Genomic DNA, 143,227 nt, shown 5'->3' on the forward strand with positions numbered 1-143,227 from the left:
GGTCTGGATAATGAAAGCCCAGCACAGTCTGGCTATTGTTTAATTCCTACATGTGGGGGCAAGAAACCCCACTGACTCACCCACATGGTCGGTAAGTGAAGACAATATAGCTCTCTTCCTGGGTTCTCTCTATAAAGGTCACACAGGTGTGCTTCTCCCAGTGTCGCATGGCTTGGCGGAATATAGCCCGCTGGCTGCCTGAATGGGATGTCAGAAAGGGCAGGAAAACACACTCAGGCACAGAATTTACACAAAGTAGATTGGCAGAGAAGTGCACGATTGACAAAAGCTTAATACTTTTCCCTTGTATTATGAGTTGCTGGAGTTCAGGTTTTTTAAAAAGCTGCTAAAAAGTTATGTGCATTAGACACATTCACTTGAACTTGTTTAAAGCAAATAAACTAGGATGCAGTGTCCTTAGTTTAACAGCTGGTTGCTAACGGATGTAAATTCAGTAAAAGTTGTGGTTATCCTCAAATGAAATTAGGCATGCGCCATGCAAAGAAAATGGGGGATATGTGATATCATTATTGAATACTGCAACAATGATATGACTTGGCCTAAATAAACAAATACTTCTGCATATGGTGTTCAGCTCCATTGCATTAGAACAGGGTTCATTCCTTTGTACACCTGTGCATACTGGTTAGTTGTACAACATGTGCAAAAGGAATACTTTCTTTAAGTAGAATGCAGACTAAAATACACCTGCGCTTGTCCTATTATTCCAGTGTCTGCTAAGAGAAAGGTCTATAGCAGGGATATCAAACTTCAGTCCTTAAGGGCCGCTGTCCTTTCCCTGTCCGTTTCCCTGCTTCAATACACCTGGATTAAATTAATGGACCATTACTAGACTTTTGCAGAACTTATCAATTTTTTGAGGAGCTCCATTTAACTTGGACTGGAGTTTGATGTCCAGGTCTGTGGCCTACAATTTACTGCAGTCAAGCAGCCTTTTGCAATACTGACATTGCTTATGTTGATGTAATGACAACATGAAAATTTCACTTTATTGTGCAGCCCAACTTGATACAAATCTCAAGGAGGGAGAACAACAACTGCAATTATCTTTCAAAAGAGAAACATGGAGAGAGCTACTCCTCAGGAATGTCTTTCCTATGTGGGAATATCTGGGATATTATATCATATCTGGGAAGAAGCTGGTCAGTCACATTCATTGTTTGCTAGCTTAGACAGGAAACAGCTGGTGAGTTGCATCATTTTAACCATTACTGGGTCAGATGCAACACACAAAATTCCTCTACCCTCTAATGTTTATCAAGGCCTCTTCAAAAGCAACAAAACCCACCTCAAGCAATACTTGCTGATTGATGAAAGTTTATTAGTTTCTCCATTATAAATGTGAATTATAAACTCGGCAATGGAAACAACGTACCAGAGCCATTTATTTCCTACTAAAAATAATCCCTTTTCATTTAAATTACTGCAACTCTCAGAAACAAGACCCAATCAGGACACCGTGGTCCTAATCTCTAAGCGTTATTTACTGGTGAGAATTTGTGATCTTTGATTTGATATAGGCATGCTACATTATGTTGAATACAGTAGATTAGGCGTAAATTCATGTTACCTACCACTGAAGTTACCGCTGATAACATAGGGAATTACGCCTTCAGGCCAAACACGCTCAGGTCTGGAGGTGGCAGCCCTTTTCCTGCGCTGTAAACCTCGTCTGCTTTGAATTCTGCCATTGGCAGAGGCTGAGAAATTAAAAAAAAAAAAAAGACAAAGACAACAAAAGACAACAAAGATGATTCAGTTCATTTCATGAAAACAAAGGAACTGTTTCTCCAAAATTTGCAAGAGGAGAGAATAGCTCTTAGTAGTTACATGAGTGACAAATGAATACTTAGTTTAACACCAGTGGACTGCCTTTAAAGTCTGACACCTTTCAAAAATCATCATTATTTCTCATTAAAGAAATTGCATTTGCCCTTTCAGAGAGACATTTCTTCAAATAAAAGTTTCATTCCATTTGTGCAATAAAGGGGTTTTGTGGAAGATGATTACTTTCTTCTTTCAAATTAATTTCAGCATTTTACTGTCACTCAACCATGCATAAATGTTACTATGGAGACTGAGCCCCCACCTAAACCTGGTGATAAAAATAACCATATGTGAACCACACAATGCACAATCACCTGACTATACTTAATTATTCTGCAGAACAGTAGATGATAACATAGGTGGATGTGAAAAGTCAGTGTTTCAATCATTTTAAATAAAAATAAAATAAAAACTATTTGGTTTATTGCTTCTCAGATGTTTTAGTTGATTTAATAAACTATTTATCTATGACAGGGGTGTCCAGCTCTGGTCCTCAAGGGCTGCTTTCCTGCCAGGTTTCAATGTGTCCCTGCTCAACACATTTGACTCAAATTAGTGAGCCATTGTGCAGAACTTCATAGGCTGTTGGATCCATTTACAGGATGGTGGCCCACAAGGACCAAATCTGGATATCCCTGATCTATGTGAAAAACAAAAATAAGTCTTTTATCTAAAGTGATATAGAAACTGCAGAACTATGATGTCTAGTAGAGCAACAATCAAATAAAACTATCAAAGCTGACAATGATATTATAGTATTTTGTCAAACAAAATATGTTTTTCCAGCTTTCTACTCCCAGACGCAACCAAAATCTCCAGCCTCGTCAGGAAATCCAAGATATCAGCCTGATCTCTTCCCCATATCTTTGGTCAAATCCTGCCTCTCCTCTCCTCTCTGCTCCACCTCATTTCTGCCATTATCCATTCTTCACTCACCACTGGAACTGTTCCATAACTTTTCAACACTGCAACTGTTACTCCAAAATTAAAAAACAGAATAAAGATCCCTGCAACTACAATAGCTCTGCTCCATCTCTAACTTACCCCTTATCAAAAAATTCTTAAAACACTGTTGCTTCCCGATTACACTCTCACTTTACTCAAAACCCCTTTTATAAGCTTTTCCAGTCAGGCTTCTGCCACCGTCATAGCACCAAAAACACTCTCCTAAAGATTTCACACCATTTCACACTCCATCCTTTTCAATAGACCCCCCCCCCCCCATTGTTCCATTCTTATCTCACAGGCCACACTCGGTTAATACAGCTCAAATCTTGTAGATCCAATCTCTTCCCAGTCACTACAGGTATAGTACAGGGCTCTGTCCTGGGGCTCTTTCTCTTCATCACCTATCTCCTACCCCTCTGCAAGAATTTTTGCAGATATCCACCTCCACTGCTTTGAGGATGACACCCAGCTCTATCTTACCAGTAAACCAAACTCCACAATCCCACCCTCTTCCCTCACCTCCTGCTTATCTGAAATCAATACCTGGTTCTTTCAAACTTTCTGAAATTTAACAGTAAAAAAACTGAACTCCTCCTCATTGGCACAAAATCATCATTATCCAAACTCTACAGCTTCTCTCTTACCATCAACAGCTTCTCAGTCGCCCCCTCCCCTGAGTCAGGGTGTCATCCTCAACAGCATACTGCCATTCTATTCCCAAATCAACAACATCACCCAGTCTGCTTACTTCCACCTTCACTCCACTCCTCCCTCACTGCCTCTATCCTTGTCCACAGTCTTGTCATCTCCTGCATTGATTATTGCAACTCCCTCCTCTTTGGTGTCCCCCAGAGATCCCTCTACAAGCTCCAACTGGTCAATTTATCTGCTGCCTGTGTCATAACAAGAGCTCCATCATCCCATTACATCAACCCCATCCTGCAGCAGCTCCAATGGCAACCGAGTCAGCCGAACAACAGATTACAAACTCCTCTTGTTCACTTTTAAGCCCATCCATAACCCTGCCCCACCATATTTGTCTCCAGCGCGCTCCCACAGATCCTCCTCCTCCATCCACCTCAGTGTGCCCTCTGTCCGCCTCAGTGCCATGGGTAGTAAAGCTTTCAGCCACTCTGCTCCAAAACTCTTTAACACCTGACATCCGCAACATTGACTCTTTTCCCATCTTTAAATCAAGACTCAAGACTCACCTTTAAGACTGCCTACTCACTTTAAGCCCAACTACACTGTCCTCTATTTCTTTTATATATGCTGACTTAATCCACTGATGTTTGATCCGTTTGTTGTAGTGTCATTGGGTTTCATGAGAGGTGCTGTTATATAAAATGTATTATGATTATCTTATTCATTCATATATTTATAGAGTGAGAGCTCAGTTTTTTAAATCTTAACATGTAACATGCAAGTAAGTCTGACAGTGGTTTTACTCCCTTTATTTAAAAACTGGATAACCACTATAATATTCTGATGCATATCTCATTTCTTCAGGACTTCAATTTGTAACATTAACTCAACACTAAGGATTGTGTTTGCTGTAGGAATAGTAAAGTGGGGATTTCTGGCACAACTTCAGCTACTTTCAGCTTGTATGAAGATGTCAAATATAAACACCATAACAAGACTTGAAGCAGTAACTGTGAGCTTATAAGCTTATTTTAATTACATTTCATTAACGTGCACAGTTTGCAGAGAGGGGCTGAATTTTGCTGTGTGATGTGTTCTGTTGAAGATCAGTCTGCAGGAGTAAATGTTAGAAGCCTGACAGAACAATTTGCACGTACACTTGTGCATGCGTTGTGGAAAAATGCTGATAACAGCCAAATCTGCTCAGTAAACTGATAAGAAATGCTGGAGAGACTAAAACTCAAAGAATATTTGTTAATTGCAAGCGTATGATTAAATCTACCATATTCACTCATAGACAGACAGGGGATTTTGTTTTTGTTTTAAAGGAAAAATATTTTATTGCTTGCCAATATTTACTCTGATTGTAGTACATATTTAACTAACCAAAGGTCCCTGCCTTTTCCTGTTTGTCAGGCTATGGAGTGGATATGAAGAAATTACCTTAACTTTACCTGCAGTGGTTAGATTTGTAGTAAGTGAGAAAAGTTTTATTTTCAAAGAGAAAAGGTAACACACTAAAGTTGTGCTGAAATGTTTGGGTCAGTTTATTGATGCAATACACAAGATTTCTATTATGTCCTGCACTATAAAAGAGTACCACTAGAACTTCTGAGGCATAAAAACAAAATTACTAGGAATAAATGCTGCACTCAGGTTTGATGTGTTTTATAAAGCAGTCTTATGTAATACAACTGCTGATAGGGGTACTCATTTTACACGCTAGAGTAGCTTTCCCACTACATAACAATTAAATGTGAGGTTACTAACTTGTTCAAGTGGATAAACAGATATTCAACGCTGAGTGTGTACACACTGTCTCTGTTGCAATCACATACCTAAGAGATCCTTATTTAGTCTATACAGTGTACGTTTAATCCTCTGAAGTGTATTTTTTCTACTATGTGCTTATTAACTAAATAAAAAAGAGCAGCTAACTGGCACTGCTCAAGCACAGACAGATTCATGCACATACTTGTTGGTTACTGCTCACCTATAGTTTCCAGGATTGTGAGAACATTTGTCTGTGCTGACTCACAGCTGCTGGTTAAACAGTGCTTTTGAATTTAAGTACAACATTATGCCTGACAAAGGTAAGCAATGTTACTTTTAAACACAGCATTAGCAACATGTACTGATAAAACAGTCATAGAAATATGCATTTAAAGAGGGCTCATGAAAATCACAAAGCTGCCATTTAATTCCCAGGTGGAGAGGAAGTGAGTGGCTTCACAGTTGTGGTGTATATAATGTCCTTGTATGTAACAATGTACAAAGCTAAAAAACAAAAGAAAACAAAACACATTTATAAGGGAATCATTACATGTCATTTAGTAAAACAATTCAAAATACCCTGCCTTTGTTATTAATTGATAAATAGTTACCTCAACTTAGTATCTTTGGAGCACTGGTTTCTGTTGTTACCTGTATCGGTGTGATTTATAGTCTGGACGGTTCTCTGAGCCAAATCTATTATTCTGTCCACTTTAAAGGATCGAAGGTCCTCCTCATCCAGGGCAATGTCTCCCAGAAAGGCGACTGAGAGAGACAAACAGAGAGAGCATATGTCAGACGGCATGCACAACAGTTCCACAGTAGGAAGTGGCTCTACACTCTAGCCTCAAGCTTTTCCTGGTGCTCAGACAGAGTAGGCTGCTTAGAGGCCCATCAAAGCACTTGTGGCAGATCTTGAGTATTTAACACATATATGAAAATATATACTGGTACTCTCCTTCATTTGACTTTGCTCTGTTTACCATTTCCTTGCAGTGAAATAAAAATAAGAGCTGCGGAGCACAATTATGTCGATTTCATGCCAACCATGTTTAATTCAGTTACATGATAGAAAAGACACAAATGCATTACATCTGGCCTCTTAAGGTCCATACAGTGCTGATACTAGATCAACTTAGCATACTGTTGCCATAATTAATTAAAGCTTAAACATACATGAACCAAATAAGAAAAGCACCAACAATAAAACACACATATGTTTTAACACCTTTGGATAGCAAATGAGAACTAACAGATATGGCACAATGAGATGCTGACACTGACTCCAAGTAATATGGGGCACCTTGAACAAGTAATAGCCCTTTAATGAGGCCAAGGAGATGGAAAATAACCAAACAGTCCCACTTTATGAGGAATGTGCTTTATTAGATTTCTGGCTAAATGCCCCTTTGCTAGAAGTCAGTGCTGCAGAGACAGGGTGCTCAGTTTTACCGGCTTTTAACACCAGCACGTTTCCAGAATTTATGGCCCAGCTTGGATGCAGGAATTTTTTTTGGGGGGTTACACCGTAATTCATCCCTGAACAGCAGATGACAACAAGAAAGGAAAGAGACATATCCCCTCTGCAGTTGCAGTTCAGAATAAAAAAGGCAGATGTGGAGCAGAAAGAAAATGACAGCCCCTCTGCATGTGTGTTTTGTAGGTTAGTGAGGTGGACAGGGGGCAGGCCAAAAAGCCAGGGGGGCTATTAAAATGTGGGATAATGAGCTGCTACACAGAAGCTGTGTTCATCATTTTCAGTGTGTCCCCCTGCTTCAAGTTGTCCTTACTGCAAATCATGCAAAGAATTAATTTTGTTTAATTAGTTTTGAGGCAGCTCATATTTTGTTACAGCAATTTTCCCTTATCATCTCCACTTGCATGAATGTTTCACAGAAGTCTATTACAAAAAAGAAAAAAAATGAAAGAAGGAATGAGAAGCACAATAGAAACAAAGAAAAAAAATTGGCTCAGGCCCTTGTTCTCCAGAGGAGTATGATTAAAACATTCTGGAGCTGGCTTTGGTAAATGCAGGTCAGTTTTCCACCCAGCAGATTGGAGAGGATGTACAACAGAGTGACCAGATTAGAGGCTAATGACAGCAATAAGTAAAGGTGTAGATCTGTGCTGGCAAGACCGGGCATGCACTGAGGACAGGTTTAAATTCCAGAGGTCAAACAGGTCCTCTCATTTCTGCTTGAATAAACACTGACTTTGACCAAACCTGAGACACAAAACAGACAACTTGCAGCCAGCACACATACAGCGACAGCGATTGGCAAAAACATTACTGACATGGAGAAGCTACCAGATGTTATTCTGTTTGAGATAGACAGACTCGCTACGAAATGACATTTTTTGCTTTTATCTTCTCGTTTTTATTTGATTCCTCGAAGTGCTCAAAAGAACAGACAACACTTGAACTGTATGTGCTGAGGAAAAGTCACAAAACACTTCTTGGAAGACATCTTCCTTGCATGTTAACTGATGACAATTAAATAACTAAAGGGTGTTTCTTTATAAATGAAATGTTACTGCCTATCAGCAGCGTTATGTGCAAGCCGTGACCAAATAACAAGGTGCAGGCTTTCTCTCATCCCCATGAGGTCCACGGAGGGCTGCGCTCTCTCCACCACAGTTCTGGAGAGAGGCTGGTTAATCCATAGCGTCATTGTTCTCAGACAACAGAGGAGGCTGAAGTGAGCAAATGCATAGCCCGATGGCATTAGGACCCATTTCCCCCAGGCGCAGCAGTTGTCCTGGAGACTCTGTTGCAGGTTTATGGAAAAAAAACTCACAGGGATTTTGAATTAATCCCCATGTCTCCTGGCTTTAATTATCCACAGACACACAGTTTTAAGCATCTTTTGTATATAACACAGGGCTGGGATTGAGGCCAAGCTATGGAAAGCAGTGATAAACTAGACACAGAGTGCTGTAATAAGGTGAAGTGCAAACATAGTGGCACTGGTGTGTTATACAGTAGATTATAGCCTAGTAAATGTGGCAGATGGCAAGTGATCACCACAGAGTGCAATGCTGTAGCTCTTTCCAAGCACTATTCATCACCTAGATGACAACAGCTGTAGCTATAATAATAATAATATCTGTGCAGAATAGTTAGGCAACAGCAAAAAGGTTTAAGTTCAAATTTTTTTTCTCTTTTTAGGTAGAGAAATTATCTAAATGTAGGGATTAACTACATGGGCTTTCTTCCTGAATCCATTCTATTTATTAAATAAAAATTATATGACTGTGATCTTTGTTGAAATGTTGAATTGAATAAATGACACTTGGTTCCCCAAAGGTGATTTTATCATTTTTTAAGTTAACCTAAACCATCATAATCCTTTTAATCTCAATCTGACCCCTGTCAACCATATCCAGTCAGATTAAATATGAGACCTCAATCATATTAATCCCATTGATTTGTGTGATGTCCTACTCTCGACCTCTGAGGTCTCAAATACGCCTGGACTATTCCCATAAATCTCCTTCTGTGAATCCTAGGCCATGACATCTGCCACTGAAACCTGCACCAACATCAATACTAAGCCTATGAAGACACTAACATCAGCCTATATTTAGACAGCCAGCTCTGCAGGGAGGCCACAGTTTACTCCTCACTGTGCTTATAGAGACATTTAAACAGCCTTTTTCTTGTATGTGACCTAATGATGAGGGACGAAAGAACCTGGCTGCTAAGGAAGCCTGGAATGCATCACAATAGAGGTACCCTTGGCACCGCCTTTCACAGCCTATGTTTGGTAACAAACGCTGCAATTTGAATTCCAATAGAGGCCAATAGTGTATTGCATTAAGGTGACTACCATCTGATGACAGTGAGAGTACCAGTCCTTTCTGCCAAATTCAAGCCTCTGATCCTTTAGATACTGTGCAAAGCTTTACTGAACTAGCAGAACTGCAAAGTCTACATAGCAAGAATATAAAGACAACGTGTTCAAGAAGGGGAAAAAAGGCATAATTTTAACTTGGGAATGATAAATTACATTATGCATAGAAACTGTTGTGTTAATATGGTACCTTGCTCCTTTGTAAAAATAACACCAGCTGTTATTTTTTTCAACAAATGCTTACACTGACACTCCCCAACACTGCAACTTGCGCCTCGGTCTTAAGATGAGAAAAAATCTGCATATCTGCTCATTTTAAAAATGTACGTATGGTATAATTAGAAGAGAAGTTCTGGCAAAGTCCCAAACAACAGCTTGAGTGAAGTAATTATTCTTCAATAAAAGCCTGACATCTCATCACCCACAGCTGGGATCAGGAGTGTGTTACTGTCAGCACGGTACAGCTTCTATCTTTATTGACAAAATGAGACCGGCTTTTGCTGCAAAGGGCACACAGCAAGACACCACATCACCTTTAACATTTCACACTCCATCAAGCCCATTAGCAGATTGGATTTTCCAGTTCATCTGTGGCACTGATTAGTGATATATCCTACTACCAGTCAAAGTCCTAATGATTCATCAGCTCACCAACAGTTTTTCTTCTTTTTTTAATGTTGCACAATCTGAAAGGATATTCATTTTTCAAACTTATTTGGACTGTTTCTTGTTGAGAAAGTAGGCTAACATGTATTTGCACAGTCTGATGCAAGTGAAGAGCAAGTTTTTTTCCAAAAAGTCGTCCAATGTAAAGTATAAATCTGGAAGTTATCTCGAACTCTAAAACACATTCCACAAATAATAGCTGAAAAGAGACCTTAAGCATTAGATACAGAAGGAGAAAAGAAGAAATCTTCCACATAAGCAGCAGAGTGCAGATGTATTACACAATGATAAAACTGCTGTTAATCTAATCATTGCTGCAGTTCAGCATCGTCAAAGCCATTTCAACAAGCGCTTGCAAAGTAACCATCACTTCATCCCCATAACCAAGCTTTGTATTAATATAATGCAAGATTAGGTATTACTTCGCTCTGACGACAAACACTTTGTCCCCACTAATGCACCAAGATCATGCCAATACATCAGCTCCCTAATCAGCTGAACCCTGCAGAGAGAGAAGTGGCAGGGGTCCTATAATGTAAAAACAACACCCAGTGTGGGCTCGGCTACACAGTCTGCATTCCATGATAAAAGAAAAGCATTTGCCTAAGTGTTGCTTAAAGGCCCAATTCTGAACACACAGCCCAATCACAGTGCCAGAGCAGGATTGAGGGATGGAGATGGATAATGAGCTGCATTTGTTTTGAATTACAGATATTTAAACAGCCACATAAGATGGATGCAGGATCTCAGCTTAATCCAAAGAGTTAAAAAACTTCCACTTTAATTTTTCCATCTTTACTTTTGTTTTACATCTTAATATCAGATGTCACAATCAAACTAAATCTTAAATACATGTATGACTACAAAATCAGGTTAGTAATTATAATGTAGTAGGTTAGCCATTTCACAATATAAAGACTTAAATAGTGTTAGACAATTTTCTAATATAACCAAAGTGTGGTCAATGACAAGCAGTGAGAGGTGACAGGAATGACACAGGTCCCTGTTGATTGTTTAAGCTGCCCACAGTCAGTGGCTAAACCTACCACTCTTTCCCATGAATGGCCAGCACTCACCTCACCTGAGTTGGCATGGGAGTATGTGTGACTGGTCTGCCCCAGATCCTCCAGCCGTGCATTCCCTTGGCACAAGGTGAATGACTGAGTCTGTGTGAAATGTTTGAACCTCATACAGAATCCAGTTGCATAAGACAGGATCAGAGAGGGGTCCAGAGGTTGGCCTGTCTGCTGAGGCCAGAGAAGCTCAAGCATGTATTCAAAGCTTCAATGTGCACAATAGACGGCACAGTCAGACAGCATCGTCAAAGGAGTTTTAAGTAGATTATGATGTCTGTGCCTTGAATGGAGGCATAAGTCAAACTGGTGATGACTTTTGTGATTATCATTTGAGCAGAGAAGACATGCAGTGAGCAAGTCTGATTCTCATTCATTTTTTATTGTGAAAATGAGTGGGTTAATTCTGCGAGACTTCTCAGAGTCTTAAATCACTTCCTGGGATGCTGCCAAGTTTGGAGTTGTGCAAACTGAGGAATTTTCCAATGGTTAACTCCCAAAAAGATTGAATTAGTTCAGTCTTGTTGCACCACTTGTTTTAATCAGTGCACATCTCTATCACATCTGATGTGGTGATCAGTTATTTAGTTCAACTGTTGTAAATGTACATATGTTGTTTTTTTGTAGTTTTAACTATGAGGATTGACCCATGTATGGAATTTTCCAAGTGAACTTAAGAAATATGAGAAAACTAATGGAATTATCTGAAGCTAGGTAATAACTTTAACTGTCACCTAAATGGGAGCCATTATGCTCACTTTGAAGAGGACAACAGCTATACAATTTCACACACAGAATCAATAATTATTATTTCGTTACAACAGGCAAAATTCCAGATACTGGAGAAGTGTGTTAAAATCAGGGCAGACCAGCAGAGGACAAGCATAAAATGCTCTCCATTGTTGGATTTGCCTCCACAAGGCTGTAAGCATTTTTCCTGAGCGGAAGCAATGAGATATAAAAATGCTGACCTCCAGGCACAGAAAGTGATCACATACACTCAGTGCAGTGATATGCTTGACAAATGAGAAGAAAACGAGAGAAAAATCAATAATTCAAGAATCATCAACCCTACAGTAGCCCCTGCAGAAACTGGTCTGAAGGTGACTACAATGAAAAAAATATCTCATCCTGAGTGGAGCAGGAGTGAGGAGGGAAAGGGAGAGCGGAGATGTTTTTGGACATTTTTGTTGCATAGTAGGAAGGACAAAAGCAGGTGAGTTTTTAGAAGAAATGGAAGTTGAAATATTGTGCTTTCTGACCATCTTCCAAAGCCCTGTCTGCACACTCCCCCAAGAGGAAGCCATAAACAAAACAGCACTCTGCTGAAATGACCGTTTGGACAAACTTGCCTACTAATAATGATAACATTCTTGCCAACATAAACACTGCTTTTGCCTTATGATCATAAAACAACAAATTCCCCTGCTGAGACATGATTGTTGATTATCAACAATTTCTTGAAAACCACGTCAGAAAATCACTTGGCATCATCAGTTATTAGTCAGCTCCAGTGTAAAGGTAGTCGCAAGTGTCCATTTAAGATGTACTGTGACTATTTGAATGACTCAACATAAACATTGAAAAATAAACAGGAAGCAACATCTTAGAGCCTTGTACATGACACGCTTCTTATTGGCAACTTGACCTTTGTCATGTTTACACATAGTCGCAACATTCTAAAAGCTTTATTTGTTCAGGAATCACAGGAAAGACGAGGAAAACAGACAGTAGGGTGAAAGAGCTGGTGGACTGAAACATGATCTATAACAGGCTGACACATCAGAAAATGTCAAACTGGGAAGCACTTCCAGGACTTTAGAGGTCATTTGGACAAAAGCTAGCTCTCTGTATCTGTAACCTGAATACTTTTACCAGATGGAAAATGCAATCTGTTTAAATTCTGCCAGAGGGTTTTGGAAGGACAGTGAGTTCAGATTAAAGCTTACAATGAAAACTCAAATAGTCTTTGGCCAAAATAATTGAAACAATGCAGGTTTCGCCACAGAACAGGAAAAACAGACTCTTTGACCCATACCAGCCAACAGAATTATGAACGCATAATTTCAAAGCTCCACTGTACTCTTTTCTCTCCCCTCCTCCACTTGTTTTAGTGGTTGCGTGAACAGCCGGTGAGGAAAAAAAAAAAGAGAATATTTGTGCAGTGACCAAAAAACCTACCAGAACGGAAGGAGGACTCTTAATGTAAAACTACAGAAATCCCCAACTTTCCCAAGAGTATTTAATGATACACAGTAGACACACCACAGGATGTAGAGGAATTAGTGTGGGGGAAAAAAAGAAAAGAAAGAAAGAAAGAAAAAAAGAAAAAAAAAAAAAACAGGAACTTCTCAACTAGCACTGAAGTCCAAACTTTTCATGTCTGGAGAAATGTATTTTGAATCCTCTTCATCCCATCTACATCCTTGCAGCCGATCTCCGATTTAGGTTGTCCAAGGCGACGGATGTGTGCTTCAAATGTTTCAAACTGCAGAAACTATGTCACTTACAAAACAATTGCACACAATGTTCTCTCAAGCCTTTTAAAAACTACATCCAGTGCTGTCATCCCTCTAAAAGCGCCTCTGTGTGAGAGCTGCACGGATTCGTGGCATGTTTCCACCTCCACATAAATGAAGTAAATCACACAGCGTACTACAAAAACAAGGGGGGAAATCTCACCAGCTTTACAGGGATCCTTGTAGTCGATCGCCTCTGATGTGGCAGTGGGCTCCACATAGTAGCCTGGATCAATTGCATCTAAATCGATCGCCAATATCACGCCAAGACATGATAGAAGAAACAAACACCTCGCCGATAAATCCATGTTTGTGGTGGGGGGAGACGGCGAAAGGCGAGGGATAAAGGTAAAGGAAGAGAGGGACAGAGGGAAAGACAGAGAGAGAAGAGTGAGTGAGAAAGAGAAACAGTGAGAGAGAAAATGGGAGGTTTTTTTCTTCCTTTTTCTTTCTTTTTTTTTTTTTTAGTGGGGGAACGAGATCCCGCCGGAGGGCGGGTTTTAAATCTAGCCTCTCTCCGGTATCTTCTTGGCTCTGGGGGCAGTGATTTCTCTCCTCCAACTGAAGCTCCGGGCTTGTGCAGAGTAGGTTACTGCCTGAGAAACTTTGATGATATGGCAGCTCCACTGGGGCGGTGAAAATGCCCTTTCAGTCGCTGATGCCAGCGTGCATCTTTATTGCTCCGTTGTCGGTCCATCAGTTATCCTTGCAGAGTGCATAAAGGACTGAAATTCGGGTGACTGGATTTTATAACTTGGTAAAGAATTATATGAGCTTCTCTATGCTGCTTGCAGAAACCTTTAATTGTCGTCATATTTAGCTACCAGGAACAAAAGCTTCTTTAAACAAAGCGCCGTGGCTCCAGCTTTGGTTCTTATATGGTCTGTAAAAGTCCGTAAAATCCAAAAGTTCAGCTGCACTTACATGACACGTTCATTTAAGTCTCTTTGTTACACTTGGACTGAAGTTATGAATGAATTCTCCGCTTCACTTTCTTTGTTTACTTCAAGGCACGAGCTCACAACACAGCTTGGAAAAGAAGCGCACTCTTCACGCACGCATACAATTATTTACACGTGCGTACTGGACTCCGTCAGCCACTGTCACGCACGCGCGCGCAGACTGAATATCCCTAACAAACATTACGATGCAAGCTTTACTGAAGAGTCACGATCACGCTGACGCGATTTGCGCGACACCTGTTGGTGTTTTGCGGAACATTCCACCATCACTTTCTTTAAAAGTCTTTTCTCATTTTTGATTTCAGTTAATTATGTTTCGATGGTTTGTTGTATATTTGGATGTTTTTTTTCTTTGACTTTATTCAACTTATTGGGCATTGATGCAAACACAGTATAGGCTATAGCTTATATTTAAATTTACATTAATCATTTAAAAAATTATATTAATATTTATATTTATATTTATTTGTTGCAATATAATGAATATTGCCAAAAAATAATCCAGAACTATACACTTCAGTTGCATCTGACTGCACAGTTTCCAGTTTTATTCCAGTTTGAAAGAAAAAAAAAATAATGGAAACAAATGATTTACAATTGTTAGTATATATTTGTTATGTCTGCTGTGGTTACTTATGCAAATTTGGACGTACAGGTGCCTGGCCATGCTCACTGCTCTTCAGGGATTGGATTTCTATGGAAAAGGCCTGTATGGGCAAAGAAGTAACTCATCTTCTTCTCCCAACCAGCCACAGCTTATCCAAAATACAGCAGTTCACTTGTCTGGTTTTTAGGAGTTTGGAGGGGTAGGCTGCCGTCTTCTTCCAGTTTTGCCCTTTGAGATCAGTGGTGGGTATGACTCAACCAGAACGTTGTCAACATTGCCACAGTTCAGACTCCTTTTTTTTGTTTGTTTGGATTTTTGGGGGGTTAATCACCTTGTTATGCAATAAGTAGTTAAACATTGAACAGACATACATGTCAAATGAAGTTCACCTATAGAGGTTATTGTGCATTTAGGTAGATTCTGACATTGTACAAAAAACAGAATATCTCTAGTTATGTGTGTGTGTATATATATATATATATATATATATATATATATATATATATATATATATATATATATATAGAGAGAGAGAGAGAGAGAGAGAGAGAGAGAGAGAGAGAGAGTATCTCACAAAAGTGAGTACACCCCTTACATTTCTGCCAATGTTTAATTCTATCTTTTCATAGCACGGCACTGCAGAAATGAAACTTGTAAAGTAGTCTGTGTACAGTTTGTTTAATAGACTAAATTTACTTTCCCCTCAATATAACTCAGCACACAGCCATTAATGTATAAACTGCTGGCACAAAAGTGAGTACACCCCTAAGTGAAAATGTCCAAATTGGGCCCAAAGTGTCAATATTTTGTGTGGCCACCATTATTTCCCAGCTCTGCTTTAACCCTCCTGGGCATGGAGTTCACCAGAGCTTCACAGGTTGCCACTGGAATCCTCTTCCACTCCTCCATGATGGCATCACGTATGTCAGTTCCCCCACCTTCAGTTTGAGGATGCCCCTTAGATGCTCAGTAGGGTTCAGGTCTGGAGACATGCTTGGCCAGTCAATCACTTTTACCCACAGCTTCTTTAGCAAGGCAGTGGTTGTCTTGGAGGTGTATTTGGGATTGTTATGATGTTGGAATACTGCTCTGCAGCCCAGTTTCTGAAGGCAAGGGATCATGCTCTGCTTCAGTATGTCACAGTACATGCTTCATGATTCCTTCAGTGAACTGTAGCTCCGCAGTGCCAACAGCGCTCATGCAGCCCCAGACCATGACATTCTTGACCATGCTTGACTGTAGGCAAGACACACTTGTCTTTGTACGGCTCACCTGGTTGCCACACACACATGACACCACCTGAACCGTATAAGTTTATCTTGGTCTCATCAGACCATAGGACATGGGTCCAGTAATCCTTGTCCATAGTCTGCTTGTCTTTAGTAAACAGTTTGTGGGCTTTCCTGTGAATCATCTTTAGAAGAGGCTTCCTTCTGGGATGACAGCCATGCAGACCTATTTGATGCAATGTGCAGCGTATGGTCTGAGCACTGACAGGCTGGCCCCCCACCCCTTCAACCCCTATAGCAATGCTGGCAGCTCTCACATGTCTATTTTCCAAAAAAAACACCTCTGGATATGACACTGAGCAAGTGCCCTCAGTTTCTTTGGTCTACCATGGCAAGGTCGGTTCTGAGTAGAGCCTGTCCTGTTAAACCTCTGGCCACCATGCTGCAGCTCGGTTTCAGGGTGCTGGCAATCTTCTAGTCCATCTTTATACAGAGCAACTATTCTTTTTCAGATCTTCAGAGAGTTCTTTGCCATGAGTTGCCATGTTGAACTTCCAGTGACCAGTATGAGAAAGTCTGAGAGAGATACCACCAAATTTAACACGCCTGCTCCCCATTAACACCTGAGAACTTGTAACACTAACGAGTCACATGACACTGGGGAGGTAAATGGCTAACTGGGCCCAATTTGGACATTTTCACTTAGGGGTGTACTCACTTTTGTTGCCAGCAGTTTAGACATTAATGGCTGTGTGTTGAGTTATATTGAGGGGAAGGTAGATTTACTGATTAAACGAGCTGTACACAGACTTCTTTACATTGGGTCAAAGTGTCATTTCTGCAGCGTCGTCCCATGAAAAGACATAATTAAATATTTGCAGAAATGTGAGGGGTGTACTCACTTTTGTGACACAAAATAAGTATGTAGCATTAAAAAAAAAGAAATTGATAGAAAAAGAAATTGATGCTATTTTTTGATTTGATAAGAAACTAGCTGAAGATCAAGCAAACTAACTACTTTCTGGACCTAACACACATAAAACTGTTTTATTGTCTACAACAAAAGCTGAAGTGTTGAAGAAATTAGGTGGAGAAGCTTCAAACTGATTGAATTGTTAGTGGTGCTGGATGAATTGGTGATGGAAAGAAATGCCAGCAGCTCTTATGCCCTCTAACTGACAGACATCAGTTTTTCTACCACTGTTTATTACATTACTTGGCTTATGTAAGAAGGATAAGACATACTTTTATCTTATCTGACTGCTGCTGCTGTGTGGAATTTCAGACAGGAAGTCTGCTGCAATTATTGGGCTGTATTTATATTACTGCTATACACAGCAATGTACCTATCCTGCAAGATAAACAACCTCATATTTTGAAAAAGTGGTTTCTCAGCTTGCTACAAGTGTTGGACAAACAAGTACAACTGTTTAGATTAGCTAAGCGACTGTCTACAGGCAGATCAATTTACTTTAAATAAAAAGCCCATATACAAGGTATGCAATTGCAGTGTACAGATGAGATATATTGCTCTCAACAGTGGTTTAGTCTATGGAATGGCTCCTATCTTGGACTTTTATGAGGTCACAATGTGCATTATTCAATTCTTAGCATTACACTGGTGCATCTTTTTTTTTATATATAAATTACAGCTTCAGCTATTACAAGGTTATAATCAATAATGTCATTAAGTTCGAAATTTACATTTCAACCACATTTTGGAAAAGTAAAGACAAACATGCAGAAAGGAGAATTCTGAGGACTTACTGAATTAATGTGAATGAATACTGTACTGTGGTTAATAAAGCAATACTCGGGCTGAAACTTAGCTAAATGATATACATGGAGATATTCAGAAATAACTCCACAGACAGGCTGAGATCATTCTCACTAATCAAATCTAGCCTTATAAAATGTGACATTATAACAGAGATAACAACTTAATATAAACTCAGAAAATGTTTTTTTTTTTTTTTGTCTTTAGTTATGATGTAAGGTTCAGAACAGCTCTAAATGTTGAATCTTTGTCCTGTTATAGGTTTTTCCAGAGCCATTTGACTACAGTCCAGGTAGTTTGTGGTTTCCTCTCATAGTAAAAGTTCCTTTACATTGTAGCAGCTCAGCCATAGCCATCAGTGACTATCTGGCATCAACTCAACACGGGAGCCCTCTGGAGGACACGAAGCTGCTTTTCTGCATGCTGTGTAGTTGTGTCCATTGCTGCAGGGAGGGGACAGTCTCATCAGCAGGCTGTTGCTCCAAGATGCTTCTTAGCACAGCATCATGTTATAGTGAGCCAAGACTTTCACTGCTGTAAAAAGGCACAGTGAAATTTAACAATAAACCTATTTATACTAAATATTTGAGAGCCAATTAAACATTTGAACTTTACTAAGTTGACTATATGAGTACCTGAGAACAATTTTGGAGTGCATATCAGAATATTTTGATAGGACTACTTAATTGCAAACAGATTCAATATTTTAAATAACTATGGTAACCATGGCAACAAAGACACTCTTGCTCAACCCCAAAGATATTTCCATGTTAACAACAATAAACACAATAGAGACAATACAAGAACCAATTAGAAGTTGATATGTTTCATTAGGCTGGAGATAACAAGAAATGAAAAGCTCCAAGTAAAATGTGTCTGTTAGATGCGGATGACACACCTTGGGCTCATGCATACCAGCTTCCGCCTGAATTTCACCAGCTTGGCTGAGAGATCCCGCTCTATTCGGCTGTGCTCCTCGAAGGGTCACTGTTATAGAAGTTGGGGCTTTTTGCCCTCCTGACAAAACAAACAAAAAATGCAAAACAATAACAAGCTAATCACGCTAGACCATAAATACACTCGAATGGACCAGAGCATTTTACTTTTCCAGAAACTTGTGATGAAAGAGTGCCCTTTATGGTTTTTAAATCTGAATTAAAATAAAAGAATGTTAAATGGTAAATATGAACATTTTAAAGTTCAGGAAGACCCCCCCCCCCCCAAAAAAGAAAGAAAAAAAATTCACACAATAAACAAACAAACAGGAACAATGAAAACATGAGTTTGATTCCAGCCTTTATTGTGACAACAAGAACAAAGCTTAGGCAATGCCATGAGTCAATGCCATCACACACCAACACAACGCTCCAGGATTTCTGCATTCATATTCATGGATATTATAAGCAGGCAGATTAATGGAAGGTTTTACAACATGTTAGAAGATGAAGAGGCAAAACTAAAGAAACATAACATAACAAAAAAATGAAAATGAACACAGAAAACAGGCTGGATCAAACATCTGGATCTCTTTTTAACTTGGTCACTGCTTTCAAAAACCCTTTTTACTTAACAATTCTTTAGAAGTAAATCAGTTTTTGTCCAACTAAAAAGAGATATCAAGAAGAGACTTTACATGAACGTACACGGCTCTTCATGAACATGAAAGCAAACATGCATGTACCACTAAACTGGCTTAGAATGCTACACAGCTGCTCATCTGACTCTGTAAACTTTACACCAGTCATATTTTACCGACAAACTATCTCCGCACGTGTCCTCTGAGCTGTCCACTATGCTTCCTCTAACTTGGTAATCTTCCCTGGCCTACAGATGTCCTGAAATACTTTTACCAAAACAAAGGATGAATGAACTCTGGGTGTTCAACGTGGTCGTTGTGTTTTGGCACTTCGACACATACCAGTGGTCTGATTTGTGATGTGTGCCAAGCCAGGCAGGCTGCTTGCCAGTTTGGCCAGCCCACCATTGGTGAGCAGCTGATGGATGGCAGTAGTTTTAGCTACTCCTCCTGTGGTGACCACTGGTACTGCCCGGAGCAGAGTACTGCTGCTGGTACCAACGGAGCTCAGGACTGGACCCTGGGACTTGCTGCAAAGTACCTATGAGGGGAGGAACAGAAAAAACATAGCTCAAGATTTTCTCATAGACATGTCTAACAGCACGCAACATAAAGAACATTAACTCAGGACTTCTTTTTATACTCAGTAAATCTGTTGACCTAAGATATTTACATTTTTGTTCAAACCCTTTTTCTTTCAGTGAAAGCTAGAGTTGAGGCAGATCCATCTGATCAGGGCATAATTCAGCTTTGGAGATTTTTTGAGCTGATGATACAGTGGGTGAGTCCTCCTCAGGCAGTGGAACCAACCTACCAGAGCAGACCATGCTTCATGTTTTACTGGTTTGTGTAAAACACTTTGGAGGCTTTGGGTGTATAAATGTGCTATAGAAATAAACTTGACATTGACCAGAACAGAAAGACATGTCCCACTTCTGTCTTTACAGGAAATAAGTACCTGTTGAAGCTAGAAACACTCTACAAACAGTTTAAAAGGAACCTGAATCATTCCAACTCTGCTGCAATGTGTTTATATCACCATACACAACACTTAGAGGTTCATACTGGTGGATTTTCCATGGTCTAGCTAACCAACTACAAATATAAGAATATGGATTCTTAAATATTGAGAAAATATCTGTCAGTATTGTGAAAGGTGTTTATATCTGTAAAAAAAAAATTCATGAGCTTTCAAACTTGTAGAAACAGTCCTGGGTACCTGGGTGCTGCCTGTGTTTGCTGCTGCAGAGGGCAAGTTAGGAGCTTTGGTGACGATCTCCTGCAGACTGAAACTTAGGCCTTGTAGAAGACTGCTGGCGGAAGGAGCTGCACAGAAGCAAAAAGATGAGGAATCAGTGAAGCTGCAGCTTGGGGGAAATCAATGTCAAACAAATATCAGCACAAACTTGTACTTTTACAAAATGCTCCTTCGTTCAATACCCCCACAGGCCTCAGCTAAATAGACACGCGCACACACACACACACACACACACAAACACATTATGACAGTAATGTCCAAAGGGTAAAGTTTGGATCGGTTCAAACAGCAATGGCGCAAGAGGTGATCAATGATGATGTTTGCAAATAAATATGTTGTTCTCACACACTGTTCCCATCATCCAGTGTTCAGAACTCGAATGCAATTCAAATAAGGCCGAAAGAACTGCTTTGTGTGTTAAGGTTACAGTACTGAGATTATTTGCACGGTTGAGTGCAAAAAAAGCGTGCAAAGCAGGACAAGACAGTGATACCTTGGGCGGCAGCTGGAGCTTGCACCTGGGTTGGTGTGGAGGACCCTGACACCATGCAAGGCTGCACGCTGTTGAATGAGCTGGAGCCTGGGGACAGGGCACCAGACACCTCTGAGAGACTACCAGACCTGCAGTGACACACATAACCACCGATCTACTCAGGAGCTACCCCAGAAAGTGCTGTCTGGCCATCACTCAGCTCCCAAAGTCCAATTACCACTCCTCATCACCTCTGCACCACACATTTTTGTCCATTAGGGGGGGAGTGGATGTGGGTATAGGCATGTACAGGGTTTAGTAGGCTCTACACTCAAAGAGCCTGTGTGTGTAGCATCACTGGCAAGCTTACCGCTGGCCCGTCAGAAGTCCAGAGAGTTCCTTTGCACCAGCCACAGTCTGACCCACTGCCACAGTTAAGGGTTTCCCAGAGACACCCACTGCATAAAAGAGTAGGATGTTAATGTAGTAATTTATTTAGCATTGGGGCTGACAATAATGAAATAAATATTTAAAATGATATCTGGAAAGAGGCAGTTCCCCTCACAGTTACCAAACACAAATGTCTTAAGGATTTACACTGCCTGGCCCCAAAAAAGGTCCCCACTTAGATTTAACTTTAGATTTAGATTTAACTAAGCAAATAGGTTTGATCCTCCTATTGGATAATAACTGAATAGACAATTATCTTTCAACTGGCAACAAGTTATTTTACCCCAACTGACGCAATGAGTAGCTTCTTATTTCTTAAACAACCATATGGAAAGACATCTCGACGTTCAGAAAAAGATGTTAATCTGTTTAAGAAGAGTCAAACCACTGCCACACATCAAGCAGAGAAAACTTCTAAGGAGATTGCAGAAACTTCTAAAATTGGGTTAATAACTGTCCAACGCATTATTAAAAGCTGGAAGATAGTGGAGAACCATCATTTTTGAGGAAGAAATGCAGTCCTGAATGATGGTGATAGGTTTTCGCTGAAACTTTTGAATGTTTGACGTTATGAAGTGATGCATCCATCATGCTCTGTCTTCTGGACAAGTTTGTGGGGCAGTGCTATGATCTGGGGTTGCTGCAGGTGGTCAGGTCCAGGTTCAGCAACATTATATGCCCAAAGAATGAGGTATTTTGTATTCCCTGATGACATGGGCATATTCCAAGATGACAAAGTCAGGATTCATGGCGCTCAAATTGTGAAAGAGTGGATCAGGGAGCAGGAAACATCATTTTCACACATTGATTGGGCACCACAGAGTCCAGACCTCAACTCCATTGAGAATCTTTGGGATGTGGTGAAGAGAGCTTCATGCAGTGGTTGGACTCTCCCATCATCAATACAAGAGCTTGATGAAAAATTAATGCAACACTGGATGGAAATAAACCTTGTGACATTGCAGAAGCTTACTGAAACACCACCACAACAAATGCTGCTGTAATCAAAAGCTAAAGGCAGTCCAACACCTGCTTGCTGGTGATTTCATAAATCTGCAAAAAATATCAATTTATTTTCTCATACTAACCTAAAGACAACTCAAAAGTTTTTCTAGTGCACAGAGAGAATCATCCAAGTATGTCTCAGCAAGATGGAGAATCTGATACTTGGGTAAGTCAATGCCAAAATACTGATATTTATTTTTCCTGTAGTACGAAAAGTTCCCAAAGATATCATAATAAACCCTGTCAGTATATAATCTGGAATAAAGGGGTAAGTGTAGCAACAGTTCCACTGTTATTATGCATTTATTGATAAGAAAACATTGTTAAAAATTCAATAAAAAAAAAAAACGTTTTCCACAATCTTTCAACAGAAGTATAAAATTCAAACTTTATATTTCAAATACAATTTCTGTTTTTAATTTTAATTTCTGTGTTACTTTTTGTTCATTATTACATCCGCATTTGGGGCCTGTAATAAAAAGGACATTTTTTTCCTTTCATGATCGAGCTTAACAAATCTCAGCAACCACAATCCCACCAAACAGTAACACAATGCTTGTTGTCAACCCCAAGTCAATGCAGGCTTTGAGGCTCCAGTTAAGAACTTGGAATAAAATTACACTTTTTCATGTTTTATGAAACCGTTGCTAAGCCTTCACAGCAATAAATGAGACTATATACAGAAAGCAAGCAAGTAAATAAATAAATAAGGGCTTAAAGTTAAATTTGACAAATCCCCAAGAGCCAGGGTAATTTCAAATGGTGTCAAACAATTCACGGTTGCCATGGTTACACGACTGCGCCTACATGATAGTCCCCTCTGCAGGAAAGGTCATTGGAAGCAGGGCTAAATCATAGCAAGCCAAGTCCACATCTTAAAGGTTACAGAGTTTTGTGTTAAAGATTTAAACACTGAATACATGCAGCACACTGGCAGCAGGAATATGTTAAATTTACAGGCCATTATCACCATGACAGCATTATCACACAGGAAGATCTGACTGGGATTACAAATGTGTTTTCCATCAGTTGTGTTGCAAACATGTCCATTTGGCTTGTAAGAGAACTTCTATTTGCAGCAATTCTGGTAGTGATAAATATTCCAAGAAGCAAGTAAACAGTCATCATATAAAACATCATTCAATATTAAAACCAGTTGAGGGAGGTTTAAATTCAGACTCATCAGGCTTAAAAAATGAGATTCACTGGAATAAACATTTCATATTTGAATGGTTTTCATAGAATATTTAAACTTAAAGCAAAAACAAAAAAAGGTTTATACAGTTATTCCAATCATTAAAGATAAAAAAGGGTATGAGACCAAAAAAAAGTGTTAAAAAATCCTCCATAAATCTAAACTGTTTCTGAAAAACTTGACAGATTTGTTCATATTTGGCAAAAAAGCTTTATTTCCATGTCTCTGAGCCAGAGGGAATTATGAGCTTATAAACATAAGCGTTTAGCTTTAATGCAAATTATTTAATTTGCCCTTGAGAAAAAAACTAACCAGCAGAATCCTGCAACTCGCAGCAAGTGCCACCTCAAGCACACACACAGGAAGCATCCAGATGTTATGCATCCCCATACAAGATGCCAGTTTTCAATTAATACGTTGAAAAAAGGTATGTTTTGATCGGTGACATATCTTAAAAGCAGCAGGACAGGACTAGCAGTCACCACAATACATAGTTCTTTCACGACTCCATCACGCATAAACACGCTACAATATTCCTGTAATTTACGCCTTTCTAGTTAAGAGACATTGCATGTAGCCTACCGGTTTACGACAGCAAGTGGTACAGTTGTACTATTAAGTGAGATTTATCATGAAATATGAAATATTTACCATCAAATTGTTCTCTTCTCAGTGACACAGGCAATTTAAAGCTCTGGTTATTTCTCAATGCAAGTCACAAAAAAAAAAAAAAAATCTCTGCATCCATTTCACATATACATTTAAATATTTTATATATATTTATATATATATATATATATATATATATATATTTAAGAGTTACAAAAAAACATACAAAAACAGAAACTATGGAAAAGTAGACAGAACATACTTGTGAGGAACGCATTTCAAGAGGTTGCTGAAATGCCTAAAATTATGTTATAGAAGAATAATGGGAAAATATCATTAAGGAAGAAATGTTTGGGAAAAATCTTGAATGATAGTGACTGGCAATCGCTTCAACGTTCAGTAAAATCAAATCATAAAAAAACATCAGTAAAACTCACGGCGATGTTTAATAGTGAAAGTAATAGCATTTGCAAATGAAACCCAAGGGACTGGGGCTAAACAGCTGTGTAGCCTTAAGAAAACCACTAAACATTGAGGCTAAATCAGAGAAAAAGGCTTCAATTTGTTGGAGAGCATAACGATTGGACTCTGGAGCAATGGAAGACATTCAAGTGGTCTGATGAGACCAGATTTACCCTGTTCCAGCGTGATGGACGTAAGAAGAGAGGCGGATGAAGTGATGCATCTAACTCTCCCATAATCACTACCACTAGACAAAATGAATGTAACTTTGTGCAGAAATAAATGTTACACCGCAGAAGCTTATTGAAACTACCACAGCAAATGAATGCCCTAATGAAAGCTAAGGCCTGGTACACACATAACGATTTTTTTATTCTTATGAGATTTTTTTATCTGGTCGAGACCTCACATGTGAAGATAAAAAAAATCAGTTTTGTGTGGTGTGCTCTGAAAATGTAATCACAGAACAACACACACGACAATGCTGTCCAGCAACTCATCTACAATCTAGTCCTCCAAGCCGGACAAACATCGAAACATAGAAGAAGAACCACCATAGCAACAACCAGCAAAAAACAAAGAAGAAACACAGCAACAACCTGAAAACACAACACCCAGCATGGAAGGAGACATATAGGACGAGAGAATGATGGTGGTCTTGGGACTATTGTTAAAAAGCCAGAACTGAAAAAAATAACAGACTGGAGACGGCGTGAACACAGACTTTATTTACTTCCTTGTTCCCCTGCCAGCTCGCTCTCTGATTGGCTACATTCCGTGCCACGTCACCATCCACGCAGTCACAATGCACGAGTTGTCAGCGTTCCTCAAAAATCGGCACTGAAATATTAAACATGTTCAGTGTTCCCAATTGTCGGCTACGACCCGTTTCGGAGCACCACAGACCAAATGATGATTAGACAGGGAAATCTCACAATGATCGGGCGTTTGCCATCCGAGGTTGGGAAGAGGCAAATTCGGGACAAAAACAGCCCAAAAATTGTTGTGTGTGTACCAGGCCTAAAGGTGGTTCAATTAGATATTATAGTGTGTGACTTTCTTTACGAATGGACAGAGTAATTTAAATAGCTTGTAATTATTTTTGTAAATTATGAAATTATGTAAAGCTTGTTCTTATTGCATCATGATTGAAAGAGAGAAACATATAAATGTAGCTCCTAATCTACAAGAGATACAGTGATGTACATTTTAAACCAGTCTTTATGGGTTTCTGTTTCAGACTGGGAGTTCTCTAGGATGAGATGTGCTATATACAGTGGCTTAAAAAAAGAGGATTCATACCCCTTGAACTTTTTCACATTTTGTCAGCTTACAATCACAAACTTGAATATATTTTGTTGCGATTTTATGTGATAGACCAACACACAAAGTCAGTATCTAGATGTGGAAAGCCGGTGGAAACATACCTCAAAAGACTGGCTCTACAAAGTATTGATGCAGGGAGGCTTAATACCGATGCTCACCACACTTTTCAGATTTTATTTGCTTAAAATTTAAAACTATGTATCATTTCCATTCCACTTTACAATTATGTGCTACTTTATGTTGGTCGATTACATAAAATCTGAATTAAAACAAAAAATTTACATTTGTGGTTGTAAAGTGGCAAATGTGAAAAAGTTCAAGGGGTATAAATACTTTTTCAGGGCACTGTAAATGTCTGGCAAATGCAAAGGGTTAACACAGAAAAGAGCCGCTCAACGTCCCTCACTAAAGAATTGAAAGACTCTTCCCGTTTCTGGACACAGAAGCTAAATTCATCAAAGCTTCTTGCACTCAAAATGTGAGGAGGCTGCTGTTTAACAGGAGAAAAAAAACATTAACTTGATTAACATTTCGTTTTCAAACAAGTCCTGGAATTTCAGGATATACTGGTGCCAGCTACAAATTATTGTGACATCCAGATTTAAATCTTTAGTTTCTAACATTTCATGTGTTGGTTTGTGAAACTAGCAGTTTTTTTTTGTTGTCATGTTTGTCTTTTTACCTTCAGCAGGGTTGATGGTACCTCCAGATGACTCGCTCTGAGAAACAATGGTGACCTTAATCTTGGCCCTCTTGGATGCTTTGGTTGGTATTGGACTAGGTGTCTGTCTCCTCTTGCCATGAGATCGCAGTTCATCCCTGTCTAGGCCTTCCATCTGATCACTGGTCACTGGCACTGCATCACATAAAGACACATATATACATACACTGAAAAATAAATGCTGACATTACTTAGCCTCTGGTAATTTTAGTCCCATGTAGCATACAATTAATAATAAAATAACATTTTTGCCAAACTTTTTATCTGTAATGTAGACTTTCCTGAAATTGTGGTACATTATGTATTAATACATTCAGAATCCAAAATCATGACAATGGGAGTTTTAGTGCAGGACAGTTATTTAAAATGCAACATTCAAATGAAATTAAATTAGTGAAAACAAAGAAGAGTGGAAAAGATAGAGGAAAGAAAGAAAGGAAGAGGGATAGACACTTACCAAAAATACAAGGAGGGGTGCCAGGAGGAAGATTTTTCCTCACAAGCATGTTTTGTTTCATAAAAGCAGCAAACTGAGCTGGAATGAATCAGGAAAAAGCCAGAAAGGAAAGTTGTAGAAGAAGAGACAAGAGGATGAAAGGAAAGTATTTCAGTCACGTTCCATCTCATCAGATGTCGTGACGTGATATTCTCTTTAAAAAAAAAAACATGTAAAATCATTTTCACATCGCACATAGCACCACGTTCACTCAGCTTCCACAGCTTGAGCAGAATTCAGAAGTTGAGGTGAATGATTCATTGCAGTATGTTCAACAAACAAATGGGACAAATATGGGAGCTGTTTACCCACAGATAGGGAGAATCAACACACACCAGTGGCTGAACATGATGCTTGTAGAGCGTTTGACACATTTAATTCAGCAATGCTTTGAACTAACCTTGTGCCTGCTTGTGAGTGAGCATTGTGCCAGAGCGCTGCATGTGAGTCTTGAGGATCTGCGTGGCTGTGATCAGAGTGGACTTCTGTGCTGGAGAGAGACCAGATGTCTTGGGTTTGGGGCTTGATGTGGGACTGCTACAGACACTGGAGAGATCCTGAGGATCAAAAAAAAAAAAGAGTGCCTGATAAGCTATGATTTATTACTGTTAGATGTTAGTGGAAAGAGCCTCGAAACAGTTTCAGTGATAGAAAGATGAGTGAGCAGATATGTATGAAAGTCAAGTATCAGCAATTTTCTCTCTGTCAGGGATAGTGCTCACTCTGACTGATCAGCACAGCAATTTAGTGCACAAGAAGGCAGCCAGCAGTGATGACAGAAACTTAATGGCTGACTTTAATGTGCCATGCACCACCTTCTCTCTTTTTGTTATTTTCTTTCCTCCAAAGACCTTTCACAACATGACCATAAATCGATGTGACTGGTAGCATGGAAATAGTTTCCTAACCTCAGAACCTGAAGGTGAAATGGGGACTCTAAGCGCAGGGGAGGAAGGTCGCCCTCTCTCCATGTCAAAGGGAAGATCCCGTCGAGGCCTTTTTTTCTTCTCTGTGTCCAAGTCCCTCATCTCCCCTGAGCCATGACCGTGGCCCTCTGCTCGTGCAAGGACACCTGACAAAAAGTCAGCTATCTCATCCTGAAGACGAGAGGGAGGATTAATAAAAGGAAAAAGAAAAGTGTAAACATGTACTTTGGATAAATTCTGAACAGAAAAGTGGAAACTTAGTATTTCCAGTTTTAAACACCAACCTGAACGCAGCGGTCCACCATTGTCTGCGTCAGTCCTTCTGATTTCATCTTTGCTGAATTAATTCTGTGGAGAGATTTAGTGTTACAACTCAAAAATTAATCTACTGTATTAATTTATTTTTGGGCTCCGAATCAGACAAACCTGAGATTGTCATCTGCCCCTCCCACCACCACCATGCTGTTGTCTGCCCTCAGCTTCTCTCTAAACTCCTCCATGCCTTCGATGCCACACTGTAGGGCATTTTGTCCTACCACAAACAACACTGGGGTTTTCATGTCCAGCAGTGGATCATCCACATCCTGAAAACCAGTTATACATCAACAGTCATCACTAAAAAAAAAAACAAAGTTAAAGTTCCTGTATAAAGTGAAATAACATTAGTATTAACAAACTCAGTAGGACATTAAAAGAGAAAAAGTCCTTTAGGTCTTACCCCTCTTGGCCCATTGACTGTTAGTAGGGGGAAGCCAAGACACACCACCGCTGTCAGATATTCCATAAGCGATACCTACAATTTAACATAGACAAATTAAGAACATCTTTGGCAACCATTTGGCCTAAAACATGAAGTCTCAGATCATCATCACATAAAAAGTCTTACATGACAGGCAATAAGAGCACCAGCATTCCAGCCAACCAGGATAATGGGCTTGTGGGGGAAATGACTATGAACCTGTTGGCAGAATTCATAACATAATATCATTATGGCTGCACCTCACATATAAAATCAATCTTAACATGGTGTGGTATACACAATCTATTCTTTTATGTAGCCAAATCTCATCTAAAAAAAAACAGCAAACTGCAACTACACAAATATAATAAACAATGCAACAACTACAGAAATAAGCACAACATCCTACCTCCATGACCTTGGCCCTGACTGTCCCCAGCATGTGCTCCAAACACTGTGTGATGCCAATATTGGCCCCACTGTTCACATGAGTGTGCACTGGGATGACCTGACAACAAAACAGATGTTATAGATTCTTATCTAAACGGAGAAAAGAAAAAAAATTCTTGACAAAGACTTAATTAGGATAGATTTCAAGACCTTTCCCAAGCAGGCGAGCTGCGTTTGCCAGAATCTCATTCGCCGGGAGGTGGAGAGGGCAGGATTAGTTGGGCTTGATGGTGCCATGAGGATGAGAGGCGATCCAGGAAGCTTGCTCTGAAACATGCAAGACGACAGACAATGATTTGATGTTTGCAAGTGTCACATTTTTTAGAGCTGAATACAAAAAAAATGATAATGTTTTTTCTACTTATTAGTAACTAAAGGTGAAGACTTTTACCGGTTTATTTTGAGCCAAAACTCCAACAGCTGGATCCCAGGGGCGTTTCAGAAGCAGCGACAGAGCCTCTGCACTTGGAGCTGCTGTCTTTGCAGATGGCAGCAACATTCTGTCGATCAGCGAGGGCAGCTTGCCAGATGCAGAGAGAATGAATTAAGAATCTAAGCCCTAAGACTTACAGGTATGTGACAGAAAATATACACTTCTTATTGGTGTTTACTGAATCACTGAGGTCATACCTTGCTCTTCAGAGTTTGCAGCACATCCAGGTAAGCAGCAAGCATGGTGAGACTTAGAGATTCGATCATGGTGGTGTGTAACCACTGTGTCAGTTTGGTGTCCCAGTTCACGCTGGCGAGTGCATGTCGCACTTTCCTGGCACACTTGTCCACAGCTATCCTTCGCAAAATTGGTTCGTTAGAAGCCTGCGAGAAAAAAAAGAAAAGAAAGATCACATCAGCAAAATTTCATCATTCACATTTTAAATCAATAAATATTCACACTTTGTTGTAATTTCATTTAAAATTGTGAAAAAAGCCAAACTTTTTTGTTTTTATATTTTTAAAAAGCATTAGAAGACAATACATCTGGATTTATCAATTATCTTCTAAATGTAGTTTCTTTAAAAAGTCAAATATGAACTGGAGGAAGTATTTAATACAGAAATCTGAACATTATACTAGATTTAAGTACAGAAATGGCTCTTGATGTTTAAGACGCCACTATTGTTGCATGCCCTAAGATTATAACATCTATTATAGAGTAACACATAGAGCTTTTAAATAAAGTGGACAGGCAGCCTTTTCTTTTTCACGTTTGTTATCATATACTCTTAAATATTGTGTCATCTAATTATATAATAACCATTTGCTTGTTAATTCACTTTATTTATATATACTGGCCTCCGTCAGGAATGTCAACAGTGCTTAAAACATGTCAAAATTAATCTAAATTGCCTTTGATGACCCACAAAACAAAATTGCCAGGTGGGATGAAGCAAGTTGTACAGTTTAGTTTGTTATTTCTGTCTAATAAAACAAGTTAATAAATAAAACACCACACCTCCTATTTCAATGAGCTAAGTCCATACAAAACCTACAAAATAACAATATTACAAAACATTGCATTACATTTTCATTGGCCAGACGGGCTAATCTTTCGGCCTGTAGAGCTTTAAGGACTTTGTTGAACAACTTGTTTTGAGCCACGGACCATCCTGTCCTGTAACAGAATGAAAATAATGTCAAAACAGTTCATTACAACCGGCATGTGTTATTCTATAAAACAAATTAGCCCATGTATTTAGTTACTTGTTTATATGTTCCTCCCAGTCATCAGGAGGTGGTGGACTCTCAGTAACTGTTCGAGCAAGCAGGACATGTCGCTCGCACTCCCTCATCACACTAAGAGCTTTCTGGTTATCATATAGAGGCACAGGTGTTGGTGTGACCGTTTCCACATCTATTAGGGAATCAGAGTCTCTGCAAAAAGTAAAGAACATGAAATTAATGTGGGACAAAAAAAACGTTTGGTGATTAAACTACCATAAATGCACGTTTACTAAACCTAAAACAAAGTGGGAGGTTAAAGATACTTGAAAAACTTTTAAACTCACGACAAAGCTTCAGGCTGGCGGCGAGTGTTAACAAACAGCGTCCTTGTTGGTCGAGCACTGCTGGCATCTGGGTGAGCATTCCATGGTTTGGCATAGCTGTGGTCCAGAAATACCAAATCTAGCTCTCTTTCATGAGCGGACAACTGGAAAAGTAAGGATGTACCCATTTTGCGTTGTGAAGACTGCAAGTCCTTATCCCCACGATGCATCCTCTTCCTGGGCCCCAAAGGGCCCTAAGTATGGCCTTAGAAACTTGTGCAGATCCAGACCAAACTGACTGGGAAGAGAAGGAGATGCTTTCTATAGATAGACCAAAGGAGAGGAAAAAACAAACAAACAAAAAATTAATACTTTTTCTCTTTTTCCAACAAACTTAATGTTAAAACATCACATCTGATCATACCCATAAAGACACATTTACTCCTAATATTTACTTCCAGTTAATATTTAATCTTTAGGTTAACAACGTACATAAACATGAGATAACAATTTCCCGGTTGAACTAAAACATGAACTCTAGCCTAATTTAAATTAATTTAGTTTTGTTATTTGCTTGCTAACCCAGTACTTTTCCGATTTTACAACATTTTTCTCATATTTCTGGGCATCTGTCGTCATAACATATTTAGACACATAGTTTGTGTTGTGTCTACTCTCTGACCTTACAGTGGGCTGATACTTAAATCATTAGGAAGAAGAAGAAGAAAATATTATATAAATATTATATATATAAAATATTATATATACAGAAATTTCGTTTAAAAATGTTTACGTTGAAGACACACTGCCGTTCAAACACATATGTCTGTTCAATCCTTTATCATGCAGGATAATAAACATTGTAAAGCCCAATTAATCGTTTCTTAGTTGAGTGTAATACTGAACCAAACATGAACACGTCCACTGATCTCTATAACATTCCCACGCCCGACATTTGAAAATTATATGAACACTTCGTCTACGCGACTGTGGGCGGTGGGCTGGCCTAGCATGCTAATGTTAGCATTGTAAGCTAAAAGCTAAAATAATAGCGTTTTAGATGTTTTCTGAAAATTACCTCTACGTCTGTTTATTTCATTTTCACTGTGACGACTTCAGCGCTTCTCCTGAGCTACGAAAAACCCAAAGAACCACCTTGTTCTTGATAAATTCCAGAGGTTATGTAAAAACATAGATAATTTGTGCGTTTTAGGCCTCACTTCCTTTTGTTGTGTGATTTGTTGCCATGTCATTCCAGACATCCCCCATTTTCCAGCCAAAGACAAGCAATTTACTGTTTTCACCAAACTGGCAACCCTGTTTGTGGCGCGTCAGGGAGTGACGCAAAATACGGACTGGATTCTTGCGTTTTTGTGAATGAACCGACACTAACTACTAAATACACTGTACAGACTTGAGTAGTATTTTGTTTGTTAGAACTTCTTTTTTATACTTTTGTTTATATTTTTAAAAATGTTATTTAATTGTTTTTGGTATAAGCAAAGAATTGACAAAGTTAAAAACAAAACAATGATTTGTTTTTCCTTTATACAATTTGAGAGTGGAAAAAAAGTATTTAAGCATCATGCAAAAGTTTGGCAACTCATAGGAACTTTAAACTCATACAATTTCTAATATTTATAACCCTTTTAGGTTCTTGGTAGTCATATCTTCTTTGCTGTGGTGTGCTGGGATATCAAAGCAGGCACACAAACTGAACAAACTCATCAGAAAGGCAGAGTCTGTCATCGGGATGAAGCTTCCCACTCTGGAGGAGATGGTTAGGGAGAGATAGCTTGCAAAACTGCTGGCAATCATGAACAATACCTCCCACCCCCCTCATCGGTCTGCCCGCTTTCTTCACATTGCACCATTTATGTCTTCTAGTACTGCTAAAGCAGCCATTGGTTTTAATTGTGTTTTTTTGCACCATGTTGTGTATGCTTTTATGTAATTGCAGACATGTGGGTTTGTTAATTGCTCATCAGTTTTAATTGTTGATATGTCTCCAATGTGCACATTACTCAGTCTGAGGAGGAACTCTTTTCACATTTATTATAACAGTTTCCCAGCATCACCTCTAAGTGTTGCCAAAGCATCAACAGCTGTAGAAATGTGCGTACAGCAGCTATGAAGTTGGTGTGACGGTGATTTCACTGTTGATACATCTGGACTTTGCCGCGATAAAGAGCGTACACCACATTTTTATGCATACGCACCCTTTGTGTATTTAAGACCTGCAGGATAGTGTGCCTTGACGACCAGGGTTAGGGATCTCTGCATTAGGCCAGGCGATGGAAACGTTCCCTCTTTTTTTTTTTTTTTTGTAACCATGCAAATCCTTTTCTACACATTCGCAGTCTTAAATTTTTCAGGAAGATGTTTTTCTGCTGGATAACGAAACCCAATTAATACATGCAAACTTTGAAATTATTTGTAAACATTAATTTACAGCTGCAAAATCTTAATGGCTTAATATTAATCCCATATAATTACTGCCAGGCAGTACTACTTTTATAAAAGGTGACAAGATGCTTTGTTGGAAAAAAGTTGGAAACTTTTAGAAAGATTTGCTGTTGAGTTGTTGTGCACTGTTTTACTGATCAGCATTACATTAAGGAAGAACTATTAGAAGAAATCATCAACACCAAATTCTCTGTCACAAGGTTGAGCGTATATAAAGCTGATGTATTTCAGAAACAAGTCCTGTGGTCTGATAAAGATACATTTCACTTTTGGTTGCAATATTACGGCCATACCATAAAAAAAAAAAAAAAACACAATTTCATTAAAGAGTATTTCTCCAATTATTAAGCTCAGAGGTGGATCAAAAGCAAAAGGAGAGAAGTGCACACATAAATAAATAAATAAATAAATAAATAAATAAATAAATAAATAAATAAAGTCTAATTGCTAATTTTTGTTCTCTTCTTTTTTAAAAAAATCTGGTTTGGGACATTGACCTCTTCCAGTAAGAGTGTTGACCAATCCTTCTGTCTCACCTGATGTTTGATTCCAAAGGTTTCCTGCACACACACTATTTAGGTGAAAACAGCTTAAATGAAAATACAACTTAACGTGACTCTCTTAACTGGACACTGTTAAATATCTGACTGCCACAATGGTGAGTTTTACTGTTGTTCAATTAAGACAAAGCGTTAACGGTTGTTTGTCTTTTTTCTGTTTACAACAGAATAAATGCAATAATAATCATTTTATAAAAGTGATTTTATTTGTGAGTCAACATTTGTCTATTTTTCTTTTGAAAGAAATATTTGGCTCTGGCTTTGCTGATCTATGGTTTGGTGTCGCTGTCAAACGCTCAATGCTTTGTTAAGCCTGTAACATCTGGTAAAATTATTTAAATGCATGCACACTTGAACATACACATCTAGATGCAAACACAATACAATTATTGTGTACAAACATAGAATTTTTTCCTGTTATGAATATCTGTTGATCTCATTCAGGAATTCTTGTTGTAGCTTCAGACAAAATGACCCATTGTCAGGACCATGTGGATGGCACATGGCATGAAGTAGGGTCCACATGGAGAAACAGTGCATGTCAGAAATGCTCTTGCAGCAGCTGCTGTTATGCGTAAGTACCCATGTCACTGTGTTACTGCTTTAATATGGAAAAAGTCAAATGTTCTTTGTTTGGACATATTCTAAGGTAAACTGTCAACAATGGTGTTTTTTGTGTAATTACAGATATTCAACTCCAAAAAGTTTCCCTGATGACTGTGTGTCAGTGTTTGACCAAAAGGCATGTACATACATTGTGCACAAGAGAGACAATCCAGCTGAGCACTGTCCAATTTTTGTCGCAGTAGGGAAGTAATGGAGTCATCATCATGCATGGTCTAAACTTTAAAACGTGGGTACTATAGGGCTGGGTACTATAGACAAAACATATTTGTAATAGTTTCTCTTTTTTCCATGTCAGTAATCACCACAATGTTCTTTTAAGGCACAGAGGAAGAAGGAAGCCCATTCAGCCTGTTGTTAGACACGAAGTATTGACAAGTGGCATTAAATGCAGTAACAGTTTGTTTACTAAATTGGATTTTTTCTTATTATAAATTCAGAGGCTGTCCTCACATTCAGTCTGAAATAAATCCTAAATAAAAAAGAAAAGGGAAGTTGTGTTGTGGTGTGGTTCATTCTAATTTATGTTAGAATAGTTTTCTTCTCATCTACACTGAAAATTTAATGTACACTACCTGTGCAACAACTTGTAGTTTCAATGGGCTATACAAGACCATACAAAACCTACAAAAAGCATATTAAAAACAATATTACAGAACATTGCATTACATCTTCATTGGCCAGACGGGCTAATCTTTCAGCTTGTAGAGCACTCCTTCAACACAAAGGGAGCTTTCTGGTTATCATATAGCGAAACGAGTGTTGATGTGACAGTTTCCACATCAGTCTTTGCTAAAAGTTAAAAACATGACAATAATGTGAGACATACAAAAACTAACTAACTAAATAAAAGGTGATTAAACTACTGTAGGAGCACATTTACTAAACCTAAGAAACAAAGTGAGAGACTGAAGATTCTTTAGATTATATTCAAAAGCTTTTCCTTTATTTCATTTATCAATCAGGCTTTAAAAAAAACAAAACAACAACAGACAAAACAGACAAAAAACACATGGAAAACTACAACACAAAACAAAATTTGGCTCACATATATATTGATAGAAAAATGAAAATTTACAAGCAAGGTTAAGTTAGAGGAAAGAGATAAATATCCAGACCAATAGAGGATAGAAAAGGCTCCCATGTTCTATACAACTTAGAGTTTAATAAAAATGTTAAATAATCCAAAGACAGATACTCTACAATGGTCCTCTGTCACTGAGCTATAGATGGAGCCTTTTCTGTTATCCATTTAATGAATGTACATTTTTTTGCATAGAATGTTAGCAGTCCATACAGATTGCTTTAGTATTTATCACCATTTGCACTATTTGGTATAACAAGCAACATGCATTTTGGGATATTCTCCAGATTAACAGCTATAATATTTATTTCCTGCTCTGGCCTTTGTAATTTCCAACACAACCACAAACAATGAGCCAAATTGTTCTTCTGTTTTGCACTAGAGGCAAAGGGGTGAAATTCTGGGATCAAATTCATGATTTATCATTTTTGTTTTAAATGATTACTACTCGCAGTCTCATGATTTTTCACAATCTAATAATGCAAGCTTGTTCGATTGTCACTTCACGTTTTAAAAAGCAAACTCTCCGTGTTTATCTTTCATTCAAACACAGTAATTAGAGTATGATCCAGAGGTGTCATGTACCTTTATTCTAAAAAAAAGACTGTAGTGTTGGTATGTTGTTGTTTTTTATCACATGTATCACTTATCTATGCTCAGCATTTTTTTTTATTCACTTGGTGGATTTATTAAGTTCAGAATCTAAAAATGTAGCTCAATGGCTAAAAGGATTAGGATTGATTATTTAAAAGACACAACAATACTAACAAATAAATAATTAAACAATAATAAAACTAATCAGAACTTAAATTGTAGTTTGTGTTGAAACAATCAACAAATTATTGATAATTTATTGATGTTGAATCATCAGAAACGAAAATGCTAAATTCAGTTTGAAATTAAGGAGTGAAAAGCAGTAGCATAGGCTATTAATAAATTCAGCCGAACCTAAATGTAAGTTAAATAAACTATAAAAGAGCTTAGTCTATGACTCATGATATAATAACATGTGAATAACTGAGATCTACTGTGAGTCTGGAACCAGAGCATATCTGGCAGATTTGCAATTTGTCAAATAGAATTTTCCTGTTTGGTCTCATGCTGCTCGGAAAACGAGCTTTTCCTGAAGGCTGCACCCTTCCACAGAACTCGGCAACGTCATAGTTCACTTCATTTTATTGATTTGTTAGTGAAGAGGGCACTTTAGTTTGTGGTGATGATGAGGAGAATGATTAATTTTTTCTTTCTGATACTTAAGCCTACTTCTCTGAATTGTTACATCTGTCTATTAGGAAATAACAGATGTTTTGATAAAGACCAGAGACCAGTCAAATAGATACCAACAATACATACAATAGATACTGCTTGTTGGAGGATCTCTGCAAATTCAATAAAAACAATGGTAGCACTTTACATAATGGCACCATGATAAGATAGTACTGAATGCTCACATGATAATACAGAGAGTAATACAGAAGTAATAACTGGAGTTAATCACTGGGTAATACCTGATAAATACCAAAGTAAAAACCAGGCTATACCATGGTAATAACACTGGATACATCATGGTAAAAATAAAAAGGGACCTGGAACATACAGCAACGAGAGGGAAACAAATTTAACAAAGAGGTAAGACTGTTTGGTAGTAGTACGATAATCTAGTATTTATGTCATAACTACCTAGAAATGTCTACAACAGGTAAAAATAGATTTAAGAAAAAAAATAATATGTTGACAAAAATGTCATAATAACCTAAAAATAACTATTTAAATGCAATAACCACAAACCGGGGCTGCAAAATGATCAGTTATATGATTCCATTTTTTAATGGTAATATTACATTAACCCCACTGTAATATGACAGAATATATATCCTTGAAGTAAACATTCTTTGTGACAATAAAGCTGGCAAAAGGTAGGCAAAGATCCAGCCATATGATAAAGGAAATACAGGAAGAACAACTTTAAGACCCAACATGAAAACAAGAGGAGTTTAAACTTGTGAATGACTGGAAAACCTGAATGCAGAGACTACGTTTACACAATCTGTTAACTGAATAAAGGAAAGGAGGGTGTGTTGACTGGATGATTGAACGCAGGTGATGCACAAAACCGGGGATGTAGTAAACAGAGAAATTTGGTAGAAACAACCCAAGTTGCATGAACATAAGTGAATCTAAAATTAAACAGGAAATGACAGGACCAAAACCTGAAAAAAATTGGAACTAAAGTAGGATTATACTGAAGATGTATCCGCCAACTTCCCAAAGTACAAAGGATTGGTTGCACAGTATCTGTTACACATCATATTTTTCATGAAGAATTAGCTGATTCAGGTTATGTAATTAATATATTCAACAGACAGGTTAGTGGAATAAAACTCTTTCTTTTCAAATCCATTGCAATGCATCAAAGAAGCTCTTTAGAAAAGTGACTCAGATTGGTCTCAGGTCTTGTATTTGTTCCAAGTTGTTCAGGGTTCTTCGGTATTTGATGTCACTATTTCTTGACACTAGAAAAGGAGCCTTTTATCACCACTAGGTGGCAGGAAGAGTCAGAAGATTCTGATGTTTTCACTTCATGGCCTTAATCACTCTTTATACTCAGCGAGTGAGAGAGAAAGAGAGAGAGAAAGAATTTAAAACACAAGGAAAGTTTAGCACAGACATCCTGGGTTTGAGGATTTTTCTGTTGCATGGTCTTGACATAAACAAAAAGCAGGATTAGAGGAAGGGTGGGGGGCTCCTCTCATCTTTGTGCATACTATGTTGGACTCAGAGATGTGAAGGTGTCTTCAGCACTGTCTCACTCCTCCCTTTCAAATCCAGAGTCCCACTCAGCTCTACCAAGGATTACTGCTTTTCTTTCAGCTGAAAACATCTGATGAAGATTGCAATACGAATCTGCAAGGAAGACCAACTTATGTTCATACATCTTCACTTTAAAGTGATCGTTTTCATCGTGTGATTGATCTGAGACCTGTTTTAATTGGAGTAATGCCTCTGTGCTGGAGTAGAAGCTTCTGGTTTCCATTGATGTTTGGTGCCATGCTGGTTGGTCTCACTTCTGTTTACGCTGGACCAAACCAGGACAGGAGGCCGGCTCAGTCATCCTCATGCTTTGGAGGCTTTGATCTCTACTTTGTTTTGGACAAGTAAGTTATTTAACATACATAAGCGGACACTATTCCAGGTAATGGATGTCTATGAAGGTTTTTGTTGACATGTGAAAGCTATTTATGGTCAAAAAAATGTTATCTTAATTTTATACATGTTATCTTTGATTTCTGAACATTACTTGTACATTCCACTAACTTGTAACCAGTTGATAGTATTATATTAAGATTATATTGAGGTCATTATAAGGGCACCATGACTACATGCTTTTTGCATCATCATGAAAGCATATATTTATATTACATATAAATATATTTATTTAATGCTTCTCCCAGCTAGCACCCTGTTAACATGTTAACTTGTTTTAATGTTTTAATGATGCCATCATCTATTCTGTTATAATAGCTCCTCTGTTGTCAAGTGATGCAGAAACAAAGGCTTGGTGATGCAAGACTCTAATATGCTCTTTTTAAATAATATTATGGCATGTGTCTACATATGGTAATGATTAGTGGTGTATTGGCACTCTCCCCATTCATCAGTCAGCTGCAGGCTGCACAGACTGTAAGCATTGCTGTTGACTGCTGTGTTGCTGTTGAATCGGGCATTAAGTATTTAATTAATACTTTTACAGAAGATTTGCTCATATTCTTTGACCTTCAACATAGTCTGTGCATCTTGTGCAGGAGCAAAGATAAGTCATTGGGTTGCTTTGATCATTTATCCATGAATCCAATTTAGAGTTGAGTCATCTTTTTGCTTTCTTTTGGCAATGAAACAAAGCATTTGTTCATATGTTGGCTACTGCTTTGTTTAGAGGGTTTACTTGACCAAGTTATTATGTCATTTTCTCTGTGGAGGGGGTTTGATACGGCTTCTAATTTCTTGTTGCAAATCTGAGCAGGGAATACACAAGACACTTAAGAGTAAACTTAAATTTTCATGCTTTACAAAACAAGAAGTGAGCAATCGCTTTTGTTATACAGTCTCGTGTAGCATTAAAGAGGTAAGTCAGGCTTTTATTTTTGGACGGAGCCCTTACCTTTTGACATTTTTGTAAAAGTTTGCTTGAGTTACAATCCCTGGCTTCCTCAGACCAAAAATAAAAGCTTCATTGGGAGGGTCGGTGACCCCTTTGATGTGCCCACCAGTGAGAACTGTTGTGTGAATTTGTATGTGAATTGAGTGAATGAGGAAAACATTTCTTGATCTCATGAAATTACTAATTTTGCTGGGAGTGGAGGGATGTGATCGAAAGATTTTTCTATGGCTCAACTGTTTAGAGAGCTTGTAAATTTTCCAGTTGTCCTGCAGCACATGTCTATGCCAACTGCAGGCACACTGCTGTTTCTGGGAGGAATAATCAAACACATCTGTGTAATAGAGAAACTGTTTATGTAAGCTGTGTTTGACCCAGATTTATGTGTCATGACAGCCTTTATTATCAAGCATCAGTTTACTGCTTAACCTGCTCCTTTTACTTTACTGTATTGTCTTTTCTTCAGAGAGGACTTTTTGTGGCCTTTTAGCTGCAATATCCTTCACCTGTCCCTGCTGTCCTCTTGCAGTATCTGCCTACTCTCTCCTTGTCTCTTTATGTCTGCACTGCCTCTCTCCATTTGGTCCAGATGTTTCAATGTTTCAATGTTTCTTGGCTGAGCTGCTTGTGCTGGGACTTGTGTCATGGTAACAATGGAAAATATGTGTTTGAGAAGTAAGAGACACATAAAAACAGTCTAAATGAAAGGTGTTTTGATAAGAATCAGCAGTGACACACACACACGACATACAAGCTTGCAGTTTTTCTCCCAGCAAAGCAGGAAACAGTGACCTTTGTCGCCATTGCAATGTAGCCGAGTAAAACATCAAGTTAAAATGTGACAAGCAGAAAGTGAGATGGAAGAGTGTGAGTCAATTAATATCCACTCTGACAGAGATGTGATTACACAGCTGGCTGCATGAAAGTTTAATGAGAGTACAGTTTGAGTAAAATAATTGTGAAATATTTCAGGTGCATTAAGAAAATATCAACAGTAATCCAAGGAGCATGACATCATTGCTACACCTTGGAGTAAACCAGCTGTGACGCATTTAACCAAACAAAACTATTCTGTAGGTCATTTCTGTTCAGCTGCTCTTTTTATAGGTAATCTATTTCAATGAATCATTGAATAGCCCAACTGGAAACAGCTGCAGACACCAGAAGTCCAGGGAAATGACAACATAAAGAAACTAAATAAGTAGGTGATGGATAAATAATCATTTAATTATCTATTACAACAATGGTTTCTGATCAGTGTATCTGCTTCTAATGTTTCTTGTGATTTCCTTGTTGAGTGTAAATGTATATGTTGTGTGCGAATGGTTGTTTTTATTTTATTAAATTTTTCATTATGATTTTGACTTATTTTTATTCTTTATGTGAATGAATCATTGTATAGATTGCCTTTTTGCCACCTCCCCTTGACTAGGTCATTGTTGCAAATGAGAAATGGTTCCCAACCAACTTCCCTGGTTAAACAAAGGTGTAAATAAAAACAAATGTAAATAAATTAAACTCCTGCAAAAAGATGTAACCCAACACAGCTACCCACTATGCACTCAGAAACAAGGGTACAGTAGGAGTACATTTCTGTAAGAAAGAAAGGTTGTGCAGTGCATAAAGGTCATATGGTTGTGCAGTGTTGAGGAAAGAAGAGCAAGTTTATATGTAAATTTAGATTTGTGCATTTCATTTTTTTATTTTGATTTAACACACACTTATTTTTATTTTACTTGTGTCAGATTATCTTCATTTTTTTCATCAGCCTGACTGTAGCTCACAAGGAAGTGTAGTTGTCTGCTAGTGAGAAGGTTGGATGTTTGAGCCCCAACCCCCAGATGTTGAAGTTTCTGTGGGCAAGACATTGAACCCCACATTACCTCAGATGTATTCACTGGCATATAAATGTATGTGTAATGGAGAAAAACCATCGTCTTTCTTTTCTGCTATGATAGGAGACATGTTCTACTTTTAATTTAGCGTACAAAACGGTCACCAGAGGTACAATACTGGTCTTTAAAAGGAACAAACAACAACAGTATCTTTGAGGGTATTACCCGGTGACAAGCCTTACCCCTAAAAGGTACAATTAGGTACTTTTTTCCCAGTGAGTGCTCTGTTTTGTGTCTTTTTCAAACTGTTCCTATATAGAAGGGATGACGACTACATTATCTGTGCTCCTCTGTCATTAAACATGCTCCTGTTGTTTAGACACACAGCAGTGGTTGAAACAGCCATGCTTAATTTAATTTGTCCTTTCACTTCTTAGATCTGGGAGTGTACAGAACCACTGGAATGAAATCTACCACTTTGTTGAACATCTAGCACATAAATTTATAAGGTAAACACCAGATGTCAGTGGGAAATGATGTATCAAAACCTGATTACTGATCTAACAGAGTGCATTTGTCTCCTCTCTTTTCCCAGCCCACAGTTGCGGATGTCCTTCATTGTATTCTCCACTGAGGGACAGACCTTGATGAGCTTGACAGAAGACAGGTGGATGCAGATCCTTTCAAAATGCATTTAATCCTTTGCTTCTGCATCATACAGCTGAAAGAAATGAGTGTAATAGCAGATTTGGACAGAGGTCACACTCAGTTATGATCTACGATTTTGTATGGCCAAGCAGAGAATCCAGACAGATACTTTCCCTTGCTGTGATCTGTCTAAAGTGTAATCCGTCTGGACAACTACTTAATCGCAAGACTTGACATATTGTGAGCAGTTTATGGAACTGTCTTTCCTGAGAAAAATCTTTTCGCAAGTTCAATGTGTCTGTCAAATGTTTTTCTACAAATGACTCGTTTCCTATCTGTGTAACGGTGCTGCAAGCCAGTATACTTTAAAACTGTTTAACTGTATTAATTTGTTACACGTTGCTTCCATTTTTTAATGGAAACTTTTTGTATATGTTACCATATCTCAGTGGGTCTGGTTTTGATTTAAAAAATGATCACAAATGCATCTGATAAAGTAAAATTTCAACCTGATAACATTATCAAAACTTTTCTTCTTTATGCCTGTACAGGGAACGTATTCGTAAAGGTCTGGAGGAGCTCTATGCAGTTCGACCAGGAGGAGACACTTTCATGCATGAGGGCATCCAGAGGGTAAGCCGACAGCATCAAACTCTAAGCTGGCACCTGGTCTACCTGCTCTGGCTCCAGAACATGCACCATACAAATCAAAACATTAAATGCTTGTTGTATTAGAGGAGAGAGGAATTCCTTCATTCACTGCATGCCACTGGGCTGATTGTTTCAATCCAGCTCCTCTTTCTTCACAGGCTAGTGAGCAGATTTACTATGGAAACACAGAAGGTGTGTATTCCCTGCATCATTACATTGCATTACAACATTACCTGCATTTTGTCTGTACCTGGGTGTTTGCATTAAAGGTGCAGTGTGTAACAAAATCAAAGGTCAATGACAGAAAAATGTGATATATCATTAAAAACAGTGTTTCTATTAGTATCCAACCACTTAAATAAAATAACTGTTATGTTTTTATTTTCTTAGAATGAGTCAATTATATCTACTTGCTGTGGGTCCACATGCATGGCAGCTGCCATATTTGTGCCACCACTTTTACTGTCATGTCTCTGAATGGACAAACATCTCTGTGTGTTGAATGAGAACCCTCTGAGCTTTAAAACTGCAGTACCAGCTTTTTTTGACAAATGAAAGAGCACTATTTTGGATAGGTAACACCTTAAAATTGACATAGAAGAAGACAGTACACATATAAACAATCCTGAAGTTCACTGTAGTGCTGTCATCACTGCACCTGAGGCCACTAGATCCACTCACAGATGGAAACAAGTTTATGTCTGGAATGCCACTGTTCATTCTTTCACTCATTTCTTACACACCATACCTTGAAATCAGTTCTTAGCGTGGAGGACACCCAAAATTTGGGGGAAGAGGATCTGCATCATACAACATTTCAGCTCTATGAAGAAGCTTTCTGTCCTTTTTCTGTTTGTAAAGTCAAGAAGTTATCCACATTAAACCACCTGACCAACAAGTTGTTGACAAACGGTTACAGCACTGTGCAGAATTATAAGAACACCCAGTTACAGTTTCTGCCCTTGTGGACATTAAAAAAAAACAACAACAAAATAAAAACAAACAAACAAAAAACAAAACAAAACAAGATGAACTTGTCTCTGTAACAAAAACTGAAGATAACTGAAGATAAGTTTTATTTAAAGGGGCAAAAAGCAAAATTGTTTCACAGCAAGGTTTGCTGTTGTGCGCTGCCAGTAGACCAACATGTGCCACACCTCCCTCTACCTCGAATGTCGAATCCTGGTCGTCTGCTGGTGAATGTTTTGTTCCGCTCTCAGCCATTTCGCTTCAAAAATACGTACAACCATTGCTCACTTGTTGTAGGGAGGAAGAGGCGAGTGCTCCGAGAGGAGTGAGGAGGTGATGATTCATATATAACGTATATGGGCCCTGACCGGCTAGTAAACATGGAGCTGGAGATCAACACAGAAAGACGGTGTGTGACGTCATGCTATACTCCAGATGAAATTACACCTCTAGTTCTTCACATAGCCATTTTTTAATTCCTTCTATCTGGAAATGATGAATTTCCGCTTAGTGCCCCATTTAACATTTTAAGCATGATTGTTTTATTTTTGTACAATAGTGTAAAAATTTGAAACACACACCATAAGAGAAATGAACCTCTGGGCCTAATTAGCTTATTTGTACTGTTGTGTAAAATCTCTGACTCATCAAACTTTTTTCCAATAATGAACAACCACAGGCTCTTCCAAGCATCTGTCAAGCTGATAGTTACATCCTTCCAAGCCAACAAAGCAGGAGAAGGTTATATAAAGATAATAACGTATTTTAAGTTACCCATTTCCCAAAAATGTTATGTTATTACCAAACAGCAGTGAGGTAGAGCTGACATCTGAGAAACCCAGGAAAACTTCCTTGGTTTTGATAGAAACTTGTTAATCAAGCCTAAGAAGATCAAATTAAAACCCATGTTTGACTGCAATTAGCCTTCAGGAGGATTAAGCAGACTGAAGTACAGAGGGGGTCCACTGTTTTACTGTGCAACTATGTCTCCATAAAGCTTCAGCAAACAGCTCTCATGGATGGGTCATCAGGAAGAAACAAGCTTGATGCTCTATGAAAACAATTTATGCAGACTTATATGTGGAAAGAAAGAATTTTGTCCACATTCATTGACCATGTATTTGAAGGATGAAAGAGAATCTTAAAATATTCCACTGTAAAAAAATTGTGGTGGACTCATCATTCTTAGAGCTTGTGATGCAGTCACACTGAAAAGGTTTGCATCATGTAACACTAAATTTCAGTTTTCTTGATATGTTGCTGTAACCAAATTCCTTCTATTTGTAGGTTATCGCACAGCCAGTGTTATCATAGCTCTGACAGATGGAGAGCTGCATGAGGATCTTTTCTTCTATGCTGAGAGGGAGGTGAGTGAAAAAAAAACAAAAAACAAAAAAAAAAACTATGAAAGAACTATGACCAGGTGAAACACATGACTGAACATCTGATGGACCAGATGAAATACTGTCACGCGATACATCATCACTTTGATCTTAAAGGAAGAATGTCTGCAGCTGGAATCTATTCATTTATCCGCCATCCTGACCATTCAAGCACTGAATGCTCAGTTCTGAATGCCCTCAGACATTTGTTGACAGCAGAGTTTAAGAGGGGCTGAGGTTCTCAGTAGCTAGAAATGTTCTTGGGAAATGTCTGAAGTCTTGTGCCATTCAGCATGAACAACATAGTTAACTTGGAAATTAAGATCTCATATATTCTGTTTGGCACTCAGACATCTGTGTGACATTCTATTGTAATATGACATGTGAATAACATTATTCAGTTAAAACAAATTATTGCCCAATTTCTCATAAAACCTCATCAGAGGTCAGACAAACATGCTCCTTTTTTGCTTTGGATGATGTTTGTGGAAGGCAGAGGTATAATTGGACCCAGGCGCTGAGCTTCTTCCTGTTTTTTGCTTTGAATCTGTGGGCATACCTGACAGGCCAACCGCTCCAGAAGTCTGGGTGCCTCGGTTTACTGTGTAGGGGTGAAGGACTTCAATGAGACACAGGTGGGTGTTTTTAAAGTTTTATTCTCATAACACCTAAGCTTGAGAGCAAAAATAGTTCTGTAAATGTAAATGAAATTGATTTGGTTCAGACTAACTTATCACTTTGTAGTGCCACTTATCGCTTGTGATTGTAATAATTTGTTTCCTTTCTAGCTGGCAAAAATAGCTGATAGCAAAGACCACGTCTTTCCTGTAAATGATGGATTTGAGGCTTTGCAAGGGGTCATCGATTCAGTAAGCATTCATTTGTGCCTACACACATTTACAAAGCACAAATTATGCTGCCAGGAGATTAGGTGTCATTTTGATTGAAATGACTTCTTTATAATCTCTCCAGTCTATCATTATGTTAATCCACTGAAATGCTTAACAAAAATCATGCAAGAAATTGGGTAAAGTGGAGCTCTGCCCTACTTCTTGTATGGGTTTTGTTATGAAATAGAGCACAATGGAGCTCAGGGATGTGAGGTCTGTTGAAAAGAAATGAAGGTCGGCATCTGGAACTGATTAAGAGCAAACTGTAAGCTGTTGCTTCTTACTCATGTGAGTATGGTTGTGGGTCATGAATCAGTCTTCCTGCTTTTTAGGGTCAGAAAAAGTGTCTTCCTAGACAGCAACATATACTCAGCACAACACATTTGCATGATTAAACATTAATAAAGATAAATGTGTATCATAGCTGATCCTGATCATTCAAAGTGGATGAAATAAAGTGTAACAGGGCAGCATTATTTCCATTATTACATCAACCATGATGCTTTTCTCATTGTCTCCTCAGATCCTGAAGAAGTCCTGTATTGAGATTCTGGCAGCAGAGCCCTCCAGCATCTGTGCAGGAGGTACAACAAGAAAGATCTCCTTTTGTTCAGCTTCTACTCAGTCAACTGAATCTGACACATCTTAACCGATACAACCTCCCATATAAATTTTTTTTGTCTGACATATTTAGATGTTTTTTTTTTCTAAGACTATTAAAATCCTCCAATTCAAACTGTTACTTCTCCATTTCTCATAATTGGAGCCTGTGGGTTTGTTGTTTGTTCAAAATAACATAAAAATAAAATTAAAAAGGACATAAATAATGTTCCTCTGGTCACAGGGAATATATCTCAGCAAATAGACTGATGTCATTCATGCATCAATTAAACCATAAAGCTCTAATTTAGTGAATTTAGTGTGTGAATGTGTGTGTGAATGGGTGAATGTGCTGTATACTGTAAAGCGCTTTGGGTATCCTGGTACAGAAAAGCGCTATATAAATACGGACCATTTACCATTTACCATTTAATTTATCCTAAAGTCAAATTAAATTCCTTTTATTTTTGGTTAATTACAACATTCAGTCTTTAGTAATATTTACCAGCATATTAGTCACTTTAGTAAGCTATCAGTTTTCAAGGGTTGAACACTGAAGTACATCTGTATGAAACAAAATCAGACTGATAAATTCAGATGACAATAATGGCAGTTGGGTTAGTTTTGCATTGGGTAGGTGTGGAGCTATGTGTTACTTTGGAAAGAAAGACCTCATAATAACCTTACATGTAGATATCACAGTGAGATAACAGTCTATGTGTTTGTCTTTCTCCAACCAGAGTCCTTCCAGGTGGTGGTGAGGGGAAATGGATTCCTCCACGCCCGAAATGTTGACAAAGTCTTGTGCAGCTACCGAATCAATGACACCTTAACTAAGAGTAAGTGAACATCAAACTGACAAAGTATTTTCAAAGGCATCAATATCTTTGCTCAGTACACACTGACTCAGTAATTTTAGAATGAAATAATCAGAAATAATTGTAAATAATCTGTTGAGTGAACGGCTTCTGCTGCACAACAGGAATCTTCTTTCATCAAACATGCTGCTGGTATCGTGGCTTTTTTAAACCTGGTATTGTATCCTTTTTATAGCCTTAATAAAGGGCAAAAGGAAGAGATAAAAGAGAGGCAGCACCACACATAAGGCAGTGAGAGACAAAAGTTCTTAACACAGCCAGATTCCCTCTGCTCTTTACAAGCATCTCACTGTAAAAGTTAAAAAAATCTTTCCACTCCGCAGCTTCAGAGGCTGCAGAAGATACTTACCAGCACCAAGGCACAATAAAATGTCAGCTTCTCTGAACTAAAATGAAAAATTACGTTTCTTTTTTAATGTTATTCTATCTAAATGAGTTAAATTTGTAGTGCATATATCTTTTTTTTATCTTGTGAATGAGATTTTCTTTATTTGAATGTTTGTCACCATGCCCCACGATGATGAAGATTTAGAAACAATACGGCTAAAAACAAACAACAAAAAAAAGCTCTCTTGAAAAGTTTTTATATCATTCAGGTTTTAAAAAAATTACCACCTTCCATAGTTGCGTGTTCTCAGGGCAGGTGAGCCTGAACCAAGTCAAGAGAAATTCCTTTAATGTCTACAGTGCTCCAAATGAGAGACTCGGATCCTTTGAGTCTGCAGTTAACGAAGGACCATTCAAAAATGTTAAATGTGCTAATTCTGTGCTATGATGTGCTTTATAACCAGACTGAAATATTTCAGTGACAACAATTTATGTTCAAGAAGCTTGTGAAAAGCTTGTGAAAATGACTTTCTCCAGCGCCTTGAAAAGAAAATTCAGTTTAGAAAAAGGTCTAAAATTAGACAGAACATATCGATCAAGGCTGTTAAATGATTTATTGCATGTTTAAAATCAGCTGGAGCAGTCCCAGTCAGAAGACTGATGGTAATGATGGACAGCACATGGGGAGAAACAGTATCAAAAACCACTTTAAAGGCACAGGTGGGAATAATGTTCCAAGGGGGCGCATACTGGGCTTCAGATGGCTGACCACTTCAGCCAAAACAGAAAATGAAACAAGATCAGAGAAACAGAAAACAGTGGGATACGAAGGGTTTTTGGTGGAGAGAGTGATGTTAGACCTGATACCAGCAGTCTCATCAACAAACAACTGGTTCTACTGTCTCAGGTTTTCCAATCCACAATCATATGTATGTTTAACTTTGTGATTGTGGTGTCCAGGGAGGTGATTTCCTTCATTTTCTTCCTGGTTCCCTGGAGATGAACATCTATACAGAAAAACAATTCTTTGATAATCCGTCCTTATGTGCCCAAGCCAACTCCTGCAGATACAATGAACTGGTAAAAAGGAAAACAGTCTGATGCAAGTACATGTGTTAAGCAGATGAATTAATGTTTGAGTTTGTGTCTCCAGGAAAAAGTAGCTGCAAATACATTCAGGCGCACAGGGATTTGGCAGGTCTTGTCTTGAGCTATTTGCTGTTATGTGACAGATGTTGCAGTGGATAACTCTGTGTTATTGCTGCAAGGCAAGCCTTTAGGTGCATAAGATAACAACTCTGAGACTCTTTTGACTATATAATGAATATGAATGTCAAAACCTTCATAACTTAGGTAACTGTTATGTTATAGCATGTTTGCTTTAAGTATGAAATGGAATGTTTCTCTGTGAGGATGCATACTACAGTTTCTTCAGAATCTATTTCACTTGGAAACTGCTGATGGCACATTCCAATAGTCTCTCAAAATTTGTATATTTGCTTTCTTTTGTAACAATTATTTAAACTAAGTCACTACTCGAAGCAGACCGCTGGATACTTATCTACCTCTCAAAGTAAAACATAACCAATTTTGTTGGTTGAGGAGTAAACGGCTCCATAAAATAACATGACTTGGACTTAGGTTGTTGGCCAGTATCTTTATCCTCAAGGGATCTTGTGGAAATATGCAAACTGCAGCAGTTTAGGTCCTTCCATCTCTTTACTGGGCTTTTCTCCAGTTTGTCCTTAGCTTTGAATATGTATTTTAGGAGAATGGTGCAGAGACACACTCTGATTTTTGGCCTTGTTTGTTGTGACGTGTAGGTGTTTTTTGGCAGCGCTGGTCACCTCCACCCCTCTCCCTTCCATTTTATTTCTCCAGTAAAGGGCAGCCACTTGTGCTGATTTCCTAAGTTCTTGGGTATTCTTTCCTCCTGCCAGGATAAGCACTGGCCTTAAGTGACGATGCTCGTTAGAGCCACTTTTCCAACAGGCAGCTGGACTTGAAGAAGACCTTCATTATGCCTCTAAAACAGAAACTGTGGGGAAATGGTTTGTACAATTATTCCTATGAGGGGTACAGATGTCTTCAGATGACACACAGCAAAGCTTCTTCTTCATAGACAGTTTGCTAATGTAGTTAGAGAGAACAATAGGGGGTCGTTCTGTGATCATGTACTTTGCTTCCCCTGAATACTAAATATTTGTTTTCAGTTTCTACGAATTGAAATGGAGTCATGTGGTACCAAAGTTTTACAAAACTAGCTGTAAACTATGGCATATTTTAAAAGATGACTAATTATGACTGTTGACTGTTATTAGGAAGCGTGTTGAGAAAGCTTTAACTCCTTTCATTCCACTTCTCTAGTGATGAAGCCTTTGATCGTGGAAGATACTTACCTTCTCTGCCCTGCACCGGTGCTCCAGGATGAGGGGATGTAAGTCCTAGCATTTATGAAAGGGTTCACATTTTTTTACAATCTTTACTTTCCAAAAGGACTGCTTAAAGTAAATGACAGAGATCTTTTTCCTGTTCCAGGGCAGCAAACCTCTTTGTCAGTATGAATGAAGGTCTCAGTTTCATCTCTAGTTCAGTCACCATCACCACTGTGAGCTGTGTGAGTACAAAATGTTGAAGTAGCATGACGGGGGTGGGTACTGGGGTGTGTTTAAAATCTAAAACAACTAGCAACTAACAACAGATTTTTTTAAAGAGAAGGAAAAATCAACAAGAATCACTAATCCAAACAGTGCAATTCATGCTGAAGAGGTTTAAGTGATAATTGCAAAGGCATTTAAGTATTTCAGCAGAATCACAGCTTTAAAGTACCAACTCCATGGAAGACAAAACTTAAAAAGCTTCTTCCCGGTAAAAACCATTAAACCAAGAGAAGTGGTTTACATTTAGCATCCTACATATGCAGAGTTTGTGTTGATCATATTGTCTTTGTTAAAGTCTGATGGAACCATCCTGGCTATAGCTCTGCTCATCCTCATGCTGCTCCTGGTCTTGGCTCTCCTCTGGTGGTTCTGGCCGCTCTGCTGCACCGTGGTGAGTTTTCTAAAGAACTGTACTGCAATATTTTGTTTATGTTCTTGAATCAAAGGTTGTGACAAGACAGGATTTTGTCTAATTCTTTGTAATAATTCTATAAATCCAAAAAATACTTAGACCTAAAATATAATACCAATCAGGCATGAACATGAACAAGAACCTTCATGGGGAAAAAATATGAATATAATTAACATTAGACTGTTTATTTACTTAGAGTTGGACAATCATTTCTCCGACTGAAGGTCCTTAAATACGCAAATAAGCAATGATTACATTGCTTATTTGCGATCATAATAAATGTACAATAAACTACATGTAGTACAATGAACACCTAAATATGTAATGTGGATATTTTTGAACATGTCTCATAAGAAGCGTGCACATGCTGCAGATTGCTTCAAGTGATGCAGTGATGTTGTTTCCAAACTGTACAATAGAGAGACGTCTTTTCAGGTCCTTATAATTCCCCCTCTAGGCATTTTATGGACTTTTACAACTCTCCCATGGTTCGAAGGTGTTGGTCTGTGACTCCATAAGGGTCCTAGAAGCTAAATTTAGTCGTCAGCCAGAGGAGGTCAAGGTCAACTGGTGACCAGGTGTTTAAGTAATTATTATGCTGTTGAAGTAATTTGGGTTTTAAAGGTCACAATGGATGACCTCCCAGTTTTACTTCCTTCTTTGTATTCACTAGAGGAGCTAAGACAAGTTCTTCCATCAACTTCACTAAATAATTAGCTTCACCAGCTGTGAAAATAAGAATTCTGTTGTTTTTGTTGTTTGATATATTTCTAAATCATCAAAGTTTCATAAGAAGTATGAATGCAACCTGCTCTAGATGCTTTTGTAAAAACATGTCTGCCATTATTTATACAATATACAATTCTTTATGTATATATATATATATATATATATATATACACACACACACACATAAAGAAAAAACAAATAAGAAACCTCCCTCTTTACCCTGAAGCCCACTGTCAAAATTCCTCCTTTTTAAGTAAAGAGCATGATTCTCCTTCAAAATGCACTCCAATATTTCCAGTACAACAAACTGGGAAATTTAGAATTGCCAGTGAAAATGTCAGCTTTTACAACAAGTTTGTTTGGGAAAATGATGCTAGGTTACTAAAGAGAATCACTATGTGATCCAGGATTTAGTGTGTTTAGTGTGTTTAGTGTGCGTGTGTGTGTGTGTGTGTATGTGTGTGTATGTGTGTATGTGTGTGTAAGAGGGGCGGTTAATAGTCATATTGGAAGATTTGAGTTGATTTTAAATAATAATTTGATTGATTTAACTGCATTTAGTTTAAATATGACTCATTGTATTACACTGGATAAAACATGATGATAATAGAGCTTTATGGATGAAGTGTTTGCAGCAGATAATTAGGACAACCAGAAGGAAAAGATTTAATACTATTTTATGAGTAACATTCCTTTGCATAAAGGCACATAATACTGTATTTATGAACCTGCTAATCAACAACTTCGGGACAAAAAATCTGGATAGCAGGTTTCTAGGTCAGTCCATTGCACTTGTAAGTGGTTAAGAGGAAAAACAATTACTCAGCCATGTGTTGATGTGTAACCATCTTGTTGCACATCTAGGACCCAAAGCTCTGACATGCATGTTATATAGAAAACATACCTTTGAAAAAATGCTGTCTTCTTTTGATGTGTAACAACACTTACCTTCATTTTGAGATGTGATTTTTGCCTCCCACAGATCATCCATGAGCCGCCACCCCCAGCTGTGGAGGACAGTTCGGTAGGAGCTACACATGCTGTTTCTTACGGCTTAAAAAAAATAAACAAAGAGTGCTCATGATTTAGGATTTCAGCAGCTGCTGGCGTTTAAGTCGTGTAATTCCTGAGTTTGCTTTGACAGTTTAAATCTAAATGACCATCCAGCATCATTCACTCAACCCTTGGCTTAAAACTCTCTTCGCTTATTTGGTAATTCATCTAAATGGGGTGTAAGTTAACACCCTTTGACAGTATTTTCTCTCTCATTTTTCAGTTGAAAATTTATTGCGTTTTTCAAGTTGTGGATCCTTGAAATTCTAATTAATGTAAAATTTATTTGGATTAACAAGATTTATGACATTTGATGATTAAATTAAAATAATTTAGGTCGATTTTTATTTATTTCCCTAAGACATAAAAGCATAAAGTCTAAACCAAGGCTGTGAAGCACAATACTGCATTTATTTGCACTAAATTAAACAGAAAATTAGGTTACAAGGCCTCAAAGAAAACCTTCAGACTTCATTACATTTTCCACCATATGACATCCTGGTGGATTAAGAGTCAGACAGGCTGGATTATAGAGTTGAAACATCATAAGTCTGGCCAGTGGGTTTAGTAGTTTCCTCTGATAGGACAATGCCAGCAGAGGGGACCAAATAAGGGTTGTGGAGTGAGGTGAAAAATTTGCTTTAAATTAATAGCCAGATTTCCTTTTGATGGTTTGACATTTATTAATTATATATATATATATATATATATATATATATATATATATATATATATATATATATATATATATATAAATGCTTTATTATCAAAATTATCCCTCAGGATGATGAGGAATTTGAAGTCCCTAAGAAGAAATGGCCAACTGTTGATGCCTCTTACTATGGAGGAAGAGGAGTGGGGGGAATCAAAAGGATGGAGGTGAGTTGCTTTTAAGATGTCAGAAATTTACCACTGGCACTGTTGAAAATGTCTCACTAAAGGCTCCATTTTCCAATAATATTAAACAAACCAAATCATGTTGTTAGGTTCGCTGGGGTGAGAAAGGCTCCACTGAAGAAGGAGCTAAGCTGGAGAAGGCTAAAAATGCCAAAGTGAAGATGCCTGAGCAGGAATTTGTGCTGCCTCCGACTCGGGTTCTCAACAATGGCATGCGCAAACCCCCAGAGCCACGCAAGTGGTACTCACCCATCAAGGTACCAAAGCAAACAGCCAGGAGCAAATTGTCTGGAGCAGGGATCTCCAACTCCAATGATTGTGAGCTACTGTCCTGCAGGTTTTAGATGTCTCTTACTACAACACATCTCTGCACAAGCCTGTTAATGACCAAGTTATTTGAGTCAGGTGTGTTGCATCAGGGAAAAATCCAAAACCTGCAGGACGGTAGCTCACAAGGACATGAGTTGGAGATCCCTGGTCTGGAGTATTGGATTAATCTGCACATGCTGTGTTGACTGCAAATAAAAACACCATAACATGTAGGAATGATGACTTTTTGAAAATAAACATAAAAACTCTTGGAGAATTTGGGAGTTATTTACTTAAGAAATTTATGAATATGCCTAAATTATTATTTAATTAACAAAAGCATTCATGACTGTGAAGTAGCACTACAGGAAGAAAGACTTTTAGTTGCTTGCATGTGTGCTGCATAATGTGCAACATCTGTTGTAAATTACCTGATACGTACCTGAACATGGACATGCAGGCAATTGTATTATTAACATTTTGCACCGAAAGTGGCAGGAGATGTGTAAAGGCAATAATACTTAGGTAATAGGGTAATAATGCATATAGAGCCTTCCTCTAAGGCCAGCATGGGGTTAAAGGAGAGATGCCTTTCTAGTCAGTGGGGGATGTTTAATAGAAGCCAGACTCCTGTTAGACTGACCTCCTGGGAGTTGGGCTGCGCAGCCAGAAGTTAGTAAGGAATAACAGCTGTTTTTTTAACTGTTGTTAAAAACTATGAAGAGTCAATTTACAATGAACTCAAGGCACTTCTGTAATTTGAAATAACTGTAATAATGAGATAAAATTGTGTATTTTATTGCAGCTGAAGTTATGTGTGTATGAGAGTGGCGTGGGGGAAAACACAAACAGAAAGCTGTTATTTTGTTGATTTTTTTTCTTCTAACTTAAGAAGGTCAGAAATGACCTCCTTTTAGTATTTAGTATTTCTTGTTTGAGTAATATTTTTAATTTCCATTTCCACAGAGCAAATTGGAAGCATTGTGGGTGCTTTTAAGAAAAGGCTATGACCGTGTATCTGTGATGAGACCTCATCCGGGTGATAAGGTAAGACCATGAAAGCTAAACATGAAATAAGCCTGTGTTTCCTCAACTGACTGTCCATGTGGCAAATGACAATTAGCATTTAGAGTTTTTTTTCTCATCTGAAAATGTTGAGAAAATGGACCAGCTGCAAGCAATGAAGTGTGAAAAGAGAGCCTCATGGGAAAACCTGTGGTCAGTGAGGATTTAGAGCACAGTGTCTGGCTATGGAGCAGAGCAATGCAAAGATGTCTGGTAAAGTCTTATAAAGAGGCCAATGGTAATTCCGTTAAGGCCAGCTGTAGGTGAAAGTGCAGGGAACTCTGCAGTTAGTAGGTGATTTGTAGTCCAAGGCTGTCATCTACAATAGAAAAAAATTGTATTGTATTGTTTAAATAATGATTCACATTTCAATGCAAGACAGATAACAGTGTAGATCTAAGACTAAACTATTAGACTACTGTAAATTCACTCCTCCAGTTTGTTATTTCAACATAAAGAGTGTTATAGGATAATTTCCAAATCAGGTAATTTTACTGTTTTTGTATAATCTGTAAGACAGTAACTCAAATTCAGCTGAGGATGTACCAACAACTAAGACAGAGACTGCTGCCTAAATACAAACCCTAAAAGACTGACAGAGAGATGCATAGGATAGCACACAGCTGTATTGACAGTTAAGTCTTTGAAGAATATACAGCTGACTATACAGATGTAATAATGCCCATGTGACCATAACTCAAGGATAAGATCATCTCAAGTACTGCTGCTGTTGGAAAAGAAATACTAGGAGCCCAGTTTGCAGGTGTGCTTTATTTAAAAATGGTTTTGAAGATGGCAGTTGCAGTATGTCTGGCTGATTGTGTATTAAATTATGCAACAATCGCAGTAAAATTGGTTCCATCTGATGTGACACTTCAGCCATAAATATCATAGAGCTATAAACTGTTTTAGTTTGCTCTAAAAGTTTAATTTCCAGATTAGTTGACAATCCATCTCATTAATAGTTTATATAGAGTTAGATTAAACACACACACACACACATATACTGAATATATATTTATATATAGTGTGTATAACTTTAGCTAACTATGACAAAACTAATTAATAAAAATCCAAAGTAAATGAGCTTCTATTGGTTGTTTCAAAACAAGCTGAATTCATGGAGTTCTAGGTTTCCATGGATATCCATACCCTGACACCACTTTAAAACCTATTACCTCTAACAAATTAGGCAGTAACTTTTAATGCTGTGGCTGATTAGAAAGAATGTGCATAATAGATTTAATCTTGCCAACAAGTAGTGTAGTTGGTCTAGTAGTGCAGTGTAGTTATACAGCACTCACCGGGGAGTGCACTGGGAGTCCAGCAGCTTATGGAGAAGTGAATGGGTGTTTCTGCATCTGAGGCCTGCAGAAAAACGATCAACCTTAAAAGCAAAAACATGGCAACCTTAAAGAGAAAAGTTGCAAGTCCCTTCTGTTCTCCATCTACTCTGCTGCAACTCTGTTTCTTCCTTGCAGAGGAGGTTATCATACATGTGCAAGCTAGTAACCATAGTAACTGCAGAAGTAGCAGTGTTTAGCACAGATCAGGCATGGTGGATACTTGGATTAGAAGCAGTAGGGTGAGCCAGAGGAATTCTCTTTCTTTTCCCACAGATAGTCTTGTGTATTGATAACAGTGACAGGAAAATAACAAATGTTTTAATTTATTTAAAATGACCAAGTTCTGCTTTATGTTGATGGCCAAGTTTGACTAGCTTGCCTTATTACACTTGCAGTCAAACTGTGTAATGTTCCCTGCTGTTTCCTTTACAACCAACCCACAACTTTAATTACAAATGTACAAGTGACTCATCCTCACTATAAACGCTGTTCATTAGGGCACTGACAAAAACCCACTTGGTTCTAGTTTCCTGAAACAGTAAATAAGCTAGTTCTTATTGCAATAAGAAATCTATCATCTCACTTTTGCAACTTGCCCTAACAAATGTAGTGAAGGGAGGGAGGATCCCAGTTTTTCCATAAGTCTGCCAAAGAAAAACCCAAGCCAGAATTTTGTGGATTACTGAGGACTAGAAGAGCAGTGTGTTTTTAGAGTTTAGTTTGAATTAAACACATAGCATAAGAAAGTTATTGTGTGTACATTATCTTCAGCTCTGATTGTGAATTTAACTGTGTGGTGTACGAGACTTTAGAATCTGTGATATCCATGTCCTTTGATCATTAAAAAGGACCAAATTAATTTTATTTTCTTTTTAATTTTTGCAACTTATATGACCACAACTAATTTTATTTCAGAATTAATTTTAACCTGGAGCATACTGTGAGGCAAAACTGTCATTCCTTTGCCCATTGAAACACCCAGGTCTACTTTAGGGGTTAGCTTAATCTGGTCTTGTTTGAAAGGGTAAAGAGATAAGGATGGAGGATGGGGGGCTGTTAACTTGTGCAGCTAAGTGGCTGTATATTGGCTTGTAATGGAGAATTATGTTTAGTCTAGTTTCAAGCAATAAGAGAAGCATTAAATGAGAGTCATTATCATCTGCTGACAAAGCAGCACAGGACATTTTATTTTGTTTGCTCATTTTGTTTTTTAAGAAAAGTGAAGCGGTTGAGAAAAACAAAGGGCCTCACTTTCCCAGGTGCAGTAATCTAGTGTCACAATTTCATTGAACTGTCTCATTTGTTTTACCCAAAACAGCACTAAAAAGCATCACTGTCTGATGATAAAACCTGATCTGTTTTTCATTTTCAGGGAAGATGTATGAACTTCACCCGCATCAAATCTCCCCCTCCCCGCTACCCACACTTCAATCATCAATCTTCTCCCATCTACAATCCTCCTAGTGGGAGTCCTCCTCCACCACAGGGTACCCTTCCCCCAACTCCCAGCAGCCCACTATCATTTTCCTTCTCCACGCTTCCATCGCTTCCTCCAACACCTCCTCCCATTTCCACCACTCCTTCCCCTCCCATCACTCCTCCTCCTTACACACCACCTCCCAACCGGGCTCTTCCTCCGACCACCATGCACATACCTGCTCCACCAGCGTTGCCACCCACCCCTCCACTTTGTTCCTCTCCAGTTGGCCCTCTGCCTCCTCCGCCACTGGGACCTCCCCCTGGAAGAGCCCCTCCACCTGCCCGACCACCACCTCACCCTGGCCTGTAAAGCTTGAGCAGGAGACATTAGTGCCACACAAAACTGATAAAGGCAGCACAGAATGTCAGCAGCGTTAAGCTTGTAGCCATTGTTGACTGTGGCTGTCATTGAGGAACAGTTAGTGCCTTCTGTCATGCTCAGTGACCTGTGGCTTTTTCATATTGTGAAGAGGAGTAATGAGAACTTCTTTTGCTATTTGTCTACAGTGACTTGTACACATCTAGCCCAACAGTGCAATTACAAAGATGCTTGAACTACACTCCACAGACATTCCATGTAAAAGAGGTCATGCAGACCAGCTCCAAAACATTTGTGTCCATGTTTCTCAGAGGTGCCAGAGGCCCTATTGACCCCTTCATGCCACTCAAGATTGGATGAACCAAGCAGGGGATCAGCAGCTTGTACTAATGCACAGAAGCACATCTGTATTCAGAATGGTCATGACCCAAAAATACACTTTCATTCACTTCCAATGTAACAATCCTGATAAAGGATGGGACTTCTGCTGCAAATGTTCACCATAAATTACATTTAAAGTTTTTATTTTTATTTTTGAATGTTAAACAACTGCATGCAATAATGCTTGAGAGTTTTTTTCCCCCTTTTTATATCAAATTTTTATACTGTTTCATATAATGTAAATACACTTATTTGTAATTTTTATTTTTGGGTATACTATTTTTTGCAGACAGAAAGTGGCACAAACGCAACATGCAATGTGAAACTAATCTTTTGTTCTAAAAACATTATCTTAAAACGTTTACCTGCACAAAGGGGCATATATTAATTTAGTATGCAATCCAATGCTCCTTACACCGAGCTTATTAAATTAATTCTTTTTGGGTTCTAATGAGACCAAGTACTTACTCCTATACTTTCCTAATTTAGCCACTTGATAGCTGAGGGCACATTTGGTACATGTTGCAGCCACGCTGGTGCAATACCTGCAGAATGTGGTTTTGTAATGCATTTCTGAAATAAGCAACAAGCAGTCATCTGGATGGCAGCATATGGTGCTTCAAAACCTATTCAGTATTGTTCAATATTAATGGTGCATTCACAGATGGGCAAGCTATAGTACACATGCCATGTTCAAAAATGTACAGGCTTTTAAACTGCACAGACAAGATGGTTCCTCTCAACTTTAGCCAAGAGTATGCAAAACCCATGTTTTGGTTTGTTTTTTATTTACATTTTTCCTTTTGCAGGTAGACTTTTAACTTGCATTTGTACAGCAATGAGTTGTGTTATTCCCAAAATACTCAACACAGAGTCTGTTCTTGACAAGCTGATCAAATTAATTTGATGTTTCATCAAGTGTTTATTTAATTTTTTTTAAAAAGATTATAAACTTTTTTTTAACCAAAAAATGTGTCTAAATTTGAACTATATTTTCAATCTGCCATAAGTTTATATTGTTTTGCAAATCACTGCAGTCCTTTTTAAAAAACTTCATTATTATTATTGACAGTGTTTCAACTTTTTTTGAAAATAAGATTGTAGGTTTGAAGTTTTAAATAGATTTGCTGACAAAGATATGCACACTAAGACAGCAGTGGAAAAAAAAGTCTGACCTGTATATCATATTCCACCACCCTAATGAATCATAACTGCCCTTTTCTCTGAGTAAACAATGAATTATGATGTTTGGCTTTATTCAGATGCAGATAAATGTCTCAGAATCAGGGAAATGCTTTGCACACTATTTGTCTCACCCATCCACAGCTTCTAGTAAAGTTTCATGTAAATGTTTTAACACTGTGTGTTTAGGTATGCAAGTGCTTGTGAGTTACAGAAAATAAATGAGTCTAGTGTTATGTCATGACAGCAGATCTTACAGTTTCCAGCTAAATGCAAGGAAAGAATTTGTAGAAACTAAAATGATTATTTCTCAAGTCTCCAGAGTGTTCATCTTAAGTGTATTTTATGTCATTATGTTAGGATATATCCATCCAGGGTGAATCATGACTCTTGAAGGCAGCCAGGGTAGGCTCCAGCCCCCATGACTCTTAATAGGATAAAAGAGAATATAGAAAATGGATGGATGGATGTTTGGATATAATAAGAATCTGTATCCACCGAATTGAATACAAAACCATCCTATTTATTTTATTTAACATACAAAAATGACATTGCCTTGGACTCTTTTAGTGAAGAAAAGCTGTTTGCAAAAAAGCACAGGGTCATTCTTTGGGTTGGGTAAAACAGAAAGAGAGAGAAAAAAAATATGCAGTGCATGTTTAACCAATTCCAGATGTCAATATGTTGCATTATGTCACATCCAAGAATGGAGTGATCTATGTTGGAAAATATTAGACACTATCTAATCCTCAGGAAATGTGGACAAGCTGCAAAAAAGGCGTGCTGATACTGATTATTAATGACATAATTCAGGGACAGCTGAGGCAACAGAAAGAAATGCTACACTATTGTTTTGCACTTGGTAATTTTTTTTTAAACATTTTGCTTCAAAATCATCAGAAACATCTTCGCTCTGGACTATTTTCAGTTGTTTTCCGACATCACAGGAATTACAAGATGTCTTGACTGACAACAGCTTGTGTTTCTACTTGAGAGCACAGATGTTTAACATATACAAATACTGCATCACATATTCATATTATGCAGAAATCTATAAAACAAATAGCCATAATAATTTATTTTTGTCTAAATTTATCATAAACTATTATTTCATGAACTCAAAGTCTGCAACTAAGGACTAACAGTCATATTGTGTAGTTTTGGTTTATTCCAGCACAAATTAATGTCTGCGCCAAACCAACCTTCACTCTGACTGGGTGAGATAATTGGAAACAGGTTGATTCATTCAGTTAAATGTTACACACTGATTTTATCCCACTCAAGGCACCTTGATTAAAGCTGTTGCAGCTCGATTGCTGGCAGCTGCTAGAGGTGTGATTGCTGCAGAGAGAATAGCACCTGAAATACTTAACATGATTCTCTTTTTATAAAAGAAAAACAGTCATGGCGCTCCCCTTACTTGGCAAAATTAGGTTGCTCATGTTAAGCGCCATGGCCATCTTCAGTAATTACTCTGCAGCTGCGTGTAAGGCCATAATTGTAGTGAGTGTGTGCAATGAAATTCTCCTGAAAACTGCACTTGTTCTCACCAACAACTTAGCTGCTTACCTTTCAGTCATGTTGAAGCTGAATGCATTCCCCAGGCTGATGCTGGCAGGTGTGCTCTCCTCACAAGAGGTGTTGGACCAACAAGTGTTCTCAAGCTGCTCCACCTGGCCTTCATCACAAACTTCCAGAAACAACAGCTGCTCATGTCTTTGCTGTGGAGGAAGAAGAGCTGTGCAGAGGTTGAAGTCGGTCCAAGCAGTGCTGTGCATCCTGCCTGCAATCTTCCAGCATTCGCTGTTGGTTTGTGTGACCACCCTGGCCATCATCCACTTTGCACTGTCAGTCCTGACAGCTCTTTACAGCAACATCAGGCCCATCGTCTCCACGTTTATGGTTTTAGGGGTCTGCGCCAGACCATCAGTGTCAATCTTCCAGACACTTGGTACTGTTTCCAATCTTTGGACAATTTAATCACCCCCTGTATATGTGTACTTAAATTCTCAAGCATATATTTTATGGTAAAAAGAAACAAAACCTAAAAGAACTTTTAATGGTAGCTCAAATGTATATGTTAGAATAAATTTCAACTGTTTATCTAAATAAAATGATGAAACCAACATTTAAGTATTTGTTTCTATCGATAATCCAATAACCTTGGACACTTCAGGAGAGCTGCATTTCACACTTTATTGCATCAGAAGAACTCATAGCATCCTACTCCTGGTAACTTAACAGCTTCAAACATATGGTACAAGTATTTGGTGTCCTGTTCTTTCTCAATGCATCCAGTTGAAATAGGAAAAACAGAGCTGAAGATTATGGGTTACAGAAGTACCTGTGACAACATTATCCATTTTTACATCCCTTTCACTGGCTCAGAAGCAGCTTAATGGGGAAAAGGGTAGTTTAAAGAAAAGATCCAGGCTTGATTGAAAAAGCAATTAAAAATCTTCAAAAACAGGCTGTGAACTTGTTCTATAAAGTAAAGGCTCCTACTTCATTGATCATTTCAAGTGTGTGCACATTATTTTTTCCCTGGTTTTTAACAAAGACACCTGGGATTGCAGACACACAGATGGCACTGAATTTTTTCCCCCCAGTAAACGCATAAGTATGGAGTAAGTATGTCCCCTCTGGGCCTCAAAATGCCTTCATACATCCCAATTTACCCAGCATTTACACAGTTTGGCTACAAAAACCAACAATGGAGAAAACATGTACAAAATATGCATGTTTTGGTTTACAACTGTCAAAGCCATTGGAGAGATTTTTTTGGTTTGGCAAAAATGACAATAACATTCACTTTTCAAAAGAAATAAGTAACTTCTATCATATAAATTCCATTTAAAAAATTAAAGCAGGATATTGTAACAAGCTAAAATGGTCCCACTAATGTAATGGCAGCAGTCATGGTTTTAGGGTGAGGGCTAGCAGCTGAGTTCAACTGAGGTGCTACTTCATGTTAGTAACTTTTTTCCTTACTTCTTTTATTTTAGGTAGTTGTTTAAAACTCAGAAATACACAACCAGGACTTCATTCAGTAACTAGTCAAAATGTGATAGTACAAATAAGATGCAGCCAAGGCAGAAGAACAAGGATTGGAAGGAAGATTTTACACAGTAACAGATTTGAAAACTTTTTTTATGACCCGACTTGTGATGCTTCTTCTGCGGTACGCTGCATGTCCTCAGAACTAAGTTTGAGATGGGAACAGTCAAAACTGGCAAATTGAGCTGCAGTTATAAAGAAGTATTGACCTGTGGCTTGGAATGATTCAGGACTGTGGTTTACTTCAACTGTGTAGTAAAAACTCTTTAAATTATTAGCTGCCAAAGAAAAGAAAAACAAAAAAATCCCAACTAACCTACAAATCATTGCACTAAAAGAGGAAATGAGCCAGTGGGGTTTTCAAAATGTAACTTCTCTCAGTCAGCAGCTTTAACTTCCACTGCCTCAGAAATCAAACTGCATAAACAAACATGGAAAGTTTGCGTACATGTAACATGTGTTGAGCAAGATTGTAAATAAGCCTATATGGGTTCACAAGCCTACGGAAACATCTTAAACAAGAAAAAAAAAAGGCAATAAAGATGCCAGCCCCAGTCCCTGCCACCACAGATAAACTACAATAATAATAAAAACAATGATGCAACATGTTTCAGAGAAATGAAACAGTGAGAAGCAGATAATATGCAACAGTGATATACACACATTTTGACTGAAAGATTGCATTTAAAAGAGCAACAACACAAGACATCCAAACAGGACAGTGTCTTCTCTTGTTCATACAGGTGCTCCTTTGACGTCCATGTTTATGAGTCTGCCAGGCTTTTGTTGTCACATGATGAATGGTGTCGTTTACTCGACGGTCACAGACTTGGCCAGGTTTCTTGGACAGTCCACCTGAATTTAAATAACAAAGCAGCCGTACAAAATACACATCAAATAAAATAGCTGTTGACTAAATGCTCCCAAATAAATTATTATGCATGATTTAATAAAATCCCCAACAAAAACACTTTACAGTGACAGTCGTCAATACCACAGCTTCTCAGTACTACTCTCATGATTTCTAATTTACTTGGGAGAGCACTTAAGAGGGTAGATGTGTGTGGGAGCTGTGTCACATAAATGTTTGCTTCTACAGGGATGCGTCGCCCAGACATCCCTCTTAAGTCCTCTAAAAGCAGTGTCAACACAGACTGTATTTATGCTCTTTATGTTTACTTTGACCTTTAGTGTTCTATACAACAAATTCAGTCAATTACACCAAAGCTGAAATTTCTAATTCAATCCTGTCTAACCAATAAGCAGAAGATAGAAAAATTATCACCATTCACACAATTAATAGTAGCAACCTCAAGACATGTCTTAAAGGTGAGCAAAGCTAAGGAGATGGTTGTGGACCCTAGATCAGCGGGGAATCACTGTCCTTACATGATGGATGCACTGATCAAGCCTGCTCATGCAAATACTTCATGTCCATTCAGAAAACATAAGCTGCGTCTTTTAAGCTGACTTTTTCAAGTTTTAAGATGACTCCTATGACCTGTGACACTCGGATTTTCATCTTGGTGACAACTGAAGTTATTAGCTAGGATAATGACTACAGAATAAATGTTTGTTTTTGTCTTCAGATACAGATGAAAGCAGTAACTCGAGTCTCGACCAGCAAACACTTTGCTGGTTAGACTGAAGGAGCAGTACTTACGTCGTAACCTCTGAGAACAGCCAGGTGGAAGGACAGCAGCTGCAGAGGGATAACGCTCAGGATGCCCTGCAGGCAGTCCACACAGTGAGGCACTTTGATGGTGCGGCAGGAATTTTTGATAGTCTCATGGTCATCTCTGTCACAAATCACAATGGGACGGCCCTGTAAATCAAACAGACTTTAAATGTCATCTAAATATGTGTCCCAAAAAGCTTAAAAATGTTTGGCTTTTCCCCAGATGATTTTCACATATTTTAAACCCACATCTGCAACAGATTACAGAGAGCGCTGATGTCACGCTGAAGCAGCCCTTCCCTTGTATTAGCTAAAGTGAAGGAGCAGAGGTGCAGCACAGACAAGACTGAGAAAATGTGCTGTGGTCACCAAATGCTCAGGATTGTTGAAATTAACCATTTATATAATGCAGGTTTGAACTTCACATGTTCTTAAAGGTCCCATATTATGCAAAATTCACTTTTTAATGGTTTTGGAACAGTCATACTGGCCCCCCCGCATGTGTAGGAGACCCGTAAGTGTGAAACTCTTTCTGGCGCTCTCTCTCCCCCCTGCTCCACCTCTAGGGAAGTAAGCGCTGAAATGAGCTTGTTTGAAAGCGTGTACGTTATGACGTCATAAGGGACAATAACCACTCCCCACTGAGCGATGGACCCGTCTACCGGCTCTCAAAGCCCGCCCTCTAAAAATCACCTAGCGCCCAGTGTTTTTCTCTCTTCGGCAACCCTCGTTAGCGGACATGGCTAAGCGACAGAAGCACTGTTCTGTTTGTGGCTGCATAAATGAACACGAAAACGTTTTTTTACTTCCATCCACTGAACCCACAAGGACTGAGTGGATTAATTTTATTTTTGGAGGAAATGTACCCGGAAAACTTCCAAAGGTTTTGCATGTCTGTGGCCAGCATTTCAAAGAGGACTGTTTCCACAACATGGGGGCATGGAAAGCAGGCTTCGCCAACCGTTTGAAGCTGAAGCCAGGTTCAATACCAACTGTCCGTGACACAGCTGGAGAGGTAAGAGCTGGCAGTTATTTTATCGTTTCGGCCTTATTAGTCTGATAGCTTGAAAATATATTAACCTGTCAATCACCTCATGACGGGCGATGCAATGGGCGGAGCCAACAGCTGAGCTGCTCCACCAGGGTTCCGCCCACCATAAACGGCACATTTCTGAAGCTGCTAAAAAGAGGGAGGTGAAGAGAAGCCGCTGCACTCAAACTGAGGGTCGATTTGTCCATACCATGGCGGAAATATTTCATTTAGATATTAATGAATGGTCTCAGATTGGGAATAAAGTGTATAATATGGGACCTTTAAGTTTTCAATGAACAGAGTGCGTTCTTATTTTGAAATGGTTGGCTTCTAGATTTCCAACAGAGGTCAACATCTGACGTGTGTGTTTCTACCTGGCGGGCAACAACTTGCTGCAGGGCGTTCTGACATTTAATGTAGGTGTGGTCTCTCATGATGATCATGATAACCGGCATGAGTTTATCCACCAGAGCCAGTGGACCGTGTTTCAGCTCTCCTGCCAGGATGCCCTCTGAGTGCATGTATGTGATTTCCTTGATTTTCTACAAAGGATGAAAATCAGGTACAGATTAAGAAAATAAGTGCTGACATTTTTATTATTTTCAAACATTAAACCTCACTCCAGCTCTGCAGAAACACTGTTTCTCTAAAATTGTTATTAGCTTTATTTCAGTGTTTCCAGCACTCCTGCTGCAGATAAAGAGAAACATAAATGGGAGATACCTACAATAGAAGGGAAAAAAGAGAAACAACCAGATAAATCAGCTTGTAAATAAGGTGGTATTTGCTTACCAGCGCTCCTTCCAAGCAGGTTGCATAATGGTAGCCTCTGCCCATGATCAGTACACTCTTCTGCTGATATAACTCTGTTGCCAACTTCTGGATTTCATCATCCAAACTGAGAACCTCCTTGATGAGATCTAATAAGTAACAGAAAATCATTTTGTTTTTCTTTTTTTTAGTGAGTGAAGGTTGACTGTAACCAAGTTTTAAACATCCCATGCATGACTTAAAATAAAATGTATGGCTGATTCTGCTGCTGATGGCACATGCTGTACTTGTACACCACCACATGAGGGACACGTGAGTACAAAGTGTAGATAGCCATGTGACATACTGTTACAAAGAACTCAATTAGCTTATTATGTTGGGCAGCAACTGAGAGTAGAAAGCCCTTCCTCACTAATTAGGAGCACGCCATCATAGGCTTTAGATCCAGGGATGCACGGAATGGCCCACAGTCAAAAAATGACAGCCTAGTCGTCTGATCCCTCTCTTGTTCCACAGCTTTTTCATCCAAGAAGCTTGTTTAAAACAACAATAATAATAATAATAATAATAATAATAATAATAATAATAATCTTATTACTTGCATATTCTTGATTTTGGTCTGATAGCTGGCAGTTCCATCTTTTTGCATTTCATTTTCACATGGTCTCAGAATTTCACTGACTGAACCAGATTACTTGTTGCTTGATTTACCTGGAAGCACTCTCAGACCTTGGATAATCTCCCGCCGTCTAGGCTGCACTGAAATTCTGTCATCGCACATCAAGAGTGCAAACATGATCAGGGCCACAAACTGACTGGTGTACGCCTGCAGGGAAAGAGGGAGAAGAGCTAATCAGTGATGTAAACTAATGTTTAAAAAACTTAATAAATGAAAGAATTTGGACCACCGCTGGACAATGAAACACTGCTTGCAGATTCTTGATTACAAAACATGCACCGTTTTGCAGCACCACACTAAACCCAAGGAGTATCAACAAGATCTTGACCTGGGCCTTTGGCACGGTTTGTGTGGCTCTGTGCTTCATGTTTGGGTAGTGTACTTACTAAAAATCCATACCAGGTAAGAAATAGAAAGAGAAGTGGATTTTTTTGATCCACTAAGCAGGTTTAACATAAATACAACTGAGCCTAGTTAAACCAAAGTTGCTATTCCAAGAACCCTCTGGGAGCAAATAAGATCACATTTAATAGCAATCTGATCAATCTGGAAATGTCACCACTCATACCCTCCAACAACCTCGACACTCTATGCCTGTCATCTTCATCATCAACATCAGCATTATAATCACTTACTGTCTTTGCTCCTTCTGGAGACTTTCCATGCCCATTTGGGTGATTTAATCTGTGTTTAAGTGAAGCCAAGTCAGTTAACAGCCCCCTTTAGACTAAGAAATACCAACACGTAGGGCCAGGAAAACAGCAGTAAAAATCTTTACACTATTTTATTCTCCAGATTGCATGTTACCTACAATCCTTTAGAACTTTGACAGTCCTCACAGTGGGCCCAAATGTAACACTATAACCATATATAGCTCAGCTGGCAGGGCATCTGTCTCCAATGCAGAAAACCAGAGTCTGAATCCCACAATGGACAAATATTAACACCTTCCTAAAGACCGTGGGTCTTTAGGCAAGACCCTTAACGATACTGCCTAACCATGTAAGTCGTTTTGGAGAAAAGCGTCTGCTACATGACTGTAGAATAGAATAGACACAAATGTCTCACACAGGCTAAGTTGTGAACTGGAAAACAAACTCTGTAACCCTACAAATTCCTTACGGATCTTGTTATGTAATTCATAAAGCTGATTTTTTCCAACTACTGTAATCTCATCTTCCAATAAAAAACGCCTTCACAAGATCACAATATATTGTCTTTATGCATCAACTTATTTCCTTATATCTGGAATAAGCTTGCAAAAACTTAAAACAACAAAAGAAAGAAAATAGACCCCAAGCAGATGAATTTAAGATTATTCAGCAGTTGAAATCAGCAGTGACACTCACTCTCCACTGATCTGATGAGAAAGGCTGGAAGTGTGTAGTGTTTGGTGAAGGTGGGTGTGGGTGTGTGGCCCAGTCAGCCAAGCTGTAAACGATGGCGTCTCTGAGACGTGCTTTGGGGCTTTGGAGCAGCGCAAGAGTCACTGAGCCAAGCCCAGACTGTGGAGTTGGGAAGGACCTGCTCTGTACTTGCTCTCTTTCTCTCTCTCTATACACACAAGCTGAGCCTTCTACTTCTCTGCTCCAAGTCCCAGCTGGAAAATGGTTTTTAGGGTGAGAAGTGGGAGAGGCAAGAGTTCCAGCTTTTACATGAGTCAAGATGACAAAATCAGGCTTCTTCAACTCCCTGTAGGATTACAGTTGAGGACAATGTCAGCTTCCAAAATGCAGGACCAGACTCACGATGGAGTTTTCATCTGGGTTTCAGTCAGTGTCAGTGGGCATTGAGTTCATCTGTGAGATGACAAATGGGTGTAGTTTCTTCAAGTCGAGAAAAAAAGGAGTCAGTTCATTCAAAATTATGAAATCATGTTTCTTCCATGCAAACATGTTTTGGTGTGGTTAAAAATGAGGAACACGTCCTAAGTCATAGAGAAACGTTGACGCTCTCATGGACACAGGAAAAGAAATGAACAGACTCCCACTCTCAAATAGGCAACAGCTTTCAAACAGAACTGTAACTAAGTGGTTATTTGGTCATTTACTGGTATGTTTTATGCAATGGTACAAGGAGTTACTAGCAAAGATGTATCAGTATTGGGTCAGATATTGGGAAGAAGTGTCAATTAACATTTGTATTGCAGCTTTATTTTTGTTTTCTAAGTGAATCTCTCTCTATTTTTTTTTTTTTTTGTAACTACATCACTGTATCTGATAAAAATGGTTTGTGGTGAAAACATTTCTATAAAATACAAAAACAAAAGTCCTTCAGTTGCAGAGAGGTGGATTACCTTGGTGCTGGCAACTCCAACCTCTGGTCCAGCATTGATATGGACTCCACAGTCAGTCTCCCTGGAGATGGAGCTGCCCACTGTGTTGGTGATGCCCACGGTCAGAGCCCCTCTCTCCTTGCTATAGCGCAAGGCCATGAGGCTGTCGGCAGTCTCTCCTGCAGTGTTAGCAGAAAAACATTGATAGGAAAACTGTTTTTGCAAATATGGGAGTCTGATTTGAGATTCAAAGAAAGACTGCAAGGCACACCAGAAAAAAAAGGATAAAGCCACACACCTGACTGGCTGATAAAGAAGCAGACATCGTCTCGGAAGACTGGTGTATTCCTGTCCAGGAAGTCGCTGGCCAACTCCACCATGACAGGCAGCTCAGTTAGTTCCTCCAGGACCTGACGGGTCTGGGAAGTGACAGAAGACAGCTTAGCACTGCTCTATTAAAATGAGCCTGCCCAGCTTAGAGCAGAGAATGTGCCAGGACTTAAACCTCTTATTTGCACCATTATACAGAGCTCACATTTCACATTAGTCAATCAATTGACAGCAGAGAGGAGGCGGTAAGGACTACTTACTGCTACTCCAGCATGGTAACTGGTGCCACAGGCAATAAGAATAAGTCTCCGACACCTCTGGATTTCTTTAATGTGGTCCTTTAGTCCACCAAGTGTCACTGAAAAGCAAAACAAGCAACTAATCAACCATCAGTCATTCAGAAATACCACCAAGATGCCAGACAATGACCAATGAGATACTCTACATGTGCTAATTTAGCTTGATTTCATGAATCTTCTCCCTCCTGGTAGGTGAAAGATTTAAGCATTCCGAATAAGAATAAAGTCACTCTTTGAACTTTTTTTTTTTTTACTTTGAAATTAAAATGGAGTGGTATGCAGAATAAAGATATGCCTCCATCAGGGTTCCTTTTGTAAAATGTGAGCATATCTGAGTGATAAACTAAATCTTGTTGATGAAAAGGGTACACAAAGAGAACTGATAAAATGTTTCTTTAACCTGAGTTGTTGTCAAAGTTGACTCTTCCTCTCATGGTGTTCACCACAGACTCTGGCTGCTCGAAGATCTCCTTCTGCATGAAGGAGCTGTAGTTGCCTGAGACACAAGGGTCAGATATCAGTGGAAAACCGCCAACACTAGTAAAATAGGCAAAAGCCTCTTAAGAACATGGTGAGGGACTTTATTTTTTATAAAGTGTGAGCCAACATGAGGTCACTTGAGAGAGGTCTTGTTGACACACATTAAGCTTCTGAAAACCACAATCCTCCAGGAGGAGCAGGAAAACATTTCACAGTGTTTAACTGATAGTCTGGCTTTACTGGAAAATGTAGGGAGTTCAGTCTAATTCTTGCTTCATGCAAATATTTGGAGCCACAGGACAACTCATCCACCAAACTGAATAAAACAAACACAAGACATCAGAGAGATACTGTTGTGCTATCAATAACAACTGTGGCAGTCTAAAATGTATGTGTTTTTCAGCCTGCCTCTGACAGCAATTTGGGTCACACAAATTAGGTTATTCAGCAGAAAGGCTCCAGAAAATGAGACGTGGAAAGAGGCTGAGTAATGACAGGACCACAAAGGAATGTCAAGGGAAGCCAGCTTTAGTTTCCCTCTGCCCTCTGCTGGACTACAGGGGAAAAGAGTTTGACAAGAAATGCCCCATTCAAAGCAGTGACATTTAGCAGAGCGTAGCAAAAAGTTACTTAATCTTGGGAATTGATTGCCTTTTTTCTTTGAAATAAAAAGCAAAAAATCTGCTGGATTGAGCTTCTAAAAAAAAAAAAAAAAAGGATTTACCACAAGATTTCAGAAACTAAATTGACTATCAACCTGTCTTAAAAAAACCCAAAAACATTTGACTCTCTCCTGGAACACAGTGAGGGCAGAATATGTAAACTGAGGATCGGAGGGGGAATGTGAAGGTGATAAGGTTCAGAAACTCAGGGCTCGTTTTAACAACAAGGATGACTTTCCTGGGGGGTGCAACTGATCCTGCAGGTTTGTAAGCACTTGGATGATAACAAAGATAACCCCAGGGAAAGCTGTAAAAAGCAAGCTGACCTCCATTAGCAGCTAGTCTCTCATTACTACTTACATGGGATAATAGGAGGGTTTGAGGCAAAATTACAAGGTTGCTTACAAGTGATTTATTTGCAAATATGAATTGTAGCAATAAATAATTAGGAGAAAATGCAACACAAAAGCCCGACTCTCTGCTCACCCTTCATGATCTGCTGCAGTTCCATTTGCAGGGTCTGAATGGCGCGGGCTGGGTAGTCTCCTGCCCTGCGCTTTATCCTGTGGATGGACAGCCGACCATCCATCACGGCAGCCACATCGTCGTCCTCCAGGAAGATTACCCGGTTTGTGTGTTCAATCACAGCACTGTCATGATATGACAGACATCAGTCAGAATCCACATTGAAATTGTGACTTATGTCCCATAGATAAAGCTAAGACAACTTGAGCTGGGTATCTGCAGTGCAGTATCTACTTACCTAGCATCAGAGGCAAAGTAGTACTCTACAGCTTTCTCATCTACAGGGAACAAGCAGGTGTCCTGGTCAGTCCTGGGAAGGGCGCTGCAGCTCTTCTTGTCTTTTCCAGCTTGGAAATAAAGGAAACAGGGACTTAGTCACATACAATGAAACATGGATAAATTAGAATAGGTACAGAAACGTTCAAGTACAGGAGCGGTAGAGCACAGGAATGTGATCTGTGGACAGCTTGTGATCACTGCGCACTCCAATCAGTAGAGGACTCCCTCTCCTTCAAAAACACAAAAGAAGATTTTGTACATTATATCTTATTTGAAGTGGCAAAGAAATGAGTTATCGTATTATTTCATGCAGTATATGTACTGACCTGTGTGTTCACATTTTAATAAACTTAAGACATTACTCAACAAAAATGATGTCTAATATCTCACTTTGACTACAGCCACATGAGCATACCTTGTGCCAACTGCCTCTCCAGGATAGTGGACACTCTTGAAGACCAGGGCAAATGCTCCCTCCTGGTAGGTGGAAGAACAACCGAGTTAGATTTTTTTTTTTCTTCTCCTATTACCTCTGTAGCACTGGTGGTCATTGGTATGTCCTTACCAGCTGTTGAGTCACACGTTCAACCAGTGTGGCAAAATTAATGTCATCATTCTCTCGGTTGTCATACATATACTTCACCAGCTTGGCAATGGTCTCTGTATCAGTGTCTGATTCAAAATCATAGCCTTTGCTCTCCTGTGAACATAAAAATGATAAATCCTGATTATATACCAGAAGGGATGAAATTAAGTGTACAATTAAAAAAAAGAAAGAAGAAAGAAAAAAACAAAGCATTTGCTCACCAAGAATTTCCTCAGGTCTTTGTAGTTGGTAATAATTCCATTGTGAATCACAATGAACTCTGCAAACCAAAAGGATTATTGTAAACTTTCAAATATCTGGATGGAGGCACACTGGTTAAAAACAAATTAGTTTAGCATCTTTAACCCAACCGACCATTGCTCTTGTCAGATCTCTGTGGGTGACTGTTAACTGGGCTGGGCACGCCGTGAGTGGCCCAGCGGGTGTGAGCAATGCCAAGGTGAACATCAAACTCCACATCCAAGTCGATATCCTGCTGTTCTAAAGATAAAACAAACAAAACCCAACGTATTTAGTTTACAAACTCTACCATAGCACAAACAATAAGAAATCAAACAAAAGTTGTTTTTTTATTATTATTATTAATTTTTGAAAAGTGAGAAACTTCCATTTCTGCTTACTGTGGATTTCTTCATCAAGAGCCTTCACTTTTCCACGCTGCTTGATCAGTTGGATAGTCTTGGCATTTGACTCCCACTCCTTGCCGTTGCCTCCATCAATTCCCACACCTAACAAGATCATAAAACTGAGTAATTACAGAAGAATATACACAGATCATCAGGTGTGACTGTTAAAAAATTTCCTGCTAAATGGACTACATTTAAATAAACTTTTGCTTACAAGTTCAACTGTTGTACATCAGAAAATTAGAGAACTTTTTAAAACATGTATTGAGCACATATCTTTTTCATAGACCCTCATACAATGAAGATACATCAGGGGCATTTGTAGGTTTCTTGACACTGAAACATGGACTGGAAAAGATGGGGACTGAACCACTTACAAGAACATGACTGCTCTCACTTCTGAACCATATCCAAACAAAATATTTCTACAATACATCATACAACACAGTCAAATCACTATCTACTGAGGGGTATTATCCAAATAAGTGGAGATAATTTTGGGGTTTATATGTATATAAAAAAATAATAATAATAAAAAAAAAGGTAGAGCATGATCTTATTCCTTATTTCTCACCAGCGGAGTCATAGCCTCTGTATTCCAGACGTCTCAGACCTTTAAGAAGGATCTCAAGGATGTCACGGCGAGTCCTTGGCACATGATAGTTGAGATAGGCAAAGATTCCTGGGGGAAAAATAAAACAACAATTTGACTAATTTAAGTGAAATACCAAGATAGTCTGTGCCCTACTGAATACATCAGAATACAACAACATTACAAATTCTTGTGTAGATTTTACTAAAATCCATACAAAGCAATTTTCATTGAATTTGGAGAGGCATTATTTGGTGAAGAAATCCTATTCTATTCTATTTATAATCCACTGTCAAAAAGTGGATGAGTACTAGTTGAGAAACCAGTCTTACACGAAAGGTTGTTTGCAGCAAGCCCTTACAAACTGTCTGTGTTGGGTAGGGGTGTGATTGCAGCCATAACAATAGACCAACAACAACAACCAAAAAGTTGCTCACTGTGTTATTTCCAATCACACTGATAGATGTTTGAGTAATATTACTAGATTAAATTAAAGTAATTGTGTTTCTATCATAAATCAAGACATGAGTCTTTCATTTTCACTTTCATAAATAATTATTACTTCTCGCAAACATCTGGCACCCTGTTCAATAGATAGCAGACACACTTAAGTAACAGGCAACATAAAAGACCAGAAGCAACCATGAAATACAGCTTGTTAAACAGCCAAGCGCTGCCAGATAAATGCAAATAAAGAACCTGTAGACCGCCAACAAATAGGACATTTATTCAGAGCAAGTGGCAGAGGGAGGCAGTGTGGGGCAAACGAAAAACACTGAACAGGGTAGACCTTTAATTCATAAGGAAGTTTAACAAGAGTAAATGTTAACTTGATCAAAGTGACAGTAGATACTAACAGTAAAGAATACAAACAGGCTTATCTGGTCTGATTGGTATAATGAGATTATGAACCGTAATGGTATCAGAAGTGAGTTACATACGCTTAAGAAACATCGCAACTCATTTCCAAGAAAGACATTAATCATATACGAAATTAAAGCTTAATCTCAAGTCTAAGGAAGCATTACACGAGTGTTACAACCTGAAATGACTTCTAGTTCAATTTTCTTCTCAGTACTGCAATTTAAGCATTCGGAGAATATAGGGTTGTGGCTGCACCCTTCACACAACAATAATAATAATAATTAAAAACAAAATCTGTGTAAAATAGATTTAGCTAGTGGAAAGTTCAGTAATGAGCGTACAGTAACCGCAGGTTTCATTAGCTCCATGACGTTAGCATAAAGAAAGGGGTGATTTTCCTCTGCCTTTCATATATTTTCTTACTGCCTGAATCACGCAAAAATCACCCACGGTCTGTAAAACAGAACAGGTAATAAAAGGCGCTGTTTTAAATTTAGCTGACTATCAGCATTAACAACACAAGCTCATGTTCGCTCACCAGACTCTGGTTAGCCACCATAGCTAGCCTTTAGCCTAAAACGACAATATACCAGCAATATTCCACTTTAATTTACCTTTTTACTTTAACTTAAAGAAAGCAATATATATTTATCTTAAAAAATATAAACGCAGAATAAATACATCACTCACCACACATGTCTACAGCTCAGTTGCCTGATTCCACTACTCAGATGTCGAGTAGCCGGGGACGTCTGTCAATATACCTCACCCCTTAGTTCACTGAGCCAACCGCGTTCCTCAAAGGCACCATCTGATTGGTCGAGCGGCCTGTCAATCGGATTGCACCCCCCAAACGCAACACTTCTGACGTGGCACCAGGATGCGATCCATGGGGCAGGGCAGCCCCTACATCCTGCTAGTGTCCATTCAGTAAGCCGTGAAATAACATCGCCACACAATGACTGACCTGTATTCCCTGCAATCCACCAGTGGATAAGAAATATGATATGGTAGTGCAGAAGTGAGTCATGGGGAAACAACTGTACAATATTTCTCATATATCCATTCTAAGTATATAATGGTGACATTTCTGTGAAATCCGGTGAAACCTTATACACTTATACACACATCAAAGATGCACATACCAAGAAAACATTTTGAAAATATTTCAACAATCTTTATTTATACAGTATACAGTATTTTTAACCTAAAGGCTGTTTTGCTGACTGATTCAGAACATGTGTAAATACAATATGAAAGAATAAATACAGTTTATTTCCACTGCACAATCTGTATACAACTGAGCAATTTTGTCTTACATTTTGTAAAAAGCTGCTAATAACAGAACACAGATACCAAAATCAATGATAACATCTGGATGAGTAATGATGTTTCACACAGCTGTGATATACAACTGATTATTTTATTGCATATATGATTGAAATAAAGCAGGTGGTTTGGGGGGGAAGAGGAACGTCTATATGTGGTTCTGCTAGTTTCAGTAGTTCACACTTGAGCTGCCTCCTCTTCCTCTTCATCCTTCACCTGTAAAAAAAGTTAAAAAAAATTTTTTTTTTAAATATTTTCCTCAAAATTTTAACACATTAAAATGCTTCAGTGGATTACTTTTTTATTTTAAGAAATAAACAGAAACCCACATTAGGCAGACATTAGAAAGAGCTGTTTTTCTTTCAAAGTTAATTCAACCAATATTAAATTAATTTAATCCGTACATAGTGATTACAAAGTTTCAATTAAAAAAGTTATTAGTCAGATGCAGTGACATACAGTGAGGAAAATAAGTATTTGAACATCCTGCTATTTTGCAAGTACTCCCACTTAGAAATCATGGAGGGGTCTGAAATTTTCATCGTAGGTGCATGTCCACTGTGAGAGACATAATCTAAAAAAAAATCCTGAAATCACAATGTATGATTTTTTAATAAATTATTTGTATGATACAGCTACAAATAACTATTTGAACACCTGTCAATCAGCTAGAATTCTGACCCTCAAAGATCTGTTAGTCCGCCTTTAAAAAGTCCACCTCCACTCCACTTATTATCCTAAATTTAGAAGCACCTGTTTGAGGTTGATAGCTGCATAAAGACACCTGTTCACCCCATACAATCAGTAAGACTCCAACTACTAACATAGCCAAGACCAAAGAGCTGTCCAAAAACACCAGAGACAAAATTGTAGACCTCCACAAGGCTGGAAAGGGCTACGGGGCAATTGCCAAGCAGCTTGGTGAAAAAAGATCCACTGTTGGAGCAATCATTAGAAAATGGAAGAAGCTAAACATGACTGTCAATCTCCCTCGTACTGGGGCTCCATGCAAGATCTCACCTCGTGGGGTCTCAGTGATCCTAAGAAAGGTGAGGAATCAGCCCAGAACTACACGGGAGGAGCTGGTCAATGACCTGAAAAGAGCTGGGACCACCGTTTCCAAGGTTACTGTTGGTAAAACACTAAGACGTCATGGTTTCAAATCATGCATGGCACCGAAGGTTCCCCTGCTTAAACCAGCACATGTCAAGGCCCGTCTTAAGTTTGCCAATGACCATTTGGATGATCCAGAGGAGTCATGGGAGAAAGTCATGTGGTCAGATGAGACCAAAATAGATTTTTTTGGTCTTAATTCCACTCACTGTGTTTGGAGGAAGAAGAATGATGAGTACCATCCCAAGAACACCATCCCTACTGTGAAGCATGGGGGTGGTAGCATCATGCTTTGGGGGTGTTTTTCTGCACATGGGACAGGGCGACTGCACTGTATTAAGGAGGGGATAACCAGGGCCATGTATTGCGAGATTTTGGGGAACAGCCTCCTTCCCTCAGTTCTCAGTGAAGATGGGTCGTAGCTGGGTCTTCCAACATGACAATGGCCCGAAGCACACAGCCAAGATAACCAAGGAGTGGCTCCGTAAGAAGCATATCAAGGTTCTGGAGTGGCCTAGCCAGTCTCCAGACCTAAACCAATAGAAAATCTTTGGAGGAAGCTGAAACTCCCTGTTTCTCAGCGACAGCCCAGAAACCTGACTGATCTAGAGAAGATCTGTGTGGAGGAGTGGGCCAAAATATCTCCTGCAGTGTGTGCAAACCTGGTGGAAAAACTACAGGAAATGTTTGACCTCTGTAATTGCAAACAAAGGCTACTGTACCAAATATGAACACTGATTTTCTCAGCTGTTCAAATACTTATTTGCAGCTGTAACATACAAATAAATTGTTAAAAAATCATACATTGTGATTTCAGGATTTTTTTTAGATTATGTCTCTCACAGTGGACATGCACGATGAAAATTTCAGACCCCTCCATGATTTCTAAGTGGGAGTACTTGCAAAATAGCAGGGTGTTCAGATACTTATTTTCCTCACTGTAACTAAATATCTTTTTTAAAGGGAACAAACCTGTTCGACTGATTCAACCTCAGGTACATAAAACTGAAGCATGTTTTGAATTCCATTCTTCAAGGTAACAATTGAACTGGGGCAACTGGTGCAAGAGCCCTGCAGTTTCAGTTTAACTACGCCATCTTCGAATCCCCGATACAGAACGTCTCCTCCGTCCTCCTGCACTGTCGGCCTGAGGAAACAAGACCATTCACAGGAGTGACACGAGGACAGAAAAAACTGCAATTAATTGCCACAGCCTCTGACGTCAGTGTGAGTTTTCATAAGCTTTTACCTTATTCGAGTATCCAGCAACTCTTTGATCATAGCCACTACTTCATCATCATCATCTGATGGGGCTGAAGAGAGACATGGAGACTGAAGATCTTTGGTCTATAACAGCATTATTCGCAATTTCAGTCCTGCTTGTCGAATTGAAGTCTTTACCTGTATCTGCACTTGGCTTGCTGTCCTCATTTACAATGGGAAGTCCAGAAGTAAAGAAGTCCATGATAGTAGCAAATACATCAGGTTTGATTACTTTCCATTCCATAGTTGCATCAGACTAAAAAAAATGTAGAAAGTTATTCCAAGCAACAATGTCCCACAGTGTTAGAGTACGAGATTTGAACATGTTGGACCTTGTTTTACCTTAGTGATGGTGATGAAATCGGGGCCCAGGAAGACACTCTTGACTCCATCAATCCTAAACAGCTGTCTGGAGACAACACACAATATTATTAAGGTTTAAGACATTGGCAACTAACTGCAAAGTTAATCTTAAATTAATTTTTTTTAAATTAGGGTTTTCAACAATATGTTACAATGTTGTTAAATGGGTATTTTGCCTAAAAAAAAAAACCAAAAATGTTTTTACAGTATAGCTGTGGCATTTCATAGTTTCATAAAATATTTTATCTGATACACCTCAATTAGACATTAAAAAAGCAGATTAAGCAGCAGATTTAGAAACTTGGCTTTAAGAACACCTTCAAGTGAAAACAGAAGCCAGAAGACTATAAATTTTTTACTTAGATTTCATAAAAAAAAAGAAAAAAAAAAGAAAAAAAAGAAGTGGCTTACAAAACACAAGTTTAATAGTTAGTAAAATCGACAGTCCACAGTGGGGAAACAGGGGAACAAGGTCAGAAAAAGTAAAACCCTATGTATGAACTGTTCTTTTATAGATCCCTCCTGTGGCATGCTATACTGAGATTAGTTAGGTTGTAACTAAGATGTCACAAACCTTGCTAAGGGTGAGCAGTGTGCATCACGTGGGCCTGCAAAATTCATGGTTCCCTCTTCGAGAACTGTCCGACCAGGAAGAAACTTCAGACTGTTTGGATTTGGTGTGTCCTGTGTCTGCACAAACATGTTCCTTCCTAAACACAAAGAACAAAAATTTAACACCAGGTGTTAGATAACATCAAGGATGTTTTTTGTTACTGGTTGACATGTACAGATAAAAGATTTTCTCACAACATGCTCTTTTCTTGTGCAATAATCATCATATTGTACAATACTATGACCAGTCATGTACTATTGTGTCATTTCTTAGTATTATGGTGTCTAATTTAGGAAAAGATGCTTATACTGCTATGTAAATACTTTACAATGTAAATACTTTCCCATATTTTGCTACATATCTTTTGATATTGTATTCTTTATTTTCCTTCATTTGCACGGCTTCCAAAGCCACTCAGATGGAATTTCATTCTGTTGTTCACGTCCAGTCTAAGTCTTTAATTTACTGAAACTGTGGCCTGCATCCGTTCAGGAGAAAAACTGATTCACCACATTGTAGAAGCACCTACACATATAATACACTGAGCACCTGTTCTGTGTCTGTACCACTGTATTCAGAGTGCCCTTCGAGACTATCAGTTCTGTATGAAGTACAGGATGGTACTAGAACACAAACCAGGAACAACCCAGAAGGGGTTTTGTGGCCATCTGTTGGGGACTCCTGTAGGATGTGAAAGTAAGTGGAGTCCAGTGCTCTGACATCCACTGCCAGCAAGACTGAAAGAGTACATATAAAAAATTAAAAGGGTTACTACATCATGGGCAACCACATCATGCTTTTTTATTTACGTTCCCAATTTAAGGATGTGTCAGCAATGAGGTCAAAACTTGTAAACTATCTGTGATTGATCTTTTACAAATATTTTGTGCATGCTAATAGAATAACATGATATTCTTCTGTAACAGAACTAAATTGATTCACTAGGTTTTAAGAAAAAGTAGCACAGTATAGTCATAATCCATCTGAAGATAATACACTTGTAATGAACAGTTTTTATCTCATAAAATGTAGTAGGTTAACAGGTACTTTAAATATTTAGATAATGAAAAGACTGCAAATCTATGTGCACTATCTCCACTCTCAGCAGCTCATGTTACTTGAACTGGAAACTATATATATCTTAGAAAATACAGACTACAATAACAATAATAATAATAATATCTTAGTAACATATAGAACAAGACATTGGGATGGAACTATTCCAAGGTCATAAATGCAAGTTTGTAAGTTACCAGGTTGACTGACCTAGAAACACTTAATCCAGTTATATAATTAATTTATTCAGAAACAAAGGTCAATCGAATCGGGAATTCTGAGCAGGATTTCTTTTTTAGTTCTATTCCTGCAAAAGCCTTTAAAGTTATGCAGAAAATGAAGTATAATACATCACAATGTTCCGTAGGTGATTTCACATAAAGTTAACAAATGGATTGAAACCTAAAATGGGGCGTGTTTATCTGCATATTTAACTTGTTTAAGCTTGTACAAATTTGCTTGGCTTGAATTCTGAGGGCCATTTCAAAGGACCTACAGCGGTAAATTAACAGATTATAGAGGTAATTATTAAGTAATACGCATATCCCCCCTCATAATATGTGGTTGACAAGAGAGTCTGCGCCATTCCACAGTTTAGCAAGCATGCTAACATGCCAGTTAGCCACATTCATATCAGTACCCTGGTTCTTTAGAGGCTAATGTAATACTAATTACAATAAATGGGTGGTGGAAGACCAGCGCATGCTCATCTCTTGCAATGAATTAAACTTACGGACGCAAAAGTCTTGCTGAAATACCCAACAACCTGCCGACCTGTGCGTAAGTCGCCATGATTGTTATGGTTACCCAAAGAGAAAGGAAGGGATTTTTGCACATGCGGAAGTGACGAACTATTTTTGTACGTTTCTTAAAGTTTTCCCCAAACAAGTAGCTAGCGTAAAGTGTGATATTTGCGAGCGCTCAGAAATATTAATTAAACGATTTCAAAGATGCCGTGTGGCAAAAACTTTAGGCGGAGGCGGGACTCGTCAAATGACGAGGAAGAGGTTGAAACAACGGAAGAAGTCAGGTAATTTAACGGCATGTTTAGACTAACGTGTTAGCTAGCGAGCTGACGCCGTGCATCAAAATAAAGACGTTTTCACATCGATATAATAAGCTGAGTAATCATTGTGGTTTAATTAGGGGTTTATGTTTTTGTTGTTTAGATCGAAAGTAGAGGAGGCAAAGGAGCTTCAGAGTTTGAGGAAACGACAGAGCGGTGTGAGGTAACGTGAATGTGCTTTCCTTAGGGTTGGGCACAGAATGGTGAAACAGATGAGATGCCCTCAAATATTCAGTTATCTTTTTTCCCCCCAATCAGTGTGACCGCTTTATTGGTTGGAGAAAAGCTGCCGCCAGAAGTTGAAATCGATGTAAGTCACGAGTTTGAACCAAAATAAGTGCGTTCGAGTGACGTCTTTAAACTTTGTCTTAATAAAATGTAATCTACTGACAGAATGATCCCTTCAAACTGAAGACTGGGGGTGTTGTCGACATGAAGAAGGTGAAAGATAGGAATAGAGACATGTGAGTCTAGAACTGATTCTGATACAATATCATTTTCAGTCTGTGTACCTTAATATATAATTATAAGACGCAATAAAACACCTCTTGTGAAAAATTGATCCCCAAACAGGACAGAAGATGACACAGACCTCAACCTTGGCACGTCATTCTCGGCTGAGACCAACAGAAGAGATGAGGATGCAGACATGTATGTATGGGGGTTTTATTTTGTTTTTAGTTACATAAATATATTCACAGAAAAACACTTTAGCATCATTTGCCTTTCTGAAGGTGCTGACACATCTTCAGGAGCACATGATCATATTTAAAGACTCCATTTTGATTTAATAGGAGTTACTTGTTACAGCAGTACTTGCTCTGAAATGCTTGTGTCACTTCTGATTTGTTAGCTGATTCAACAAAAAATGGATAATGGTAGCTACTAATTTTTATTCAACACGAGACAAAGCCATGCAGTGCTTACCTGACATGATGCATGAGGGATACGTATTCTGACTGACTCAATTTGACAGGAAGATCTTTAGGGGCCGGTTGCTCAGAAAATTTAATCTGGATAAAAGCCTTCCACATTTGGGAATCCCATTTTTCAGGATGGAGGATCACGTAATCCAGTTTATTTTTACCCCAGTTGTTCAAAGCAACGCTGGGTTGGATCACCCTGATCCAGAATCCTGTTTTTCAGGGTTTCCAAATCTGGATTTCCAGCATTTAAAACAATGTGGGCTTCTGGCTATGTGAAGAACAACAAGTAGAAGGGTATGGGGTACTTTTCACTGTGTGACAACACACAGGAAATCATGAACATCCACTTCTATGTATAATTTTATGACTTCTCGTCGGAGCTACAACAAATATAAAACTAATTAAATTAACAACTACATTGTGGATGTTTCATCTTAAAAAGCGCAATGTCCCTCTCTGTGACAGTGTTATTGATACACCTGAGCCTCATGGTAAAGAACCGGACCAACCTTTGGTATTCTGTCAGAATGAGGGACTGACTGGACGTGTAGTAAGGGATGCAGTTGTTAGACATTATTCGTGACAGGTTCTTCCCTAAATATGTAGTGATGAATGACAGGAAATTGGATTATTATATTTGTTTTTGTTGTTGACATATTATGTTTTATTGTTGCTGTATATTATGCTGACAGTCTTAATAGGTAGCCTATGCCTACTTTATTTACTTTATCCCTATGATGGTTAAACAAGTCAGGTGCAACATAAAATAATATCAGATAAATAAAACCATATGCACTGACTTAAAAGATACTATTATTTGTTTGAATTTGAGGTTTGCTCCTGAAATCCGCCTTGTAATCCTACCCTCTTTTGGGATCAGGGTAATCTTGTTTTCTTGGATCAAAGTTATCTAGATCCTGCTCAGAAGTTTTGAAAAACCCAAACTTATCCAGATAACAACCAGGATTGGGTTACGTGATCCAATCCAATTTCAGAAACCAGCGTTCCCATTTGAACAACCCATTTTCAAGATTTGATCCTATCCGATTGGATTACATTGGAACAACTGGCTTTAGAATGTTTTAGAAGAAAACTTTATTTGATCAAGACAGCACACAGACAAAATGAGCATGGAACTTGCTGTCTTTCATGTTCACTACCTTGACATTTTCTCTTTGACGTAACAGCCCTCTTAGCTTCTTGTCTAGAATAAAATACGTACAACACATCCTGATAACATGGTAACATGCCAACCCAAAACCTCAACCAGCTGACTTATGTCCTTTGCATTCATAATTTAAATCTAAACTAAAATATGAACTAAATATAAACATACATGTAAATGGAAAATTACAACACCTGTTTAGTCAATGTCCATACTTTGTTTGCGTTCGCCATTTTAGATCTAAATATTATTTGTTTTAGGACATTTAAATAACAAAACTTAAGAATGTACTCTGCAGCATTTTGTAGTCACTGAATGAATTGCTTCAGTAATAATTCCCCTTTTCTTTTCTCCTCACAGGATGAAATATATTGAAACTGAATTAAAAAAGAAGAAGGGCATGGTGGAGGCTGAGGAACAAAAAGTTAAGGTGAAGAATGCAGAGGACCACCTGTACGAACTGCCTGAAAGCATTCGAGTCAACTCTGCCAAGAAGACAGAAGAGATGTTGTCCAATCAGATGCTAAGTGGGATTCCTGAAGTCGATCTGGGCATCGAGTATGTCCAGAAGATTATCTAAATTTCCTTATTTATTTATTATTACATGTGTCTTTTTAAAGGAATGGCAGTTTGCATTGAAATGTGGTAGTAAAACTGATATCTTGTTGATGTGATTTCTGTCCAGTGCAAAGATAAAAAATATTATCCAGACAGAGGAGGCAAAAGCCAAACTTCTGGCTGAACAGAGGAACAAGAAAAAAGACCACGGAACATCATTTGTTCCCACAAACATTGCTGTGAATTATGTTCAACACAACCGCTGTGAGTTCATATTGGGGTGTAAACATTAGTTAATTTAAAAAATTTATCACATTAGGCATGGATGTTTAGCTGATTGTGGCATTACTTTTTTTTTTTTTTAAAGTCTATCACGAGGATGTAAATGCACCTCAGAGGCACCACAGACACAGAGAAGAGCCCAAAGCAAGACCACTACGCGTGGGCGACACAGAGAAACCAGGACCAGAAGGTACGAGTCTTCTCTCTGCCACACACAGTCTACCACACTGTTCTGTATCAAGCTGTTTCAACAGACCCGATGATTGTTCAAGTCGGGCTATTATAGCCAAACTGTTTGATACTGTTTGTATTTTAGGTACCTTTTTGAAACATAACTAAATATTTTTGCTATTTGGATAAGTGAACTAAATAAATAATTATTTTAGATATTATATATAAATACTACTTGAAATATTCTGAATGAGCTTTATGATATTTTTTATCACAGCCCCTTCACCGCCCAACTACCGCAAACGTCCAAACAACGAAAAGGCCACAGACGACTACCACTACGAGAAGTTCAAGAAAATGAATCGAAGATATTAATCTTTAAACGTTATGTCTTAGTTTTCCTTACTCAATTTGTCATCTTTGTAAACAGCTATATAGAATTTTGGGGGAGTTTAAAAATGGCAGTTACTATGACAGTGATGCAACTTGTAATTGCTGTATAAAGCTTCCAGTGGTTGTACTCTGCATTTGCAATGTAATGTGTCATGTTCAGTAATCTGACTGATGATTTAAATGTAGTTTCAAACATTGGACAAAAATGCGGAAAGACTGCAGGGAGTAGATGGCAAATGTCAAGAGGTTGGTGCTAGACTGTATTGGCCAGAGAGATGCTCTTCTGTGATTGGTTGTCATGATATGAGCTCCTGAATTAACACTTATGAGAATATTAAATAGTCACATTTCAGGTAAAAGGCCTGTGAATTTTTCTTTTAATCATTTCCAACTTTTTAAATGTGCAAATTATTGAAATAAGAAAGTTCAAATCAATTAGGATTAGACAGCAAGAGAAAGCAGCAACAGCTGCTACTAAAAAGGTGATTAATGCAAGTCTACAACTCTTCCATTTAGCAACTGTGTATGATTTTTAATGCTCAAAACAACGTGCCTAACAACAAAACAACCAATCACAACAGAGATTGCCCCTCAGATTGATCCAATGCAGTACCAACTGTGGTTGGATGTTTGGCTTTTAATCCTGTTACTCTGGGCATTTGGCTGTAGATTTCTTTTATAAGCGTTTTCAGAAATGAACGTCATTAAAAACAAAACACTGATTTTTTTGTTTGTTTGTTTGTTTAATTTGACCTTGTAAATACAAAAGCAGGAATTACATTTACAAAAGCAAAACGTACAAATAAAACTAGATTTATACACTTAATATTTATGCAAAGTATATAAAATTGTACAAATGTTTATATTTCAGTGCTTCAGAAATGAACTAAAAACATGAAGTTGTGTGCATTAAATTTCCTAAATAATGGTAATGCAGTCTTAGTATGTTATTCTAAGAGTTAAACAGAAGGGAATGTGACGTAGCATTAGGTGTCAGGTTGCTATTCTAATGAGGTTTTTGTTCATTTGAGTTCATTAAACTCTTCACTTATAACTGTAAATATAGAATAAATCCTAAATTCAAAGTTTGAGTCCAGTTTCAAGTCCAAGCAAAATAAATCTAATGAAACACAACTTCACAAAGTGTAATTAAAACAAAATTATCCAAACCACACCGAGCACTTATGTTCATTCGGTGTTCTAGTCAGTATCCCCGCCCTCCTCTCATGGTTTCTCTAGGGTGCCAGTCCCATGTCCATTGGGGTGGTGTTGGGTGGTTGTCTCCTGTGAGGGCGATCCCTCTGTGTTCTCTCGGTCATCTTGGTTAGAACTGCAGCTGCTGTCTGGAGAGGCCCAGCTTTCGCGTTGTCGGTAGGCCTCACACAGAGGCAGGTCAGTGCTGTCCCACTGACTGTAGCTTTGCGTAGCAGAAACCAGTAGGAGGCAAAGAATCAGTGCAGCGCAGAAAGAGAGGAGCACACAACAGCAGCAGGTCAGAATAAACACGCTCATACACAGAGGAGCACATGAAAGCACACATTTAATAGAAGCATGGAGGTTATGCAGAAGCACTGGAAACAATCAACACATAAAACTGGCTTTAATTTTCTACTTTCTACAGGTATGACCAGCAAATTGTTTAAGATCAGCAAAAGAATGGGATTAGTTGCTGATGGGAGAAAGCAGAGTGAGTGCAGTGAGGAAGGCAGGTCCACAGCTAGTAAGCTCCAAGCACGGCTCAGAGACATTCTTTTATGCTTTCTTAAAGAAAACAAGACAAACTACGCCAGCATTTTGTCTCTGCTTTATTTCTCAATCATCCTGGGTTTACTGAAACAGCCGACACAAACGTACAACTGCACCATGCGTGACTGACTCCACTTTCATGGTTACAGGTTGCGTTTTTTTTTTCGGACGGAAAGAACAAAATTAAGTCAACTTTACAGAAAACTACTTTCAAAACTCTTAGCAGCTTTAGATTTGTTACATAACAAATAAATAACAGCAAAAAGTTGAATTATACAATCTTTTCCTAAAATCTTTTATAAAGCCCATTATATTTCGTGTTTAAATGTTACATATGGTCTTGATAACATTATACATGAGAAATTATTCTAATAGTTTTAAATTATGTTTTTTGTTTCATGCAAATCTTTGTGTTGTAATTCTTAGAAACAGTCAGCCATAATTAAAACAGCCAATTGATTAAAGTTCATTATTATTATTTACATGTAAAAACTTGCTGTTGTAAACAGACAAGGAGGCAACATTTCTGACATTTCATTAAAACATGAATCTCTGCCATGTACCTATTGTTAAAATATCTAATGTTCATTGGTTGCTGCAGAGCAGAAAACTAATGGCCTGCTCACCATTGAGATAAAAACCTTCAGTAAAGTCACATCAATGCCTTTGGTTCAAAGTTTAGAAAATGAATCCTAGTTAACAAAAAAAAACCTACATACTGCAACAGTAAACTGCATTTTATTCCCCAAATTGCACGTTGACTTGTAATTCAAAAGCTGCATGCACCGACACAGCAGATATTTACTGGTATGGTCCTTTTAATATTTTTGCTTTGACCAATTGTGAAGAAAGAATGCAGCAGGAAAAAGTCAAGGCACTTGTAAAACTGTAGCAATGTAAAAGCATTTAGTAAACTGAGGGCCATCACAATGACTTTCTGCAACAGTTTGTGTTGATGCACAGTTCTGTTTGATTGAGACCATGAAATACAAAAAAAATTGTCAGGTTTAGATGCGGCAGCTAGACCCCTTCCTCATTTCAGCTGTGAAAAATAAAATGTGATACAGTACACAAGTGCTGGGCATGGGAGAACAGAAGAGTAGTGGGATGGGGGCAGGTATGAGCCTACTTGTACCTGGAGGAGTAATATTCTTCCTCAAGCTCATACAAGTCGACGGCGATCTCATCCCGGAGCGACGTGAGCTTTTTGTCACACTCCTCTTGCAGTGCCCGGAGCTGCTGGTTCTGGAGACTAATGGCATCGTTCACAGATGGAAAGTCGTTGAGAATAAGGAACTGTTTCAAATCTGAAACCAGTTTCATGAGGGATTCACCAGCACGAACCTAAAACAACAACATAGAGGAGAGGCAGCTGGTTTAGAAATGAAGGACAGTACCTTTTTTTACCCCTTTGTTTTCTGGAATAAAGACACTTTCAGAGTTTACAAATTTCATAAAACAAAGCAGGCAAAATGCAGATTGTGGTTTCATTTTCTAAAATAATGCCAATTTCCAAAATGATTTATTTTACTACAAAAAGTAATTAGTGACAGTGTATTTACACTGACTTATAAAGGAAAATTAACAGCTCATGAGTTTTGTTTCACACTTACAATGTTGGCTGCTCTTACGTGCATCTCATAATGGTCCTGCTCTGCTTGGGCTGCTCGGGAAACCTGAGTCTCATCCTCTATCTAGACAAAGAAAAATGAAAAGAAGAAAAACCAGTGTAAAAAGAAGTGTACGGCAGTGCTGTTTGATCGATAATTATGATCGATTTTACTGTCACGAAAATAAGAGAAAGTATTAGCGTATCTTATAAACTTTAGTTAAGTCAACTTAGTTGCATTACCTTTGCTGTTTTGATCATTTCTGTGAAGTTGTCCATGATGGACTTGATGTCGTCTTTTAGCCTCTTGTTGTAGTTCTGCAGCAGAGTCTCTTTGCTCTGAGGGAGTGCTCTCTGAGCAGCCATGATGCTCAGAAAGGCAAACAGCTCGAGTTACTTGTTCCTAGTTTAGAAAGAGGACTATTCAGCTGACGATATTCATACTACAGCCACAACATTCAAACATTTTCGATGTGAGCTATCAGCTAGCATGAAAAGGCGCGTGCAGTCTGAAAAAAAAACAGACAATAAACTAAGTGTAAAGACACCACTTTTCATGTATGTTATACGGTATTTATTACTTACTTGTTATAACATATCTTGTGAAGAATATGGTGGTGATATATAAAAATAAATAGAAACCCTAGACCGTTAACCTTCTTTTTCTTCTTCTTCTTCGTTGTCTGCTTCTTCTGTTGGTGATTATTGGCGGTTGGAAAACAATGCTTAGCGTAATACCGCCACCAGCTGGCGAGGAGTTTTATAAGCTTCTTCTTCTTCTTCTTCTTCTTCTTCTTCTTCTTGAAAATAAAGACTTGTATTGTGTCCTGCCGCCCTCTAGCGATGACCTCTTCTCTCGCTCTCTCTATACAAAACTGCAAACTACGTCCGGTGAGTTTAGCTTTCAATTACACATATGCTGCTTTAGTAAAACAAATCTGCTACGACAGTTTACTTCTAAAGTCTGTTTATTTCTAATGTGCTCTACAGGCTTTTCTTGGTTTTAAGGATGAGAAGTCCCCAAGTAGCGTTATAACTTGTTTGGCTTCATTCTGTCAGATGCTGATATCATTAAACATACAACACACTGTGGTCTCTCTTCTTAACCCACCATTGACCATTACCTGGTCAAGCCTGAGGCAAGATATGCCTCATCATATTATTATGTTTTTTTTTGTTGTTTGTTTTGGTAGTCATCATCGTTTGCCCATTGGTACTTTAACACATTTGTCCATGTTTGCAGTGAAAAATCCAGAAGTTTTATTTAGCCTTGCTGGGCTCTCCAGTTTGGGATCCGCTGTTTTAATCCAAGGTGGCGTATTATTTTTTTTATATTGATCTGGTCAAAAATGAAAACTATATACAATGTATTAGTCATAAGGATTGAAATGGTGTTTGTATTGCTATACTTAAAACTTTTCCAGTAAACATTTTACAGAAGTACAACTGTTCATTAAAAACGTTTCGCTTACAGTGGACTGTAATTCTTCTAGACCAAATACTTTTTCCACCACTGTTGTTATTTCCCCAACCATATTTTTGAGTAACACATAAATCCAAAAACTCATAAAAGTTCCAATTTCCTCAAATTTGAAGAATCCACATGGAAGTTTTTGGAGCAGCATAAAATGCAAAATATTAAAGTTTTATTACACAGCAACATGGTATATAGTAGTGTGTCACAGACACCATTAATATTGAGTGCATTAACATTTACACAGTACTCAACTGTTGTAGTTGATCCAGGCAAGGCTGGTTATTATTACTTCAGTACCTAAGTACATACAAAGATTCACCATTGACATGCAGTGAACAAGAAAACGAAACCTCTTTGCAGAACTTGATTTACATTGATTTAATAGTTTTTTTTTTATTATTATTATTATTACATGTGTGAAGGACAGGCTGTGCAGCAGAACAAGTATTTTGAGTGCTTTCTTGTCCAACATTGTCATCTACTGCTGTTCCTCTGAACATTTCCTGCACAACAGCGCTCAAAATACATTTTACAGCTGACAAAACACAAATATTTAGGAGAACCTTGACTCTGTGTCAGTCTATGTGCAATCTTCATGTTTGCAGACTGGGTGAGAAAAGAGGACATATTTTAAAAGATTGTACACTTTCCCAAGAAAGGAAAACACAAGTTCTACCATTGCAGCAGAGAAATACAAAGTTTAAACTTTGGGTTGAAACAGATTGCATCTCCCTTCCTAAAAGTGCCATGGTGGGAACCGATTAGTGTTCCATGATTTAACAAAGTACAAAGAATAAAATGGCAAATGGAAATAAATTCAAAAGATATGTCATTCATCAGACATCATTCATGATCTCCTATGAAGCGACTATTAGAATCCCTGACTGGAACTGCTAATTGTAAGTACTGTAGACATACAATTCAGTATATCTCCACTTCAGCTATTCTCACAGTTTGTGCACAGTTGGAATTCACAGAGACGTTTGCAACAGAGATGCAGTATGGTGGCAAGTGTGCACTGCAGATAGCAAACATATTTAGTGTCAAATGCAAGTGCAATTAAATTATGTAAATGCAGCAGTTCTGTCAGGAGGGCACAAAAGGCAAAATATTTTTTCATATATATATATATATATATATATATATATACATACATATACATATATATACATATATATATATACATATGTATTAGTACATTACTTGGAACAAACGGAGATTCCATTTTCATTTGAGGACACTGACCACAATCATGATATACATGAAACAAACATTTTAGATGGAAACAAAATTTAAATTTCATGTCAAAATTCTTATCCTTGAAATGTCTACAAATGTTATCCAGCATCTGCTTCATAACAATCTGTCAAACAAAATGACCACACGACCCAAAACTAGCGAATTATGTGCTTTAAACATTTTTTTTTTTATTTAGCAAAATCCAAATAACCAGACCATTTCACTCCCCAACGGTGTTTTTTCAGTCTTTCTATGATTCAAGCTTCAACGAGATTAGGTCCTTTCTGCAAACTGTCACAGTGGAGGAATGAGGTGTCGCCAGATTACAGTTTCACAGTTAAGCTTATATGAAGAGGAGTTTCTACTAAAGCTTCTGCTAACCTGCTGTATGAACTCCCTCACAAAGAGAAGCTGAGGTAGGCAGAAAACAATCATTTGCTTGACCACCACACTGTCTTGGTGTGCATGTATACTATAAGTATTAAGAGCATCTAAATGTTTAGAAACTAAAGTAAAACAAGTGGAGTAGAAATTATGACCTAGGACTATCAGATCTAATTTGAACGAGTTAAGAATGAGATCCATGCAGGTCTGCAGTCCAGCTGCAGCGCTGGTGACAGCATGCAGTGCGCCTGTTGCAGTTTGCATAATTAAGTGGTGTTGATTCCCACTACCTTGTCTTCGGAGTGGGTGTTCAAGGCTTGTCCTGTGGGGCCTTTAAGTGAAAGGGTGCAGAGACAAAGGGATCTACAGCATTCATGTCTGAGGACCATGAGTGAAGAGGTCCAACAGGGACTGATGCCCCACCAGCTTGCCTACTTACATTGGACGCTACGCTATGAGCTGCTTCAGGCTGCTGGGGCACTGGTCCCTCAAAGTGTCGGGAATATTTGGCCAAAGCTTGAGGGCGGAATGGTTGCTGGGCAACTTGTCCCAGGACTGCTTGATCAGAGGTTAGAGCCTGAGCTCCTGCTGCTTGAGTGTACGAAGTCTTTGGATGAGCTGCAGTGGACTCCTTCTTTTTTCCAAAGGGAGCCTGTGAGAACACGTCGAACTGTGGCTGAGCTACGAGGGGGGCACGGGGAAATGGAGCATTAGCAAACACATCAGCTGAGTCCTCCTGCGCAATCGGAAAGGGGGCTTTAGAGAAAACATCTGGAGTGACGTCTTCTCCCTTAGCTGACTCGGGTGGATATGAAGAATTATTCTGAGCAAAGGTGCTTGGTGTAGGCTGATGGAAGGTGGCAGGCGGTTGTATAGGTACTGTGTTGGGGTGGAGGGCTAACTGAGATCCATGGTCTTCTTCATCCTCAGAGTCCAACAGCAGAGGTCTAGAGCCGCTGCAGTCATGGGCTGCTACATTGCTCTCATCTGCTCCCACCTCCTGCTGCTCATCCTTATGGACTCCTTTGTTCTCATCTTCATCACTGGAGTGCTCATAGCCCTCATTGTTCAGAGACTTTTCCTCAACTGCTTCAGTCTCTTGTCCCTCCTCAAGCACAGAGTAGCCATTACTCTCCCCTTGCAGATCTGTACAAGAGAGCAGAGACAAACGTATAAACAAATCCCCTTAACAGTACAAATTTGACAGTCAAAAAAGTCTCAGTCATCTGTGGGTTCATTTGCCTACTAGACCATCATTTTTCAGTCTCACATGAGACATATCCATGACCAATAGATCCATCTCTAATGTCTTTAAACCGTAGATCTATGAGAACAACCCAACAATGAGAAACCAGAACAAGACTGCAACAATACAAACATTAACTTGAAAAGAAGAAGAAAAAAAAAAACAATTACAAAGGACAGACAGGACTATTATTTCTACAACCACAACATCAAACAGCCTTGTTTCCACAACTTAGCTGAAGCTGAAGTGTTCTCAACTCTTCAAAAGTAGTGCCTGGTGTTGGGGGAAGCGGTGATAGGAGTTAACATTTGGTTAGAATTGATTTAAAGGTAAGGGAGTTTAGTGAAAGTCAGTGGTTCTGTGGAAACAAGGGGAAAGCTCTTCACTCCATTAAGTGAAAATAAAAGGGACAGGTTTTGCACGGATAAGCAGACAGATCAGTCTTACCTCAGCGGCGTTGACAGCAGCTGTTAGCTGGCAGCTCTTGCAGGGATGTTAGTTGAAGCCAAATAAAAGTAAAACACCATTTTTTGACGGTGTTTTTGTTTTATTTTACTTCTCAGGTAAGTACCCAAAATCATGTTTATTTCATTTTGCCAACAGCTTATTTTTTTGTAAAACACACCTCCATGTGATTACAGCCAGTTAATTAAATAAAAAAAACTAGCTACAGATGATGCTGTTCAAAGACGATTACCAAAATACAACACAGTATGACCACTCATGTAATTGCAATAATTGGAATAACAGCAATTCATTTCTCAGTAGATTAAAAGATTTTGGCCTTGAATCACATCAGGTAGCAATAGTTTTAAAACTGATGCCTACTGATGTGCAGGAAGCATACAGTAAAAAGAGCATGACAAGGATAAGGACTAACTTTAAAAAAAAAAATCTTTAAATGTTTAGATTTCAGGGGGAAAAAAGGTGCTAAATGTCTAATAAAACTTGCAGGATGTAAAAAAATGTGAGCTAAAAATAATTTAAAAAGTGAAGTCTGAGAAGGAAATACCAGAGTGGCTTAGTGTTTGCATTTTAATTTCTTAAGGACAATATGTGGTCAGCTAACGAAGTCAGTCAAAATTAAATATGAGCCAAAGACAATTCATTTACATTCACAGCTGTTTGTTTTAAACTCTTAATTTATAAAATAAATAAATGCTAATGCTCTGACATAAACATCTGCTGCCAAATCCAACATCTGGACATTACTGAAGTAATTATTTCACCTGCCTCTACTGCAAAGGCTACAACCCTTCAGCATACAGCAGTGCAGTGTCTGATAAGAACATGAGACTGCATAGATGAATGCAAATTAATTCACTGAACATTATTGCAGATGGAGAGGAAAATAGGTACAATTTACCCATGCCAATTCTTACTGTACTGCTTATTTTACATACAGGTGGATGGGGAAAAATTATTTCTGTACCAACAACTAAAGCATCAACTGTTTACTGCAGCAGTCATGGCAAGAAGGAAATGTTCAGTCCTATATATATATGCAAAAAGTAGACTTGTGACTATGAGCAGCACCCTCCCTGGTAAAATTAAAGCCAAAATGCGAAGAAATACTTGGTGGGATTTTGACATTTAACATGAAGCACAAAGTTACCTGCAGTGATGTTGATCAAACGTAAATCAATTTTTACACAATGGTCATTCAAACCTTATTTACTCATCATCTCATTAAATGATAGAGGACAATAAGATGTGAAAGGTATTTCAGAGTTATCAAGAAATAAATTCTTTCATGAGCTCTCACTGTCAAAGTTATTTACATTTAACCACATGGTGTAAGAACTGCAACAGAGTGCTACAAATACAGTCCTGCCAGAAAGCTCACAATCACTTTTGATTTATGTAATGAAAGAAAACAAAAGGTCTGGCTGAATCACTGACATGAACAGAGAGAAAAAGATAGTGAGACTGTGGACAGAGGAAATCGACATTTACACTTTTAAATACAGCTTTATACACCATCAACTATAGGTCCTTATAAATTTTGTACATATTCCATTACGGTACTCCATTTATACATTCACTGTAAATAGTAGTTATCTTTAGTCATATCATGACAAATTAAATACCTTTAAATATTACACATAAAAAAATCTACATTTACTAGTGCTGACAAGATCAAAACTGAGAAAAAAATTTAGGTTGATTTTATGTACATCAGAGGCGTTTTATTATTTTTTGTTGTTTTTTTTTTTATCACCCCACCCCCCCTCTAGCTAAAATTAATCTAACATTCGCTGGCTGATATCAAGTTATATAATAGGAAGGGATTGGCTAGATAAGAAAAGACACATCAAGATTAACATTTCCAACTTGAAATAAGTCAGTAGCATCTACACTGTACCGTCTCAGGGTAATGGTGGTGTGCTATGAAAAATCTGCTCATTTTTACTGACCCTGAGAGCCGAACAACACATAGCAAACAGTGTGGTTACAAGATGTCCCTTAGCTTTGGCATTGCTCGAGATGAAATAATTAACTTTCCCTGTGCTCATCTTGACAGCAGGTAAAGCATATGGAATTTCATGAGTGCTTAAAAGATGTAATTAACTCTTAATTTTGTGAAGGGAAGTGGATAATGCTAGCCAGCTGGGTTCCAGGATGTGATCATGACTGACTGAGTTACAGGTGCAGTTTTAAAGATGAAAACCTGCTTCAGAAAGAAGTATGAAGAAGTCATAAAGCTAATAAGCATACTCTGTTGCTGATCTATATGGAAAAGCTTTCACAGACTTGAACACATTTAACTTCCAGACTATATGTGCATCATGATTATATACATTTTTAAAAGACAGCTCTCCTTCTACAACAGTAAACCATCTCAAATGAGGAAATCTGCCATGCTTGCCCAAAGCTAACATTTTGTCTTCATTGGTCCACAAACAGGTTCCATCAATGCAGCAGGACAGCTGAGTGTTTCATTCAGGTTGCATCTTTGTTTGGTCAGTAGTTTAGTTTAAAGCTTTGTGCATCAAATAACCCAGGAGGTCTACATTATTTTCAGTCCAGTTTATCAGACCCCTTGACACAAGTGACCATGCCTGAGGGTGGCATGTTTTATCATAGCTTCGACCCTGAACAAGTACACAAAGTGAACACGATGTAGCTGTGATCAAGCAGCGCACATGATGAGGGACGATCACCATGGGCATGTACGTAATGTGAGATATTAATGCAAGTATGAGGAAAGCATAAGGAGAACCATGGTGTAGCCAGGACAGAAGCAGACGATATGCTCAGGCATAAATTAAAAGACTTTTTAACAGCATGGAAATATCAACAGCCAGCAGAGATGCATGAAACCAGCTTATCAGGCTACTAGAGATGGAGTTGAGGCCAAGGAGGCACATAAAGTGAACAGTTCCACTGAACCAATCCATGCTGGCTTATCTGTTGTCATAAGGTGCTACATTAAGTGCCTCTGCTTAAACATCTCTATCCTTTCACCCTCCCCCCACCCTATATTAGGATTGCACACTGCCCCTTCGACCTCTCCCACCCCCTCTAGAGGTCGATGAGCTGATCCACCAGCAGAAGGGAGCGGGCCAAGTTGGGGATGCTGGACTCTGAACTGCCACTGTTGCTGCGCGAGTGACCACCTGAAACGTGGCAGAAAGAAAGAGAGAAAGAGATAGAGATGGACATGGAGGACCCAAGGGAGATGGTGAAAGACAAGCAAAAGAATAAGTCATATTAACAGGGATTGTATGGAGAAATTAAGAGTGAAGAGATCATGAGGATGAGGGAAATGATGGCAGAGCAGAAAGATGTATGAACAGGGGCAGAAAGACAAAGAGGCAGAGAGTGAGCTGGGATAGTTTTTGTACAGCTGCATCATTATAGGGAGAGCAAGGGAATGCCATTCTACAAGACTGCTCACATCAGCAATCACAGAAACACGATATGGTGACTAAACTAGGAGCTAAGTCAATCATCTCTGTGGCTCAGAGTCTGGGCTTCAGCAGGGGGGAATGCTCATCCCGGAATTCTCTCAGCCTTACCTTGATTTGAGTTTTTGGAGATGAGTACAGGAATAGGATCAAACTCGTCATCATTGCCCTTCTCCCCACAGGACATGAGGAAAGCAGAGTCTGTGGTGAAGGAAGAGGAAGTGAAGTAACGATGGAAGGTGGAAGAAGTTAACTCAGCCAAAGAAAAGAGCAAAAAAGAAAGGAGGATGCGAGCAGATTAAGAACAGGTGGAGCCAGGGCAGCCACAGAATTTAAAAGCCATTAATGTTACATGGCTTTTGGCTATTGTACAGATGGGTCAAGGGTCTGTTGGTCATTTACAGTCTCATTCAATTTCCTTATCACATGTGTAAATAACCGTTTTCCCTCTTCAAACAGGCCCTCCTGTTTTGAGATTGGTCTTTGGTCTGTAATTGTGTGGCCAAAACACTCAGCACACATAAAGGAGAGGTCTTACCAGAAGAAGCTTGAACAGGTGGCAGCTCCTCCAGACAGGATCCAGAGCCACAGCCAGGGAGAGCAGAGGCGTAGGAAGAAGAGGAGGAGAGAGCAGAAACAGACTGGTTTCCATGAGAAGTGTGACAAAGCAGATCGCAACCCAGCAGAGAGTCCTCCCCAGTGAGAGAGTCTGAGACAGAATGAAGCATAGTCAGAGGGACAAGTGGTCACAGTAAAAATAAAACTTAGTGCAAGAGGCACAAGAAGAGGCGCTATGGTTAGTAGGACAACGGCTCATAGTATTACATGTACAAGCTCATCTACAAGGAGCTACAGGCTTACATGACGGCAATCAGTACTGAAGAATGCAGAATATGAGAAGCTTTGGGGCAAGACCTGAGACTTTGAAATAAAGTCTCAAGTCTTCACAGATAACTTTACATCTTAAGAAACCTTGAAACATTATCTACTGTTCCAGTCAGAGCTAAATGCTAAAAGACCTTCAACTACAATCTTATCTTTAACTGGAGCAGTATAATCAATCAAAGAGACCATAACTTGGCCTATAATCAGTCAAGTCCTATAAGGAGGTGTGATAAAATTTCCTATTCTATGGACCACGATGCTGACCTGGAATGATGGCATGGATGAGCTCTGGCTGGCCTGAATGTTGCTGGGCCTGCAGAGCTTCCAGTCCAGGAATCAGTGAATCCACACACACTTCTGCTTTTGCTATATAGAAACAGAGAGCGGAAAAGCACAACGATTGTTTAGTAGCATGAAAAAATGTCCCTTTGGTGGGACTAAAAGTGATGAGGGCCATCTTTGCTCCACAATCACACAATGTGTCTGACTTCCTGACCAGGTGAGAGGGGAAATGAAAAAAAAAAAAAAAAGTCAGGAATAGATTATTATTAGGGCTCTCTGCAGAACCAGAGGTTAGCAGTGGTTAAGGGGTCAGGAAAAAGCAAATGGATTTTAGTAGACATTAGTCGTTCAATGAGGGAACCATAGAAAGAAAAAAGAAACTAGCAATGCAATATAAACAGATGGCAACAGATGGAGCGAAAAGACCAAGGAGGAACTGTTCTTCCAATCAAATTCCAAAAGGAACACAAAAGCTAAAGCAATATGAAATCATAATTATGATATGTAATAACAAAATCAACAAGCACAAATACAGATAACACCTGTGTTAATGTACAATTTTAATTAATGACAAAGATAAAGCCCTCATACTACCAACCACTGTTGGCTTTGACAACATGACAGATACAGTGTTATGTGTAGAAATGTTAGCAAACATGAAAAGCTGTTTCTTTAAAAAATAAAGAGCCTCCCTCGTGTATTTTAGAAAATATATCACAACAAAGTTTTTCTATTAGAGCTGCTCCTGCTCCATTTATTACAATACTTTCAGTACTGTCTGCAGTACATAGCAGGGTATTTGTGTCAGATGAGCAAATACTCCTGTAGAATTTACTGAATATTACTAATTACTTTGACAGTTAATCAATACCTACATCTTTTTCAATGTAATACTAGAACACTGTACTATTACATAAAAAAATCAGTTCTATTAGAAATATTCATAATCCAGCACAAATCTAGTCTTATACATAAACATGTTTATATGGATAGATCTTTTGTAGCATGAAAGGAAAAATAAAGTAATTGTTGCACAATTTGTTAGTTAATTCATTTCTGTCCAACACATTCACACACTCTAAGAACAATCAGTCGCATGACATCTCATGCATTAAAACCACAACACTGGCCTTTACCAGCAGAAAACCATTAATCAAGCTTGGTAAGTAAAAACACTGACCATTTAGTTTCACAAATCACTTCATGGCAACCAGTGCAACTCTTCACAGCAGTCTCTGTAAACAACCTTTGTTAATTTGTCTTTACTGTAATTCATCATAAAACCGTCATCATTTTATTAAATGCAGTACCACTGTTATCACCAAGAAAAAAATATTGACTTTGAAATACACTCCATGCACAAATTAAGCAACTACTGACTGCTGCTCATACTTACAAGAAAAATGCTTTGGGGTAAAATGGGAGGTGGAGGGGATCTTATACAAGGAATGTGCTGGCTCAAAACATGGCAAAGCAGATGTGACCTCTTGCCCTCTTCACTACAGGAAAGAGGCCAGAACTGATGAACACTTTTCACAAGCTTTAGATAAAAAAAACAAAAAGAAAAAAGAAAGCTATTTCTCCCAGTTAATATCAAACTTTATGGAAGATTAATATGTGTTAGAGTATAATATGTTTAAGTTAATTACAATAAGGCATCCCTTGTGCTGATAAGTGGGGATTTCCTGCTCCAATAGCAAAGGTCAAGACTTTAGTTCCTTTTGTGCATCCCATTTAAGTGAGTGACACAGGGTGAGTCCAACAGAGCTTAGGCAGGATAGGGAAGATTAGCACCTTTTACAAAAATAACCTCAAGATTTTTATCCTTTCAGAATAGACCATAAATTTTAGCTATACAAAGTAGGTTCCACTACTAAAAGCATACACTTAAGCAAAGGCTGTCATCTGAGAAGAACACTAAAAGCTAGGTCATCATTTTAACAAGACAGCATGCCTAACTCTTTCATTCTTAGTGGCACTGGTAATCAGGCTCTCCCAGCGGTAAAGCAATCCAATTAACAAAGGAGAATTTGTCCTTTGCGTTACCAGGCAACAGCAAAAGCACTGATCTGTAAATGAGATGCCATCTTTCTGAAGTTAAGGTGTTTATTCATAGATGCTGACAAGAAGCCACTGTGAGGCTGCTCGCTATGTCAACAAGACTGGCTGCGTACAAACTCAAACCACACAACTGGTACTCATTAAAGGACATCCAGATAGTCTGAGATCCAGGAAAATACCTCAGCAAATACTGAACAGACTCATAGGTTTTAAGGACATGTTTAGTGTACACTTGTAAGTCCAAGGCCTAGAACAGTCGAATGCTTAGCTTATTCTGAATTATAATGTCACAAGAAAATTACCTGGTGCATTAGAAAGCGAGAGGGCATTAAAAGTGTCCGGGACGGTCAACAATGTTGAACCTGTGCTCAAGATGTCTGCAGTTCTTTCTGTTTAACATTGTACAGTAAATAGAAATAGAAGAAAACAAATGAAGGAATGTGAGAGCATGAGCTAAATAAAAAGAAAGTGGGTAGTACTTGAGAATGAAGAACATAGTAAAAACTAATAATTCATGAAGACAGCAACACACAAAGAGCATACAATCAAGGAAAATGGCTAAACGTCACTTCTCCAATTATGGAATCGTTACACCGAGATACTGAGAGATACATCTACATAAAGACCAGCTGTATCGTGTCATTCAAGACCCTGAAGAATTATAATATGCAAAGCAATTAAACAGCCTACTGAGGAGAATGAAACAAAGCCTTACCTGGAAAAGCACTGAGCTCTGGAATCAGACTTTCACTGGATCCTGTGACTTTTTCTCCTACTGCATCAGCTGTGCACAAAATATTGATTGTATTAGATCACACACCTACACCTGTGATCTACTACTACAATCTACTAATTCTGTTTGTGTAAATATGTAGTGGACAACTTACTCTCAGCTAGCTTTGCAAAGTCTTTGTTGAGTAGCTCTTCTGCCGTCAGTTTAGAGAAGTTATCATCTCCAAAGGGATTCCAGCTGGGCTGAGTGTTGGATGCAGTAAATCCAGATGAGGTGTCAGCACCACCTGGATGATACACACTCTGCTGGGATGAGCAGGGGGAGCCAGAAGGAGTGGTGCTTGCTGATCTGCGGTAGAAACAGAGGAAGAAACTAAGAAGAAAGGAATGGATAAAGGTCTTCCTGTACTAGCCTACCAATGTATGCAAATGAGAGCGAGTAAGTAGTTATTTAAAGACTGAACTGATTGATTATTCTTAAGTTGGTCCTTTGGGATATCAAAGAGCCATTTGTCCTCTTTCTTCATTCTATCATATGAATGGACTATCTATTGGCCTTCCGGCTTTACTCTGTGCTATGAAAGGACAGCTGATTCGCAGATCACTGAAAGGAGTTAATTCTCCTCACTTGGACTTGTTGAGGCTGGCCTCAGCTGCGGCTGCCTGTAGTAGCTGGGTGGACTTGCTGACTGGAACCCCGAACACAGCACTGTGGGTGACGTCGCTCAGGATTCGTCTGTGGCCACTCTTTGGAGCCATCTTTGGTGACGAGGGGGGTGTCAAGGAGCCAGCTTTGTGAATCACTCTGCCTGCAGTCTGTAATGAGAAAACAAATGAGGAGAGATTGAAGAAATGCAGGGCTAATGAAAGAATGTGTGCCATACACAAACATCATCCCCAATAACAGAAAATGAAATATATAAGACCACGTGAAATCAAATGGAAAAGAGTAAATTCAAAAGACTACTTGGTGAAAATATTTAAATCACTTATGGAAAAAGAGAGTGAGTTATTTACTGAAAACACATGCAGCAGAAAGAGAGAAATACAGGCAATGACATTCTTGAAATAAAGAAGAGATAATATCTATCATTTCTAGGTTTTAACATAAATATCCATGGACCATTTCTGTTTTTCCACTGCCCTATAAGAAAAAAAAGGAGTAAAAATCTGGGTGTGATTCGTTAGATGCAAGGTAATAATCATCCCCAACCCAAAGAGCCGCAGACAGCAACGGGAGTACGAAGTTACCACAACCTCTGTGTCAGCTGTCGGACCAATGACTGTGGACTCAGGGATGGGTGTGAGATGGGATGATGCTGTTTCATGGAGTGCATGCTGCTGATGTTGCAGGGTAGCAACTGGATGAACTGGTTTAGCTTGGGACTGCAGCAGAGTAGAGTCTTGAGAAGGTGTTTGTTGGTGGAGGTTCTGTTGTTGATGCTACATTAAAAGTACCACACAGCCAATTATGAGCAAGGCTCAGTGTCAAATTGTGACCCAAGAAAAATTGAATTGCTCGTGAACAGGTGCATGTAACATGTGGAAGCTGCACACGAACCTCAAAAACCTAAAAAAGGTTTTCAACTTGAAAATCATACCATTTAATTGAATCTAAATGTATGTTTAACAAATTTACAAATCAGACTCAGACCAGCCCAGCTTAGGATAAGTTACAAGATAAATAACAAAATAAATTCATTAGTTAAACTTTTGACTGGTACAGTATGATAACTGTTCTATGCGGTACTGTATTCTCCATGACTTAGGTTAACAGTAGCTAAACTGGACAGTGTTATGATGCAAATTTCTATTAAAAAAGGCATTGATGCTGGCTTAAAAATTATACTGTTGTGTCTAAAAAAGATGTCCCCGCATGTTCAGAAAACTATATATATATATATATATATATATATATATATATATATATATATATATATATATATATATATATATGTATGTATTTAAAAAAAAACATATGAGATTTAATAGCAAACAATGCAGCTTATTTTGATTCTAGTTTTGATGCAGGATTCCTACCTGTTGGCCACTCTGTGGGCTTAAGAAGGGTGACACTTGCTGCTGCTTAAAGAGCTGCTGATGCTGAGGTGTATGCTGTGGTTGGATGTTGACCGACTGTGCTGGCTGTGGAGTGGCAGAAGGAACTTGCTGAGCAGGTTGGACAGCAGCTGTAGGTGGGACCCCGATACCAACACCTGGAGGAGAGAAAACACACAATGCTATACTCTACAGAGGTTTTAAAATCATTCTGATGTTGTGAACACAAAGTGTGTCACATAGTATCATGTTGTAGCTCTTTCAAATCTAATTTCCAGAGGAAAAAAGGTATCATATTAAACAGAAGTATGAAGAGATGCTGCTGTGTTTGTAACATTATGCCACAATCTCTTCAGGCATTACAAAACAATAAGAGATGGGTAGGTGTGTCTGAGGCTGGATAGTAAAACTCTTAAAGAATCCATTAAGTCTAATATAGGAGGTGCTTTTGACTACAGTATTGTGGGCATAAATGCCAGTTTTACTAGTTGTACCTAAGGCCAGTGGTGCTCCAGTGGCCACACTGGGCCTCTTGCGTGGGGTAAGAGCTGGTTGGATGGGAAGAATGCCTGATATAGGCTGTGGCTGCGGCTGGCCAGCTTTAGGCCGCTGTCGAGGTGCAATTGAGGTTTCGGTAGTAGGTACTGGGTCTGTGAGTCTAATAGGAGAAAAAGAAAGAACAGCAAAGTAGAAGCACAGTTTCTTCTAAGAACAACTCTCAGCTGGTGTAGATCCTACGTACCTGGCTTTGATTTGACTCTTTTTGGCTACTGCTTCACTGGCTCTGATAGGCTCAGGAAGTTTTGTAGGAATGGGTGAATTCTACAACAGCAGAAACATTTTTAATCCAAAGATGAACAATTTTTTTGTTTTAATTTCTTTTAACTAACAAGAAACAAGTCTCACAGTGACACTCCATTATCAATATGCATCTTCCATGAACACATCATTCATGAACACATCACAAAAGCAAGACTGATCTCTAGTTTCAAAATGTCCTGGATTACTGTTTCTCTGAAAAGAAAACAGACAACTGAAACCACCAAAGGCTAAATGGACTAGCTCCTTTTTACCTTTCTTTTCTTTAAAGATAGAATAACTCAGACAACATGTAAACCCATGACTTACATGTACATTTGGGACTGGACACTCTTTTCGAGCCAGTTTAAAGGCAAAATAGGATACTTGGTAGATGTCTGGTCTCTTATCTGGGTCAGGTTCCAGCATGTATCCTGAGACATGAACAAAGAGGTGATATTCATTTTAAGTCAGACACATGGAAATCCACAGGCAAACTTCAATTCAAATATACAGAGTGGTTTTGTTTTAAGTAGGACAGTGACAAACAAGGTTACTCACTAAGCAGACAGTGCATTTCCTGGGAGTAGCGGGAATTATCTGGGATGGTAAAACTGCCATCACATATAGCCACTTGGCTCTCACCGAAAGGAAGTGTGAAGAAGCACAGCTTATAGAGTAGACAACCTAAGGCCTTTACAAACATAAAAACATGGTAATTCTTACTTCTGAGTCACCAGGACTGTAAATTAATCCAATCCTGCAGTCAAAACACTGTTAAATAACATGCAACATTTCTGAAAACTTAAATCTCACCCAAATATCTGCCTTTGTTGTGATGATTTTTCCACCATACAGGTTGACCATCTCTGGAGCTCGGTACGACAGGGTGGTGTATCTGAAGTTAAGAACACATACATGAGCTTCTGAACTTTACAAAGAAGAGAAGGTATTAAGAGCTCATTTTTAAACCCACTTTTTGATCTCCTCCTCCACAACTGCAACCCCTTCTGTCTGAGGGTTTTGGAAGTGGTTTGTGGCACTTCCAAAGTCACAGAGCACGTAGTGTCCTCGATCGTGCAGAAGAATATTTTCCACCTAAATGAGATAAACAAAAGAAGGCTAATAAGTAATAGTGTCACACTAAATAACAAATAAATAGTCATTTGCACTGAGTAATAGATAAAGAAAAGAAGCCAAAGTCACCTTAAGATCTCGATGGATGATGGGAGTCTTGCACTGATGGAGGCGACTGACAGCTTCACATGTGTCACAAAAGATCTGTAAGACCTCAGCTTCAGTGAAGCCGGTTTGTAACCGTTGATTCATTAAGTTTACAACCTGGCCACCTGTGTAAAACAATTGAGGAAATAAAAGTCAGTGAGAACCAACAAACACAACATCCCCACCTGATCACCACTGAAACAAAGTTCTCAAGAAAAACATTAAAACCACCTATTCTTTTTAAGTACCGGTATTTGTTTGAATCTCTGAGGTACAAATTTGTGGCAATAACACACAACACAAAAGCAAATTTTCCTCTTTTTTTTGTTTTACATCCATGTGCCAATCCACACAACACTTTTGTAAACAGATGAAAAAATGTTTTATTATCTAGAACTTTCACACTGGTGCTGCAGATGTATTAAACTGCTTCAAATTGATTTTCTACTCTTCATTTAAAACACCACTTTGTAAATTCAGTTTTACAGATGCTTTAACAACTACACATCACCATTTGAAATTTAGTAAGGAAAACCAGACCGCAATGTACCAATGCAAACTGAAGTTCTATTGATCACGATAACACATACATTTACCTTAAAACAGCAATCAGGATAATGTGAGAAGCTGAGAGTAATGGAGCTCTAAACTTAGAGGCGGAATTACCTCGACAGAAGTCCATTAAGATTAAGACTTCCCACACATCTCCATTTCCAACTGCAGTTATGCTAGAGTCCAGGAAACCAACTATGTTTTTGTTGCCCACTAGGTCTCTCTGTGTAAATAAGGAAAAAGAAAGCAACAAAGAAAGTAATGAAAAAATATTCACAACTTAGAGTTTGCAAATTATAAACTATATTTACAGAAGTAACTGTTCAGTGTGTTTTTGTCTGTTTAAAGTCTTGAAATAATAGCAACAATCACCCACTATTAGTCATGCAGGGTGTGGCTCCAGGAACTAGACATTTACACAGAGGTGAGGCCCACGGTTAAGAAATGTACAGGGTTCAACATTTGAACCACATTTTGTGTATTAAAAGGGCATTAATTACAATCTAGATCGTGAGCTTTCCTGTTTTATTACTGTGGTAGCCCTATCTGACAACTGACATCTTGTAGTTACATCTAGTTCCTGGTTATCAGTTATGCTCTGATGTAGAAGTATTTTCAGATAACACCAAAAAACAAACCAAGTCATTTGTCAGTTATTTTCCCTCTACCAAGTCAGCTACAAATGCCATAAATCTGCCTCACAAAATAAGAAATGATCCACTTTTAAAAGGCCATTTCCAAAGCAGTTTGTTGTGCTCAGCGGTTATCAGATCTAACTCACCATAATCTGTATCTCAAGTTCGCAGATGTGCAGATCGTGTTCATTGTTGACGTACATTCTTTTCAGTGCACAACGTTGGCCTTGATGAGTCCTCACCAGAAAAACTATAGCAAAACCCCCTGCAAATATAAAGAGATCAAAATTATAGAAACAATTAAATCATTCTTACACAAAATTATCTTAAAACTTGTTTTAATTCATTTTTTAAATCTACTCAGATATATGAATTCAGTAATTAGCTTATTTTATTTAAGTTCATATATTTATGTTATATTATTGTCTGTAAATAAGTAAGGCTTTAAGTGAATTCTGTATGTAACCATTGGACATTTGACTTGCAGGCACACTTTTAAGAAGTGCTTGAAACAGCACTGCATGAGTCAGCTGTTGCAAGAAGGAGGGGAAATAACTACCACAGGAAAGTGACAATTAATCATCCCACCTTAGTTTACAGTGATGCTGACAGAAAAGAAACACTAAAGATGACTGGACACTTCCACAGTAACCAAAACAACCACAGACATAAAAAAAACAACATTTTTCCACAGAACAGGGAAATATAAATAAACTGTGGACTGTATAATAGTCTTCTGCCTGTGAAGTGTCCCAGAGTTCAGTTTAGCTCTTCAAATTTGATGAGAAGTAGAGGGCATGAATCAGCTTTTGTGGTATACACTTTACATTTTGTCGTTACAGCAGCTCTTCAGTTAGCTGTTTTTCTTACGCCGTTTGTGTTAATGCCATGCACCACACTGACTCATCCAGCTGACATCACTAAGCCAAGGACACTTCCATGTAATCAGCCTTGGTTGATGGTGGATGAGAACTACATAGGGCTACATTATTACTGTGATTGATAATACTCTGCAATTTTACTGTTGTCATTAAAAAATATGCCAAAGCTGCAGTCATAAAAAAAGAGAAGAAAGAAATGGTTGAGCTCTGAGCTGAGTAAATATTGATGTCATACTAGTGAGGAAATTAAAACTCAATGAGGAAGCTAAAGCTGACTTAATCAGAATACAGAGCAGAGGGTAACCGCGTGTGTGAGTCATCAGAGTAAGGACAGCTGAGCCACTGTTGTCTTGCACAGCCTAATCTGACATGCATGTGAGAAATTAGAGGGATTATCAGACTTCTTAAGCAACATTTAGCAAAGGTCTACAATCGCAGTAGGCGGTGTGGCCAAATGACTTAGGTACATCTACAAATAGCCACTGCCTCCTGACGTAACTGATTGTCAGGACTGTACCAGTCCAACTTATGCATACACACTTAAGCAAATGCTTATGAAATGGACTTGGATGTAATGTTAAAAAGCAGTGAATTTTGGCAGTGACAAACCCATAGCTTTTATAACTTATCTTAGAAGTTCTCCATCACAATTGGCTCCATCGTATTTGAACTTACATAATTACAATAGTAGCTTTGGACCAATACACACCACATGTCTTTACAACTACTATTCTGTTTACAAACAAGTGCACAACACTGGAATGACAGCCACAAATAGCACCACAGATTTACTATGCTCAAAATAAAACCAACATGTTCTGTCCAGTCTTAGGATGCTTCATCTTTTTGCCCTTTGCCACAAGGACAATTATTGTTTAAGAAAGAGAGAATGGCAAACACCCACGTGGCAGCAGAAGCTGCATACTAATGTTACCAGCTGTAACTTTATATTGACATAAGAAAACAGATACTATTGATAGAAAAGGAACAAAGCAGTGTCATGGAAATTTTTATAAAATATCTGTTTACTGCAGCCAACAATGGTAGATGTCATAATTAATAGCCCAGTAAATTAACAAAATAATTATTAAAATAGATTAAGTAAGAAAGCATTCTTGTATAATACTATAATATTATTATAATGTTCAACTTGCACCTTCTGAAAAAATCTATAATCATATGAAAATATATACTTTTACTTTATGTCAACAATGCAAACTCTTGTTTATAGGATCATACTTTTTTCATTTGGATAGCACCTCTTAAGTAATCTGCATCTACAGTATGTTTACACGTACAAATTAGCTCATTTTACACAAAGTTTCAACAGACATGTCAGTACATTATATTTCTGAAGCTAAATACATCACTTATTCATAAAACTAGAGCATGGTCAAATAAATGGAGCCCATCCACAGGGTAGTACTGATAAATTAATCAGTCTTTTTTCATTTATTATTTAGTAACATGCCCTCTTGGCTAACAGAGCATGGAAGACTGTCAATGAAAAGACAAATGACCATGGGAAATGTCCTACCCTTCAGCATAGCCTGGTTAACTGTGTTCTGGATGAGACAACTTTTGAAGTTACAAAACATCTGCCAACAAACCACTTTCCAGTGTGGAAACTGTGTAGATAAATAAACATTTAATTAAGAGGCAAGTTTGTTTAAGTTTAAAAAAAAACATGGGGCCACAAATATTGTTTGCAATATTGTCTCTTAATGTGACCATGTCCTCAGGCCATTTTGGAGGCAGCAAATTCATAAAGCAATTCCTTAAATCTGCTCATCAGAACCTCTGAAATCCACAGTGGATTTGTCACGCCCTCTGTACACATCAATGCATTTGACTCAGCAAGACTCCTGTCTTTATAGTGATGTGGAAAATCAAATTATGCCATGTTCTGCCCAGCCTTCAGGTAAAGACTTGAGTAACGAGATAATCTGAACATCTGATATTACTTTAAAACACCTACTTATACATGTTCAAACAATTTTTACTTCATCCCAAGATAGTGAGTTTTTACACAGGGTACATGACAAATGAATGAGCATACAAAAAGAGCTGCGCTGGCTAGTGAAAGCTGATGATAGTCCAATAACTGACCAACGCTATTCCCCTAAAAAACAACAGATAATGTCATGTCAGTACTGTGTAGCATTTCTTCAGCTGGGCCAAAAGCAAAATAAAACCAGGCCCAACCATTAAACTAATGTTAGTCGACATTATATCCTTGTGGAGCACTTAAGGAGATGTGTGACCAGCGTGCAATGCACTGTTAGAGGAGCCAAGTAGTTTACCTTCTGCGACAATTTCCTCGACGGTCACTTGATATCGTCCAATGCTGAAGACCCGTCCGATAAAGCTGCCACCCCCGCCGGAACCGGCGACTCCTCCACCGGCACCAGAACCAGGCCCAGAGCCCGCAAACTCGCGACGAGAATCAAAAAATTTCTTCATTTCCCCCGATGTTGTTTAAAGTAGGGCTAAGTCCAAATTCTGTTAGCGCCGAAACGATTGTAGTTAGTTACAGTTTAGTCTCCCTATCACTGAGGTACTGTGTTGTTGCTTCAGCAATAATTATTACATATGTATATAAAAAACGAATACAAGCAGTAGGGTAGCTTTAAGCTCAAAGCAAGCTAAACTAGTTGGACATCAAAATATCACAAATACTAAATCCAGGCGCTTCTTGACTAACTCATAATTTGAACAGCCGGAGTCAAATGCCACCAAGAAGTCGCCGTTTTCCTCTCTAAACCGAGACAACATTGGCTGACTAAGTTAGCCAGGCAGTAAGCTTAAAAATCTCCTGTTAGCAGTTAGCTTACACAGCTAGCTAGCAAGCTAAGCAGCAAAGTGACAGCTGTCAGTCGACAGACTGGCAGTCAGGTAGGTCCTTGGTGTCCAGTGCAGCTTATTACACATCTCCACTGCTATCTTCTCCTCGAAAATGTTTTGTTTTTCTTTCAATTATCAGGCCTTCTATGTATCGTAGAGATCTCCACTGTTTGAGCGTCCAGCAGGCAGAAAGCGAGTCCACTATAGGTTAACTTAATGACAAGGCTAACGTGGCTACAGGCTAGGGAGATGCTAGTGTGAGAAGAGTCACTTTTTTCCAAGCTCCCCTCAGGATTCCGTCCGGCTGAACAGCTTCCCGTTTGATTGGTCAAGCAAACAATAATAACTCTGTTAGTTTGTGCCTTTTTCTGTACAATTACGCAGATTCATGTCCGCATGCAGTATATATATATATATACACACACACACATAAAGATTTAGAGCAGAATAAAGTTTTGTTTTTTTCTTTATCATTTAAAAGAAACAATAATAATAATTAAAGCAAATAACTATTCTAGTTCATTTCTAAGTTTGTGAAGAGAGTTTTTACATCTATTATTATTATTATTATTATTATTATTATTATTATATTAAGTGGGTCACAGGCAGCATAAAGGGTTTGGAAATAAAATCCTGGTCTGAAGATTTCAGGATTCCCAATATACATAATTTATACATTTATCATGTGATGATCATCAAAATTCCTTTCACAAGACAAAACAAACATAAGTTCAACATAAGTTTATCCAACAGTGGTTATAGTCCTTGGTGGATTCTTACTGCTATGATCATGGCCAAAGTGAGGTAATAGTTCGTGTTCAGGTATTGTTTTTTTTTTTTTCACATCTGACAACTTTAGCCCTGCAAATAATTGCCACAATCTGGAAAACTGTAACAGAAAAATATACATTTACTTGTAGAAAATTATAAAACTTAAGCACAATAGATGTGTAAGAGGTTATCATTAGAAGTACCAATATCAACAGAATTAGGGGGGGAAAAGATGAGGAAGAAGTAGCTGGAGCTGGTAGCCTACAAACAAGCAGGTTGAAAACAGAGAATATAGAAAAAAGAAGAAAATCACAGTTATAACAGCAATGTTGGAAGTTCCAGGTGAGTGGACTTTCCTCCCCAAATCCTCAGCAGCAAAGACATGAGATAACTAACCAAAACTACTTATGAAAGCCAACAGTGACCACTGCTGTAATTATATATGTTTAATGTCCTTATTCTGAAAGCAAAAGTTAATTATTCCATTATCATCAGATCAGGAGGCTTTTTTTCTTGTGATAAGTACATTTTTATAATTCTTTTCACTTTTAATGTTTGAATTGTTTATGTTGTGGATGCAACTTATGTTGTACCATTTTTAAAAAATATTCTTGTGCTTCTAAATTCTCTACTCAGGTTGAAAAGAAATGTTCAAAAACATTTTCATTATGTAGATTAGAAGCTTCCCAAGTCCAGGAAGAGGTTCTGTAGCCTTTTCCATCTGTTTTCTCTGAGATAAAATCCAGAGTTAATATATAGTATTTATTTGTTGTTTACAGAGCAGAAGGGATTTATTTGGAATAGGAGTTTTTGTTTGCTCTACTTTGTTGCTATGTTATTTATTTGTGTTGGCATCGAAATATAAATACATAGAGAACTAGATAAATAAAAATTAAAGGCCAATAAGAAGTGTTCATATGAATTTACGCATTTATGTGTGTGAAATTAATGCATAATAACGACGATAATTGTGAAATGGTGCTTATTCCTTTGACAATAATCATACCAAGAAAATCTATAATTTTGACATACTTAATGCAAGTATTGCGTTTTCAAAAGCATTTGTATGATGTAGGATATTTTCTGCCAAACAGTAATAGAAAAAGCCTTGCATCATTGTCAGGTAAAGCTTAGTAAAGGTAAACCAGGTGTATCGGTTGTCTTCAAGCAAATAAGAAAAACTGTACACTGAATGTTTTGCAGATTCTGTGCTTGAAAGGGATTTCCACAATGTATATATACAAATATGAATAATTTTACAGCATCAGATTTGAGTCTAAGTTTTAAGGTTAAGTCTAAGTTTAGTTATATCTGAACAGATAAAGTGCATTACTTTGTGAACTTTTGTGCTATGCACTCTTTCAGCTGTTATATGATTAGTGAGCTTGATAAGAGTTCATTAAATAAAACCTTTTCATTTTACTGCTTGAGGTCTAATCTACAGACATCACTGGTGTTTTGCAGCTGGCAGTTTGTTAGTAAGGTTAAACTTTATTTGCAGACTGAGGGTTATTTGTTGTTGCCAGTTATTTATTTTACTTGATTTTTTTTATATCTGAATTTTTCAAATAGAATTGAAGCTAGTTTGGGAGAATTTCTCCTCCAGGGGTCACTGTTTCATCAAAAATTAACACAAAACCCTACAGACCATGTTTTTTTTTCTGTCTTACACCTTTTCACAAACTTTACCAACGTTTATTCAAGTATAATATTTTGTATTCATCCCTCATTGCATATGGTAATTCTCGGCTGTTGACAAATTTGACCCAAACCTTTATCAGGAGCCAGTTCTCTTATTCTTACCAACTTGTTTTTGCCATTTCTACTGTAAATGGTTTACATCTTAATGTAATTTGGCACACTTCAACAAAGAACAACACCGCTTAAGTCCTGTTATACTCTCATATTGCTCATTGACAGTGTAAGTATGCACGCCTTTTTGTTTGCATAATGGAAACATTATTTCCAGCCCAGTTGACACACCAGAATTAATTTAGCCAAGCTTTTAAACATGACAATGTAGCTGAAAAATTGAGCCATTAAACCATTTTAGCAGCTGAAGGTAAATTAACTATTTTCTCATATTATATACTCCCCTGAGAACCAACGCATCCTCAGAGTTAAGTGTGTGGATTTAAAGCAGTCATTATGTGTGTATACTAGCAACACAGTCTAATGGTGTCCGTGAGCTGAGCACAGCAGCATTAGAGGAGCTGGACTTGCCTCTGTGAAAAGGGTATCATTAACTTTGACATCTAATGGTTTCTGTGTGGTTGGCTGGATCTTATCTCATATTAAGAAACCTCAGACACTTGAATCTGAAGATTTTGAAATAAGAGAGCATTGCTTAAAGCATACCTAAAATCCCCTCCTTCTTGATAAACTCCTCAATGACTGAAGCTGTGAACTTTTTTATTTTCCAAAAGGAAACATAAATGAATAAATTGATGTCAATGCAATCAGAAAAAAACTCTTAAAAATGATTGGATATGTTATATTTTCAACTCCACTAATTCTAAATATCTAGAATAAATGTTAACTTTACACTTTTAGCTCAGCTTCCCTTGAACTAAATCTCTGAATAACAATTGAATTGATTTAGATCCATTACACTACAAGCTTCAGCTGAACGTTGTTTTCAACAGCACACACACACACACACGCGATGAAACCACTTACCATTAATGACATGGCCTGACCTTTATTATTCCTTGGTACCAGGTAGCCATTCTCATCAAGATGGCCTTTTTGAGCTTGAAATGACCTTTCATTATCTTTTCACTCTTATCTTATGTCTAATTGTAAGTTGTTCATTGTGTGTTGTCTAGCTGTCAAAACTTTAAGTCACAGTTACGTGTTAGTATTGCACAAACTATTTACTTTTGTCCACTTTAATAATTACAGCAGCTAACAGAATATTAAAAGCATGACACCGCCTTGATGTAATACTTCGTGTGTACGTGGAGTTAGATTTAATGGGCATGTGTCTTGCCCATTAAATCCAACAGGAAAGTGCTTCCTAACCTTTGACTTGTACTATATATATATATATATATATATATGTGTGTGTGTGTGTGTGTGTGTCAGAGCTGCCTTAAACAGGAATATATAGCATGTTCATTGTCACTGTAGTTGATCAAAGACTCCAACCAGCAAGTTTTTCCAAGTATTTCATAAAGCTTGATAAAACCACGGTAGTCATGCAGAGAAGTCTGCATGTGAAATCCTAACCAAACTGGTTTTCAGCTGGATTTCAGTTCCTGATATGCAGTAGTTTGTTTTCAAAAAACAAATCTCACATGATTGCAAGAAGAGGTGTTGTCAGATTCCCTCCTGTCTGCTAGCTTGTTTTGGCTGCTGTTATAGAGGGGCTGATTATTAAGCTTTTGGGGTGTGTGAGACAGAATGTAACCACACATGAGAGCTGGAGTGCCCTCTTCCACTAACGCAGCAGAAACACCACACATCTGGATCTCATCCCCTTGTTAACGAAAGCCAATCATCACATACCTGAGCAAATACTCTTGACTTTCTTGGGGCTTAACAATAGGGAGATTCAAGGCTTAATTATTGCACCCATTTGTCAGAGGTATAAAGATTTCCATAGATATGATCCAAATGTAGATATTGTAAAGACTTTTTGGACCACAGAAGCCGTGCTGGTATATTTTTAAAGAAATCTGTCTCCATTATAAATACTGACACTGTGCAGAAACATGCACCATGGCTGTCACAGGGAAAATTTTAAAAGAACAAATGGATCACTTTCTTTATCGTGTTGCCAGGTACAGGCCATGGTTTGTATAACGAAGCATTTACTCATAGCACAGTCATTACACTCCATCTTTCAGACTTCACCCTACAACCTTCCCCAAAGCCACAAGTTTGCTTCAAATCCTTGTTGGTGTTGTAGGAACATTGAATTCTATAACTTAGCTTTAAATATTTCAGCAGCATGGATGGCAGTTTGAGCCCTATAAATATGGGTGTTATAAAACTTTTATCATAATCCTCCCAACCTTTTGCTGATGTTGCTTCTTTCTTGATTTCAGAAAAGAGAGAAAAAAAAGGAAAGTAAGCATGCAGAAAAAGAAAGCATGCTCCTCCCTGAGCTGCCACCTTATCATGGTGGAGGAGTTTGTGCGTCCTGACGATCCTAGCGGCTATGTTGTCGGGGGCTCATGCCCCTGGTAGGGTCACCCATGGCAAACAGGTGTCTAGGGGAGGAACCAGACGTGTGACTCAAATCACCCCTATGATGATGAGGCAAGGTTTCCCTTGCCTGGACGTGGGTCACCGGGGCCCCCCTCTGGAGCCAGGCCTGGAGGTGGGGCACGGACGTGAGTGCCTGGTGGCCAGGCCTTTGCCCATGGGGCCTGGTCGGGCTCAGTCTGAAAGGGTGACATGGGCCTTTCCTCCTGTGGGCTCCCCACCTGCAGGAGGGGCCATAGGGGTCTGGTGCAGTGTGAGCTGGGTGGCTGCCAGAGGCGGGGACCCTGGCGGTCTGATCCTCGGCTGCAAAAGCTAGCTCTAGGGACGTGGAATGTCACCTCTCTGGCGGGGAAGGAGCCTGAGCTGGTACTCGAGGTTGAGCGGTTCCGGCTAGATATAGTTGGACTCACCTCAACGTACGGCTTGGGCTCTGGAACCACTGTTCTTGAGAGGGGCTGGACCCTCTTCCATTCTGGAGTTGCTCCCAGTGAGAGGCGCCGAGCAGGTGTGGGCATGCTTATTGCCCCCCAACTTGGCACCTGTATGTTGGGATTTACTCCAGTGGATGAAAGGGCAGCCTCCCTCCGCCTTCGGGTGGGGGGACAGGTCCTGACCGTTGTTTGTGCTTATGCACCAAATAGCAGTTCAGAGTACCCACCCTTTTTGGAGTCCTTGGAGGGGGTGTTGGAGAGCACACCTTCCGGGGACTCCCTCGTTCTGCTGGGGGACTTCAATGCTCACGTGGGCAATGACAGCGAGACCGGGAGGGGCGTGATTGGGAGGAACAGCCCCCCTAATCTAAATCCAAATGGTGTTTTGTTGTTGGACTTCTGTGCTTGTCATGGACTGTCCATAACGAACACCTTGTTTAGACATAAGAGTGTCCACATGTGCACTTGGCACCAGGACACTCTAGGCCGCAGTTCAATGATCGACTTTGTAGTTGTGTCGTCGGACTTGCGGCCGCATGTTCTGGACAACTGATCACCACCTGGTCGTGAGTCTGCTCAGGTGGTGGGGGAGGATGCCGGTCAGACCTGGCAGACCCAAGCGTGTTGTGAGGGTCTGCTGGGAATGTCTGGCAGAGACCCCTGTCAGAAAGAGTTTCAACTCCCATCTCCGGCAGAGCTTCAACCATGTCCCAGGTGAGGCGGGGGACATTGAGTCCAAATGGGCTGTGTTCCGTGCCTCTATTGTTGAGGTGGCCAGCCGCAGCTGTGGCTGTAAGGTCGTTGGTGCCTGTCATGGCGGTAACCCCCAAACTCGTTGGTGGACACCGACAGTAAGGGATGCCGTCAAGCTGAAGAAGGAGTCCTATCGGGCCTTTTTGGCCTGTGGGATTCTAGAGGCAGCTGATGGGTATCAGCGGGCTAAGCAGAGCGCAGCTTCGGTGGTCGCTAAGGCAAAAACTCGGGCATGGGAGGAGTTTGGAGAGGCCATGGAGAATGACTTCCGGACGGCTTCGAGGAGATTCTGGTCCACCATCCGGCGGCTCAGGAGGGGAAAGCAGTGCTCCATCAACACTGTGTACAGTGGGGATGGGGGGCTGCTGACCTCGACTCTGGACGTTGTGAGGCGGTGGAAGGAATACTTCGAAGACCTTCTCAATCCCACCAACACATCTTCCAATGAGGAAGCAGAGTCTGGGGTAGCTGGTGCTGGCCCAGAGTTCCTTAAGGCTCTGGATGCTGTAGGGCTGTCTTGGCTGACACGCCTCTGCAGCATCGCATGGACATTGGGGACAGTTACCCTGGACTGGCAGACTGGGGTGGTGGTCCCCCTCTTCAAAAAGGGGGACCGGATGGTGTGCTCCAATTACAGGGGGATCACACTCCTCAGCCTCCCTGGTAAGGTCTATTCAGGGGTGCTTGAGAGGAGGGTCCGTCGGATAGTCGAACTTCGGACTGAGGAGGAGCAGTGTGGTTTTCGTCCCGGTCGCGGAACAGTGGGCCAGCTCTACACCCTCTTCAGGGTCTTTGAGGGGGCATGGGAGTTTGCCCAACCAATCTACATGTGTTTTGTGGACTTGGAGAAAGCATTCGACCGTGTCCCCGGGGACTCCTGTGGGGGGTACTCCGAGAGTTTGGAGTGCCGGACTCGCTTGTACGAGCTGTCCGGTCCCTAGGCGCAGCCGAGGTGTTGAGGGGATCCGGTTCGGTGGCCTCAGGATTGGGTCTCTGCTCTTTGCGGATGATGTGGTTCTGTTGGCTTCATCGGGCCGTGATCTTCAGCTCTCACTGGAGCGATTCTTGCCGAGTATGAAGCGGCTGGGATGAGAATCAACACCTCCAAGTCTGAGACCACGGTCCTCAGCCGGAAAAGGGTGGAGTGCTCTCTCCGGGTCTGCAATAGGGTCCTGCCTCAAGTGGAGGAGTTCACGTATCTCGGGGTTTTGTTCACGAGTGAGGGAAGGTTGGAGTGGGAGATCGACAGGCAGATCAGTGCGGCGTCTGCAGTGATGCGGACTCTGCATTGGTCTGTCGTGGTGAAGAAGGAGCTGAGCCAAAAAGGCAAAGCTCTCAATTTACAGGTCGATCTACGTTCCTACCCTCACCTATGGTCATGAACTGTGGGTAGTGACCGAAAGAACAAGATCACGAGTACAAGCGGCCGAAATGTGTTTTCTCCGAAGGGTGGCCAGGCTCTCCCTTAGAGATAGGATGAGAAGCTCAGTGATCCGAGAGGGGCTCAGAGTAGAGCCGCTGCTCCTCCACATCGAGAGGAGCCAGACGAGGTGGCTTGGGCATCTGGTTAGGATGCCTCCTGGCCGCCTCCCTGGTGAGGTGTTCTGGGCACTTCCCTCCAGAAAGAGGCCCCGGGGAAGACCTGGGATGCACTGGACGGACTACATCTCTCGGCTGGCCTGGGAACGCCTCGGGATCCCTCTGGATGAGCTGGTGAATGTGGCCGGGGAGAGGGAAGTCTGGGTTTCCCTGCTTAGGCAGCTGCCCCCTCTGGATAAGCGGCAGGAAATGGATGGATGGATGGAAGCATGTAGAAAATTGAGAACAAATTTTCTTTTTGCATTTTAAGTTTTGCTGTGATACATATAAGCTTCTTGGTAGAAAACATTACCCCATTAAAACTCCTTTAATTGCTTTATCTAATAGAATAAAATCCATGACTAAAGAAGCATCCATTCAATTGTCAGGAAAAAAATAGGCTGAGTGCAAAGACAACTACTTGTTATTACCTCACTTTCCCCCCTAAAATGCAGTTTACATGGATGTCTGTCCAGATTTATTTGATAGACATACATATAAAGATGTAACCATAACAACAGGTAAATGCTTTAAATTTAAATTAAGCTGTTTGTAAAGCAACAAATTCTCACTATACATCTTCAACACAGCTGCACAGAAGATTTTCTACAAGAATTATGCAAACAGGTCAGAATTATAGACAAACACAATTTGATAAAACTAATACCAAACACAGCTGTATTTCTTGTCTGTTTTGAGCATACTGAAATATTTTACAGACTTGGTTGGAAAACTCTCTGAAACTCCTTGGAGTCAAATGCTCTGTTTGAAAATTGAAAGTGTGGGTTGTAGAGTTGTACCTCTACTTAGAAAAATAACAAATTCTGGTTAAAAATAAATTCTGTTCCTCTTAAGAAAGAATAGTTTGTATGAACCTTGCCTTGATCTTATCAAGTTTCTCAGGCTCCTAGAAGAAGCATTTAGATGTGCTCAAAGCTGGACAGCTACATACAAAATCCACAGTAAGACATGCTGTCAAAAAATGGATAAAAATGAGCACAATTGCTGCCTTTCCTCTCTTTCCTCTTGTTTGTCAGATTAAAACGTGTTCTTGGGCAGTGTTGGACCTTCTAAAAAAACCCATCTGATTCATACTTAGCTGTCTTTTCTGATTTAATACCAAGCATGATATCATCTCTGACCTTAACATCTTTAATTCTTACAATATTGGTATAAGTGAAGCATTTATGTTGTCCTTTCACAACCTATTTCTCACATCCAGTACAAAAGGAGGACTTGATTGTTATCGGTTGAATATTTTCTGGGAAACAGAGGAAGCTGGATAGAATATTTAAATATACTGAATTGAAATCTGCATGTCACCTGCTGTACAGCAAAATATTGATTGGATGTGTATCACTGGGATACGCTCCTTCCTAAAGGATGTGATGACAAGCAGCAGCCGTGCCAGAGACAGACAAAGCAGCAGCAGCTTTCACATTGGTTTCACACTGGAGGGGCGGCAGGTGTGCCAACTGTGAGAGGACGGTGTTGATGGCAATGGTGACAAACAACCAACCTGCCTGGAACAATCATGCTATCTGATGGAACTTGTTGCAGCTGGTACAACAGCAGAAAGAAGAAAAAAAAAATCTTTTTAAAGTTGTAGTATCAGTGAGTGTTTATTTGTTAGCCAAGAGCAGGGATGGAGGTCCAGCTGTACTTTGCAACCATGCAAGTTAAAATTTTGACAATATAAAATGTTTTTTTTTTTTTTTTTTTTTTTAAAGAGCCATGCGATAACTCATGTTTGCGAAAATGTTTTGCATCACTTAATGGCTATGGGTCTCCTCTTCTCATTAGCATCTCTTATCAGCCCACCCAGCCAACAGTAATCAGTAAAGATCAGTTGAGGCAGGAAGAGTAAGGGATGAAGGGAAGAGGCAATGGGTAAACTTCCTGTGGAATGTGGCTCATTCTTCAGCGAAGGGTGGAGTGCTTCTTACCGACAGAAGAGGGGAGCATTAAACCCTATTTCTTCTTTTTAATTATTTGTAGTCACAGAACACTAAGAAAGAATGCTTCCTTGTGTTAGTAAACAGAGACAGTCATTTTGTAAGATAAGACTTTTGCTCAGGAATGAGGAAATGACTAAGTGAATCAGTAGGTATGTAACTCCTTTGTAACAACAACAACAAAAAGCATAATGACTTGCCTGTTATGTCAGATGGTTCTTTTCATTCTTAGTTATGTGCTGCAAATGTTTTATAGCTTTAAAATAGAAGTGGGCTACCACCTTAAGCAGCATGAAATGTGCCAATCACAGCTTAATAAGGGATGATAACTTTCTGTTCTGGTCTTTCAATTCTCCTCTAAGATAAGATTTTTTTTTTCTATTCTTACTTTTGCATTACTAAATGTTTATAGTGGCTGCAGTTCTTTCATGGCTGGTGTGTATTTGAACATATGCTGACAGAGACAAGCTCTACATATTTAAAGTTGGCCATATGGATTTAAAAAAAAAAAATTAAAGGAAGATCTGTTTACGATCAAATGTGTCACATGGTGATGTAATTTAGTAAAGGAGGAAAAGTCTGGACCTCAAATGAGGCGTCTCAGACAGTTCCGGAGCAGTGCCTTTGGAGCTGACTTTGGGCTTTGCAACTGTGCAGAACTGAAGGTGAAGAAAAACCTTAAAGAGAATGTCTTCTTTTGTCTAATAAAGATCACAATACAAGTCTTAGCAAAATTTAGAACTTTTCTTTCATTTCAGTTCCATTCACTGTATTTTGTGTGCATGTTTGAGTTGTTTTTACCTATTATGTTAATTCAAATTCATTGCCATTACAGATATAAGCCATTTTCAAATGTGCAGTGTTTGCTTTGATTTTAGTGTCTCATCAGAGGGCCGGTCAAAAACAGCTTACAAGCGGCTTATTTTACTTTAAATCCCTAAGAAGAAATATTCCAATAAAGGCTCCTCAGTCTTTATTGGAGCAAATCTTCTCACACATTGTTATTGAATCTGTATCTACAAACAATCATGGAAGCAAATCAACTAAAAACTGAAAGTCTCCGGATTCCTCTGGATGAGCTGGTGAATGTGGCCGGGGAGAGCGACCCAACTCCGGATAAGTAGCAAATAATGGATGGATGGATGGATGGATGGATGGATGGATGGATGGATGGATGGATGGATGGATGGATGATGGTTATGAACTGCTCTATGAACAGATAGATTTGGTTCTTTGAAAATTCCTTTATTCATGGTTTTAATATTTCTGGTTGGATTTATGCAACTTTTCTAAGCATCAAATCATTGATTTTATGCAGCACAGTTGATTCATCTCCAGTTATTTCTTACAGATGGTTCCAATATTGTAATTATTAGTAACAATAACAAAAAGGAAGCCATAAACTAGTGGCAGTAATCGTAACATAAGCTTTTAAGAATTTTGATTGCACTGGTTTGCTTTTCTGTGGGCAGAAACATCATTCAGCATTTCAAAACTACTTTCTGAAGAAGGAAATAAAGCTGCTTGATCCCTGGAGTGAAGGAAATAGATACCCTTACCACTTTTATCCTCCCTTCTGGCACAACAGGCTGCATTCATCACATACACAACAAAACCCTGGCGGACTGCAGTTCCACACTAAAGACAGTGAGGTCCTGGATGTGATTTCAAACTCTTGTGGGGTCACTAGGTAGAGCAGCATAATGGACAGGACGACATTAACACAGTTCATGATGAGTGGCATGGCAGGTCTGGACAACCAGCTGTCTGTATAATGGATGTTCAAGCAGCAGGTACAAAATATCCAGCACATTATTAAAGTTTCTGTCAGCTCACAGGAAATGCCTGATCAGTTCTAAAAAGAAATGGAATTTGTTCATTTCAAGGTACACAAGCTGTCAATAAAAATAGAAACCAGTCAGCCTCACTCTGGGAGTTTTCTTCAAGTGTGATTTTTAAGTAAGATTTGGCTAAAATAATTAATGGGCTAACCATATATTTTTAAACCTTAAAAAATGTCTCAATTCACATGAGATCAAAACACTATATCATCCCTAACATTTAATGAGAATGTGATAGTTGTATAAATGAGTCTCCAATGACACATTAACTGCTTTAAGCCTAATTAAAGTGACAAAGGAGCAAAAGCATGAAAATACTCCGGAGCTTGCTATTGTGCAGGTTATCACACCGATGCAAATAAACAAAAGAGCAAGGAAACAAAATAAAGTAGTTTTGATAGCTTGAAACTAATATTATTGAAACTTGACTGTATATCTTTAGATTTTCACAAAAATGTATTTTCCCCAAAAGAAATAATACATATATATAATTTCTTGCCACATGTACAAGTCGCTGTATAAAAAGGAGTTGTAAATCATCTAAATGAATAAAAAAGACTTTGATGCCAACAGAAGCAAGGGTGCTTTAAAAAGAAAAATAGGTTTCTCGTTCTGAGAAATGCTGTGAGGAGTAAAAGTACAGGTTTTGGACAAGTTTAGTTTTTTATGAGCAGCAGGCACAATAAAAATCGTCCTTTTGGACCATTAGTGATACTGGATTTCTTTATATGTGTATGGTTAGTGAAAACCTTATGAATAAATAAATGAATAAATATAATATAATATAATATAATATAATATAATATAATAGCAAATCATCTAGCAAAATATAGTACCAGTAGTATCAGAATAAAAAGGAAAGGCTCTCAGATAAAATCACATTTTAAGAAGAGATTTAGATTTTTTAGATATTGACTCTGCTGACCTGATCTCCTCAGGCGGCTCTTTCTAAAGTTTAGGGCTTTTACTGCAAAAGTTCTGTAAATGAAAGTAATTTCTGAGAAACTCTTAATTACTTTAGTTGATACAACAGTAGGAATAAGGTCATTTCTGAGCTATTTCATGACATTTGTCAGCTGGTTTATTGATAGCTGTTTTCAAAAATGTTAAACCTGACACAACAGTTTAGAAGTCTGAGCTTTGTAATCGAGTATCAATGTTCACAAACATTACAAGTGTGCTGAGCAAACAGACCTAAAAGCTGGATTTACTGAGAGCATACATGCACGAGTTAATTCACCCCCAACCACACTGTCCTGGTGACAGCCTGGTTTTGAAAGCTTTGATTTTGTACAAATTCAGTCAAGCTAACAGGTTGACATACATTTTAAACATGTGGTTTTAGTTAGTGTTACTTTTTTAAATAAGTGTCTAATTTGTGTGGCTCAATTTCCATCCATCCATCCATCCATCCATCCATCCATCCATCCATCCATCCATCCATCCATCCATCCATCCATCCATCCATCAATTTTCTATATCTGCTTCCAATGCAGGGTCGGGGGAAGGCCCAAGCTTATCCCAGCAGCCACCAGGAAAGAGGCCTGGACACATCACCAGTCCATCACAGGGCCACCACAGCAACACAGACAACCACTCACACTCACACTCACTCCTAAGGAGAATTAAGAGCGACCTAACATGCATGTCTTTGTATGGAAAGAGGCCAGAGTACCTGGAGGAAACCCATGCATACACGGGAAGAACATGCAAACTCCCCGCAGAATGGCCTTATCTACCCCGCAGCTTCATAGCATACCTGCAGCACCAGCATACAAGCTCACTCTTTAAACTTGTAAAACAAATTCAAGTCTCATACTGCAAGATAACAGGATTGGTTGTTAAGAAATATATCAACTCTGGCTATTCATTTCTATTTTTAATGTTTTATTTAAATAATTTTGAATTATATACTACATGAAAAATGCTGTACAAATAAACTTGCCTTGCCTTACTCTATCTTAATGTTTGTATTTAAAATGCTGTTGGTACAGATTTAAGGTAAAAATGCTCAGCTATGGAGACTCCTTATTTCACTCATAACATTCTTCTAATACGAAAAACCAAAAAAACTAAATAAAACTATAATAATGAAACAGTTTTCACTGAATAGTGTCTTTTAAAAAAGTAGAAAAAATTCTGAAGGTCACAAGATAGATTTAAGTTCACCAATAAACCCACACTGTGGACGTGCAGATCGAAGCTCTCCTGAGATGAGACCCAGCCTAAACTTACTTCATGCTTGGCTGAGGAAACAGGTTGACAAACCTAAGATAAATGACCAGTCACTGTAAAATGAGATGAATGGTGTGAATTTGAGCAAGCATTAGGGGGTTGTCATACGCATCAGCAATGTTTCCTGAGTTTGACATCTCATCACTGGTCACCAAAATAACACACAAGTTTCTGGCAGGCAATAACCACTGAACTACAGAAGGAGGATAATGCTTTCTCCTGCTTTGAGCCTGATTTCAGAACCCTAGACATCCCTTTACATTATCAAAAATATATTTATAATAGATTAATTGCATTTTAGTTGCATAACATGAGCTGCCTCAAAAAGCAACACTTAATTTAAATGGATTTTATTGGATCACTGAATCAAATAATAGACACAGAAAATGCTATTGTAAATTCAGCCTCTAGTAATGCTAGAAAAAAAAATGCATTTAATTAAATTAAAATTCAAAACAGTAGAAAAAGAAATAAGAAATATCCCTGGCCAAAATTGAACATTAAAGTTCCACTTTAAGGACTTGAACCAAGAGATTCAGCTGTGCTCTAATTAAAAGTCTACATGTTTGAGTACTTTTAACGATTTTTAAATGTTTTATTGTTTGGAACCAAACGGCTAATAAATGTGTGTGTGCGTGCGCGCGTGTGTGTGTTTGCTATTAATTAATCGCAATTAACGCGTTGAAGTCCCACCCATAATTTATAACAATGGTGTTTTTACTTTTCTTTTTTGCTTTTGTTTAATATTGTTAAATTACAAATTGTAGCTTGTTTTTGGAAATATGTTGTAATTCTTTGGTAGCGTTGTGTACTCAGGCATCTCAAGATATCAAGAGAGTTATGTAAAATCTTATCTTATTTTACATATAGCTATTTTTAACAAACACTATGCAAGATACCTTGCAAAGCATTTTCCAGGAGATGGAAGAGTCAAGATGTCCTGTTTTCTCCAACACTACAAAGACATAAAACCCAGGGTTACACACAGGGCTGCAGTAACTGCTGTTGTAAAAAAAAAAGAGAAAAAGGTGGCTAAGTGAACATGTTTTCACCACATTTTAATTAATGACTATGAAGTTTTACAATGTAGAATGTAACTGTGCAGCTTTTGTGTAATTTTCTGTAAAGTCAATCAGAACGATTTCACAGAGAAAGTCTGAATCACTGTAATACTACAAGTTTATGCTGTAAACATTAAACATTGTTCCATGCCGGTGCAACTTGATACAGCTGTTTCAATCCTGTTTGTTAAGCTGTCTGATCATTTCATAAAGACAAGATTGAGATCTGAAAGAAGTATGGAAGAACAATTTGTGGCTCTCATAAAAAAAATTACTTAAAAAAATGGAAACTGGGGAAATTTTGTTGCCATATCTGGTGACCCACTCTAATAAATCAAAGTCTCTAATTATTAACTACTGTTCAGGGGGATGTATATCTCCTGTTCAAGTCAATGGATGTGGTCCGAGCATATAGAAAAAATTTCCTTATGTTTTTACTTGGATGTGCTGGGTTATAAATCATAGAACCAGATGGGTGGTGAAATGACAACATTGTGAAATAACCTCTGTTCCAACTGATCATTGGATGTAGCCAGCACAAGGCTGGGAAAGGATTAATGAAGTATGAATTTGGGCTGAGTGCCCAGCACCAACTGGAGAGTTTATAACAGAAGGTTCACTTCAACTTAAAAGACACAGCTCATTTCATCCCAAAGTATCTGCTGCACTCTGATCGGAGGTTTCATCACATGATTAATGGTACTTACCAGGGCACAACAAAAGATTAACCACCTTCAGGTGCTGACAGTGTGAAACACATTACCATCATTACTCCTTCCAAAGCTATTCTGCCTTGATTATAACATGAAACTACTCAGAAAAATCCTTAAAACAAAACACCATTTAGAAATATAATCAGTGGTGTCTAACTTTTCTATAAGTATGCTAATCATCACAACAGAAAAGCTTTGAAGAACGCCTGAGCTTTCTGAAGAGAATGTGTGGAGAATTTTAGAAATGAAAAACGTGGTTACGATAACCTGAGGACATGTTTGCAGTAAAAAGAAAACATGAATTAACTTTGGGTCAAACTTTCAGCAGTGAAATAAAAGTCAAAGCAAGTGTGAGAATCATTGTTTTTTTTTTATTATGTTTTTAATTTATACAATATACGATATATATGTATAGGATTTTTCCATTTTTTGTTAATTTGAGATTTATTTATTTATTTTTAAAGGTGCATAAATAATAACCAGGTAAATTTTCAGCTAGTCTCAAACACAAACACAGCAGTCTGCCGATGTCAGTAATGGCTTAAGAGTCATTAGTGATCACAGGAAAATGAAGTGAAGATTATCATGACATCAGCAGTCAGCAAGACTGTTATTAATTCTCATATCATGAAACAGGCTGAAATAACATTTTTTGTGAGTGTTATTTTAAGTTAATTTCCTTTCATTTAGGTAAAAGTGTCATGAAGTCATGCATTCCTTGTTAGAATAAAAACATTCCTTGTGATAACATTGTATAGGCCAGGGGAAGGCAAGTTTGGTCCTAAAGAGCCACTATACTTCAGGTTTTAGATATTTCCCTGCTCTAACACACCTGATTCAAATTAAATGAATCCAACAGCTTATCAAGTTCTGCTCAGTGACTCAATCAGAGGTGTTGAAACAGAAACAGCTAAAACTTGCAGGGCTGCAGCTCTCAGTGATCAAACTCCCAGCCCTGGTAAAGGCCATGAGTAATTGAAGTAACAATTACACATTCCTCAATTATTTTAATAACTGTAGATACAGCATGTTTTTGTATTTATGTGACTGTATGCTAGATGTAATGACATTCAGGTGACGTGCAATTAATCGTCGATGCCATTCATCCATTTTCTGGCGACAGCTGCTTTGGTTGTCGGGGGACGGCAGGGTCCCCCCGACAACCAACCAACAGGAAAGCCCAGACTTCCCTCTGGCCTCATTTGCCAGCTTGTCCAGGGGGATCCCAAGGCATTCCAGGACCAGTCAAGAGCTGTAGTCCCTCCAGTGTGTCCTGGGTCTTCTCTCCCAGCCTGGAACGCCCCAGCAAGAGGCATCCAGGAGGCATTCTAACCAGATGTTGAGCCACCTCATTTGGTTCCTCTTGATGCAGACTCGGAGCCCCTTTATAGATCACCGAGCTTCTCACCCTCTCTCTAAGGGAGAGCCAGGCCACCCTGCGGAGTAAACTTATTTTGGCTGCTTGTATTTGTAGACTGCTTGGGCAAATTACCATGTCTTCCAGATCCTGATGAGGGTGTAGATCTGGACCCATTGGGACAAAAACCACGCTGCTCTTCCTCAGTCCAAGGTTTGACTATCCAAAGGACCTTCCTCTCCAGGATCCCTGAACAGACCTTACCAGGGAGGCTGAGGAAATCCCCTGTCATGAAGAGCGGGACCACCACCTCAGATATTACAGAAGCTGTGTTTTGCTTAGCCTGTCGATACATATCAGCTGCTTCTAGCGTTCCACAGGCAAAAAAAAAAAGACCTGATAGAACTTGAAACTTTTTCTGACAGAGGGCTCCAGGACTCCACAAAATGCCAAGACACAAAATGCCCATATATAAAAGTTAAATAAAGTTAGGTTTGGGGTGGTGTGAAGCTGGTTTTAACTGAATCTAATTACTTAGATGTGAAATCATAAATATATACTGCAGAAAATGAAACTTTTAAGAAACCAGCTGTAGGTTATTGAACTGTGGAGCTTAGATTCCAGGAGTGGACGTGTCCCGTCATGATGTAACTAAGTGTTCAGCCAATGTAAGCATGTGAGTGGGTGAAGGATAGCATCATAATGGCTATGATTAACTGTGCCACTGGCGCATCCATTAATCCCAGCTGTCTCTGGTTAACGTCTGTAAAACTAGGTGAAAAATTAGGTTAGTGTTGGCACTGATACTTAACGCCATCACAGTGGTTCTGCACAAAATCCATGTGATAATTACTCCTCTAACAGTTGGTTCTATGAGTGACTGCATAGCCCTTAACACTTCACGACTGAAACCACAATTTGTTACTCATAAATAGCATGTATTACTCCATAGCCTAGTCTATATACAGTTAGTAATAACTGGGACAGATTGATTACTTGACCCTTCAATCCCCCAAGCACATATCAGATTCTCTGAGCTGGTGTGTAACTAGTCCAACATTTGCAGTGACACATTTAACTGCTCTTCGTGGCAAACTGAGTCCCAGCTCAATTTCTGAAAACAGTGGAATCCAATAAAGATAATATTTGTCAATCAAGCCAAAAGCTAGATCTTAGAGGCACAACTAAAAGATGTGGTTGGAAAGTTTAAGGCAAAAACTATTAACTATTAATTGGTATACGTTTGCCTCTAAATTCCACTGGAGTCCTAATTTTAGACCAGCTCTAAAAATTCTGCACAGAAAATTGAATGATAAAGAAAGAAAATCAACACCCGAGCACCACAATACTAGGAGATCATAATTACTTCCTTACCTCTTACTTCTGCAGCAAACTAGTCAGTGGACAGATGTGTCTCAGCTCAGTCTTTTCACTGCACACACAGGACTAGACTAATGACCATTTATCAAATTACTGAATTTAAGGATTTTTTTTCTTACAGTCCAGAAAATTATAATAACTCCAATCAACTTAAAGTGATATAATGTAATTTCCTACTTTACCTAGTATATTTTTTTCAGTTTAGCTGTAAAAGAAGAGTTTAAGACTTAAATTTATGCAGCAACTGTCTCCAAGTCCTCAAGTAAGAAAACCATCAGCGGCACTGTGGCAGGGAACGACCCAGGGGGTGGCCATGTGGAGACCAGCATGAGGGCCTGAGAACAAGAAAGGAATGCCAATGAACCAATTCACAAGCAACTGTAAACTATAATGCTGGGCCTGAAATAAACCCTAGAGGCATCTCAAATAAATATATAGATTTATGTAAGGGCTTCTTCTTTTCCTGTTTTTAACATATACCTTGTGTCTCAATGGGACAAGCTATTGTAGAATGTAAAATCACTGAGGATTCTCATTGGTCTCTGCAAAGTTCCCACAGAGTCCCATTGGGCATGGCTGGCTGTGTGTCTGTGTGTGAGAGAAAGAGATTAATTGTGCTGGTGTAAAGAGACCCAGACATTTCTTAGTTCACAATGTACACCCACCCTTAAGTCGCTCTATCCCCACCCCAAACCCTCATTTCCCATTATCTCCTCCAGTAAAAACACCCTGTGTTATCTCCTGGATTGCTGATAATGCTAGCCTCTCAAATGCAACTCTGTTTGTTCAGTCATTATGAACTAAATTCACCAGAAAATCCTCTGCGTTTTGCAATCACTATCAGAACAAAACTTATTACCCAAGGCTAAAAACAGATCTTAAAAAAAAAAAAAAAAAAAAAAAAATCCATCTGGGCTGCTTCTTGCAGTGGAATGGACATATATTTTGTGTTATGTAACTTTTGTTCTGATAAGCATCTACCTTACAATGTGTCACACTATCTAATAAGCTCATAGTATCACTAATGCAGACTTATTTCTGCTAAACAAGCAGGCTGCAGGTGGATGTGAGGCTGAGGTGAAAGGTGAGATGCAGATTTAGTTCAGGAATGAAAACAAAAAAGAATCTGATCGTCTGATGTAATGCGTCAGGATTTGCGAATAGCGCCTGACTGAAGGGGCATACCATCCTCCAGACCAAGGTCAATTCTAAAATAAAAGAAGAGATGAGACAGCCAGGGAAAAAACATAGTATTGGTTGGGGGTCATAGCCATGTTCTCAGACTACAAACGTTTAGAATGATGCCTGGCATCTTTTTTTTTTTTTTTCAAAGTTCAGTTAAATACATCAACATCAGATGTTTGTGTGATGAGGATCCAATCCATGGGTTTGAATCTTTGGTAAATTGCTGCTTATATTATGACAACCTGTCAGATTGTTCAGTCGGAGAACAGCTGCCGAACAGCCTGCCAACTTCATCACTCATCTACTCTCTTATGAGGATGACAAGGAAAAGTGAAAGAGATATTATACAAAACAGGCTCATCTTTTTATTTTAGGCTTTCATTCACACACAATGAAATATTTGGAGTCAAAATAGGGTCAGATGCAATCCCACCATCTGGGCTTTGCCTGCTCTTGGAGCCACAGATGGAGGTCAAGTTTACACAGCACACACGGAACGCTATTCATTCAACACACTGACATGTAGCTTTGGAAATTTCCTTTGTACCATGATCATATTGAGGGTTAAAATAAGCTCAGTGAGGAAACTTGATTCACTGAGGTTCTGGGAATTGTCGATGTTATACATGAGAGTATGCACCTATTTGGAATGAACACATGGTTTTCTTACTGTGAAATAAACATGAATGAAAAAAACTTTATTAATCCCAGATGGGGAATTATAAATCTCAAATTTATAGATAGCAGATTTTTAAAGTTTCAAGATAGCATGTTAATGCATAAAAGTTGTTTCTGGCCACATACATGGATTATCCTTTTTTAAATGTTTTTCAGAGTACATTAGAGCAGCTTGCTTGTTGTGCATCTGTGATAAAGGATTTAATGGATGCAGTATGCAATCGACAGTTGGATCAAATGTTAAAGAGTGTAAAAAATGCAAGGTGATGTTAGCTGATGGGCTCCCTCATCAGCTCAACCAGGCTGATTTCTGAATAGACACTATAAACTTAAATACATGGAATTAACATCAAAATACATTTTAATTAAATCAGAAACCATTTTGTTGCAGCCCAGGCAGATGATAGAAAGTTGGCCAAATTAAGTAGTTATTTCCAATAAAACTAAAAAGGATTAAAGGAATAATTACATCCTGTGTTGACTTTGTTAAAACTCAGACTTTCTCCCAAGCATCAAGCTCTCTACGGTTTAAGTCTGGGCCTGCCTGACAAGCATCAGGGATCCATCAGTGATGGCGAAGGATAGGGGAACGCTGGAGACAACCAAACAGGCAACAACCCAGGAAACTGAAACTCCATCAGGGAGGCGTGATTTTACTCTTAGATAAATGAGGAATTCAATTAGGAAACATTCTGTGATACAGCAGAAAACTGTAAGACAGAGAGAGAGAGAGAGAGAGAGAGAGACAGAGAGAAAAGAAAGAGAGTTAAGACATGATATATTTGACATGTTTTAAATGTAATAAAAAAAATTAATCCTTCATTGGAAGAGCTTTGACTTCATGGTTATAAACCACCTGTCATCTTGCAGGCTCAATGCTTTGACAGACTAAAATAGGTAACACTAATCAAATCAAATACCATCCAGAGAGCACTGCTTGTTAGAAAAACTCTCATGGTTTTTCCATGGCTCATTGTAGATACTTACATTAAATCTCTGCATGTAGTAAGAAGAGTGGGAATTCCAAAAATGCATGAGAAATTACTGAACCATGTTTAATTAACTTTTTATTTGTGGCATTAACTCCTGTCAAACCCATCTTTTCCAGTGGCCTCTTCCAGAAACATTAGAACACACAGGCTTTATCTTCCACTCTATTAAGACTAAGTGGGTCATGACAATAGGCAGGATAATCAGATAACTTTATTCAATTTTATCGAGTACAGATTCTTGGCAATATATTGTACCTTTGTCTCATGGTGGGAAGGGCCTCTGTGCAAAATCACACAATATCAAGGCTAGTGTGTGTCCTCATTTCTGATTTCTCACTTGGAAAAAATCACTTCCACACTTCATGGAAAGATGGCCCATGTACAAATATTTGTTTTCACTTTAGCAGCTTGCAGCCTTCATTCTGGGGCCTTCACAGACATGTCTCACTTGGCAAACCTGAAGGGAAGCATCATTACAATTGCACATCAGACACAAACACATACAGATAATTTGTACAAATAGACACATGTGCAGAGAGCATGAAATAATGGATAAAACTTCTGTGCATGAATGCACAAGAGATCCTGGTCTGCTGGGCAGCTTAATATTTGACCAGAATACATTTTAGTGGCAACAGTGAACCTTCTGCTCAGGACTGAAGGACAGAAATCCTTTGATAGAAGAGACAAAACATAAAACATGTTAATATGCTTTGATAATTGGATTGTAGTCTTCTGTTCTGACCAAGGCAATTTTCTAATGCTAGGAGAAAGCAATTACTCCCACATTTTAGCAAATAAAATGTGTTTTTGATGAGAACATTACATCTCACAGACACATTCACCCTCTACAATGAAATCTTTAAGTGGGTGCAAGGTCCCGAAACTACATGTTGTGCAAAGATAACCTTAATGTGTAAATTGGACAATAATGTCCACTGCGGATGAAATGGTCCAGTGGTGTTGTGTATGCATCCTTGTTCTCCACCAGTTTGCTTTGCATTTAAGCCTGCTTTGTGAGGAAATTAAACCTAGTTTGACCAGTGTAAGTATTTAGGAAATCTTGAGTGTTGGTGACATACTACCAGGAAAACCATTTCAGACATCACTGCAAGCTCAAAGAGGATTTTTAATGTATAACTTGAATGTAAGTAAGGCATGTTAATATACCTTACTTTAAATCAGAGATTAAATTGTTACAAACTTAGGAAGAACTCATTTTTTTACCACATTTGACTAGTTGTTAAAAAACAATGAGCTAAAATAATATATTTAAAATATTCCTGTAATATATTTAAGCTCATAGTCTTTTCTTTTTTTTTGGAAGCAAAGCTTTTCCATTTTGCCATACACTTAATAAGCAGCAAAGGAGTTTGATGTTTACCTCAGCTGTAAGGGGAAACAGAGGCTAAAAAGAATTTGGGTAGCCAGAAACCAATTGCTGGAAATGAATACTGGTATTATAACTTGTTTCAGCTGCATCAACACAAGCAGTTATAGAAAGGTTAAATAAATATTACAGAACATAAAATATTAGAGCACTTAAATATTTTCCTATGTTCACTATGGAGGATATAGTATGCAATTAGGCAACAGCTGTCGAATAATTTCTGTCATTATTACTAAAAAATGCAAATACATCCAAATGAATCCCATTTATATAGGACTGAACAAATCCAACAAGTTATCTGGGGTGTCACTTCCAAGGATAAGAGTGCTATTTATTACAGATTAAGAGTGATCAGATTACCATCATACATTAATATAATTTCTAACCAGCTACACATCATGGGTTTGAGGTAGTGATGCCCACCTGATCACATCCTCCTTGGTGATTACAGGAGCAATCAAAGTCTCAGTGACATATAATTCTATTAGAAACCTGTCTTGTTCTTCTAAACTGTAATCAACACTGTGTAATCTTGCATCTGACTCCCACCTCCCACCTTTAGCTGACCTTGCTGATGCTCCTTTTTTCAAACTTGACTGACTGGAAATAAGATAACGAAATGAGCTGTACAAACAATTGGAAATATACCCAGAAGAAATGAGAGGTGGAAATCCATGTGGATAAATATAAAAGCTGCCTGATGTTCTACACTTTCTGGATTACTCTGGCTTGAAATGCAGACTGCAAGAGTTGGGCATTTTATGTAAGTGCCTCTAAAAAACATTGACTGCCTGTTATTTTGGCTCAGCTGCAAGAAGTATGTCTAATGAGTTGGGGATAACGAGGCATGTTTCTTAAACCATGTTTCTTTACCCCTCCACTGAAATGTCCTGTTTGCATTTTTGAGCTGGTACTAGACTGGCCTTGTTGCAAAGGAAGAGCCAAACACAGGAGCTGGCTGTTCTATTTAAAAATCTGAAGAACAGGTTTAAGCTTGTCAACTGCCTACATATACCATTAGCAATGTGAGCAATGTTCCAAAGCAAAAGGAAGCTGGCTGAAGAGATGCTATCGCAGAGTGTGCACTCATGTTTTCATGCCATTCATGTCCTACAGCTGTCTCAATCTGCAGCCTAAAATTCTCTGCTAGCTATCTTCTCGTTCAAGCTTATCCCTCTTTCATGCACACATTCTGACATTCACATCTTTCATTTTACTTGTAATCTCTGTCTCGAAAAGTGCAAATCAGATATTAACTGACTGGTCAGGATTTTTCAGAACATACAGCTTCAAAAGACCGTGTTAGTTAGAAAGCGATACTAAGGTGTGTCTTTCTAATCTTAGTCTAACTGGCATCGAGGAGGTGAGCATGTCAAGGGACTTGCGTGCAGTGCAGGAATTTTATAACAAAGGAAGGCAGATGCCGCCTTCCCCCCACTGCCTGCTTGTCATTTTATCTTTAAAGTCCCTTGGGAATCACTAGCAGTACAGTTCAAGAATTAAGCTTAGACTAACTAAAAACACAGACTGTGATTTTATTTTCTGAAGTGTGATCCACAAAAATAAAGTTATAATGGTACAGAGTGTTGTTCTTCTGAATGAGGGATCATTCAGTACTAGAATACACATCCCAGTTCCCCTTCCTCTACATTTCCTTTTCTCAGCTTTATCTTCCATCAGCATGTTAAGCCTTATTATAATATGCTTTCAATGGCGCCAGGGGCTGCGCCTGCTGACACAGTCTTAAAGGTGCAGTCATATTGGGCACCAATGAGTATTTCTTTCATTCCTTTTAACCCCTCACATTATTTACAATGAAAACTTATTTCAGGAAAATGCTGAACTCCTAACCATGTGAAATTTTCTCACCAAGACTATCTTTTGTAATGGACATCTGTGAGTGAGAGTGAATTAGAAAACAGAAAAGATCATTGAAAACATGTGAGATGGATCTTAGATTGTCACATAGCAACCATGTCCAGTGATTTCACAAAGTCCAACATCGACAAATTTATGAAGCAAGACACAGAACATCTACATCATCATCATCCATGTTTTTATATGGTGAAACAATGAACACTGACGTCAAACCACTGGGAGATGTATGCTGCCTTGTCTTGACTAAAACCCATTACACTCTGTGAAAAAGCTATGGGAATATCTTGTGAAGAATGGTAGTGAGAGATGTCAAAAGACCAACACTATAACAGTCTGGCAACCAAAAAAAGATGGATAAATTTACTGTCGGTGTCATAAATTTAGGATGACAGTCATATTGTGTGACTGCTTCTATGGTCAATGTCGACCAACCAACTGATAGAATATAGCTTGAAATGATTGCTAAGATGCTGCCATCATTCTGTAAAACCCAAAACAGAACTGGACAGTACAGATAGAAACAATATTGCACTAGAAAACACACATTGCGATTTATATTCAGGTTTGTTTTTTGTTTTTCAGTAAAAAAAAAAAAAAATGTGTATTTCTAATTTGCTTTGTTATTTTTGCCCACTTGGTTGAAGCAGAGAAAATCTACAAACATATTCATTCAGCGTTTCATCCTTTTGTATTGTTTGTTTCAGTTTTGACCTATTTTAACATTTCATAGCAGCAACGACATCTTCAAAAGATTCATGCACAATTGAATGTGTTTTTGAGCTATAAAACATATGACGAAATGCATCACTTTTTGTGGTAAACTTGTATATATATATATATATATATATTTATATATATAGTTGGTATGAAGAAGGAAATTTAACATCTTCCAATCAGAAGAGAAAAGCTCCTCCAGACTTTGCCCTGCACACAAACAGAGCGAGTTTTCTCAGTGTTCCAGCTTTTGTCTGGACAATGATTGAGTCTTGACCACCAGACTACATTCTTTCCCATCCAATTAAACATGACATTACTGCTCCGGTACTGCCCCTGTCCATGCCTTTGAGCACTGAGAACTAGGCCTGTGGGCATTACAAGGGCTGAAGCCAACTGGTAATCCGGACCATTATGGTCATCTACAGGACTAAACATGCGATGCAGGGTGCTATGGAGGGCGGAAGTTCTGCACATCAAACAAACATGTTGCAGCAGGTTTTTCAACAGAATCTCACTTTTTCATTGTTGAATTGAACAGCTTCTGCTTCACCAACCTCTCTTCCCAACAAACCCTTTTTAATCCCCTGGTGCATGAATTATTACAAAACAGTACCACATTTTTTTAAATAAAATATTTTACTTCTACAGACACGCACATTGATGTTCTCAAATTATTTGGTGGAGTTATATTTTATAAAACGCTGTATTTGTATAAGTTAAGGGTAAAAAACACAGCTTCGAAGTCTTCATCAAATACAGGATTTTATTTGTTTATTTATTTATTTTTTTCGGAATTAAATTTTGAATTGAGACAGAAACTTCCTGCCCTTTGAAAGAGTATCTATGCATTAGTCACCCGTGTATTTATTTTATTTAGGTTAAATAAGAAAAAAAAAGAAACTTTATTATCTATAAGTCTAAGCTGCACTGGAAACAACACTAATAAATAAATCTTAAAACTGTTAAAAATATTAGAAACCAGAGAGGCTACGGTAACTGCAGAGCTGAAAGCAGCTTCTTTGTGGGTCCATCAAGGCTCTTTCATTTAACTTTTCAGGGTATAAAAACAATGTAGAGGTTGCTTTAACGGTCAGCGTTTAATGTGTTTGCCTCCTCTCATGAGCTCAAAGAATCCCAAGTGTTTCTCCACCTCACCATTTTCTTGCAACCTCCTGCAACAGCTAAAAGAGAAAATACAGCTGTATTTTTTCAAGAGTAGAAGGGGGGAAAAAAAGCTAAAAAAAAAACAAAACATCTTTTTCTACTGCACATGCAAATTTAAAAAACAGTGAAGCAGCAGCTGACCAGTTTGTAAAGTTCTGTAGCTGATATTTTAAAATGCATTCCTGATTCTCCATTAATGCAGAAAAAAATAAGACACATGCAAATGCATTATCTAGGTCAACGAAGAAAAACTGTCTAACAAGCAAAACTCCATGTGGTAGAAAAATTAAGACACATGAAGAAAAAGGAAACTGGAAACTGTCTTTAAAGTGGTAAATATGCTGTTGTGATTACTCCTCTATATTGCAATATAGAGGAGTATTCTCAGCTGTATGTTGGACTCTTAAACATGTCCCAGTATGGCACAAAGTCCCCTTGGATCAGAGTGTGGAACCATATCAAAAAGTTCTCATCAGTGCTGATAATAACAGTGTTTTACTTTAAGCTTTTGTTGTTTGATGGGGCAGTGATATGTAGAGGTTAAGCTCTATTATAAGTGAACAGAAAATGCCTTAAAAGGACATGTCGAGGCACTGTACTTTAAAAATGTGAACACAAACAAGCATGAAACTGTAGGTAAAAAGCAAACAAACAAAACGGCAGAGTTCGTTATGAAGGAATGCCTTTTGAAAGTCTTGAACCTATGTTCTAAATAAACTCTCCAGCTATGGGAAGGCTGATATTTACACTTTACAAATGATCCCTTATTTTAAAGTCTGTGAGCATAATCACTGTATTTCCTCAACAAATCTGCTTGACATACAGTGAAAAGCATGGACATACAAAGTTCAGGTTTTTTTCATGTGAGATAAGAACTGCAGCAGCCCCCACCAATCCTATAGGGACTGCAGTCAAACATAAGAAAGCTAAACATCTTGGACACAGTGTAAATATGGAAGTCAATCAGAGGCTGAGAAAGTGGTGCTGATATGTGAATCATATCAGCATATGATATACATGCCTATGAGATTTGGAAAAAGTTGAAAAGGATTCAAACAAGATTTTGTGCTATTATAGAAATCCACATTAAGCCTTTTCTGACTTCAAATGCCAAAATAAAAATTATTACTAAAATAAAATAATGAAAACTGTACAAGAATTCCTTCAGTATCTACTGTGAAAAAATATTCAGTAAATAAATAGATTTTAAGGCAAATTGAAGTCTCTATAATACAGAAATTGGACTTTTTTCTTTTTGTAACTAATCTATGTGCTATAACTCCATGGTTTTTGTTGAGGTGAGGCAGGGGAGAGTATCACTGGAAAGTTGGGTCAATTTGTACGCAGTATCAAATGCACATGTAGTTTTACTCTGCATAGGTCTACTCCAATTACTACCAGCTGACCTAAAAACTTAAGAGCTCTACTGGATTTAGATTCTTCAAAGAGATCAAAAACCTATTTTGCCACAGATTATTGAGTAATATAAATCAGCAGCAACTCCCAGAGTCATAACTCTTGAATAAAGTTAGAGAGTAACTCTCCCTTTGTTGTCTCATCCATATGTAATTGAAGTAAATTACTTTGCATCCCTCTGTTTGCACGATCTATGCTCATAGAATGGTAGAGGCATAAGGGTCAAATTTACAGTGCATCTGGTGGCGACACAGATTTGGCATTAAGATACGACTCACTAAATAGTTGTAGACTTAATTTTACACCTGCAATATATGGGCAATTTGTTTTTGTTGCTGGCACATTTCCATGTGTTTATGAGGAGTTCTCTTTCAGAGCTCAGAATTAAGTAGGAAGTTATTTAAAGGAACAACCTTGTGTATATATTTAGGTTTGTGATCATTTATTACTGATTGTTTCATCATTCATCATAAAATAAAAATAGTTGACAAAACAGGATGCTAAGAATAAGAGCTTTCACTTCTCTCAACACTGTTAAGTGCAAAAGTGCAGACAAGATGATTGATTTGATTGAATAAACAAATTACTCATATGGGAATATATGCGGTTGAAAATAATGGATGAATCATCACATCGTCTACACAACACAGTGAAGAAACAAGAGATTGTCATGTGGTACCAGAGATCCTTCCTGCCAGCAGCCATCACCCTCCGGAACTTCAACAATGTAATTTACCACTGCAATAAATAAATTAGTTTTCATTTCATTTTCATATTTATATATACATGTGGATGGCATGGCTCAGTGAGTAGAGTGATTGTCTTGTTTCCTGAGGGTTGTAGGTTTGATCCTCGGTCTGTCGAGCTCATGTCAAGGTGTCCCTGAGCAAGACACCGGACCCCAAATTGCTCCTGATGAGTTGTGGTTGAGCGCCTTGCATGGCAGCTATAAATATAGATATAGCTTGTTTTATAATGTTCCCATTTAATTTTAACATTTAACAATTTGCAACACTTTAGTTTTTAATTGTTTAAGAATATCATTATTCTTATGATAATTTTGTTTGCCACTGGCTTAAGAAGACTCAATAAGTTGTGCTAAAGCTCTTTTTTTTATCATTTAATAGAGATCTGCTCCGGCTTATTAACAAACAAATAAGTTTTTTTTTTTATAATAGCAGTGATCACATACCTTAAAGGTACAGTGTGTAGGGATCACTGACATGTATTGGTAAAGATGGACATAGAAATTACTTCAAAGGCCAAGCACAGTTGTGAATGGATGGTGCCTGTCAGTGGCCAAAATTCTTCCAGACATAAAGATGTTTTCATCTGTGTCTGGATCCAGTGGCCTCAGGTGCAGCAAAGAGCACTACAGATAACAACTTTAAAACTGTGTACAAGTGTACTGTCCTCTTCTATGACTACTCGCCATCTAGATCTGTTTGTAGAGAAGGTCTTGCATATTTATTTATATCCTGCATCTCTTTACAACAATATGGCTTCACAGAATAAGAGTCCTGCTGTTGGACTGAAATACCTGCAGCCCAGATCTTTCACCAGTTCAAAATATTTACTTACGATGCAGCAAAAATAGTCTGCTCTTAATTTTTTTGTACCGTTTTGCTGCCATCAAATTCAAGATTAACTAATATTTTTTCAATAAAATATTAAAATGTTTGACTTTCAGATACGCTTTCAGTGCTCTACCATGAATAAGATATTACTTCATGATATTTGTGAATCATTTTATCTTGTATTTCTCTACATTTTACCCAGCATGAGAACTTGTTTGGATTTAATATTTTATTTTATATAAAGTAAAACACTAAAGAAAGATTTTGTCCTACAAAGTTTGAGATACATGAGGGTGCGTTTCAGCCTTGTCTAACTACTTACACCAACATGTTCATTGTTGTTTAACTGCTTCTATCAATTTCAAGCTTATTGTTCTGGAGGTCTGTCTTGCATTCCTTTTAATGATGGACAAGCAGCTGACAAGTCTATGCTAGTAAATGAATGTTCTCCTAAGTTTTCCCATTTGGGTTAGAAAAAAGCTTTTGGCACAATCTGTATGACCTTATCAATCTGGTAGTAATGTTTTAAAAACAAACAACATGGCCCAGTGTTGCATGAATGCCGAAACCACTTCTACAGGCTTGTTTTCTCTAATTGTCTTGATTGTATCTTGATATAAAATGCATTTTGTTCTTATGTCAACATAACGTATCATATAATCAGTGTGTAGAAAGACATGGCTGCTGGGGTATTGCAGATTTAATTAAATTTGGTCCGTTAAAACTACATAAACGGTGAGTTGGCATTGCCATGAAAACACTGCTAGCTTAATTTTTGCACTGCATTTTTATTATTTTCCAGCACACTTGCTGCCTGTAATCTATTAAAAATATCACATGAGGCATTGCAGGCTTCATATTGTTGGTTTACCTCCACACGCACTTAGTAAAACCGTATGCAGCTACATGTAATATCTGTCGAATCGCAGAAAGGCATTAGTTTGACAAAAATTTGACACAAAGCAGAAAACTGATGTGCTTGAAAACAGTCAGAAGGAACTTTTAATAGCAGATATTGACAGCAGGTGACTTAACAAACGAGTAAACTTTAAGCATTTGTTTTCATACACTTAAAAAAAACTGCATGCCATGACAATGAACCTCAAACACAGAGGTCAGGCAGGAATGTTTAAATTAAGTTCAGATTCATTACATTATAATCACATAAATTTTACTCAAATTATTAACATTTTGATTAAAGTACAAATGAATGCAGTTTGTAATTAATTTGAATTTAGCTTAATCTTTTAGTTCAATTCAGTTTTACATACTGTGTGGTTGAAGTAAGACAGTAAGTGTAACATATTTACTTGTTTTTAAAAGAAAAAAGTGTAAATTTAAAATAAATGCATGTTTCGTGATGGAAATCAAATATTACAAAATCAGTTTACAAATTTTAAGATTTTATTTAATCTCTATATTGATTAAGAATACTACAAAGACAACAAATCACATGCTTAAAATTAGAATTTTTATTTTATTTTATTTTATTATGAATCATCTAGAGACTTATATGTAATAAAAACTGTTAAATACTGTAGTGCAATATTAAAGAAACTGGTCTGAACTGAAAGTTTGGTTTTTCAGAAAATAAATGAAGGTTTCACAACCCTGAAAAAGTGTGTGGGCAAATATCCAACATAATAACATTTCACTATGTAAATCTGCAAAGAATTCAGAGATTTTATCATTTCGGGTACATATTATTATCAAAAGACTCAGAATGTGAGTCTCTCTAGCTATTAGAGAATGAAGGACAAGACTGAGAAGCGTAAAATGAATGGCTGGGATCTCAAGCCATGATCTGTGATTATATGTTCCGTGTGGCACCGCATTAAGAAAACAGACGTGGTTTTGTAATGAAAATTATTTCCTGGGCTCGGTAACACTTTTTGGGCTTTCCCTGCATCCACAAATACAAGTTAAAACTATCATCAGACAAAGAATATATACAAATAAGTGATAGAGTTTGTGCTAAGTTGCCCAGCCTGCAGTCCTTTCCAACTTCATCTCATAGCTATGTGTATTAAAAGCATGCCACTTTGGGCACTTTTTGCATGTCATTTGCTCCATCATTAAATGCCCAAATAGCCACGGTTAGAGTCAAAGTTCTGCATCATTCTGCAACACTTCACATTGTGAAATGCTACAGTTCAAAGTAACAAAAATGCATAGTATTTACTTGACTTGGCATGTAATAACTACACGTTTTTATGGGTTGTCAGGCTGTCCCGTCAACAACTGAAAACATTTGCCAAAATAAATAAATAAATAAAGAACTGGAAGAAAAGGTGGCCCAGTATTGCTGTGCAGCTGAAATCTCGTGGGAAGGAAAAATAATTCTCATTAAGTGCTCACAGATTGAAAGAATAATTATTGAAACACATTTGTAAATATAGTATGGTCCCATTTTTTAAAACATGTCACTGGTATCAAACTCAAGATATAAAAAATGACATTTTTAAGTTGCAGCTTTTTGTGTGTTTGCATTATTTTCAATGGAATATGAGTTTAAATGAATGGCAAATCATAACACTTTTGTTTTGTTCAGTATCCTAAGTGTTGGACCCATAACTGTATGAAATTTAGAGATAAAATCATTTAAACTCATTTTGATTTTAGTTATAACCCTCCACCCACACATCTGAGATTATCTGCTACACACATTCCATAAAGGTCTTTTTCATTCCCAGTCACCCGTCATATATGCTGAAAGTAATGTTTACACACCAAGTACATATAGCTTTTGTGTGGGAACAGGATGAATGAAAATGGGGGACAGTTGTTTAGGGATACATACTGAGTTTAAGTGATGAAGGTTCAGGTTACAGACTGAAAGTCGGGAATAAATAGAACTAACTATAACATCTGCGTAGTTTCAAGCGACCAAGAATGTATGAGTACTAGCTTGATCATAGGCGTGTTTTTCCCATTTGCTTTATCTGGTGGTACTCCATAGATGATCTGTAAAGCACAATGCACTGACTATGGTCCCTGTGATCTGTGGCTTTGCCTAGAACAGAACAGCTGTTGAGAAAAGCAGCATTATGTGTACCTTCCTTCTGACCACATTTGTAGGCTACTATAGAGATTTGGTCTGTAATGAGAACACTTAATGTGGGTGGTGCAGTTTAATTCAAAATACAACGACTGGCCTTGAAATACTGATTAAAGGCCATGTGCATGGTAAGTTGGTGGAAACATGTGATTGCTACACGAAATGATTGTCAATCAAAAGACATTTTGTGAGCCCAACTAATGACTGTTTATGTCCCATTTACGAAAAAAGGCTCATTGACTGGCATCTGACATCAAATGATCATCAAATGCTAGACTTCATTTAGCCGGAGAATCTGGGTGGTACAGCTTAGGCCCAAACGACTCCATTAAATTGAGCTGGACTTAGACATTTGTCTGGGGAATGAGTGCATACCACCCCCTCTTTCAGTGTGGCTGTATATGCTGTGTAAAGATCATGCCAGCATGTAACTCAAGGAAATGTCTGTAGTGTCTATTTTTCACTATGATTAGAAAATTGGTGCAGAACAATGACAGTTTGATGATGTCAGCTGGTGATACACACCAAAAATGACATACAATATGATATATAAGATAAATGCCTTTCATTGCACAAGCATAAAAAGACAACTTACTGTAAGGGTATTTCAGCAGGACAAAATTTTGAAGGTGCAGCTACGTGATCACTCTTATCTGAACTTGGATAAGCATGACTGGGCAACAAGGTTATTCATAGAACTACCCGTATCTTACAATCTCGAACGCAATGTTCAATCTGTTCAAACCTGTCTCCGTTTTGCAAACAATTACTTGACACAGGTCTCATCATTCAG

At 38.5% G+C, this 143,227-nt stretch overlaps 9 protein-coding genes across 25 annotated transcripts in view; 3 read left to right on the forward strand and 6 right to left on the reverse strand.

The window, feature by feature from the left end:
• bmp1a (bone morphogenetic protein 1a) overlaps positions 1-14,121 on the reverse strand; it is a 30,034-nt gene extending 15,913 nt beyond the window's left edge. Inside the window, exons 1-4 of the mRNA XM_041999723.1 lie at positions 13,490-14,121; positions 5,866-5,979; positions 1,596-1,721; positions 81-198 (exon numbers count right to left, since the gene is read on the reverse strand). Coding sequence (XP_041855657.1) covers positions 81-198; positions 1,596-1,721; positions 5,866-5,979; positions 13,490-13,634 — 503 coding nt within the window. The 5' untranslated portion in view covers positions 13,635-14,121. The remainder of the gene's footprint in view (positions 1-80; positions 199-1,595; positions 1,722-5,865; positions 5,980-13,489) is intronic.
• Positions 14,122-17,765: 3,644 nt separating this feature from the next.
• kansl3 (KAT8 regulatory NSL complex subunit 3) lies at positions 17,766-32,817 on the reverse strand. Of its 6 annotated transcripts, none has more exons than XM_041999727.1 (22): positions 32,650-32,817; positions 31,593-31,869; positions 31,288-31,458; positions 31,108-31,198; positions 30,217-30,402; positions 29,978-30,106; positions 29,737-29,853; positions 29,546-29,644; positions 29,284-29,355; positions 29,116-29,190; positions 28,824-28,981; positions 28,682-28,745; positions 28,380-28,568; positions 27,872-28,028; positions 27,433-27,510; positions 26,937-27,110; positions 21,578-21,665; positions 21,229-21,356; positions 20,697-20,803; positions 19,820-20,018; positions 18,800-18,918; positions 17,766-18,435 (listed from the first exon to the last, which is right to left on the reverse strand). In XM_041999727.1, exons 2-22 carry the CDS (start codon positions 31,799-31,801, stop codon positions 18,430-18,432), a joined length of 2,616 nt encoding a protein of 871 aa, XP_041855661.1. In that variant the 5' UTR covers positions 31,802-31,869; positions 32,650-32,817; the 3' UTR covers positions 17,766-18,429. The 6 variants fall into 6 exon arrangements, with proteins under 6 accessions (XP_041855661.1, XP_041855658.1, XP_041855659.1 ...); XM_041999724.1 differs by having other exon boundaries at positions 31,593-31,892; XM_041999725.1 differs by lacking the exon at positions 32,650-32,817 and adding an exon at positions 32,365-32,492 and having other exon boundaries at positions 31,593-31,892.
• A 1,769-nt stretch (positions 32,818-34,586) lies between these two features.
• On the forward strand, positions 34,587-35,879 carry LOC121649607 (beta-microseminoprotein-like). The gene is made up of 4 exons (XM_042000561.1): positions 34,587-34,695; positions 34,841-34,922; positions 35,063-35,171; positions 35,285-35,879. Exons 1-4 carry the CDS (start codon positions 34,693-34,695, stop codon positions 35,412-35,414), a joined length of 324 nt encoding a protein of 107 aa, XP_041856495.1. The 5' UTR covers positions 34,587-34,692; the 3' UTR covers positions 35,415-35,879.
• Positions 35,880-38,961: 3,082 nt separating this feature from the next.
• Positions 38,962-62,913, forward strand: antxr1a (ANTXR cell adhesion molecule 1a). The gene is made up of 18 exons (XM_041998711.1): positions 38,962-39,460; positions 42,734-42,805; positions 42,892-42,963; positions 43,496-43,577; positions 43,754-43,787; positions 45,852-45,931; positions 46,513-46,581; positions 46,735-46,815; positions 47,360-47,420; positions 48,177-48,275; positions 51,009-51,078; positions 51,180-51,258; positions 51,597-51,692; positions 53,425-53,466; positions 54,279-54,374; positions 54,482-54,649; positions 55,668-55,748; positions 58,485-62,913. Exons 1-18 carry the CDS (start codon positions 39,303-39,305, stop codon positions 58,899-58,901), a joined length of 1,857 nt encoding a protein of 618 aa, XP_041854645.1. The 5' UTR covers positions 38,962-39,302; the 3' UTR covers positions 58,902-62,913.
• Positions 62,914-64,316: 1,403 nt separating this feature from the next.
• Positions 64,317-76,057, reverse strand: gfpt1 (glutamine--fructose-6-phosphate transaminase 1). The gene is made up of 19 exons (XM_041998709.1): positions 75,921-76,057; positions 74,349-74,456; positions 73,769-73,876; positions 73,503-73,628; positions 73,349-73,407; positions 73,107-73,241; positions 72,957-73,018; positions 72,692-72,771; positions 72,501-72,609; positions 72,224-72,387; positions 70,996-71,091; positions 70,557-70,654; positions 70,265-70,385; positions 69,988-70,145; positions 67,724-67,838; positions 67,034-67,161; positions 66,616-66,783; positions 65,194-65,355; positions 64,317-64,385 (listed from the first exon to the last, which is right to left on the reverse strand). The coding sequence occupies exons 1-19, from the start codon at positions 75,925-75,927 to the stop codon at positions 64,341-64,343; spliced, it is 2,049 nt and encodes a 682-aa protein (XP_041854643.1). The 5' UTR covers positions 75,928-76,057; the 3' UTR covers positions 64,317-64,340.
• A 335-nt stretch (positions 76,058-76,392) lies between these two features.
• Positions 76,393-81,818, reverse strand: nfu1 (NFU1 iron-sulfur cluster scaffold homolog (S. cerevisiae)). Its single transcript, XM_041999174.1, has 8 exons — positions 81,701-81,818; positions 80,548-80,648; positions 79,873-80,008; positions 79,278-79,344; positions 79,074-79,191; positions 78,922-78,985; positions 78,645-78,819; positions 76,393-76,775 (listed from the first exon to the last, which is right to left on the reverse strand). The coding sequence occupies exons 1-8, from the start codon at positions 81,802-81,804 to the stop codon at positions 76,737-76,739; spliced, it is 804 nt and encodes a 267-aa protein (XP_041855108.1). The 5' UTR covers positions 81,805-81,818; the 3' UTR covers positions 76,393-76,736.
• On the forward strand, positions 81,818-85,710 carry c11h9orf78 (chromosome 11 C9orf78 homolog). The gene is made up of 9 exons (XM_041999173.1): positions 81,818-81,997; positions 82,137-82,196; positions 82,292-82,343; positions 82,427-82,497; positions 82,607-82,684; positions 84,485-84,682; positions 84,810-84,946; positions 85,050-85,154; positions 85,413-85,710. Exons 1-9 carry the CDS (start codon positions 81,918-81,920, stop codon positions 85,508-85,510), a joined length of 879 nt encoding a protein of 292 aa, XP_041855107.1. The 5' UTR covers positions 81,818-81,917; the 3' UTR covers positions 85,511-85,710.
• Positions 85,711-86,275: 565 nt separating this feature from the next.
• med22 (mediator complex subunit 22) lies at positions 86,276-89,587 on the reverse strand. 5 transcript variants are annotated; one of them, XM_041999178.1, is made up of 5 exons: positions 89,469-89,587; positions 89,127-89,286; positions 88,888-88,968; positions 88,410-88,618; positions 86,276-86,939 (listed from the first exon to the last, which is right to left on the reverse strand). In XM_041999178.1, the coding sequence occupies exons 2-5, from the start codon at positions 89,247-89,249 to the stop codon at positions 86,753-86,755; spliced, it is 600 nt and encodes a 199-aa protein (XP_041855112.1). In that variant the 5' UTR covers positions 89,250-89,286; positions 89,469-89,587; the 3' UTR covers positions 86,276-86,752. The 5 variants fall into 5 exon arrangements, with proteins under 5 accessions (XP_041855112.1, XP_041855110.1, XP_041855109.1 ...); XM_041999176.1 differs by having other exon boundaries at positions 86,276-86,945; XM_041999175.1 differs by having other exon boundaries at positions 86,276-86,962.
• Positions 89,588-90,507: 920 nt separating this feature from the next.
• On the reverse strand, positions 90,508-110,369 carry LOC121648750 (AP2-associated protein kinase 1-like). Of its 8 annotated transcripts, none has more exons than XM_041999066.1 (19): positions 110,305-110,369; positions 106,514-106,632; positions 105,847-105,955; positions 105,163-105,305; positions 104,933-105,054; positions 104,773-104,854; positions 104,518-104,650; positions 104,287-104,390; positions 103,901-103,980; positions 103,653-103,816; positions 103,141-103,316; positions 102,358-102,543; positions 101,729-101,916; positions 101,256-101,449; positions 101,084-101,152; positions 98,290-98,391; positions 97,679-97,849; positions 97,252-97,341; positions 90,508-93,129 (listed from the first exon to the last, which is right to left on the reverse strand). In XM_041999066.1, exons 2-19 carry the CDS (start codon positions 106,568-106,570, stop codon positions 92,294-92,296), a joined length of 3,006 nt encoding a protein of 1,001 aa, XP_041855000.1. In that variant the 5' UTR covers positions 106,571-106,632; positions 110,305-110,369; the 3' UTR covers positions 90,508-92,293. The 8 variants fall into 8 exon arrangements, with proteins under 8 accessions (XP_041855000.1, XP_041854995.1, XP_041854999.1 ...); XM_041999061.1 differs by having other exon boundaries at positions 109,552-110,364; XM_041999065.1 differs by having other exon boundaries at positions 110,083-110,363.
• Positions 110,370-143,227: the final 32,858 nt, after the last annotated feature.

The sequence above is a fragment of the Melanotaenia boesemani genome, chromosome 11, assembly GCF_017639745.1.
Source record: "Melanotaenia boesemani isolate fMelBoe1 chromosome 11, fMelBoe1.pri, whole genome shotgun sequence".
Taxonomy (NCBI): Eukaryota; Metazoa; Chordata; class Actinopteri; order Atheriniformes; family Melanotaeniidae; genus Melanotaenia; species Melanotaenia boesemani.

Coding starts and splice junctions, on each gene's coding strand:
- antxr1a (XM_041998711.1), top strand. CDS start 39,303: ATGCCTCTGTGCTGGAGTAGAAGCTTCTGGTTTCCATTGATGTTTGGT. Junction 43,788..45,851: donor TTACTATGGAAACACAGAAG/GTGTGTATTCCC, acceptor TTCTATTTGTAG/GTTATCGCACAGCCAGTGTT. Junction 54,650..55,667: donor AGTGGTACTCACCCATCAAG/GTACCAAAGCAA, acceptor CCATTTCCACAG/AGCAAATTGGAAGCATTGTG.
- med22 (XM_041999175.1), bottom strand. CDS start 89,249: ATGGCTGCTCAGAGAGCACTCCCTCAGAGCAAAGAGACTCTGCTGCAG. Junction 88,969..89,126: donor AAATGATCAAAACAGCAAAG/GTAATGCAACTA, acceptor TTCTTTGTCTAG/ATAGAGGATGAGACTCAGGT. Junction 86,963..88,409: donor GAAGAATATTACTCCTCCAG/GTACAAGTAGGC, acceptor TGCCTCCTACTG/GTTTCTGCTACGCAAAGCTA.
- c11h9orf78 (XM_041999173.1), top strand. CDS start 81,918: ATGCCGTGTGGCAAAAACTTTAGGCGGAGGCGGGACTCGTCAAATGAC. Junction 82,197..82,291: donor AAACGACAGAGCGGTGTGAG/GTAACGTGAATG, acceptor CCCCCCAATCAG/TGTGACCGCTTTATTGGTTG. Junction 84,947..85,049: donor TTATGTTCAACACAACCGCT/GTGAGTTCATAT, acceptor TTTTTTTTAAAG/TCTATCACGAGGATGTAAAT.
- LOC121648750 (XM_041999061.1), bottom strand. CDS start 109,711: ATGAAGAAATTTTTTGATTCTCGTCGCGAGTTTGCGGGCTCTGGGCCT. Junction 104,391..104,517: donor GGAAATGCACTGTCTGCTTA/GTGAGTAACCTT, acceptor TTCATGTCTCAG/GATACATGCTGGAACCTGAC. Junction 101,917..102,357: donor GTCCGACAGCTGACACAGAG/GTTGTGGTAACT, acceptor TTCTCATTACAG/ACTGCAGGCAGAGTGATTCA.
- LOC121649607 (XM_042000561.1), top strand. Junction 34,923..35,062: donor TGTTAAGCCTGTAACATCTG/GTAAAATTATTT, acceptor TTGTAGCTTCAG/ACAAAATGACCCATTGTCAG. Junction 35,172..35,284: donor TGCAGCAGCTGCTGTTATGC/GTAAGTACCCAT, acceptor GTGTAATTACAG/ATATTCAACTCCAAAAAGTT.
- nfu1 (XM_041999174.1), bottom strand. CDS start 81,804: ATGTGCAAAAATCCCTTCCTTTCTCTTTGGGTAACCATAACAATCATG. Junction 79,345..79,872: donor CACTGCTCACCCTTAGCAAG/GTTTGTGACATC, acceptor TGTTGTCTCCAG/ACAGCTGTTTAGGATTGATG. Junction 78,986..79,073: donor CAAGCCAAGTGCAGATACAG/GTAAAGACTTCA, acceptor GTCTCTCTTCAG/CCCCATCAGATGATGATGAT.
- gfpt1 (XM_041998709.1), bottom strand. Junction 73,877..74,348: donor CAGAGGCTATGACTCCGCTG/GTGAGAAATAAG, acceptor TGATCTTGTTAG/GTGTGGGAATTGATGGAGGC. Junction 72,610..72,691: donor TCCTGTGCTCTACCGCTCCT/GTACTTGAACGT, acceptor TTTATTTCCAAG/CTGGAAAAGACAAGAAGAGC.
- kansl3 (XM_041999727.1), bottom strand. CDS start 31,801: ATGCATCGTGGGGATAAGGACTTGCAGTCTTCACAACGCAAAATGGGT. Junction 30,107..30,216: donor TGCAAACTCTGAAGAGCAAG/GTATGACCTCAG, acceptor GCATCTGGCAAG/CTGCCCTCGCTGATCGACAG. Junction 28,746..28,823: donor GGGGCAGATGACAATCTCAG/GTTTGTCTGATT, acceptor ATCTCTCCACAG/AATTAATTCAGCAAAGATGA.